Source organism: Protomyctophum bolini (assembly GCF_963924005.1).
Source record: "Protomyctophum bolini genome assembly, chromosome: 5".
Lineage (NCBI taxonomy): Eukaryota > Metazoa > Chordata > Actinopteri > Myctophiformes > Myctophidae > Protomyctophum > Protomyctophum bolini.
In genome coordinates this window covers 7,527,366-7,634,865 of record NC_137866.1, presented here as the reverse complement: position 1 = coordinate 7,634,865, position 107,500 = coordinate 7,527,366, and the positions used below count along the sequence as shown (strand labels likewise).

Sequence of the window (107,500 nt, the reverse complement as noted above, 5' to 3'; positions counted from 1 at the left end):
GCTGACCTGCGCCGTGCACAGAGGTTTCCGCACAACAAAGTCCAGTCACTCAGGGCACGGCAGTTCATTTGAGTGGCTCTGCTTACACTGCTTATACCAAAGTCAGAGTAGTTACTGAGGGGAGATGTTTGATGTGGAGGGGCTCTATGCACACAGAATGATTCTTCCTACTTCTGGGCCTCTTCCTATACTTCATTCACCTTAGGTGTTGCAGATGATACTAATACTACCAGTAAGACACGGGAAGCGAACGCAGCTCGTACATATTTGGGTTTTTTTAAGATTTATTTTTAAGTTATTTTTAGCCATAATTTTCTTAGCCATAACCATATAAGGAGTCCCCAAAGCAGCTATACGTCCAAATATGGAGTGTGTTGCATCAATCACAAACAAATCACTCAGCTCCATATATGGGCACACGGACACACACACACACAGACAGACAGACATGATCTGCTAGGTCTCATAGTAAGTGCTCACTGCGTTCGCAATCACTGCGTTCGCAATTATTATTATACCAGTAAGACACCCTGAGGGCGAGGTTGCGCTGAAACTACATTAAAATAAAAACGTTTTCGGACCGGGTAGGGCGAAAAATGTGTGCTAATTAGTAAGGCCAGGCGGGGCCTCGGGCGAGCCTAGTTAAGGCCCAAGCCTTAATTTTGCGGGCCTGTTGAGAACTGGCTGCTGGGCGTGGCTGCGCCAATAAGAGTTTGAATGGACAGGTACCAGTCAAAAGGGAGGCATCGAAGAGGAAGGACGGGTGGGGAACGATCAACATCTGCAATGTCGGAACAGGTCAGCTCCATATGGAGATCTAAGGGGGCACTCCTGCTCTCGGGGGAAGAGGTAGAGCATTAAGGCCATGCAGAACAAGCAGCATGTGGAACAGCTCCTTCTTTCTGAGTGCAGTTACAGAGTATAAAGTTATATATAATCTAGAAGGCGGACAAGGAACGACAGCCACGCCCCCGCTATTCATTTCAATGGAAGTCGCTCAGTGGCGTTTTGAAGCATCCCGGAAGACTGCCGGAAATACCATTATGACTCGGCGGTCTCAAATGTGAGGTCAAGGTTGAGGCACTTCACGGACACTTGAACCATCCCGGAATGCACAGCAGTTCCGTAGCGGGAGCTTCAACGTTGGCCAGCTGTTCTGGGGGCTTGAGTGACTACTGTAAATGAACTGCCACCCCCCCCCCCCCCCACACACACACACACACACACACACACACACACACACACACTTACTTACTTACTTATCCCCATTACGCCGGCTGGCGCATAGGGCAGCAACAAAGTTCCTCCACTTGTCTTGCATCTGTCTTTGGCCATCTTCTCTATGGTCCCCCAGCTCTGACTGTTGTAGCTGGAGCTCCTTCTCCATCGTCCTACGCCATGTTGTTTTGGGCCTGCCTTTCTTTCTCTTTCCTTCTGGGGAAACACACACACACACACACCTACAGTAAACTGATTGGACTGTACTTGTTGCAATTGCACTTGAAATGCACAACAGCACTTTATTTAACCTTGCTTAGTAACTTTTTAAAGAATCGCACTAATGGCACTGTACCTTATATGTGCTTTGCTGGTAACTTAGATGAATTGCACAGGCTATGTTCTTTTCTTTTTGTCTATGTTGTGTTTTAGTTTTGGTATTTTGATGATGATTTGATGTTTTATGTGGCACTGCAAGTGGTTGCGGGAACGGTAGCTATTCTTTATGTACGGTATGCACAAGTACAAAAATAAGTAAAGTGATTCTGAATTTCTGACCCATGAAAACGGGTCCAAAAACAGGCCCTAACATGGGTCCCGACTCTCCCACACACAGATTTATGCTTCGATGACAAAAGTGTTGTGTGGTGTCACTCAACGAAATAAAATTGTTTCCATTTGAAAAAAGTGCAGACGCATAGTGTCAATCTAAAAGCACTATATTTTCAACTGAAATATCAAGCTACTGCATTCCTCTCATACAAAGTGTGCAGCTACTGTATGCTGCTATGGTGTGTGTGTGTGTGTGTGTGTGTGTGTGTGTGTGTGTGTGTGTGTGTGTGTGTGTGTGTGTGTGTGTGTGTGTGTGTGTGTGTGTGTGTGTGTGTGTGTGCGTGCTGTGTGTGTGTGTGTGTGTGTGTGTTGTGAGATGTCATCAAGGTTTTGATGTATGGTTCTACACACACATGGCAGGGGAAGTGATCCATCGAGGGTGTGTGCGTGTACTAGGGAGAGAGAGGCAGAGAGAGGCAGTGAGAGAGAGAGAGGGCAAGAAGCTATGCCATCATATATCATTTCACCCAGTGAGCTAATCTGTTAACCCTGACAAAGAGCTAAGATTACTCTCTCCTTTGAGCTGCTTGCACTCTCCTCTCCTCTCTGTTTTCTTCAGCTTCTGTTTCCTGATTCCACTCACTTGTCCCTCAATTTCATAGTTCGTAAACACTACATACAGAATATAATGGTTTTCTTCTATGCGTCTCTGTTCCTGCTTTCTGTCTCTGTTCCCTGTCAAGTGACAATGACAAATCATCAACAATGTGAACTAAGGGAGTTGTCTTTGGTGCCATTCTCCGACAGTATAAACTGAAGGATACAGAAGTTGATATTATTGGAAGCATAATGTAGTGTTTATACTAATTACAGTTTGCTCCCTAAAATGATTTACTCTCAGACTTTGTGTGACTTTACGCCACTAATCTCACACATAATAGGTCAATCAGAGTTTTTCTGTAGGCTATACTATTTAAATAGTCATAATAAAAGAATGCTACTATTTGTTTAAAGCTTTATACCCTGTATAACATACAACATACTGTAGCTCTGTTTACAAAATGTTGTACACCCCTCCAACTGTATATACTTTCCCCATTTTCAACAGTTTTTATTATATTGCGACACTTGCTTTGGCAACGCACACGTACTGTATGTTTTCTCATGCCAAAAAAGCTCCTTGCTTGCTGGAAAATTGAATTGAATTAATAATCACAGAGCAATCGTTTCTCCATGGCTATTTGATATGTATCCCACGAAAACAAAAACTAGTCATCTTTCATCAGATGGCCAGGTCAGAGATGTAGCTACGCCTTCGCCTCTGGTCCAAGTCGAAGAGGCCGGCCTCCGAAGGTGGTCTGTATATAAGGGCCAAGTGATAATCATTATGCTCCGTCTGCTCAGACACCTCAGTCACACGCTGTGCTGTCTGCCCACTTCCTCATGGATGACTAGGACAAATAAAGAGGATGGTGCACAGAGGCGCGGCCTAGGCTCCTGCGGGAGGTTTGCACATGCTCAGTGTAAACAGGAACTGCGATGATGGAGTGTTCCAACAGAGGTGCGTGAGAGTTGCTGACGCTGAACTGAAATAATAAAAAGGATATCACAAAAACAGAATAGTACAAAGTTGATTTTGTTTTTATAGGTATATCAATTTCATAACTGTGGAAAAAGAATTGTGTATAACAGACTGAAAGATAAAGGACAAGTACATTCACTAAATGTTAATGTTTTTGTATATTTTCTTTTGTGGATTTTCCATGTGTCAAACTTTTATTTTTGTGAAATGATAAAGGAACATGGATACTGTTCATTCAAGTGCTGTGGATGATACAAAACATTTGAAAAGGGAAGGGTGGCTGCTGTTTAATTCTCAACTGTTCTGGATCTCATTATTTACATCACAAGTTATGAGCTTTCTATCTAGCACCTCTGCTGGAACACTCCATCATCACAGTTCCTGTTTACACTGAGCATCATGTGCAAACCTCCCGCAGGAGCCTAGGCCACGCCTCCGTGCATCATCCTCTTTATTTGTCCTTGATGGATGATTAGAAGCGGCCTATACATCCCAGGTATAAAGAGAGAGAGAGAGAGAGAGAGAGAGATCAACCAGGTGCTCATGGAGATACAAGTTGAGTTAAAAGATTAACTTGAAAAAGAAGAGTGATGCGAGCGCTCAAAAAGGTAATTCAGGAGGGGCGTAAAATGAAGGTACTTTAATCATGTTTACAATTTTGTAAACATGATTAAAGTACCTTGCTTTTACACCCTCTACTTCGTCATTTTTATTTTCTCAGAATTCCTCAAGTCATGAAAGTGTTGAAGGTGAATATATATAGTGCAGTAAAGGAAAAAATGGCATCTTAGTAAATTGCTTGACTAGGATTATTCTCATTCCATTCAGTTGTGTGTGGAAGCAGCAGCAGCAGGGTTTAAACTTTACTGCAAAGTAGGGTTAGGGTGTATGAAATGTGGCAGAGGAACTGAAGTGGAAGATGACGAAGCAGTCGGAAGAGCTGTGGGGTGCATATCGTCCATATGGTCCAACAGGCCAGACACGCAATAATCCGACACCCTACCTCAAACCCTAACCTAACCCTAACCTGCCACATGACGTATGTGGCTTAACCAGCAGCAACGCATGTCGGAGCCACGGTGAATCTTAACCGGCAACAGATGTCAGACTATTGGTATGTCGGAGTCGGACAAACATATGCCCCCCGGTAGAGCTGCAGTGGAAGGCTCTGGAGGTTCAGAAGGATGAGTTGGAGTGACTGCAGGCGGCGAGAGAGGTAAGAGCAGCAAAAGCCTAAAGGTCATTACACACTGGCGAATTGGCGACGCGATTTATTCGTGCGAATAATTCACTTTTTTTTTTAAACCAGTTGAAGTCAATGCAAGCTTCCACATCAGTGGCGAATGTGCGAATGTGCGAAAATGCGACAGTTTTCGCTCTTTATTTGTTCGCTCTGGTGTCGTATTTTGCAGAGATTCGCAGGCGAACTGAAACATGCAATATTTCGCATTTTCAGATCGCTTATTCGCATCGCGTCGCTAATTCGCCAGTGTGTAATGACCTTAAGTCTACAACTAGTCTACAACTAGTTGACCAAACAGGAATCTATCCAGGACGATACAATTAATCAAAACCACAAGGCATGAGAGAATGGGTCTCCATCAGCATTCCACCACTGTAATGTCACCTTCACACCCATGATGTATCTTCCCTCACTCAGGTCTTTCAAGACAGCATAGCTTTGAACAGACTCCCCATTCCATGAGCTATTTGTATTCAATAGAGATCCTATATCCAATTCATGGAATGTAATGCTTCTTTCACTTTTCAATCAAAGAGCCACCTCTTCCGCAGAAACCGCATTATTATACTGTATATCTGAAGAAATAATGTGCGTGGTCCACACGTAACATACGTGATGGCTTTTCTATAGGAGTGATAATGAAGCTTTTGGAGAGGATTGGAGCAGACTGAGTCAGTGTTACGGCAAGCCATTTGTCATTCAAAGGTCCTTTAGAGAAGGGCTTACAAGCTGGCCTAAAATTCAACCCAAAGATGCAGCAGGCTGCAGGGACTTGTTAAAGTCCCTGCTGTTAAAAAGCTTGTTAAAAAACTACCTAACTGGGCAGCTTCATGCTGGAACTGACAGGTACACAGGCCTCTGTATGAGAAGGAAAGTCTTCCCAGTGTCAAGGACTTTGCTACATTCATGGCAATCGAACCTGAGATCGTCTATAATCAGTGTTGCATGGAACTAACTTGGGTCAAAGTAATGCGTTACTATAACACCATTATTTTTGGCAGTTACTAGTACTCTATCTAACGTATTATTGTTTTAATTCAGTAACTCAGTTACTGTTACTACATGGTGCGTTACGCCATTAGTCCGTTATCTTTTCATGTAGTCTCAGCCTGAGACTGAGAAGAACTGAGTCTACATTTTTTATGCAGATTCATTGGCCAGTTGCCTGCAGTGTGGTGCGGAACAACATTCTGGGACGACGCTAAGTAGCCTATAACTAAGACTATAATCTGATACATTCTGTTGTGCCCGAGCGAGCCGCTGGGTGAGCAAATGCCCGCGCCGAGCAGCCGATGGCTTCGCACGTCATCCAAGTTGGTAAACAATGGTGGAAACTTGTTTATCACCTGAAGCAAAATGAGCTCTGTCCCCCTTGCCTCAGCTAATCACAGGCCAAGTCCCAGAAAACAATAAGGTGTGCGTGTCATCTGTTGGTGGGGCAGCAGGGGCTGCCTCAAACACGATGTAGAGCATGTCATTTACCCCTGCAGTTTCCTCATGTCCCGCAGCCTGAAATAACCTACAACTGACACAGCCCCGGGTATGCCAGCTGAAGTCAACGGTGGTGCCTTGCCGAGGACATGGGGAAGCAGCGCAGCAATCGCCACGGGCAACCGCCTGCGGCTATAGTCGACCCCACCAATGAGACACCATCGTGACTCACCAGCCGAGCCAACTCCCACACGGCCCAGTGCCACATCCACCAGCCAGGACCTCTGGCCTATGAGTGAGCGGTGGTGTGGCTAAATGGCAGACATACTCTGGGGATGTGTGCACTGTGCACTGGGACAATGGTGTTGCAGGGGGTTTTATTATTTCAGGTATGGCAACACTGTTGAAGGATCCGTTGTCTGTTATGTATGGTAACCCTGTGGGTGGTGTGGGGAGGACGATTGAGGATTCCGACAGGGATTCTCCCTGGCTTCAGTTTTGTGTCGGGTATACGTGCGGGTGACGGCTGATTTAAGCAGTCAGTCACACATGTGTGTTGTGAGGACGGTGTTCATAATATGAGTCATCTGTTCAGACTGTGAAAACTGCGCACGCTCACACACACACACACACACACACACACACACACACACACACACACACACACACACACACACACACACACACACACACACACACACACACACACACACACACACACACACACACACACACACACACACACACACACACACACACACACACACACACACACACACTCCTCGGTGCAGCATTGGCAGGCAGTAATACCAGCATTAGCATATGAAAAGAAGCAAGCTGGAAGGTGTAGCTGACACCGTTATTGTTGTTTTTGTTGTTGTGTTTTAGCAGCCTCTCTGTCTTTGCCATCCTTCTCTTCCGTGTCTCTCCCCTCCTCTGATAATCTTTCTCTATATTATACAACTTCGTATTGTGCTCCATACCACCCCCGTCGCCTCCCTCCGTTTGCATGACATCCTCCCTTTCTCTCCGGTGACAGTATGTCCCTCGGGGGAATGGAAGAGACAATGGGTTCCCCACATGTAATCTGTAGCTTTTCAAGTGGTGTGGGCTTTCCTCGTAGACATAGCATCTGCCATGTGCTGAATGGCATTCATCTTTTATTAGGCTGATGCTTCCTGTTTCTTTATTGCGTGTGCATTTTGGGGTTTTATTTTATGGAAATTAAGGTGTTCTATTTCCAAGTCTTCATTTGTAAATGAAATAGCTTGTAAAAGTTGTTTTATCCTTGGGATGTGCCCGACTGAAAACTCATTAAGTGATCTCAAGCCGACAGCGAAGCTGAAAGATAGGCCTATGTCAGCCCAAGGCAAAGAGACAGCTCTATCTAATGTCACACAGCAGGGTTCTTTAGGGCACTGTTTCACACAGTGGCTCGGGTCCCATTTGTGGGTCGTGGACACATATGTGTGAGTCACTTGATTTTTTGTTTCCTACATTTTGTTTTCAATTTATAGTTCCCCAAAAAAGCGGATTCGTTCATTATTTAAAAGAAAATACAATATTGTTTTTCTGTAACACCATGAATAATTAAAATTAAAAGAAAAGAAGAATAAATTAGAAAACAATTGTTTGTTCTACAAGCTCACAATGCATGGTGTGAGCTTTGGAAACCACTGCTTTAGGGCAACTCGACTTTCTAATCATGTCTTCCATTTTCTCTCTCTTTTACAGAAATAAAAATCAACAACTTTAAATAAAATCTAGCATACTACTACTAGTACTCACTATGAGCATAAAAGTCCAGTCCAGTGCCTCATTGCTAATTGATGGTCCACACACCAGCTTGAAAGCTAGACGGGCCTTGCCTTAGACTTCTCTCATTAGCGGTATAACCACGCGATGGTTAGCTCCATTAAAATTCCATTACCTCTCGTAGCTTCTGTTACTCTCCTTTCACTTCCTTTTAACTCTTTCTATTTAAGTGACAATTACAGTGCAGCCGAGTGAGCTAATCGCGGCAGACGCTTCACGTGCTTCCACTGGGTATGATATGCACTATACTGTAAGCCCAGGGGTGGGCAACCTTTTTGGGCAGAAGATCAAATAGCCGCTTCCCAAAGCTGGCAAGATCATCCAGTGCCAGACAGTGGAAACTGTTGTTTTACGTCTTGCCATAGGTTGCTAATTAATATAATACAAGCTAAACATAAGTCAATAATTTCATAATACAGTAAAGCCTAACAAACAATAAGTCAATGAATGAATGTGAATAATAAAGGGAAGATACATTCTGACTATATGGGGAGACATGTGTTATGAAAGGAGATAGGGGCTGCACACCGCTTTCAGGTAAAGGATTTACTATATTTAGCTTAGCGACAACGTTTTGATCTCAACGTAATCTAATATTATGTGGTCTCCCGTCTAAACAAACAAATACATAAATAGAATACATGCATGAGCTATCAAAATGTTTATTCGACAATATGACACCACCACAGCTGTGGTTGTAAAGTAGTAGTAGCTGAGTATACTAAACAGGCATCACACCTGGACCATAATATTGGTATGCTAGCCGGGTCAAATTTGCACTGTGCCACTCTGCTTGTTTGTAAGCACACACTGGCCTCTCTGGAACAGGCTAAGGGCTTGGAGAGATGGGTCCTCGTGTCCCCTATAGTGTATCTGACAACCAGATCTGTCTGGGGCCATATGAACACAGTCAGACAGACTGAAGACGGAGGGAAACAGGCCAACCAGCTTGGAGAGGAGACGGTTTAGCACCCTGAAATGGTCTGCTACATTGCCACAAGACATGGTTCTCCAGTACATAAAGTAAGTAAATTAAGAAAAGAATATATAAAGTTATGAGTGTGTGTGTGTGTGTGTGTGTGTGTGTGTGTGTGTGTGTGTGTGTGTGTGTGTGTGTGTGTGTGTGTGTGTGTGTGACAATAACTTTGAAATTAAAAGGATTAAAAATGTACACAAAGACATAAAACGAGGAAATGTTGGCCTGCGGTTGGCGCTAGAGAGAAGGCCATGATGTCACATGAATCAGTAGCTGCTCATTCAGCAATCTGCCTATATTCTATGATGGTTTACATTTTGGCCTCGGGTGGCACTAAAGGAAAGGTCACGGGGTCACTGAAATTGTAAGGGTTAAACCTCCAAGGAGAATGAAAGCACTCAGCAAGGTTTGTAGTAATCTGTCTGTGTAATTAAATTTGGACATATATTACGTGCAATTGTGCAGGATGAATTCTGCAAATGTCAGCGATTTTTACTTTTTCTCTAGTGCCACGTTAGGACAAAATGTCTACCCATGTTCTCTTTTAAATGCACTCTCTTAAGCATGGTGCTTTCATTTACTTCCCTGAAAATATAAAAAAAGACATCACCTCCTCCTTCCCATACAACACAAAATTGACTGCATTCCACACCAGCGCTGCCGTATGCTCAAAACAGGGCCCTTGTAATCATGTTATTTAGGTAGGCTCACACACCTGTGATAGGGTAGTACATCTTCTTCGTCTGTGTATCGTCAGCAGCTCAGCGTCGTGCAGTCACACCCTCGTCTCTGGTCCCACTTGGAAGAGGCCGGCCTCTGAAGGTGGTCTATCTATACAGGGCACAGGTGGAAATGATGTGGTCAGCATTCTGCTCAGATTCGCCGCACTTGCATGCTGGCTACGCTGTCTGTCCGCTGGCTCCACTTCTTCATGGAAGTGAGGCCTGGCAGTACATGGGAACAGCCTAATCAAAACATAGACAGCATCTTCATCTTAATAATTAAAAGTTAAGAAATTCTGCAATGTATGTGTCATTAATGAAAATAGCAGATATACAAGCCTGGCTGGACTGGCTATTAAAATATTATTATATAATTTTAAAATAGGCCATAAGTTGTTGGCATGAATCTATTAAAGTCACCTCTTACCCATGAATGTTACATTTAGGCATCAGTTAGGTTTTGTTATATAAACCCCATTTACTTTGTTGACCGGTGGGAGCATACCTTTGATTGGCTATTTTAGTTTGCCGGTTATGGCATGCATAGAGAGTAGAGACACACAGGGATTGCAAATCTCACGCCCCCAAATGAGACACTTCAGGTCCGTTAGAACGGTGTACTGCAGCTGTCAATGCAAGGCTATGAGACTGAGAGGCATCATAAAATACCCTAATTTCGCTGGTTCATTACTGAGGCTGAAGCGATTTGTTGTTCTAATAAAGTGTGCCATATGTTTGATTTGTCCTTTTCAATGTCACATACCTGCCATCTCAACATACAACCCACAATGTACTATAATATACTCCATCAATTTGTGAAAAGTGCTAGCATTTTAAATCTCAAGTCAAAGTGGTCGCACGGTATAAACGTCATGGTCGCATCCCTTGAGGTTTTCAATGCGTATATCTATTAACACCCAGATATATTTATTGTGTTTCGTTTTACATGCTATGTATTTGTTGAAAATTATCTAAACAGCATCATGCAAGACTAATTATTAATACTCATCTCAGTCATCTGGAGAATTCACTAGGTAGTTGTCAGGATATGTCATATGCCTCTCCAACCCTCTCTCTCTCTCTCTCTCTCTCTCTCTCTCTCTCTCTCCTTCAAAGCAGTTTTAGTTCTTATCAGCCAGACAACAACTCTTATCTGGAAGTCAAAGTTGTGTGTCATTATCTGTCATATAATGCTGCACTGACTACACTACAGCAAGAAATGATACAGTGAGGGACCCGGACAGTCTCACTCAAACAGATGCATGCTGTAGCTTAACATATTTTGGCAGCAGAGCTGCATATCTACTCCCAGTGAAAAGGAAAAGGGGATTAAACTTGTGCTATTTTCAAAACATTCTTTACATTCGCACAGCCTAACAGACTCATCCCTGTAAAGCCTTACAAGAGGGAAGCGACCGTCTTTCAAGTCTCCCTTGTGACCATCGTGACAGGGCAGAAAATCTGTCAGGGCTGAATTCACAATTTCTACAGGTTTAAATTGCCCCGATTGAAAACACAGCCCGGGCTCGGCTCATCTTGTCCATACAGATGCAATTCTACAGTCCATAGAGACATCACTGTGTGGAGCGCGGCCACTGAAAGAGATTCAGTCCCCTCAGCTACACCGCCAATGGGACTCACACTGCATCCATTCATCTGTGCCCTCCCTATTCCTTTCAAAGCGTTGCATCCCACCTGCTTCTCTCTGCTCCCTCCACTATCCTTCCCTCTCCAGCCTCCCACTCCCCACCTCCTCATTTTCCCCCTCCTGACGCCACCTGCACATGATTAATCATGATCACCGCTGACCACTATAGCTGCGATTAGGGAGCACTTCATATCGGTGGTAACGAGGAGGTCTGGGCTCACTGTTTCTCTGCTCCCAGCCGTGTCTTTTACTCAACCGACTCTTACTTTATTGGGGGGAAAGACCCTAGAGGGAGCTTTACATGAAAGACACTGTGGGGATTGGGGAGGATTAGATAACAGTGAGCCCACAAAGTAAAATCCTATGTTAATTTAACTGTATTGTAAAGTACAGTGTAAAACTTTGAGTTTAGTGTGCACATTCTCTGCTACTAACTACCACCGTCCACCACTATAGAGCGTCGCAGTCCCGCCCCCTACCAGGGCCCAGGAAATGATTCTCCGTTCATTTTCCTCATAGACATTTCAAAAAGTATTTATTTAAAGACGTTTACGCCGCGTACAAAGCCAACTCTTGTCGTGACAAATCATGACAACTAAATTTTTTGGGGCCGAACAAATAATTAGAAAGCGTATCCACACTGAATGAAAGCCTGTCCATTGAACAATGTGACAAGAGTTTCTCGGTTGTGTAATCTATGGAATCCATAGTGGAGAAAAACCATACCAATGTCAACAATGTGACAAACGTTTCACTGTATCAAGTGCCCTGAGGACACACTAGCGTATCCACACTGGAGAAAAACCATTCCATTGTAAACAATGTGAAAAGATTTTCTCTCAGGTGTGTAATCTGAGGAAACACCAGCGACTCCACACTGGAGAAATACCTTATTGCTGTAAACATTGTGACAAAAGTTTTCTTTGACATAGGTAGTTTACAGAAACACCTGTGTGTATCCACACTGGAGAAAGAACATACCACTGCAAACATTTTTGCAGTGGTATGTTTCAGTCAGTCAGGTACTCTGCAGGCACACCAGCGTCGTCTCCACACACAGGGGGGAAAAAACCTAACCACCATAAACTGTGTGATAACAATTTCTGTCCACAATACAAAGCCGTTCCATTGTAAACGATAATGCTGCATTCACGCTGGAAGATGCAAGAGACACAAAGATGCAAAACTACACGGCACATTTGTAGATTTTTATCTGAAATTTAAACCAGCACAGTTAAAACCACTTTCTCGTATCTGGAGGGCAGGTGCCATATTTAAGGAAAGCTCATAAGAGCAGCCGCACAGCAAGCAACTATAGTTAACTATAGTTCTCTGAATCTGTCGACATTTTTAAACGAAATCTTAAAACACACCTTTTTAGCATCGCTTTTACCTCCTAGATCATGTCCTTTTCCTGTGATTAGTCTCTCCTTTTTACTATTGTTTTTATTACTATATAGTTGATGCTTTCCTGCTTTGTTTTGCTCTTTGTGTGATATGTACATGTGTATATTTGTGTATGTGTATGTGTATTTATATATATACATGTATGTGTATGTATGTATATATATATATATTATTTTTATTATTATTACTTTTTTTGTTCTTACTGTAAAGCACTTTGAACTGCACTCGCTGCCTGAAAAATGTGCTATATAAATAAAGATTGATTGATTGATTGATTGATTGAGTTAGTTAAGTTGGAACTTGCCAAACTCCACACTCAGATTTATGAAATAAATCAGATTTTTCTTTGTCTATAGATAGCTGTGTTCTGACCTTATCAGCATGATGAGGTTGATGATATGGACAGAAGAATATTATTATCCATTTCAGTGATTGGATACAGAAATGTTTTAGATTAGATAAAAAAAATATTTTGTTTGAAAATATGCATTTTAGATATAACCAAGTATACTTAACACCATGTCTGGCATTTGTTACAAACTTAACTGCTTGAAAATCACTTGATAATTCATGGAGTTGTGATGATTGGTCTGGTTCACAAGACCCATGTACCTGTCTAAATACTTCCTTAATGTCAACGAAGTTCACACCCACAACACCAGAGGGAGTTCAACGAACCATGTGCAACCCAGATTCAACACAAACAAGGGACTAAATAAATTTCGCTCCTATGCCACCAAAATGTGGGACGCACTACCAACAGCCATTAAGACATGCAAATCCCTTGACTCCTTCAAATCCGCTCTCAAAGGGCACCCACGGACGTCTGCCGGCTGCAATTCGAAACTGGCCCCGTAAAATCTGAATCTTCCCCCACCTCCTTACTGTATGTTTCTTTTCCCTTTTTACCTCCTTACATGATTTCCTATTTTTTATATAGAAGTGTATATTTGTTCGTCTCTAAATGTTCTGAACTGAAAATGTGAACCCTGTTGTAAACAAGTTTAAGGCTTTATCAGTGTATCGTCCCCAGTAATAGTCTTTGTATTGAGTTGTGCTTTCATGTGAAATGTACCCATTCTGCAAACTGTTAATAAATACTTCAATCAATCAATCAGTGATTTTAATAGTGGACATTCATTGCGAACGCAGTGAGCACTTACTATGAGACCTAGCAGATCATGTCTGTCGGTCCGTGTGTCCGTGTGTCTGTCCCGCTATCCAAATATGGAGTGTGTTGCATCAGCAATCACTCAGCTCCATATATGGGCACAAAAGGGGCCAGGTCCACTCAGCTCCATATATGGGCACAAAAGGGGCCAGGTCCACTCAGCTCCATATATGGGCACAAAAGGGGCCAGGTCCACATATACAGTAACAGCGGGACAGATACACAGACAGACAGACAGACAGACAGACATGATCTGCAGGGTCTCAGCTGCGTTCGCTTCCCGCGTTTGCGCGTCTTACTGGTTATATACACCCAGACATATCTTATGATTCCATTCTGTCTGGAAAATTAGGGAAACTTTTACTTTTCATCATAAAAAACCTCAGTAGCCTATACAGTACACAAAATCAGTACAGTCATACAGCCAATCAAACTTCATGGTAAAAGACGTATAACGATTTTATGTAGATAACCAAATTCAAATACATATCATTTTGAGGGTACTTGACATGAAAAAGTCAGCTGTATGAGGCTGTGACCTTGCTTTTTAAAGGCCCAATTCATCAACACTGAAATGGGAGCCGATGGTAATTCCGACCGAGCGTTAAGTGTTATTCATAGTCTAATATTTTCGGTGGTGAGGTGACCGAACTACAACATGACGTCACTGAGCCACGGTGAAGAGCAAAGCACCGTTCTCCCCAGCCCTTCTCTCTGTTTTTACTCACCACTGCTCATCGAACCACAACATTGGCGACATCCAAACCACCGCTTCGGTGGTCACCTCACCACCGAAAATAGGCCTTTAAGGCTCATACATAGTCTGGATTTTCGGTGGTTAGGTGACCACCGAACTACAACATGACGTCACGACTCACGAGCCGCGGTGAAGAGCAAACCACCGCCACCTCTCTGTTTTTACTCACCACCGCTCAACGTTATTTCAGCTCCGGTGGTCACCTCACCACCGAAAAACCAGACTATGAATAGGCCTTTAGTCTGACATACTGGAACAACTGTCGGACTAGCACTCGTGCTCACGTGCGTGCGGTTATGGTTAGGTTATGGTTTGAGGTAGGTTGTCGGTCACTCTAATTGCGAATGCAGTGAGCACTTACTATGAGACCTAGCAGATCATGTCTGTGCGTGCGTGTGTCCCCCCTTTGTGCCCATATATGGAGCTACGTCCAAATATGGAGTGTGTTGCATCAACAAATCACTCAGCTCCATATATGGGCACAAAAGGGGCCAGGTCCACTCAGCTCCATATATGGGCACAAAAGGGGCCAGTGATTTGTTTGTTGTGGACCTGGCCCCTTTTGTCCCCATATATGGAGAATTCGTAATTTTTCTAATTGTTATTGCAATTTACGATCTGCGTTCGCTTCCCGCGTTCGCGCGTCTTACTCGTGACTAACGGACGAACAACATTGTCAGAACTAAAGCCTGTACCCACTGAAATAAATATTCAAGCTAATGATCACACAAGTTAATTTATTTTTAAAGATTCTTGTCCTTTTTATTTCACAATAACATTTACAGAAGAAATAATAACATTTACAGAATAGAACAACTGATACAGAGCAGAAAGACAAAACAAATGCATAATAAAATAATAATTAAAATAAAATAAAACAGAACCAAATGCTAACAGGAGAGACATGTTTCAAATTGTCCTGCATCACTGAAATGGGGTTCTCAACTGGAGCATTGAGAAACCATGGGGATCCATTGTCCATTGTGCATGAACCCCACATCTGCCCCCGTCGTATTGGTGGGGTAGAGCACCGTGTGTGGACTGTTGTACATCACAGTGGTGCCCGTTGGCACGTAAGAGAAGCCGGTGGGCGGGATGGTGATGGGGAACGATGACAGTCCACCGCTGCCCAAGTCCAACTGCATGGTGGTGGTGCTGGGCGCTACAGGCTCTGTGGTCTGGGGGGCACCACCGATGCAGGTGGTGTCCAGGAGACTGGCAGTGGCAGCCTCGGTGCTGCGCCCTCCCACGGGTCTCTTCGACGACACCTGGAAGTCTTGGTCCATATTCTCCTCGTAGCCCCTGGAGCTCATGCGCTCGTCTCTGGACGGGTCGTAGTGTGACGGGGGGTCCGGAGAGTTGAGGCACGTTCGGATCAGGGCTTTTCCGTCCTCCCCGGTGAGCATGGGCTGGAGCTTGCGGGTGGCGTTGGTGTACATGTGGCCCGTTTCGCTGACCACCACCAGGAGAACCTGGTTACCGGTCAGCATGGCAAGCTCGTGGGCCTTCTTCATTATCCCGTTTTTCCGCTTGCTGAAGGTTGCGTATCGCTTGGTCTTGTTTTTGACCAGTTCAATTTTAACCTTCACACGCCCCTTTCCCCCCTGTGGGGCCGCTGCCCCGCAACGATCCCTGGCCCAAAATCCAGCAGAGGGGCGGCGCTGGTCATCATCAGGGGTGGGGTGGTAATCAGGATCTGCCACGGATGAGTCATCTTCTGACTCGCTGCTGTATGAAGGCACATTCTCTCCATCCTCTCTATCCGTGTTGATCCTGCCTGCATGCATGGCAACATCTACTGGGTTTAACCTGGCCAGAACAGGACGCGTCTCGCGCTTGCCTGAAACTAACATGTCTCCTGGTTGTGCCAATTCAGACTGAGACTGCTGTGACTTCATTGCTGTGCTTCTCTCTCTTCAACCGTTCTGCTGCTCTCTGTAGCTTGTTGTAAAGTGATGGTGTTTGTTGATGCTGTCCGCGTTGCCTTTTAAATTGGACCAAATAGCTGACGTCACGCCACGTGTACGAGGACCAATAGCTGACGTCACCAGCATCGTAACCTAGCAACGCGCGTCAGGAGTCACGCAACAGCTGTTGAACGTAAACAAACCACCGCGGTTTCCGGGTCAACGAACGTGAACGTAAACAAACCGCAATGGCGGAACACTAGTATTCACGGTAACTTGAACTTGCTTTTTTTCAGCGGTTCAGAGTTAAGTTCAGTGAAGAAATTGACTTCTGTACAATGGTGTCAACCGTGTCATCTCACTCACACACACACACACACACACACACACACACGTTACGTTCCTTTTTTGGTCAGTAGGCCTACGTGGTGGATAAAAGCACTAGGCTACACACAAAACTAGTATTACAAACCTACTTTAAAATCCCAGGCAGTTACACAAAGTTGCACCAACAATACTTACAGTGAAACGAACCAACTGACTCCATGGTGAAAAGAAGTCTGCCTCTCTCTCTGTAATCAATGCAAAACATAAACTACTCTTGCTCTACCGTACTGCAAGTGAAACGACTTTATCTGCATGGGGTGACCCCATAGAGTATTAAAAGGATAGAGACTAAACTAGCGCGAAGCTCCGCCGGTGACCCCCTAGAATCACAGCTACGCCTCCCCTATTGTCAGTTTATGGTACGCTCCATCGCTAGTGCGCATGTGCACAACCCTGTGTATGTTCGTTCGCAGCTGATAGCCAGTTGTTGTTGCTAAAATCCACAGAACAATAGGAAGTTTATTAAAACAACGTGGCGTCAGACTTTTACATAGTAGACACTTTAACATACAAAGGAAACTGAAACGTGTCGTTTCAAAACAGGGTCGTCGTTAATCAGCAGGAGGACGTTTGTTAGCAGCTCAACCACTGAAACACGGCAGAACACGTAAAAGATTATTCTGTTGCTGTTGTCCAATGCATGTTGGGTTACATTTTGTCTTTTATATTGACTTTGATTGATTGATTGATTGAAATATGTATTAACAGTTTGTAGAAATACAGTACATTTCAAGCACAAACTCAATACAAACTGTGAGTGGACGACCCAATTAAGCATTACACTTGTTTACAACAGTTCAATTCATCAATCTTTTAAGATGGAACATAAATCATATTACTAGTTATATCTGTTTGTTTGTTATAAATGTGATGATAACCAGTAGTAGCAGCAGTAATTGCGAACGCAGTGAGCACTTACTATGAGACCTAGCAGATCATGTCTGTGCGTGTGTCCCCCCTTTGTGCCCATATATGGAGCTACGTCCAAATATGGAGTGTGTTGCATCAACAAATCACTCAGCTCCATATATGGGCACAAAGGGCACAGACACTTTGTGCCCATATATGGAGCTACGTCCAAATATGGAGTGTGTTGCATCAACAAATCACTCATCTCCATATATGGGCACAAAGGGCACAGACACTTTGTGCCCATATATGGAGCTACGTCCAAATATGGAGTGTGTTGCATCAACAAATCACTCAGCTCCATATATGGGCACAAAGGGCACAGACACTTTGTGCCCATATATGGAGCTACGTCCAAATATGGAGTGTGTTGCATGCGTTCGCGCGTCTTACTCGTAATAACATTGTTTGGTTTGGTTTGATTGATTGAAGTATTTATTAACAGTTTGGGAAATTACAGTACATTTCAAGCACAACTCAATAAAACACTGTTAACTGGACGACACCATAACACATTACACTTGCTTCTTGTTGATGCCACACTATTATTGCGAACGCAGTGAGCACTTACTATGAGACCTAGCAGCTCATGTCTGTGTGTCCGTCCGTGTGTCACGCTTTTGTGCCCATATATGGAGCTGCTTTGGGGACTCCTTATATGGTTATGGCTGAGTCATGGTGACATGAGTGTGATGGCGTGGTCCAACTTGTGCCCATATATGGAGCTGCTTTGGGGACTCCTTATATGGTTATGGCTAAGTTAAAAACTTAACTTAAAAATAACTTAACTTAAATATGTACGAGCTGCGTTCGCTTCCTGCGTTTGCGCGTCTTTACTGGTTCATGTAACCATAACGTTACATCAGTGTGTGTTGTAGTATTGCAGTGGCAGAGAAAGAGTGAGTGAGTGAGAATCCACCACCCACCATGTTCCCCCTCACTGTATAGGTTTCTTTCCCCTTTTACCTCCTATGATGATTTCCTGTTTTGACTATATAGTTGTGTATATGTGTGCGTCTCTATGTTTTGATGAATTGAAAATGGTGGGCCCTATTGTAAACAAGTGTAATGCTTTATGGCGTCGTCCACTCACAGTTAACAGTTTTTGTATTGAGTTACAGTATACTTGAAATGTACTGTAATTCTGAAAACTGTTAATACCGGTAAATCAATCAATCAGTGAGTGAGAGAGAGGTGCACACTGCACACACCATTGAAACACATTACATGGAATTGGTTTGTTGTCCTCACCTCTTTGAAACCAAAGTGTTTCCAAATAGATTGATAGGTTGTACTTTTCTTGTTGACCAAAGGCTCTCTAAAATGTGGAATGCCCTACCAACAGCCATTAAGACATGTGAAAAACAGGGTGTTTAACTGTTTATAACAAAATACAATACAAAACAAAGGGCATCATTGTGAAATGCTTAAAATAATACACTTAAAAATAGGCTATATGTTTAGCCTAGTAATTCATTGAGCAGCCCACTATATGGCTATGTGATCAAATATGATCAAATATGATCTCCCATCCCTACTTGTGAAGTGGTGTACACTCGCTGCTGCGGCAGAACATTACAAATCCCACCCGTGCAAAATCCCATAATCTCAAGATTCAAGATTCAAGAGTTGGGCTAACACCACTATAGGTCTCCAGTAGGACTCCCTGTTAATCTCAAAGCCGTAGAACCGATGGAAGCTTTGAGTTATCTGTACTTACCATTTTTATCCTGCCTCTCCCCTTCGCTCCCCTCTCACCCTCTGTCACCCCACATCTTTGTTTGTGTGTCTCTCTCTCTCTCTCTCTCTCTCTCTCTCTCTCTCAGGAGTGAGGTCCCAGTCTCGAAGAGACACCATATCCACACTGGAGAAAAACCTTTCCACTGTAAACATTGTGACAAGAGGTTCAGTGAGTCAGGTAACCCGAAGAGACACCAGCTTATCCACACTGGAGAAAAACCTTTCCACTGTAAACATTGTGACAAGAGGTTCAGTGAGTCAGGTAACCCGAAGAGACACCAGCTTATCCACACTGGAGAAAAACCTTTCCACTGTAAACATTGTGACAAGAGGTTCAGTGAGTCAGGTAACCCGAAGAGACACCAGCTTATCCACACTGGAGAAAAACCTTTCCACTGTAAACATTGTGATAAGAGGTTCACTCGATCAGCTGACCTGAAGAGACACCAGCTCATCCACACTGGAGAAAAACCTTTCCACTGTAAACATTGTGATAAGAGGTTCACTCGATCAGCTGACCTGAAGAGACACCAGCTCATCCACACTGGAGAAAAACCTTTCCAATGTAAACATTGTGACAAGAGTTTCAGTGTTTCAGGTGACCTGAAGAGACACCAGCTTATCCACACTGGAGAAAAACCTTTCCAATGTAAACATTGTGACAAGAGTTTCAGTGTTTCAGGTGACCTGAAGAGACACCAGCTTATCCACACTGGAGAAAAACATTTCCAATGATTGTGATAAGAGTTTCATTGTAGGCCTATCAAGTAATCTGAAGGAACACCTTCATGTCCACAAAACAAAAAGTGCACTGTAAACGGTGTGAACTCGGGTCACTTGCTAAGACACCATCGCATTCACACCATGGGGTAAAAAAAAAGTTTCCACTATAAATGAGCTCACTGGGAGGATCAAATTAAACAGCTGTATGTTCGTAGCGAGGTCGATAGACTAAAATAATGGATTATTATACTGCTGGCAATAGATGCCTGCAGCTCTTTTGTATTCTCATCAGAACCTCGTTCTGAGCTTTTGAAAACAACTCAGAAAAAAGAGAAGAAGTTTTCGGTCACATGTGTAACCACATATTCTCCTTATTCACATAGAATAAAAGCTATTTTTAAACAAAATTGGCACATTTTAACTTCTGACCCTGAATTGGCTACACTGTTCAAATACCCACCCCTATTCTCCTTTAAACGGGGTAAGAATCTAAAAGACCAGCTTGTACACTCTGACTTTCAATCTCCCCAGGTCTCACTCAGACAGACTCTGTTAAGTCCACTCCCACAAGGAAACTATCCATGTGGTCATTGTGCTCAGTGTGGTAATACACATAAGACCTTTTTTAACCATCCTCATACTGGCAAGAAGTTCAAGATCAATAACATTATAACTTGTGTGTCAACCCATGTGGTGTATATGATCAAATGTGCCTGTTGTTTAGCATACATAGGCAAAACTACTAGACAGTTAAAACAGAGAATGAGTGAACATAAGAGTTCGATCAGAAGAAACGACCGTGAATACCCTGTTGCAGTACATTTCAATGACCTTAAACATGACATCTCTACTTTCCGCTTTATTGGTATAGAACAAGTCAAACTTCCAAGAAGAGGTGGTAACCACGATGCCCTGTTAAAACAACGTGAGGCCTACTGGATCCACAGATTCCACACTCTACAAACCTTACACCCCAAAGGGCTTAATGATGAACTACTATTGAATGTTATGCTAAAGAAAATGTTGATCAGAACTTCTTGTCCAGCCGGTATAGGCACTTTAGGTGCAATGTTTTTATTATTTTTCTTATTATTTTTTTTCCCACTCTTTCGGACAGAGTAGGACTTATTTGACATTTATTTGCTTTTCTTACTGTATGTCTTCCTTGTATGTTGGCATGACATTTATGTATAATTCTTTTTTTCCCCTGTATTATTGTTAATTGTTATTTTCAATGATATATATTTATATGAGGAATGTTTACAGAAACACTGCACCTTCAAGTCAAGGTTTTTCACAGCTGTTATCTGTTTGGAGAAATGACATGCATTTTGATTGGTTGTTTATACTTCCTAAAATGTATTTAGGGACAATGTCAGCCCATTCTTGAATTAAGCCTGAGGAAGGTCGCAAGACCGAAACGTTGCTCAATAAAATGCTCTGAACCAGCAAGTGGCAGTGTGCGGATGTTCCTCCTTTCACATTGTACTCTCATCTTTAAAACGTATTAACAAACCATTTATGTTGACTTTATTATCACTTATTTTGCTAGAGAGGACACCATTACAGTCATAGATTGCTAATTATTCTGCTGTTTTTATAGAATTGTACTGTTTTGATGTTGTGATTTGAATGCAATCTGTTTTATTACACGCCACATGGGAAGCACTACCACAATTATTTTACTCATTAAATATAAAAATAATTATGCATGCATTTAATATTTCATGACATTCATTATCATAATATCATTGATTATTATTTTTTATTTTAGGTTTCATGACCTCAATGACACCCAAACAACCTGAACTTTGAACATTCAGTGGATCTTCTGTGGTAGTCTATGCCTGCCGTTTTCACCGTCTACATTGTTGTCCAAATCGGCGGACCTTTTGTAGCTAATTATCCAGAAAACCCCAGACCACAGAAAATCCACTGAATGTTCAAGTTCAGTATTATGGGGTGCAATTGAGGTCAGAAAACCTAAAAAGAAAAATCATCACCAGACCTTTAACCCTCTAGCACCCAGAGTTGCTTTTTAGCTACAATTTTATTTTAATTAATTACTAAATTATTATTATTTTTTTCTGTTCTTTTTTCACCTAAATGTCATCAGTGATGTTCATTGCAATGCCAATTCAATGCCATTAGTCATGATATTTGCATATAAATACCCCCCACAGAGGCTGAAATTCACACAAATAAAAAATGTTTGGACTCTGTGCAATTTTGAACATTTTTTAACCTAAAACTTTTGACCTTTACCCTAATAAAAGTAGGTAAAATAATTGTAATATATGTTTTTTTGTGATCATTAGAATGTCTAGAACATGTTTTATTCATTATTGTGAAAGATATCCCCCAAATGTAAATTATTAATTTATTATATTATTATATAATTATTATATAATTATTATACATTTTTCATCAAACTTTATTTTTTTATTGTCAGTGCTAGTAGTACAAAGTAGTAGTAAGGGTGAAATCTATTTTTTGCAAGTAGAAATTAATGCGGGTGTTAGAGGGTTAAGGAATTTATCATTTAAGAATAATTATCATGGCAAAGCTCTGGACTGGATTAATTTTATGTGTGACAATTTCATGAAGACAATTTTATTAAAACAAAAAAGTGTTTGGGAATTCTGATGTCATGAATTGCCACAATGTTCTCTATGATTTTGCACTTATGAATCTGGATAAGCGCCTCCACTAAATGCCTAAATTATAAGTAAGTGTTGAAGGTTCCCACACATTTTTACCAATGAATTTCCAAACCTTTTCCAGAATATTTAATCCCAGACTACATCTATCGATATCTATGAAATCACCCATCAGTTTAGTGGGGACTGTGATTGGCGTAGGAGCGTCAGATGAACAAGTACTTAAGTAAAAGTATCAATACTGCAATATGGAAATACTACAAGTAAAGTCCAGATTTCAAAATGTACTTTAGTACGAGCAAGACGCGCGAACGCGGGAAGCGAACGCAGATCGTAAATTGCAATAACAATTAGAATAAATTACGAATGAGTGAGAAAGGAGTCCCCACGCCATCACACTCATGTCACCATGACTCACAAATCACTCAGCTCCATATATGGGCACAAAAGGGGCCAGGTCCACACCAAACAAATCACTGGCCCTTTTGTGCCCATATATGGAGCTGAGTGGACCTGGCCCCTTTTGTGCCCATATATGGAGCTGAGTGATTGCTGATGCAACACACTCCATATTTGGATAGCGGGACAGACAGACAGACAGACAGACACACAGACATGATCTGCTAGGTCTCATAGTAAGTGCTCACTGCGTTCGCAACAAAAGTATTGTCATCAAAATGTACTCAATGTACAGTTACTACAGTAACATTTTCCAAATGTATAAAAATGGTGTGACCCATTGTGAGCTTGTAGATCAGCTATTTTCAAATGGCTGAAAATGTATGTATGGGAGAACTCAGATCTGAAAATTAAGTGGTGCATATAAAGTAAACGGAAATACACATGCACAGTTGCACACCTACACCCGAGTTAATCCATTAAAAACACCTGTATCACTTAAACCATTATTTTATATTTTGGCTATTAAACCTTTATTTTATAGTTTAGCAGTTATCATCAGATATCATAGCCAAATACATATAATTTTGGGGGTCCTTCCTTGACATGAAAAGGTTTGATCACCACAGTTAAAACCTGTCGGCTATATGCCTTTTAAAGGCCAAATTCATCAACACTGCAAACATATTCATAGCAAATGACACATGTTAATATATTTTTAAGCATTTTTATTTCCAAATCACGTTTACAGAATTATGAAAAATTGCACAACAATATACAACAACTGATACAGTATTACAGAGCAGAAAGACAAAATAAATATGAACCAAATGCATACGGGAGAGACATGTTTCACAGAGCATGTTTTGCGAACTGTTGGATTGTCCTGCATCACCGAAATGGGGTTCTCAACTGGAGCATTGAGAAACCATGGGGATCCATTGTCCATTGTGCATGCACCCCACATCTGCCCCCATCATATTGGAGGGGTAGAGCACCGTGTGTGGACTGTTGTACATCACAGGGGTGCCCGTTGGCACGTAAGAGAAGCCGCTGGGCGGGATGGTGATGGGGAATGATGACAGTCCACCGCTGCCCAAGTCCAACTGCATGGTGGTGGTGCTGGGCGCTACAAGCTCGGTGGTCTGGGAGGCACCACCGATGTGGGTGGGGGTGGTGTCCAGGAGACTGGCAGTGGCAGCCTCGGTGCGGCGCCCTTCTGCGGGTCTCTCCGACGACACCTGGAAGATTTTGTCTGCCTCCTCGTAGCCCCTGGAGCTCATGCGCTCGTCTCTGGACAGGTCATAGTGTGACGGGGGGTCCGGAGAGTTGAGGCACGTTCGGATCAGGGCTTTGCCGTCCTCCCCGGTGAGCATGGGCTGGAGCTTGCGGGTGGCGTTGGTGTACATGTGGCCCGTTTCGCTCACCACCACCAGGAGAACCTGGTTACCGGTCAGCATGGCGAGCTCGTGGGCCTTCTTCATTATGCCGTTTTTCCGCTTGCTGAAGGTTGCGTATCGCTTGGTCTTGTTTTTGACCAGTTCAATTTTAACCTTCACACGCCCCTTTCCCCCCTGTGGGGCCGCTGCCCCGCAACGATCCCTGGCCCAAACTCCAGCAGAGGGGCGGCGCTGTTCATCATCAGGGGTGGGGTGGTAATCAGGATCTGCCACGGATGAGTCATCTTCTGACTCGCTGCTGTGTGAAGGCACATTCTCTCCATCATCTCTATCCGTGTTGATCCTGCCTGCATGCATGGCAACATCTACTGGGTTTAACCTGGCCAGAACAGGACGCGTCTCGCGCTTGCCTGAAACTAACATGTCTCCTGGTTGTGCCAATTCAGACTGAGACTGCTGTGACTTCATTGCTGTGCTTCTCTCTCTTCAACCGTTCTGCTGCTCTCTGTAGCTTGTTGTAAAGTGATGGTGTTTGTTGATGCTGTCCGCGTTGCCTTTTAAATTGGACCAAATAGCTGACGTCACGCCACGTGTACGAGGACCAATAGCTGACGTCACCAGGAGTCACGCAACAGCTGTTGAACGTAAACAAACCACCGCGGTTTCCGGGTCAACGAACGTGAACGTAAACAAACCGCAATGGCGGATCTCCGCCGGGACCGGTGGGAACACTAGTATTCACGGTAACTTGAACTTGCTTTTTTTCAGCGGTTCAGAGTTAAGTTCAGTGAAGAAATTGACGGTGTCAACCGTGTCATCTCACACACACACACACACACACACACACACACACACACACACACGTTACGTTACGTTCCTTTTTTGGTCAGTAGGCCTACGTGGTGGATAAAAGCACTAGGCTACACACAAAACTAGTATTACAAACCTACTTTAAAATCCCAGGCAGTTACACAAAGTTGCACCAACAATACTTACAGTGAAACGAACCAACTGACTCCATGGTGAAAAGAAGTCTGCCTCTCTCTCTGTAATCAATGCAAAACATAAACTACTCTTTCTCTACCGCACTACAAGTGAAACGACTTTATCTGCGTGGTGACCCCCTAGAATCACAGCTACGCCTCCCCTATTGTCAGTTTATGGTACGCTCCATCGCTAGTGCGCATGTGCACAACCCTATGTATGTTCGTTCGCAGCTGATAGCCAGCTGTTGTTGCTAAAATCCACAGAACAATAGGAAGTTTATTAAAACAGCGTGGCGTCAGACTGTTACATAGTAGACACTTTAACATACAAAGAAAACTGAAACGTGTCGTTTCAAAACAGGGTCGTCGTTAATCAGCAGGAGGACGTTTGTTAGCAGCTCAACCACTGAAACACGGCAGAACACGTAAAAGATTATTCTGTTGCTGTTGTCCAATGCATGTTGTGTTTCATTTTGTCTTTTATATTGACTTTGATTGATTGATTGATTGAAATATTTATTAACAGTTTGTAGAAATACAGTACATTTCAAGCACAAACTCAATACAAACTGTGAGTGGACGACCCAATTAAGCATTACACTTGTTTACAACAGGGTCCACATTGTTCAATTCATCAATCTTTTAAGATGGAACATAAATCGTATTACTAGTTATATCTGTTTGTTTGTTATAAATGTGATGATAACCAGTAGTAGCAGCAGTAATAATAACATTGTTTGGTTTGATTGATTGAAGTATTTATTAACAGTTTGGGAAATTACAGTACATTTCAAGCACAACTCAATAAAACACTGTTAACTGGACGACACCATAACACATTACACTTGCTTCTTGTTGATGCCACACTATTATTGCAGTGAGCACTTACTACGAGTAAGACGCGCGAACGCACTCAGCTCCATATATGGGCACAAAAGGGGCCAGGTCCACAACAAACAAATCACTGGCCCCTTTTGTGCCCATATATGGAGCTGAGTGGACCTGGCCCCTTTTGTGCCCATATATGGAGCTGAGTGATTGCTGATGCAACACACTCCATATTTGGATAGCGGGACAGACACACGGACAGACAGACAGACACACAGACATGATCTGCTAGGTCTCATAGTAAGTGCTCACTGCGTTCGCAATGAGACCTAGCAGCTCATGTCTGTGTGTCCGTCCGTGTGTCACGCTTTTGTGCCCATATATGGAGCTGCTTTGGGGACTCCTTATATGGTTATGGCTGAGTCATGGTGACATGAGTGTGATGGCGTGGTCCAACTTGTGCCCATATATGGAGCTGCTTTGGGGACTCCTTATATGGTTATGGCTAAGTTAAAAACTTAACTTAAAAATAACTTAACTTAAATATGTACAAGCTGCGTTCGCTTCCTGCGTTTGCGCGTCTTACTGGTTCATGTAACCATAACGTTACATCAGTGTGTGTTGTAGTATTGCAGTGGCAGAGAAAGAGTGAGTGAGTGAGAATCCACCACCCACCATGTTCCCCCTCACTGTATAGGTTTCTTTCCCCTTTTACCTCCTATGATGATTTCCTGTTTTGACTATATAGTTGTGTATATTTGTGCGTCTCTATGTTTTGATGAATTGAACATGGTGGGCCCTATTGTAAACAAGTGTAATGCTTTATGGCGTCGTCCACTCACAGTTAACAGTTTTTGTATTGAGTTATACTTGAAATGTACTGTAATTCTGAAAACTGTTAATACCGGTAAATCAATCAATCAGTGAGTGAGAGAGAGAGAGGTGCACACTGCACACACCATTGAAACACATTACATGGAATTGGTTTGTTGTCCTCACCTCTTTGAAACCAAAGTGTTTCCAAATAGATTGATAGGTTGTACTTTTCTTGTTGACCAAAGGCTCTCTAAAATGCCATTAAGACATGTGAATCCCATGAATCCTTCAAAATCAGAAAAACAGGGTGTTTTAACTGTTTATAACAAAATACAAGACAAAACAAAGGGCATCATTGTGAAATGCTTAAAATAATACACTTAAAAATAGGCTATATGTTTTAAATAGCCTAGTAATTCATTGAGCAGCCCACTATGGCTATGTGATCAAATATGATCAAATATGATCTCCCATCCCTACTTGTGAAGTGGTGTACACTCGCTGCTGCTTGAACAACTGAGGCAGAACATTAGAAATCCCACCCGTGCAAAATCCCATAATCTCAAGATTCAAGATTCAAGAGTTGGGCTAACACCGCTAGGTCTCCAGTAGGACTCCCTGTTAATCTCAAAGCCGTAGAACCGATGGAAGCTTTGAGTTATCTGTACTCACCATTTTTATCCTGCCTCTCCCCTTCGCTCCCCTCTCACCCTCTGTCACCCCACATCTTTGTTTGTGTGTGTGTGTGTGTCTCTCTGTCTCTCTCTCTCTCTCTCTCAGGAGTGAGGTCCCAGTCTCGAAGAGACACCAGCTTATCCACACTGGAGAAAAACCTTTCCACTGTAAACATTGTGACAAGAGGTTCAGTGAGTCGGGTAACCCGAAGAGACACCAGCTTATCCACATTGGAGAAAAACCTTTCCAATGTAAACATTGTGACAAGAGGTTCAGTGTGTCAGATAAACTGAAGAGACACCAGCTTATCCACACTGGAGAAAAACCTTTCCACTGTAAACATTGTGATAAGAGGTTCACTCGATCAGCTGACCTGAAGAGACACCAGCTCATCCACACTGGAGAAAAACCTTTCCAATGTAAACATTGTGACAATTAAGAGTTTCAGTGTTTCAGGTGACCTGAAGAGACACCAGCTTATCCACACTGGAGAAAAACCTTTCCAATGTAAACATTGTGACAAGAGTTTCAGTGTTTCAGGTGACCTGAAGAGACACCAGCTTATCCACACTGGAGAAAAACATTTCCAATGATTGTGATAAGAGTTTCATTGTATCAAGTAATCTGAAAGCACACCTTCATGTCCACAAAACAAAAAGTGCACTGTAAACGGTGTGAACTCGGGTCACTTGCTAAGACACCATCGCATTCACACCATGGGGTAAAAAAAAAAGTTTCCACTATAAATGAGCTCACTGGGAGGATCAAATTAAACAGCTGTATGTTCGTAGCGAGGTCGATAGACAAGGAAAATAATGGATTATTATACTGCTGGCAATAGATGCCTGCAGCTCTTTTGTATTCTCATCAGAACCTCGTTCTGAGCTTTTGAAAACAACTCAGAAAAAAGAGAAGAAGTTTTCGGTCACATGTGTAACCACATATTCTCCTTATTCACATAGAATAAAAGCTATTTTTAAACAAAATTGGCACATTTTAACTTCTGACCCTGAATTGGCTACACTGTTCAAATACCCACCCCTATTCTCCTTTAAACGGGGTAAGAATCTAAAAGACCAGCTTGTACACTCTGACTTTCAATCTCCCCAGGTCTCACTCAGACAGACTCTGTTAAGTCCACTCCCACAAGGAAACTATCCATGTGGTCATTGTGCTCAGTGTGGTAATACACATAAGACCTTTTTTAACCATCCTCATACTGGCAAGAAGTTCAAGATCAATAACATTATAACTTGTGTGTCAACCCATGTGGTGTATATGATCAAATGTCCCTGTTGTTTAGCATACATAGGCAAAACTACTAGACAGTTAAAACAGAATGAGTGAACATAAGAGTTCGATCAGAAGAAACGACCGTGAATACCCTGTTGCAGTACATTTCAATGACCTTAAACATGACATCTCTACTTTCCGCTTTATTGGTATAGAACAAGTCAAACTTCCAAGAAGAGGTGGTAACCACGATGCCCTGTTAAAACAACGTGAGGCCTACTGGATCCACACTCTACAAACCTTACACCCCAAAGGGCTTAATGATGAACTACTATTGAATGTTATGCTATAGAAAATGTTGATCAGAACTTCTTGTCCAGCCGGTATAGGCACTTTAGGTGCAATGTTTTTATTATTTTTCTTATTATTATTTTTTCCACTCTTTCGGACAGAGTAGGACTTATTTGACATTTATTTGCTTTTCTTACTGTATGTCTTCCTTGTATGTTGGCATGACATTTATGTATAATTCTTTTTTTCCCCTGTATTATTGTTAATTGTTATTTTCAATGATATATATTTATATGAGGAATGTTTACAGAAACACTGCACCTTCAAGTCATGTGACAAGGTTTTTCACAGCTGTTATCTGTTTGGAGAAATTACATGCATTTTGATTGGTTGTTTATACTTCCTGAAATGTATTTAGGGACAATGTCAGCCCATTCTTGAATTAAGCCTGAGGAAGGTCGCAAGACCGAAACGTTGCTCAATAAAATGCTCTGAACCAGCAAGTGGCAGTGTGCGGATGTCCCTCCTTTCACATTGTATTCTCATCTTTAAAACGTATTAACAAACCATTTATGTTGACTTTATTATCACTTATTTTGCTAGAGGACACCATTACAGTCATAGATTGCTAATTATTCTGCTGTTTTTATAGAATTGTACTGTTTTGATGTTGTGATTTGAATGCAATCTGTTTTATTACACGCCACATGGGAAGCACTACCACAATTATTTATAATCATTAAATATAAAAAACGTATGCATGCATTTAATATGTCATGACATTCATTATCATAATATCATTGATTATTATTTTTTATTTTAGGTTTCATGACCTCAATGACACCCAAACAACCTGAACTTTGAACATTCAGTGGATCTTCTGTGGTAGTCTATGCCTGCCGTTTTCACCGTCTACATTGTTGTCCAAATCGGCGGACCTTTTGTAGCTAATTATCCAGAAAACCCCAGACCACAGAAAATCCACTGACTGTTCAAGTTCAGGATTATGGGGTGCAATTGAGGTCAGAAAACCTAAAAAGAAAAATCATCACCAGACCTTTAAGGAATTTATCATTTAAGAATAATTATCATGGCAAAGCTCTGGACTGGATTAATTTTATGTGTGACAATTTCATGAAGACAATTTTATTAAAACAAAAAAGTGTTTGGGAATTCTGATGTCATGAATTGCCACAATGTTCTCTATGATTTTGCACTTATGAATCTGGATAAGCGCCTCCACTAAATGCCTAAATTATAAGTAAGTGTTGAAGGTTCCCACACATTTTTACCAATGAATTTCCAAACCTTTTCCAGAATATTTAATCCCAGACTACATCTATCGATATCTATGAAATCACCCATCAGTTTAGTGGGGACTGTGATTGGCGTAGGAGCGTCAGATGAACAATTTGTACTTAAGTAAAAGTATCAATACTGCAATATGGAAATACTACAAGTAAAGTCCAGACTTCAAAATGTACTTTAGTACGAGTAAGACGCGCGAACGCGGGAAGCGAACGCAGATCGTAAATTGCAATAACAATTAGAATAAATTACGAATGAGTGAGAAAGGAGTCCCCACGCCATCACACTCATGTCACCATGACTCACAAATCACTCAGCTCCAATGGGCACAAAAGGGGCCAGGTCCACAACAAACAAATCACTGGCCCTTTTGTGCCCATATATGGAGCTGAGTGGACCTGGCCCCTTTTGTGCCCATATATGGAGCTGAGTGATTGCTGATGCAACACACTCCATATTTGGATAGCGGGACAGACAGACAGACACACAGACAGACACACAGACATGATCTGCTAGGTCTCATAGTAAGTGCTCACTGCGTTCGCAACAAAAGTATTGTCATCAAAATGTACTCAATGTACAGTTACTACAGTAACATTTTCCAAATGTATAAAAATGGTGTGACCCATTGTGAGCTTGTAGATCAGCTATTTTCAAATGGCTGAAAATGTATGTATGGGAGAACTCAGATCTGAAAATTAAGTGGTGCATATAAAGTAAACGGAAATACACATGCACAGTTGCACACCTACACCCGAGTTAATCCATTAAAAACACCTGTATCACTTAAACCATTATTTTATATTTTGGCTATTAAACCTTTATTTTATAGTTTAGCAGTTATCATCAGATATCATAGCCAAATACATATAATTTTGGGGGTCCTTCCTTGACATGAAAAGGTTTGATCACCACAGTTAAAACCTGTCGGCTATATGCCTTTTAAAGGCCAAATTCATCAACACTGCAAACATATTCATAGCAAATGACACATGTTAATATATTTTTAAGCATTTTTATTTCCAAATCACGTTTACAGAATTATGAAAAATTGCACAACAATACAACAACTGATACAGAGCAGAAAGACAAAATAATTATGAACCAAATGCATACGGGAGAGACATGTTTCACAGAGCATGTTTTGCGAACTGTTGGATTGTCCTGCATCACCGAAATGGGGTTCTCAACTAGAGCATTGAGAAACCATGGGGATCCATTGTCCATTGTGCATGCACCCCACATCTGCACCCATCACATTGGAGGGGTAGAGCACCGTGTGTGGACTGTTGTACATCACCGGCGCGGTGCCCGTTGGCACGTAAGAGAAGCCGCTGGGCGGGATGGTGATGGGGAATGATGACAGCCCACCGCTGCCCAAGTCCAACTGCATGGTGGTGGTGCTGGGCGCTACAAGCTCGGTGGTCTGGGGGGCACCACCGATGTGGGTGGGGGTGGCAGCCTCGGTGCGGCGCCCTTCTGCGGGTCTCTCCGACGACACCTGGAAGATTTTGTCTGCCTCCTCGTAGCCCCTGGAGCTCATGCGCTCGTCTCTGGACAGGTCGTAGTGTGACGGGGGGTCCGGAGAGTTGAGGCACGTTCGGATCAGGGCTTTTCCGTCCTCCCCGGTGAGCATGGGCTGGAGCTTGCGGGTGGCGTTGGTGTACATGTGGCCCGTTTCGCTCACCACCACCAGGAGAACCTGGTTACCGGTCAGCATGGCGAGCTCGTGGGCCTTCTTCATTATGCCGTTTTTCCGCTTGCTGAAGGTCTTGTATCGCTTGGTCTTGTTTTTGACCAGTTCAATTTTAACCTTCACGCGCCCCTTTCCCCCCTGTGGGGCCGCTGCCCCGCAAAGATCCCTGGCCCAAAGTCCAGCAGAGGGGCGGCGCTGGTCATCATCAGGGGTGGGGTGGTAATCAGGATCTGCCACGCATGAGTCATCTTCTGACTCGCTGCTGTATGAAGGCACATTCTCTCCATCATCTCTATCCGTGTTGATCCTGCCTGCATGCATGGCAACATCTACTGGGTTTAACCTGGCCAGAACAGGACGCATCTCGCGCTTTCCTAAAACTAACATGTCTCCTGGTTGTGCCAATTCAGACTGAGACTGCTGAGACATCATTCTAGTCTCTTCAAACGTTCTGCTGCTCTCTGTAGCTTGTTGCAAAATTATGGTGTGATGTTAATGCTGGCGCTCTGCCTTTTAAATCGAACCGTAGCTGACGTCACGCCACGTGTGTACAACAAAGACCACCATGACGTCACCATGTACACACGCGTAACCTAGCAACGCGGGTCCAGCGCGGAAGTCGCGCAACGCAACAGCTGTTTCCGGGTCAACGTGAACGTAAACAAACTACCGCGGTTTCCGTGTCAACGACACGTCAACGAACGCGAACACGTTTAAATACTTAATGTATTGTTTTAATGTGCAAATTAATAATTTTTGTTTACTTTTGCGGGTACTTTTATTTTGAAGAGCTCGGCATACAAACATACATACAAACTAACAACAACCTACTTTAAAATCCCAGGCAGTTACACAACTGCACCAACAACTTGTCTTGCAGTGAAACGAACTGACTCAAACGGTGAAAATAAGTGACCTAGCTTTAAAACAATGTGCTGGGAATTAATTCTACTGCAACTACTAACCAGGGACTAGCCACAGCCTGTGATATTACAGTATTTATTAATAAAGGTAGTATAGTAGTTCTCACCCAATTAATTAATTTATGGGATTTAAATTATGGGGTCAGCTTACTCAGCTAGCTATTGTCATCTTTAATATCTATTTGAAAGTGTGCCCAATAGTAACATGCATGTGCTGCTCACCTCACCACCAACATGAGTTTTCATTATGTTCAGCCTCATTATGTGAGTCAAGTGCAAAGCAGGAATACACTGAGCGCGTGTTGTTATCCAGGAGAGGGCAGCAGTGTTCTACAAGCTGGATTTGGGTGTAATAGATATAACAATATATATAGACTTATTGATCCCATGAGGGAAGTTCAGTTGTCATCATGGCTGTATCACAGTATGATACAGAGACAAGAGACAACAAAGAATACAAAAATATATAATGAGAGTAAACTAAACAAATAATAACATACAACGGAATGCAAATCAAATATTTTAGGGTCCTTTGCCTTATGAGTGTCACGCAAAAAAGTAGCAAGCAAATAGATCTACAAGCTTGTGAGCATGGCAGCTGAAATGTCTTTGTAGATTTAGATTATTACAAAACATACATCAACCATCGCTCCTATGCCACAACATTTTGAAACGCCCTATAGTAAGACATGTGAATCCCTCCTTCAAAACCGTTCTCAAAGAGCACCTATGGACGGCTGCAATTCAAAACTGGACCCTGTAAAAAAAAACCTGTAAAAAAAAGTCAAGAGTCCCCCACCCCACCCTTTCTTTTCTCACACTGTACTGTACATGTTTTTCCCTTTTTATATGATTTCCTGTTTTTTTCATAGAAGTGTGTATGTTATGTACCAGGCCTAGGGGGTGCCAAGATACACAACCAAAGAAATAGAATTGATTGATTAACCAAAAATAAGTAAGTATTCAGTGGTGTAGTGCGTGTATGCATGAGTGAAATGTATGTGTGTGCATGTTGTATTTATTAACAGAAATGGAGGGAGGGATGTTGAAAAGTGTGCATGGTGGCATGGTGGAAACGGTGTAGGAGGCAATTTGCCTCCTGCACCTTTTCCACCATGAACACTTTTCAACAGGCAAATGAAAAGAACAGGACTGGGGAAGCAGGCATTTATAGGGCGTCGACACCCGGGCCCAGGTGCGAGCTGATCATCATTAGAAGCTCTGCTCCCCAATCATATTGGACAGAGAACAGAAATGATTAGGGGCAAAGCAACTACACAACACACAACCTAACCACATAAATAAGTGAAGTAGTCCTACTAAGCAACTATCAGTGCACTTCAGCCCTAGATGGGCTACATTTTGGCCATTTGAAAATAGCCGATCTACAAGCTCACGATGGGGCACATAGATCTATTTTCAAAAGATTTTTTTTTTATATATAAATTTCTGCATGAGTACTTTTACTTTTGTATTTTAAGTACCGTATATGTTGATACCAATAAATACTCAAGTAAATTCTAGTAGTTTTACATTGCATTATTGATACTTTCACAAAGTAAAGAATGAGAGTACTTTTTCCCACCACCGTTGCAGTGGAGCAGATAATGAAAAGATATCCTGGGTATGTTGAACTTGCTTTGTTGTAGCACAGGGCTGACAGCGGCCTGCTGCTTGGACAGGCTATCTGGTGGTTGCATTATTATTATTGAGGTCAAGTGTGTCTATGGTCAGCCAGGACGACTGCATGCAGAAGAGTTAACTTGTGATTATTTTTATTGTTATTTTTTCTGTAGATGGATGAAGTGACTAAAGGCCTATTCATAGTCTGGATTTTAGGTGGTGAGGTGACCACCGCTCCGGTGGTGAGGTGACCACCGGAGCTGAAATAACGTCGAGCGGTGGTGAGTAAAAACAGAGAGAATTGCTGGAGCGGTGGCGGTGGTTTGCTCTTCACCGCGGCTCGTGATGTCATGTTGTAGTTCGGTGGTCACCCCACCACCGTAAATCCAGACTATGTATGAGCCTTTAGCCTGACACTTCACTTCATTATTCATTAGCGATTCAGGGCTGGAGCCAGGCTTGAAGGGACTGGTTCCTTGGGACTAAAAGTAAAATCATAATTGTGGATCATCGCTGTGGACTTTTTTTTCTTCCAAATTCCATTTTTGCCACGGACATACAAAATGAGTGGACAATAATATGACCTGAACACAAAGTCCTGAATGAACATAAAAGGTCTCTAACTCTTTGAGTGTACAAATGGAACCAAATGAACCTGCAAGGGTCCATTTGGTTCCATTTCTATATGCAAAATACGATAAGGGTATCGCAACAGGCCCACCTTTGCCATCTGTGGGCCAGTGGCCTCGCTCTCTCCGTCTCTCCTTCCCTCAAGAGTCAAGGGGATCCTTGCGAGAACCACTAGTACTAATTAGACTCCTAATATGCCATAGTTTCGTAGTAAATCAGTGTCATACATATTCTGAAGAAAACCTGGAGACTTGACATTCAGTAATTGCGTCTTGTGATTAAAATAATAACATTATAATGGTGTGCCAAAAAAGAAAATCTAAAATTTGCCAGAGAAAGACCAAGTGTTGACACGGACACATTTGTGTACAAAGGTGAGAATGTTGAAGAAATGTAGAAACTTCCTCCACTCATGTCCTCATTGTGAAATTCCATTCTGCTTTTCAAAACATATCATTTTAAGTCATTTAAATTTTCCATTATCTTTTGCCCTACTTTTAACATTATTTCAAACAGTAGGCTACAAAATAATGTTGTAAAAATGTGTGCTGAGCCTGGCCATAGTATCATGTATTGTACTGTATGCTAATGCTTTTGGCGTGCCCTTTTGTGGTTATCACCCGATAATCAAGAAAATGTTCGTAATCAGCACCTTAGAAATACATGATATGTTGAATGACACAGAAGTATGTGATAATCGACATACTGGTTAAATCCGGAAGAGAAACTATGGGAGGGAGCGTTTGCTTTTTGTGTCACTGATGTCAATGACGGAGGAATAGTTCACCTAACAATGGAAAGTATGTAATTATCTTCTCACTCTAATGACATTTGAAACAAAAGGTGGAAATGGCCCCATATCTATACAGCTCCTGCAGCATAAAGAATGTCTTCTGAAGCCAAATGATGACACTAGTAGTGGAAAATGACTATATTTAGACCTTTTTGTTTGTTTACTATAGACAGTTTTCTAAAAACACAAACAGCTATGCACTAAATAATGGTGTAAATGGGTGTTTTACTGTTTGTGTCCTCTCATGTTTGACTTCACCTACAGTACATGTGTGTTGCATGAGTTGTAGTCTGTGGAGTAATTTTATGGTCATCCTTTGCCCTTTTTTGGAACTCAATGACAAGCAATTGTTTTGGAGAAAGCTGCTACAAATATGTACTGACAATCTCCCTTTGTGTTATAAACTGCGAACAAAGACAAAGAGATTTGTTTCACGTCATTTTCACTTTTGGGTGAATTGTTTAATGACTTCACCATCACGAAAGGCTGTTTAATATGCCAGATAGGTTGGCTTTAACAAAACGTGTTCCCATTTATTGGTTAATAGTTATGCTTCCTTATACATGTAATGTTTGGAGACACTTAACAGCCATACTTTCTTTATTGTGTTTCTTACATGTCTTTCAGATATACATGACCATATGATACCACAAGATGTCACTGTGTCCACACTTACAGTAAATGAATTCAGGGGTGAGGCAAGAGGTGAACTAAGGACAGATATCCCACCCTTTTTGAAACTAGCTCCTTGCCACTCGCCCTACACACTTCCACTCGGTTTGAGCATAGATATATACATAATAGAGACGGCACCGGGATTCCCCTCCCATCCAGTGCTGTCTCTATGATTTATATATCTATGCTCCAACCAAGTGGAAGTGTGTAGGGCGAGTGGCAAGGAGCTAGTTTCAAAAAGGCGGCTTCTCTCATGAGTAAACATCCCCTTGGACATGTTTAAGCTCATCACGGCCTCCATCCTCCTGTTCGGACGTTTTGCAGTGATCACCGATACTGTAGGTAGGGGTGCAACAGTTAAACGAATACTTATAATGTAATTGATCATCAAAAATAAAATAATGTCCGGGTCCATATTTTGGGCATGTCATTATAGCAGAATTTAAACATTCAGTGGGGAACATGTATAGCATGTAGTGAGCTGAGGTATACATTGAACGGTCTGTCCCCGTCTGTCAAATAACGGATTCAAGAAAAGAGGGGTTTAATTACTTTAATACTTGGTATATCAATAAATGTGTGTATTGTGTTCATGTCAAGGTGCGGGTTTGTCCACACGTGTTCAAATACAATGTCCATGTATTTGAGAATGACCGTTTACCCATTTATATCCATCAGAATAAATGTTTTCCTTCACTATTCATGTTTCACACATTAATTTATTTTGGTAAATATCGCCATTAATGCGCCAATATCATCAACCATGTACCGTATCTCTGTTCAAATGTATCGTTACACACCCCTATCTTTTTTTATGTACCGGTATTACCTCGTTTTCCTTGCTTACTGTAAACCGCTCTGGATTAAGACTTGTCTGACAAATTGTAAATAAACAAGCAAAGACATGTTGAGGTTATGTAGCATTTCAAAAATATTTTATTAACATGTTTGTCTTACCCAGACATTAAACACCACACCCCTGTCCTGTTTGTAAAGAATCATCACAATCAGCTTTTTCTCCTGACTTGACTTTAAGGTCTTTAGCGTGTTCTAGGCCTGCATTACTGTTAAAAGGAGATGGGCTTATTGGCCAGTTATACTGCCCTCTGATCCCAGCTCTCAAGGCGTCTGATAGAACTGGACAAGTGTATGCAGGATTGCCATTCTTGGAGCTTAACATTGACACAGTCTACACACACTTACCCAGTGATCTGCCATGAGCTCTAGTGTAGAGTGTTAGTGAGGAGGATACTGAACAGGGTTGATGCTCTCTATCCCTTTCCATCAACCCTGATGTCAGGAAGTAGCCGTTAAGACTCACAGCTCATTAATCATCGCTTTTGCATTAGCAAACTGATTGTGAAACTCAAAGGGGCGCTTTAGAGTTGATAATGTGGGATCCATCTCAAACCTTTGAGGACTTCTCAATAAGAAAAAAAACTTGGTCTTGGTAGGAATTATATCACATGGTTATAATACAGCTGGTTGGCTGGTGTGTAAAATCAACATGGCAGTTGAAACAGCCAAGGTATCTACTGATCCATGGTTTAAGAGTTGGCACATTGATAGCGTGTGTGTGTTTGTCAATCAAGCTGCGCAGATCCTTGTACAGTATATATATATATATATATATATATATATATATACATACATACACACAGCTGGATAATGAGCCGCCTCAAAACGAACTGTCTGTCTGAGTGGCAATGTTGGCGAGCGCAGTGGGGATTAAGTCCAGCACACCACATGATATGCACTCCCCTTTCAATTAATGAAAAACAAAGTAACATCGCATAACTGCATAATGGGGTCTGAACGAGCCGTGCAGAATTCAGAGTGGGCACGTTATGGGAGGCACTGGTGTGGCCTGGTTCGTGTGTGTGTGTGTGTGTGTGTGTGTGTGTGTGTGTGTGTGTGTGACTGACTGAGAGTATTGTTTCCGACAATAGGCCACTGTGTGCGGTGCCAGCCTATCCTTTCGCCCATAGCAGAGACAGAGACAGAGCAAGGTGCATTCTGTAAACAGCCCTTACTGTCTGAGCTCATGTAGGTTTCAACGAATGAATATACATCCAATTTGAGTTTAACCTAAATGTACAGTCTTTGATGTTAGTGGAGAGAAGGAGGGGGGGGGGGGGGGGGAAGACGTGGGGAGCTCTGCCGATTCAGCATACTGGAAATCTCGGGGCGTAAAATGAAATGGGTGTGGTAAAATGACCGGAGCATGAAGACTGAAGATGATGTGTGGAGATACATGGACACAGGTGGGGGTTCCATATGAACATTTTACCTAGTCCCAACACAACGAGCCAAATCTAAAAAGAACACTTTGTGAGAAACGGTGTGCCTTTTGAGGTTGGCTATAGGCTGGGAGATACCGATTTAGAAGGCATTTAGTAGAATGGGCCTCGGGGTCTTTATGGGTTTAAGGGGTGCGTGTGCGGTGAGCTTCTTGGTCCTTCTCTGTAAACAATCATCACAGAGGCAGTGGCAGGATGACTGATATATATGTAAAGTATATATATATATATATGCACATATAAATACAAACATACATTCATACATACAGAAGGGGGGTGGGGGGACTGAGGGAGACAGGCTCCTCACACAAACACGCTGGTGAAGAAAGAAACAAACGAAAACCAGCAGTGAATGGAAGAACAAAGCATGAACAACGTGTGTGTGTGTGTGTGTGTGTGTGTGTGTGTGTGTGTGTGTGTGTGTGTGTGTGTGTGAGTAGTAGAAGAAAACAGAAAAGTACAAAAAAAAGGCTGATTTGTTTTGCTTTTAAACAGGTGTTGTCAGTCTTTCGCATTTGCCTGTGTGGCAGATCTGCGTTTGTGGTGTAAATATAGTCCAAGAAAGCCATTGGTTGGTTTTAAAGGTTTTTCTCCATGGATAAGGTTGTGCTGCGGGGAGGTCTTCCCTCAGTCGCTGATTGGTTGGTTTGGTTTGGCCCCGTTTTCCCTCTTCACAGCAGCAGGCAGACGCCCCTCTTCTTGCGCTTGCGCACCTGCAGCGCCGCCCTGGTGGCCATTTCGAATACCTCCCGGACGCCATCCTTCGTCTTGGCCGAGCACTCCAGGTAGCCGAAGGCCTGGATGCGGTTGGCCATGTCTCTGCCTTCCTCTGGCTTCACTGGCTCCTAAAACAACCAATGCACATCAGTGGTGTTGGAGCCAGTTTTATGTTTCCTTTATTTGTTGAGAATGTTATAATTTGGATCATTAGAAGCCTCCACCTCAAATTAGATTCCCTGGTATGTCATGTTAATTTAGTGAGCCCTTTTGCACTTCCTGTATAATTTCTCCCCTTCAAAGTAAAACCTCCCCTGCAGTGATTTGTAACTTTTATTTGTAACTTTTATTTTGAAAGGTTCACTGGGAGACAGGAAGGGCCGTAGCTTGTTAAAGGTCACTTTACATGCATTTAGAGACAATAGGAAATGTTTGGTGAGGCTGGGGAAGCATACCGTTTTTGACCGCACGCGCTTACTCACTTATTATTTAATGTTTTGTTTGGAAAGAATAAAGAGTCTTCAGTTAAACTACTACAAACCCTCTCTGCAACTTTTTTCTATTGAATGGAGTACGAGTCAAACACCCCAGGGCCCTCACCATGTGGAGGTAGAGGTTTGGAAGTCGAATGCCTCTACAAGTGGTTTAGAACAGTGGTTCTCAACCTGTGGGTCAGGAGGACCCCTAGTGTGTGTGTGTGTGTGTGTGTGTGTGTGTGTGTGTGTGTGTGCGTCCAAGTCAAAATTCTAAAGTTGTAACTGGTTACACAGGAGTAACATGTCTTACTGGGTGCTGCCGATAAGGTAATATCAAGATATACACACACCTGTTTCATCTTGGCCAGCTCTCTGCGTGTGTGTTCATCATTCCTCAGGTCCTTCTTATTCCCCACCAGGATGATGGGGACATTGGGACAGAAATGCTTCACTTCAGGCGTCCATTTCTCTGGAATGTTCTCTGTAAGAAACAGAAAGACACGTTGTTAGTGGTTCCATTGAAGTCCAATCCTGCTGCTGCTGTTGTTGTCCACTTCACACACACCACCATTTTTGCCCTACAAGGAGTATTGGGAGAGTCCTTCCCCTTGTCACAGTGTGGAGACATTTATAAACATCCGAGAGGCCATTGACCCCGGGGCTGATTCTGAGAGTCCAGCCCAGTGCTGGTGAAGACCAGTGTTCTTGTTTCCTCTGTAAGGAGATGCCATACAGTTTGGAATGTTAGCTGTGGTACAGCCGAATCAAAACAGTATGGGAGAGAGCCCCGTGGTGGTGGCTTTGTCAGAGGGGGCTCTATATACATCATGTCAGCCAACAGGGACAACTTATTTAAAGATTTGTAGGATACCGAGAGCCTAGCCAACAATACATGCAGATATGTGCCCGTTGGCTTACAGGAAATGTCAGAGCCTCTAGTTTGTAGCTGTAGAAATCTATTCTACGACATTGTCTGTGTCTTTATGCAGATTAAGCTACTGCATGAAAATAAATGGTGCCAATGCAGCAGTCAAACAATGTTGGCCGTTTAATGTAGAACACTAAACACCAAACATCAAAAATGCATGACATAAACAATGCATGACAAACAGCAAACTAATGAATCTACACAAGTTATGCAGTAATACAAAGTACCATGGCACGTACATATTCAATCACACTGTACTGTACTGTACTGTACTGTACACACACGTAAATGCTCATACATGTGTATTGAGCCATATATACAAGCCCACAGGCACAGTAGAATGCAAGGTCAGTTATACATTTATTTTATAACCCCATTTCTTATCTTTCGTTTATTTTGCTGTAGAGATAGGTGTCGCAGTCCTGTCCCCTCTTGCGGTATTCATTTCCCTGGGGATGCTCCAAGGATTACTTTGCACCAAACTATTCCTCTTACTCACCGATGTTGAAAATCTATGAAGCCGATATGTCATAAATCCTCACCTTACTTCTCCGTACTACCCTCTTCCATAAACTCCCTTTTTACAATGATTACAATGTTATGTAACCTGCCATTGTGTGAATGATAGCAGGCTACGGATTCATTTTGGATAGCTACAGCGAATCTGTTGCATTTTACCAGTGCAGTCTTGCCTACACTTCATGTTGTTTAAGCACTTTCAGCCCGGCGTCCCTATTTTGGGCAGGTCATTGTAGGCATTAAAAAAAAGTGAAAGTAAATTAACAAAAGAATGGAGAGAGAATATGGGAAAATAGGTGAGCTTGTAGATCAGCGCTATTTGAGCCATTCGTCATATGAGGAAGTATATAGGGCGTATATAAGCGGTTAATGCAGTGCTATGCAAGGCGTCTCATCTGTGGCTTCTTCCAGTACATTCCACTGACTTCCAGCACATGGTGGACGGACTCGGAGGAGCGCGGTCACCACGCGGTCACCACACCTTGTGCTTAACCCTTTTAGACCCCAGAACACGATTCTACTAAAGTCTTCTAAATCATGGCAGCTTTCCGATTAGATAGCTACATAAAGTGCTATGTAGATGGATAGCACTTTAAACAGACGTATAGCAGACAGCACTAGAATTGCATTTTATGTAGTCATAGTACTTTATAGTATATACTAGTATGTATAGTATAGTATGTTTAGTTTATTTATATAGATATTCCACGGTTAAGTTCTTAGCTTACGCATGTTTCATGATAACTACTTTTTATGTATGTGATGTATTGCCATGCTTTTTGTTCTTGCTTAATGTAAATCGCTCTGGATTAACCCCCATCTGAAAATATGTTGTCTCAGGCCTCCCCAGAAGTAAAGTTAAAAACATTCATATTCAAAGATTTGCTCCATAGTTTCACGATTTTTCAAAAATAGCAGATCTACAAGATCGAGCTTGTAGATCTGCTATTTTTTGCTAACAGCTGAAGTTTAAAATAATGGTTAAAAGCGTATACGGTGACACAACTGCGTTCCTGTCCTAAATGGGTGAACGCTGCCCTGGACAACTGTGGTTCGTCTAGGAAGCACAACATCCCGAATGTCCCGTCCCCGCCCCGTCCAAAGAATGGGTTCATGACTCTGTCCATGACTGGACAACACTATGCAGATAGGCCTGTCACAAGTAGATCAGCCATTTCCACTAGTATACTTTTTCTTTTACTTTGTCTTTTTTGTATAGTTTATAAGTTATAAATGTGTCAGTCGTTTCTTTGTATACTGTATGTAGCAACAGTATACAATACCCTGTGCAACTTCAAAACTAAACGGAAATGTCATTTTTATGTTCCAGTGTTCAATGACAAAACAATTAAATCGTTAATCGCAATAATTTGTGTGAAAATGTAAATGTCAGTAGCACAGTAGCCATGACAGTTTGGCATCTACATTTTACTACAGCATGTAGTACAGTGTTTGAAAAGAGTTGAAAAATATGCAGGTGAGCAAACTCTTCTCCAGTAAATGTTGCATGTACACACGACCTGAACAGGTCTCGACATGTACCTTTCTAGTCGAGCTGTGGAATGATCAACATTTCTTCTGGCTCTGGGACGGCCCTGTTAGACTTCTTGTAAAAGAGGTGACCAGGTCTCGGCTTTAAAAACAAAACACCTTGCCAAGAGGTGGTCAGGCTGGCCAAGTCAGAACTATTTTTAAAGCAAGAATGGACCTATGGCCCACATACTTAATCAGTACAGAGAATCTTTCTTGTGCTGCATTCACATGGGGATCAGGCAGACGGCGAACTGGAAGTCATTTTAGTGGACGAGAGAGCAGGACGGTAAATGGAACAGGACGGCCCGGGCAGCCAGAACCGGCGACGGCAACGGCAGACGGCCTCCCTCAATGTTAAAATATGTAATCTTTTTACCGTTCCGTGGTGTCCAGCAGGTTTTGCCGTTTGCCATCTACCGCTTGCCTGATTCCATATGAATGCAGCATTACACTGTACTTGCTTATCCTTTACTGGATACTGGACTATTCTGTCTGTTATAATCTTCTTGCAATAACTATTACTATAACCTTAAGTCTTATTTTATTCCACAATATAGTCATGTCTTGCACCTTCCTACCTACAGGAGTACCTGCCTAGATAGTAGATAATTATGTCCCAAACAGACCCCTCAGGTCCTCCTGCTCGATGTGCCTAAAAAAATGGCAACTTAAAAAATACGGTATAGTAGCTTTCCGTTTCTACGGACCGCCGGTGTGGAACAAACTCCCACTAAAGCTTCGACAGGCGGCCTCTGTAGACATTTTAAAGCACAGCTCAAGACCTACTTCTACTCTTGCTTTTAGTTGAGCCTTTAAAATCGTTGTTATTCATGTCCTCCCTGTATTGCCTTATTCACTGCTATTATTTTAATAGCTTTAATGCCTTTTCTTTTTTTTCTCTATTGCTTTGTAAAGCACTTTGAGCTGCATTTCATGTCATGAAAGGTGCTATACAAATAAAGTTGTATTATTAACATTGTTAGCAGCCAAGTATGTCGAGCCTTACCTAAACTATCAGGGCTGTCTATGGAGAAACACATGAGGATCACATCTGTGTCGGGATAGGAGAGAGGCCTCAGTCTGTCATAGTCCTCCTGGCCTGCAGTGTCCCAAAGTGCCAGCTCCACCTGAGAGGATCAAAATCACACTTGTGTAAGTGAGGTGCGCTCTTATCATACATCATCACATTCCATGGTACACACAGACACACAACGTTGGGAACAGGAGGCCCCTCAGAAAAGAACATCATATTTACTTAACATAAAACAGAGAAGAGAGGTTCACCTCATCAAACGATCGAGTCTTAGATGAGGGGATTGGGGATACAGCCAGGGTGTCTCGCTCATTTAGAATTAAAAAAGCTAGATAATATATTGGGGCAATTCATGCCTTGCTTGTTATTTAACCCATTAAGATTTTAGTGTTGGCTATTAACAAATAGCAGATATACAAGTTCACAGCACGTCACTTCATGCTGTGTTGCAAGCTTGTATGTAGATCTGCAAGTTTTATAGAATCATGAAAATTTGCCCAAATCTTTGACTATTATACATTTTTTACTCAAATCTTTACTTCTGGGGGTCCCTGGAACACAGAAATTGTTGAGGTGGGGAGTCAGTCACCAAATACCTTTTGAGGGGTCCTTGACATGAAAATGTTTGAGAATCACCGATATCGTAACACAAAACAGATTTAGAAGACATTTGTAGAATCGGTTTCAGGTCTTAATCGGTTAAGACAGAGATATAGCAGAAGGCGGAAGTGGGAGAAAGAAAAGGAATAAAGGGATTGAACATTATGGGTTCTGACAACCAGACCTGTAAAAACAAACTCCCCTGAGCAGGACATGGCTGTCTTCCTGGTTGTTATTAATCAAACCGCTCCTAAGAGGACTCTATCTGGGCTGATCTATAGATGGAACAGATAACTCTCCAAAACAAAACCGGTACTGCAAGAAAACGCAGCACGCATTCAGTCTGGGAATGTGCTTCGCAGGAATGTCTTATGTACAGTAGCCTAGATATGTCACTTTTCTCGTCATGTGGCCTGTAAGCTGCCGAGGCCGGTGGTATAAAAGTCTGCCAACTGAATGCAGTTGGCAGACTGCATTCACACAGTATGCATCTCAGTCGAGACAAATGGCAATAAGTTGAGTTTTGGCAGACTAGATCAGCTTTTATGCATTGCTGCCGCTGCTGAATGGGTGTGCAAAGACTTTAGTCAGGATATAATCCCCCAATGGTACATAAAACCAGATGCTGGTAGGTGGGGCTGGGTGGTGACTGGGGTTGAGTAAGTAAGTCATAGAAATGCTTGACATTTAGTGGCTGTGAATGATGTTTGGTCGGGCCTACTATAGTTGCTACATCTTCTATCCCAGTGGTTCCCAAACCTTTTCATGTCAAGGACCCCCATATTGACACTAATTAGCCGGCGGACCCCCATTTGAAAAGATATGCCAGGGAGGGACCCCCATAAGAGAAGATTTGTACGGCTCTAGCAGTGATTCTCAACCCGTTTAATTTCAAGAACTGAATTATACTACGGTTCCCTATTTGATGGCATTGGCAAATACTTATTTTCTATCAACTACACATCCCATCAAGCCTTGAATTCATGGACATTACTTTGTTTGTGTCACATTCCTGACTGAGCCAATAATTTGATGAAAAATTAAAAAAAAATATGGAAGACGCTTGTGGACATTTCGCTAGTTTGACAACTTGCACAAATGCTCCCAAAAATAGCCCATCTACAAGCTCTGCATTGAGAGCTTGCAGATGGGTTATTTTTGCCGTGCAACATACGTCCATAGAAGGCATTACATGCTGGCTTCTATGGAATCCATCCAACTGACCGAAATCAGTCGTGGCGACTCAGAAGAGAACTATAATCCATGCACTCTCCAACTCTGTCCTGGCATTCTGTCACCACTTGGGGTCTCCCAGGAGTCAGCAAATAACTCGGCCATAATTTAACTTTCATCACTGGCCTCATCAGTATAGACCCCTGGGGGTCTCCGGTCAACTAAAGGGTTTAAGTGGTTAAAGCAGTGCTAGAGCCAAGCACCATGTTGCACAAAATAAAACCCTCAGATTTCAGGAAGTGAGCTGATCCAAGGTTTCACAGCCCAGGAAATGGGGACAGGAAATGGGGCATTAGTCATAATGTATTGTACAAAGGTGGGTAGGGAGTGCCGGGGCTTGCGCAGGAAGGAAGTCTGTGACGTTCCATTTCCTGTTGTTGACTGCAAGGTCTGCACTTCCTTGCCAGCCTCGATAGAGACGAGGACTTCCTGTCTGCGCTGCCCACTCATCTCCCCCTCAACCACCATCCATTTCAACCTCTCTTCTATCATTGTTTGAACTAAAAAAGACTTCCCGTGCTCAGCTTTTTATTTATTTATATTATATTTTCTGCTTTTCTGCCTTTGATAGCATTAAGTAAAGATGGACAGGAAGAGAAGGAGGAGAGAGAAGGGAGAGACATGCAGCAACAGTCGTCATGAAAGGGACTCGAACATGTGACGCGCTGTCAGGCCAGAGCCTATATGTGGCATTTGCCTGGACCACTTGGCTTGTGAGGGGGATTCTAAAAATGTCTTCTAAATCCAGTTTTCTGAAAAACGTATGTTCGTTGCTATATCAGTGGTGCTCTAACTTTTTTAGGTCAAGGACCACCAAAATTATATGCATTTGCTCCAGGACCCTCATCTCAAAATATTTTGTTCCAAGGACACCCAGAAGCTAAGATGAGTTAAAAAAAAAAAACAGAACAAATCTGCAAGCTTAGCTGACACAAATGGAACAGATCTACAAGATTACAGCATGTGATTTTATTTTATAATTGCTGCCCATTTCATGTTTATCGTGCCCTTGGTATAAACTCATCAGGCTTCTGGTTCATTATATTTCGTATTTGTGAAAAAAGCTGAAAGTTTTACCGTAATTAAATGTGCAATACTGTGTAAAACTGAAAAAGCACAGCCCCCCCAAGCATTAGGACCATATCAGTCACCAGAAGCAGGGACATGTGTTGTCAATGAGTCCAACATGGTAAAGAATAAAGATTTGAACTTAAACAGGCTTCAAACTGAGGGGAGTGTATCCAATAACATGAAGGTGTCCACACAAATGCCAGAGTAAAGTGAAATAAATACCACTTTAAGCTCTGCACTAATACATGCACACAGCCACACTACAGTTATAGCCTGGTGTCTTTCACACTCCTCCTCGTGCCATGTTAAGCGTTTTGTTGATCATCATGAAGAGCAAGTTTATTCTTTTGGCTTTTATTTGTCCCTTCTGCTCTGTGTGGGTCGGGGACTGAGCCCCATCCTCTTGTGAACTAGAGAAGAGGAAGAAGAGGACGGAAAAACAAATGGAACCAAATGGACCCTAACGGGTTCCATTTGTATTTTGTACACTCTCAGAGTTAAATTAACATTGATTTTACAATATGAATTTGGTCCCAGAGATGAAAATCCCATAAAATGTAGGTCCGTCCATAGCCCAATGGATGTCAAACTCCTTGAAAGTCCTTGAAATGAAAATGGTTGAAAATCACTGCTAGAAACGTGAAAATCCTATGGGGGTCCTTGGCATCTCTTTTCAAATGGGGGGTCCACGGGCAAATAAGTGTTCATTTGGGGGTCCTTGATATAAAAAGATCTGAGGGATATTATAGCAGTATCATGTTACTGTAAGTTATTTTTATGGTATGCTACCTTTTTCCTACACCAAATCTCTTCGCCCCAGAATAAGGACGCTATGGTTCATGTGGTTAGATCCCACAAGTGCAGATCACATGTGTCGCTGTGTGTGTGCGCACTCGCGTGTGTGTGTCCTTCACGACATTACCTGCTTGCTGTCCACCTCAATGTCAGCGATGTAGTTCTCGAACACCGTGGGGACATAGACCTCAGGGAACTGGTCCTTACTGAACACGATGAGGAGGCAGGTCTTTCCGCAAGCGCCGTCACCCACGATTACTAACTTCTTCCTGATGGCTGCCATCTGCCAAAAAGAATGGAACACTTTTAACAACGAGGCGCCTTTAATATTTATTCAACGACATAAGAATAGAAATGGTGCCGTTACATCCTCCTCTTCACAAACAGTCGCAAACCGAAGGTGGAGGAAATCCAACTAGTGCTGCACAGTTAATAGAAAAAAGGTCGCGATCTAGATTCAGACACCTATGCAAGCTAATTTCTAAGTTTGAGCATTGGTTGGCTAGCCGCTGTCCAATTCATTTTAGTTACTCTTACGTGTTAAGTCAAAGACTTTGATGTTGTCCGTTCAAAGCCACAGTATTTGGCTCCAGGGCTGATGCCACATTTTGAATGTAGTAATGTTCAGCAACTACTGACTAAAGACAATAAATATTTTCATGAAAAAAAAAAAAGAATCGTGATCTTAATTTGTGGAGGAAAATAGAGATTCACATTTGAGCAAGAATCGTGAAGCACTAAATCCAACGTTATCATCTGCTGGACTCGGGAGCAGTCAGAGGCTCACTGTGTCTTACACGTTTCAAATATCTTTATTGTGAAGCACAGCTTCCCCGTTTTACCTTTTTTCCAAAAACAAACGAACCGGTACACACAAAATAAACAGGCACAATGAAATCAATACAATCTCAATGTCAGAATGGGGAGGTTCAACGTCTCACTCAAGGACATTTTGACATCAAGCCAAGAGGAGCTGGGGAACAAAGTGGGAACCTTCCATTTCTTCCTGAACCACGGGCCGCTAGTCACACATTCATACTTTATTTGATCCGCTCATGGTGGTGCACAGCAATTCATAATTACATGTCATGAATTCATGATCAAAACAACTCAATTGTTGGCCTCAATTAGTCTGTCTTATCTCTGACAAAGAGAATGCAGCATGGGCAAAATAGGAACAAACTCTCCCACACAAGCATTCGAGTCACGAGCCAATTCCTGGAAAAGCATGGTTGTAGCATGGCAATTCATGAAAGGGGGAGGGGAGGGGGCAATAAGTGGAGTGAGAGAGAAACCAGAGAGAGAGAGACTGAGGTACTGGTATTAAGAGGGGAGGAAGGGAAGGAGAGAAGAGGTGATTCCAAGTCTGTTGGGGGAGCCGCACCCTCTTCCCTTTCCTGGGCTGTGTCCTGTCCTATGTGGGCTAGGTGGAAAACAGAGCAAGGCAAGGCTGAGGGTTCGGTGTTGGCCTGGAAAAGAAGAAAGAAGGGGGGGGGGCAGCACACCAGAGTCCTGGGAACATTGCAACCCCACAAACACACAGGATGCAATGCTCTACATACTGTAGTGTACAGCTGCCTACGCATAGTCTCTCATACACCAGCAGCACCTCCTGGGAAAGAGAATGTGCTCCTGGCTGCTGCTGCTGCTACATCACCTTGGCCTAATAATTTATAGCACCGTCCTACAGGTTTGGTTGGTGACAGTCAGACAGTACTGCACAATTCTCTCTCCAATTCTGAGCTTGTTTTTTTTTCAGAGCGCAACACCCAAGTGTAACCAAACAGTTTTAGTCTAATCATAGCTTAGTCTCTATTTAGATTGTCAGTGAAAAAAAGGTTGTGAACAAACATTATTTGTCATAGTTGTAGTCGACGGAATGGAATTAACACTGCTCCACAGCCCGGCCTCAAAGAGACCAATTTCAACTTCAATACATTTTCAGCTCTCTGCCATTGTTGACAAAGTGCCCAAACCTGCCCTGATTACGAATGGATAAATAAAAGCAGTTGTTTCAGGACAGTGAGGACACACACACAGTACACACACAGTCACACACAAGTTTGTTTGCCTGTAAAGTGCTCTGAAATGGCACTGACTGAGGTCCTTGTCCACTGAAACTGAGACAAATTAATTAATCTACTGAAACAAATGTCTTAGTAGCAGGACAACACCTCCTGGAAGCAGGTCTTCATTTCCTAATGCAGTTAGTTGTGCCAAAACCACACCCTTTAGGCGTGATGTTTGAGGTCATGTTCTTTCGGTCCAAATGACAGCATGTAAAGTGCAAATTATTATCCTTCCTTAATGAAAACACAAAAACAGACTGATTGTGAATTTATCTATTATGAAGATGGTGCCGACTGGCATTTCACGTTTACTGTGTAGTAATTCTGCCCAAACCCGACCCAACGTTTTAGGACCGTGGACCGGCCTAAAATAAAAGCTATGCTAATTAGTCAGGCCTGATCAGTTAGGGCCGGGCCTTAGTTTTCACTTTTCAGGCCTGTTGAGAACTACAGAGTATTGAATTACTGCCAACTTTCAAACCGTTATCCTTCGACGATTAAACACTTTCTGGTCTAAATCTTGTTTTATGACTCTACAAAAATAAATCTCTTCACCGAATAGCCCATTTACAATTATACTTTTTCGTAGAATGTTATTTTCGCAATGCAACTTCACCATTGAACATTCAATCGTCTCTTAACATTGCAAAGCAGCCTGTGTTATGTAATAATTATGCAGGTAATTAATTATAGGTAGTAGACGTATAGCCTTTGTTAAGTATTCTGCCAGGCTTTTATAATAAATAAATACTTGACTGCATTTCTTGTCTTTTCCACTTCATATGAACACATGGAGACATTTTAACCGAGTAAAACGTTAAGAAATTAAATCGATTTCCGGCCGTCTGGAGGCTGGAGCAAAGGTCAATTACTTGCGGGCGTGGCGTTTGCATTATCCAGGGAAGAAAAATACACCTCCTGGAAGGGCTGGTACATTCTGCACAACACGTCTGGTTTCACTCTGCATGATAAGGAACACTGCCAGATACAACGGATGTACGTTTTGTATACGTCCCACTGTCCGTCCCACCGTCCCCCCTGTCCCCCCCACCACCACCACCATTCATTCACTGTATTATACTACACAATACAGCACATGCAGAAGGCCAGTATAGCACTGAGGCTTAACCAAGTGAATTATGTGCAAGAGCTAAATTAGCGTTTATATTGTTATCTTATCCTGTAGGCCAAGTCATGCTCACAGAGTCACAGCTTGTATTGGCCATCTAGGCATTTGCTTTGGTGCACTGTAATAACTAACTACCAACTGCGTTATTACTTATCCTCCACATATTTCTTTTAGTTGGCACACACACACACACACACACACACACACACACACGCTGGGTTGTCTCTGGAGAAAGCCACCTGTTCTCTGTGATAGCAGGCTGCTGCTTAACTCCATCCATACATCATACTGCCACTGCCTTAGGACAAACACACACACACACACACACACGTGACTTAGTAGCCACGGTACAAGCCTTTATATCCGCAGTAAGAGATAGCTTCACAAAATGGAGCTTGTGTTTTATTTCTCCCGACACGATACAGTAATGCTGCTCGTTCTGCTGATGGCTGGCTGGCTGGCTCAGAGTGCTGCCTAATAAAAAGTGCAGGAATAGATCTGTACTTTGTAGAGTGATGATGACGAGGGCCCCTTCTGGCCTGTGTGTTCCATTACATTACAGTGTGTTCCGTTACAGCAGTGGTTTTCAACCCTTTTCATATCAAGGCCCAATATCTATTCTGCATTTTAACCAAGGACCACCATTTGAGGACATTTAGACGCAAAACGAAAGAATATTTTGTTATCCTTGGATAGGATTTTGTCCACAGTTCCATGCTGTATTGATGTGGTGCCATAGCGATAACATAACAGGCAAACGGTCAAAATAACAGTCTCTAATTGTTTAGACTCAACTAAAAACAAGTAAAATAAGAATAAAAACCAATAATACAAATGAACCCTTACAGGTCCATTTGGTTAGAATAGAGATAAAGATCTATTTGGTTACCAACTCTCCATCATTTAGCTGGCGACCACCTGGAGCGCCCTCAAGGACCACTGGTGGTCCCCGGAGGACCACTGGTTAAAAACCACTGCGTTACAGGATAATAAAGTGCTATATTATGGGATTGTGAACCTTTCCACTTTTTAAATTTGACTTCTTCCTTTGGTTTGGTTTCTGGATGCACCGAAATTGAAATTCTTGGCCGAAACCGAATACCGAATATAGGAAACAGTTTGCCGAAAACCGAATACCGAATATCCGAATATGATTAATATTATACATCTTTTTTCCTACCATTGCTGTCATGGCCGTTCCTTAAAGCTACCTGATTTATGGCAAAATAAATGGTTATGGCAAAACTTAACTTAAATAATAATCATTATTATGGGTTCATAAAACATTTATTCAGCTCTTTTGAATGCATTAATTGCATACACTATTCGGTGATATATTTTCTGCCTATTTGGGCCGAAACCGAATAGGCCGAAAATGCATTTTTAGCCATTTTCTGCCGAATATTTTCTGCGGCCGAATATTCGGTGCATCACTAGTTTCTGCCCCTTGCAGTCAATTCAAACTTGACTGGCAAAAGGAGGAGTCCAATCCGACCAAACAAGACAGTTTTTTTTCCCGGTTCCTTTCCCATGTCCCTTTCCTGAAGTCAGTGTCTGACACTAAGATTTCACCTCCTCATTCCAACAAGTGTTTGCTAAAGGATAGGATAGTAACACTGGCCTGTGAGCGACGTTAATGTCGAGCAGAAACCTGCGCAACCGAAAGCACAACACTTGACGAAACCTCAAGGTCAGTCGGTGGTACCAACGATACAATGCCACGGATTGTGTTCAGGCTCAAGGTTTTTGCTCAAATGTTGCGCAAATTCATATGAAACATAAATATTACATTAATAAACCTCACCTCATTAAGAGATCAAATGAAAAGTTGAAACCCCCTGGCCTACACCACTCCCCAATGCAATTAACCCCATGGCCAGAAGCGTTTTAACATTGGCTTACTTTCAAATCAACTGTACAGTGTACTGTACACTAAACTTAGTGTCATTTTCAAGCAATAATTAATTATCCCTATGACTCGAGTTTCTTTTGCCATGGGGCTGCGTCGGCCGGAAAGAAAACTGAATGGTTGTATGCACTGCCAGTGCCACAAACATATCCAGTAATATACCATAGAGAACAGACAAAATGGATACGATGACGATTGCAAAGCAGCATGTGCTGGCTTGGTATGGAATTGCTCATATCTCTGACAATGCATGAGACCGTCAGAGACGCTGTAAACCAACCAGTTGAATGACAACTGAGCCGTGTCAAACCCAGGGTTACATGACTCACACATCACGTTCACAAAGCAATGGAGACTGCAGTGGGTGAGCCATCAGATTCTCTCTCTCACACACACACACACTCTCTGACCTTCCCATTCCCACGTGACTACACTAGAGAGAGTGTGTGTGTGTGTGTGTGTGTGTGTGTGTGTGTGTGTGTGTGTGTGTGTGTGTGTGTGTGTGTGTGTCTTGGGATACATTGGCCTGCCTTGCATAATGTTAGTCCCCAAGTGAGGTTGCAAAAAAGGGCAAAGTTCTCATTCCACTCTCAGCAACTAGTGCTGGTTTTCTCACAGGCAGGGTCTGGCGTCGGTCCCGTGCCAGAGTAGTAACACATTAGCCAGGGGCCATTCTTGTCCACTGGACAAGGGGGAGAGGTGGTTACTTACATTAACACACAAAAGCTTTATTGAGTTTCAGGAAGACTAGTAAAGAAAGAAGGAGCTCTACCCGTTCCTCAAAGTTTCAACCCACTTCCATTCACATGCATCTGTGACCACAAAGTATCCATGCAAATCATGTATTTGAGGACCCGTTTGATTATGCCAAGCACAGGATATTACGCCTTTTTATTGTACGAAAATAATTGTGTCAATTGGTATGGTATGGACAACTCTACTAATGTATGCTCAGTCATGGGGGCCCGAAAAAGCACCCATGCAAAAAACAAAAAGAAACTACAGAGAAATAAAAACTTGTTCTGGGCAGTATCATGTCAATGGCATTATTACTACTGTATGCTGAACAAAGTGCTGTAACATGCTGTACCTTGAGGTGGCTGTAGCTACACACCTGTGTCACATCTCACATGCAATGACATAATTTGCAATGAGTTAACTAATCTGTAACACTCCACTCTCTCTGTCTGAAATTATGCTGCTGTAAACTGCAGCAGTTTAATGATAAAAAAATAGATATACAACTAAAATATTTTGCCCATAAAGGAGGCGGGGGGGCCCGAAAACCAGCCTGACTAATTAGCATAGATTTCAGGCCTGACACCTGCCCTAAAACGTTGGGTCGGGTTTGTGCAGAATTTGAGAACTCTACACAGAGTGAAAAGTGAAACGCCAGTTAGCACCATCTTCACAATAGATAAATACACAAAAAGAACAGAACTATTTGAGAAACCCTGGTGGTGTAGCATGAGGTAAGAGCATGCCAATGTCAAACACCAGGAAGATTTAAACAACGTCAACACAGTGCTTACTCAGCTGACATGACATTAACCATATGAACCCTATACAGCCACCTCTACTCGTAGGTAACCTCCCCCCTCTTTTCCATTTACACCAAATATCTTCACGGGAAATAGCCTAAATCTAAAAGTTCAGTCACAATGAATGGTCCCGAGCTTTTATTTAGCTTTTATTTAGTTATTCTGTTAACCCCAGAATAAGGACACTAGCTAGATTAGTAGGGTTCAAGAGTTTTTTCAGCTGACCATTGACCAACCAACATATGAAGTTATGTTTATTTAATACCTCTCTCTCGCATTTTGGGGGCATGTCTGTTGGTAAATTAGCTAGCAGTAGGGATTACAGACAGTACAACATACAACACACTGTTGTGATTGTGTTGAGGAAAGAACCAATAATCTACTTAAACCCTCGCCCACGTCTCTCTGACAAACAGCAAATTCTTGGAAGAGGGAAAACGAATTTGCCATTATTAGTAACTCTGTTATCCTGTCGCATGTTGTACTGTACACTCGGTGAAAGTGAGGGCTGCACATATTGATTATTTTCTTAGCGAATCCATCTTTTACTTTTAAGAATCAATAGTTTTATTTGTCACTAAGTTTACAGGTAAACGCAATGAAAAGTTGATGTAAACAAAAAAAATCAATTCACTGAAAAATATTAAAGCATATTTTCTTGATATATATATAATTAATATTAGATATATATTATATCTGTGTGCAAATAATGTCTGACTTTTTATAATAGACTAAATGACAAGTCTGATAAACCACTTAAACCTGATGTTGTACTTCACCATATAATGGTGTCATGCTAAACAGAATAGCATTATGTGAGGTCAGTGTCTACTGGCATTGTGCTGCATGCAAAGTTTGACGCCCGATCGGTCGGACAAGCAGTGTAGGCACAGGGACACAACTTAAGCACACACGTACACACACACACAGATGGACAAACACACACACACACACACACACACACACACACACAGATAGACAAACAGACATAAGTATTCACCCTCTCATTGTCTGCCTCCTGGCCAAGACAATGACGACGATGACCAACAAAGGGTCACAGAAAGTTCACACGCAACATTAACTCTGTGTGTGTGGTGGATGAACCATGGAAGGACGTAAGCGCTGTGGAATGTCTCACCCACTTTAACACCCTTATCCCCTAAATACACAACACCCCTGGTCCCAATCAGCCTTTATCTCCACTTCTCTCTTCCCAGGTCCTCTTGCTTCCGTTCACTTTTTCCACTCACAGGCTTGTTGTTAACCACATGAACCCTACAGTTCCTATAGGCGATCGTCAAGCTCACAACACATCGCAAGTTAACGCGAAGATTCGTGATGCGAGCTTGTAGATGGGGAGATTAAAGGGGGCAGACGGGGGAGAAAAGCAGGTACCCACCCACCAGTCAACTAAGCATAGTAGTGTATTGTGGTGGTGAGATTATGCATGAAGGCATTAACCCATTAAGGCTTGAGGCTGATTCTCAAAAAAATCTAAATCCTTAATCCTAACAGTTTCTGAAAACCCTATGCTGCTACATTTAGTGGTGCCCAAACTTTATCATGTCAAGGACCCCCGAATAGCCAAAATATAAAATGATTAGCTCAAATCTAAAATGCCACAGATGGTTTCCCCTTTTTCTTTCTACAGCTTTCATAGAGGGACAGTAGACAAGAAGGCCAACAGGAAATGGGGGAGTGACACGCAGCAAAGGCCGTCGGGATCGGGAGTCGAACCCGCGGCACACCGCCAGACTGACCACCGGCCAAGGTGCCCGGACCGCTGAGCCACGGCCCAGGCCGATGCTTTTTCCCCGGTTTTAATGGGTTAAAATCTCCCACACACACCAAAACAATGTGTGTCCAAATGAGTGCTGTGTGGTATGTGCCTGTGGGTGAACACAACACAAGTTTAAAATAATGCTAGAGGGAGCTTGATTTCTCACCACACAGGGGTTTGTAATGTTTATATATCTCTCAACTCATTTGCATATTATACACACACCCTGCGGTGAGTGCTAAACTCTGGTCGACCTGACCCGATCATAGATACCACAGCAGTGCTGCAAACCGGCAAGCTCTAGTCTCTCCCATTTCTACCTTTTACTGTACTTCTACACTGCGAATGCATTGGGTTTTCATTTCCTGGGCCACTCGTTTTTCTGAAAGGGGGAGGGACTGCGGCGCTCTATAGAACCCTGACTTTTTAAACTAGAGCTTTCACCCAGGTCATTTTGGGGTCAAAAATACTGTTGAGAATGAGAAATATTGCTGCATATTTGGGCTCCCAAAACTATATATTTCAAACATGTTTTAAGTCTAGCTATATCAGATTGGGCTTAGACTTTCTGGCCTAAACCCTACAGTTAGCCTGGGGCTGGCTGGTAGTAGGATGCATGTAGTGAGGGAGATGAAATGGGTGCAGCAGGCTGAGCCACGGACCCAAGCAGACGTTTGAAATAGGACAGAGCCATCGAGACTCCCCCGGCCCAATTTATCACAGAGCTCAGCCTGGCTCAGAGTAGAGAGGAAAAAAAATATCAGAGATTTATCCATTCATCCACTCCTGAGCTTTCACCGCAGTTCAAACAGACAGAGATGGAGCGACGCAGGATGCAAGAGAGGAAGAGACGGAGGGACAGGAGTAGAAAAAGAGAAAGAATGGAAGACAGTTAGACAGAAGAGAGAGAGAATTGAAGCAGATGTGAAGGGGGAGATCAAGCACATTAGTGCTGCACGATTCTTGCTCAAATGTTTCTCCATTTTCCTCCACAAGAATTGAGATCACGATTTTCACACGATTCTCGTTTTTTCCCCCCCATAAAAATGTTTAATGTCTTTAGTCTGTAGTTGCTGAACATTATTACTCAAATGTGCCATGGAGCCAACTACTGTGGCTTTAAACAGACATCAAAGTGCTCGACTTAAACCTCTCTTTAAGTCTCTCTCTCGTTGCAAAAACATGAATTGGACAGCCAAGTAGTGCTGCACGATTCTTGCTCAAATAAAGAAATGAGATCGCATAGGTGTCACAATCTTTGTTTTCGGTTAATTGTGCAGCACTAAAGCACATCACTGAAAGTCTGATTAATATTCCACAGTGACGAAATAGGCCATAACAAGTGGATGAGAGGAACTTGCGGAGTTAGATAATCAGGATTTGCGGGGGGGGGAAATTATGACTGCATTTATTTATCTTCCCTGAGTCTTCTACAAAGACTGCTAAAACACGCAGATTCACTCCCACACCCTACTTGCTAATTCGCTGAAAAAGCTGACCCGATTGTACCCCCCCCCCCACCACCACCTCCACCATCATCCTTCTTCCTTCCTCTGTGTGTTCCTCTTTGTCACCCTCCCTCTCTCCTTCTGTTCTGCCTCCTCTCCTCCAGGCTAGTACTGTTCTAGGTCTGTCTCTGTCTAATCCCATACTCTCTCTCCCATTCTCTCTCTCTCTGTGTGTTGCAGTGTGATGTCACCATCAGGGAGGTAATGTTCTGTATCCTTAGGGTGCCACACTCCTCCTCAACCGCTGACAAGCACCAGCGCCAACAACAACTTCAAATATCTGAGCAATACACTATATATATATATATATTGATACCGTATCGAATCAATAGTGATATGAAGACTACCGTATATATATATATATTAGATATTGTCTGGAACTATGCCGATATGGCAGTAACTCCGACAGTGTGTAGCTTTTGCATACTGTGCCAGTGTGAACGCAGCATCAGTGTTGTCTTTTCCTGGTGCCCTATTTTATATTTTCTAACTTTTTTTTCAAATATTGTGACGTAAATGTTGAAACGTTTCTGCAAATTCTGCCAATAACATGCCAACTAGGGACCCACAGCAGGTGAAAGTGGTTAAATGCTGCCTGCATTACAGAACAGTGAAAATGTTCTGAACTTGCATGACTATTATCCTTTATCCACCTAGTTATGTAGACTTTACTCATTTATAAATAAATAAAGAATGAATACCTTTGTGAAAGTACCAATAATTATTATAATAATAATAATATCAATGGTGATTATATTATGGTCAAAATGTCGATAAGTGTACCGGTATATGCTGGAAAAAGGTTGATGTTGTCCATTATGGCCCAGGCCTAGCTTAAACACAGAGATAAAAAACAAACAGGCTAGGTGGATTAATACCAACATTGTCATTTGAGCAGTCCATCAGAAACAACGGATGTGTAGGAAGTTACTTCTAACAAATAGGAGCTTGGACAATAAGCTTTCTGAACGGTGCAGTGTCTTCGATTGAGTTTGACAGACGCTTGTGTTTAAAATGCCATCTTAAAAGCCACCATTGCATATTGCCTACAGTAAGTATGCATCTGCTACACTCCATTAGCAATACAATTTATGTCCGTCATGAAAAACAACACTAAGACAACAAGTGAGGCATTTCTCACAGCTTTGACTCATGAGATCTCTCAGTCTCTTTGCCATGTGATGTGACCATGACATTGATCACCTAGTAGACCACTGGTTCCCAAACAGTGGGTCGGGACCCATTTTTATGGGTCTCTTTATGTTTTGGTTTCCTACATTTTGTTGTTAATCATTTATTTCAAAAAATGTTCAACTGTGCATTGCTAGGTCAATTGGCCAAAGATACTAACTCGTGTATGGTAAAACGGAAAACAATTTCACTTTTTCTCCACCTTTCCTTTTGGTGCACTGTGTGGACTGTGTCGACTAGGGTTGGTCCGGACCGGTTCCTTAACAAATACCCCTTAACAGTCAGATTCCCTAGTAGTACTAGGCATTAACATGTACTAGGCTAGTACATGTTAATGGGCCCCAACAGGTCTGTAACTCCGAGATGAGATAAATGGATGGATGTGATTGCTTCGGTCCTGGTCCTGGATGATCCCAACCCTAATAGTGTCGACTGTGTTGTCATGCGAGATATAATTACCATGCCATTCTGTCTAAGACCACTACCTGTGTGAATTCTTGCTTGGTCAGCAGTTCTTCCACAATGACATCATACACGGTCCACAAACACACACATGCACGCGCGCACACAAACACAGGCGCGCACGCCAAGAGGATGTGGGAGAATCTTTGTGAGCAATGAGCATTCCTCCTCCTCCCAGTCTCAGTAGACAAGAAGAGAGGGAGGCAGGAGGCTGCTGCCATGTATTGTTGGAACACCCAGTGTATTACGACGTAGCAAATGAAATGGGGAGTAGCCCGCGATATTCCACACAAGTCGGAAGGTTTTTTCGCCAATTAGTTGGCGTTTATTTGCGCGAGAGCAGCAATGTGCCAAGGAAGGAGGAAGAAAATAGTTTATGGAACATGATGATCTTGTTGCTACAGCGGATCAAAAGGGTGTGGTGACTCCTCGGAGAAAGGAATGTCCTCAGGACAGAAAAAGAAAACGTTTAAGCAGCCGTTTAGCAACACAACAGGCAAGCAAAGAATGAAAGGTATTGTTTTACCCCCAAAAAAGGGTATTTTTTAAAAGGAAAGGTGTTGTATATCATCATCCCACTAAGTAGGCTATGCTATTGTTTTGCGATTCTTTCCTTCGCATTCCTAAAGTCTCCGGTTTCCCCCCGAAGAAATGTTTCGAATACCGATCGATTCTCGCTCTCACTGGCCAAACAGGTTCTCTCTCGCTCTCCGAGAATGACGAGAAACTTTTAACCACAACTAAAGGTAGGGCTGCCTGACTGTGACGTTGTCGTCACCGTTGGTGTTAAGATAAGCGAGTCCAAACACAAACAATGAAGCCAACCATAGAATCAAAGTTATTTTCTGTAAACCAACCGTTGAGTTTGTAGATTAGATGTGTGGGGGTGTGGAGCACTACAAATAAAAAACATGAACCGAAAAGATTTGTGCAACGGACGAACAAGCAGAGGTTGTTGGAGGAAGGAAACAGGTGTGTCCTCCTCCGATTTGACACAACAACGACGATCAAACCAGTCCAGAACACAATGTAATTCACTGTTAATTAATGAACATATTTTAGAGCAACACAAAGTAACAAGTCTCAACTCGCCGAGCTTGTTGATCATATAAATCCAGGGCTAACCGACATGCCTTCCTCCTTCAGAAAAGACTGACACCACCTACTTTTTCCTTCAACGCTCAAAACTCACTTCTGAAGTCGAAATATGCATTTAGATTTCAAATAACGGTTAAAAACAACTAACAGTGAACAGAACATGCGATTAATTGAGTTTCGTTCTCACCTCTCCCAGCCTGTGCTTTCAAAATCCAAAAGAACTCCCGTCTCGTCTTTTCTCGGATTCTCCAGTCCTGAGCCAGCCTAGTGTCGCCCTTCCCTTATTGCAGCGAGCTCTAATCAGGATGTATTGGCTTTGCTTTGGGGACTCTTGTCAGAGTTGCCAGGTTTTGTGTGAGAGAAAGAAACCCAGGTCTATGAATCTTTTAATAGGGGTTCCTGGCATAAAATAATTTCAGATGGATGTCCAACTGTCCATCCGCAGACAAAAAACACATTTTGGGGTCCTTGCCTTGAACCTGTTTGAGAACCACTGTCTTTCTATAAAAGAAAAATGTAATTCATATCATAATGTTTGTGTAACAATTTATAATCTGTTCTCAATAAAAAACCTATTTGACAAAAAGAAAAGGCCCTCGATCAGCTCTGAACTCGGTAGAATCTGCACCTGGCACCTGGATAGTTGATTAACTATCTTTACACCTGGGGAAAACTGAATCCATTCTCTTTGGATCAAATAGTAATCTCAGCAAGGCAGAAGGCTTCTTAGTTAGAGTGGGTGACAATATCACACAAACAAAGTCCACTCCCACAACACCAGAGGGAGTTCAACAAATGCATGTGCAACATTGCAACCTGCAGATTTGGATCAAACAAGGGACTGAATTAATTTAGCTCCTATGCCACCAAAATGGGGAACGCCCTACCAACAGCCATTAAGACATGTGAATCCCTTGACTCCTTCAAAAAGGCCCTTAAAGGGCACCTACGGACAGCTGCAATTTGAAACTGGCCCCCGTAAATAAAGTCTGAGTCCCCCCTTTTACCCTTTCTGTAGTGTAGGCCTATATTTTTTTCCCTTTTTACTTCCTTTATATGATGATTTCCTTTTTCTCGAAGTGCACGTCTCTAAATGTTCTGATGAATTGAAATGGTGGACCCTATTGTAAACACGTTTAATGTTTAATCATGGTGTCGTCCACAGTAGGCCTAACTTTTATTGTGCTTTTGTTTGAAATGTACCCATTCTGCATACTGTGAATACAAATTTGAATCAATCAATAATAATAATAAAAAAAAAAAAAACACACACACACACAACCCGCAACTACCAATATTTACAAGCAACTTTACAGAGAACAAGCCCAAAGTAGCTTATAATAAGCGTACATGGCAACCCTGAACAGAACGCCTCTGGCACACACACACACTATAGCAAAAAAGAACCTCCCACACAACGTCGATTTCACATCGGAGCGGCCGCACCCCCCCCCCCCCCCCCCCCGGACGCTATTGGCTGCGGGGACGTTTTTCAACCGTTACAAAGAACGGAGGTCCCTGCCCCTTTACGGTTAGAAAATAATGACATCATTATATAAGGAGGGGAGGGGGGCCTCCTGTGTGTGCGTGTGCGTGTGCGTGTGCGTGTGTGTGTGTGTGTGTGTGTGTGTGTGTGTGTGTGTGTGTGTGTGTGTGTGTGTGTGTGTGTGTGTGTGTGTGTGTGTGTGTGTGTCATGCAGGTATACTGGACATGAGAGTGCTACTAATAAATGCAGGACTGGACATAGTTATCCATCTCCTGCTTCACACACACACACACACACACACACACACACACACACACACACACAAACGCACGCACGCACGCACGCACACACACACACACACACTCACACACACACACACACACACACACACACACACACACACACACACACACACACACACACACACACACACACACACACACACACGTCACATCAATCATTATTTTAAGCAATCCCCAGATGAAAATCTTGTTGGAAAAGTCTTGACAGTGTATCAAACTAATCAAAGTCATGCTTCTCAGGGAAAAATGGTCTTTCACAACAAGTCTTAGCTTTATAAGTAGCCCATAACCACAGCGCTGCCTGCCACATCAAATTTGAATATGACTTTTTTGTGTACTGGCTCTTCGACAGAACTTTGGGCAGTTCTCTGCCGTTTCCATGGTAATACCCACATAGTTTCAGATAAAAGGAAGCAAAGACCCGTGGAGTACTGATGCTATTTCTGTATGCTAGGGAGAGATATGTGTTCTCAAGTACAGCAGTTCACAGAGAACTCCATCATATCTCATGGAGTTTTGCTGTTGACACTGTTGTTTCTCTGTTTCTGTAATCTGTATGTCTCTCTCTCTCACGCTATTTATATATTATGTGCTACTGTATTTACCATCTGGCATAGCTCACATACAGTACTCAGACATGGGGGTGCGTGTACCACACAAATCTGCCATTTAACACAGGATATCCACCCTGACCCTGCATGCATGCATGGGCCTTCCCTTAACACACAACATTGTGCACCGCAGTAGCGTCAACTCCGTGGGTGCTCAGGAGCAGAAGCACCCACAGCCAATAATAAGTTGCGGGGCGGGTGGGCACCTTAAATTGATTGATTGATTGATGAATTTATTAACAGATTGGAGAATTACAGTACATTTCAAGCACAACTCAAAACAAAACTGTTAATTGTGGACGACACCATAAAGCATTACACTTGTTTACAATAAGGCCCACCATGTTCAATTCATCATAACAATTAGAGACGTACAAATATACTCTATATAGAAAAAAAAATATCAGGAAATCATCATAGAGGAGGTAAAAAAGGAAAGAAACAAACGTACATACAGTGAGGGGAAAAAGGGGTGGGTGGGGGATTCAGGTTTTACGGGGGCCAGTTTTGAATTGCGGCCGTCCGTAGGTGCCCTTTGAGAGCGGTTTTGAAGGAGTCAAGGGACTTGCATGTCTTAATGACTGTTGGTAGGACGTTCCACATTTTGGTGGCATAGGAGCGAAAATAATTGATTGATTGTGCCGAAACTGGGTTGCACATGGTTAGTTGCGCTCCCTCTGGTGTTATGGGTGTGGACTTTGTTGACATTAAGGAAGTATTTAGACAGGTACATGGGTATCTTATGGGTGTGGCCTTCATTGACATTAAGGAAGTATTTAGACAGGTACATGGGTATCTTGGTGCTGTAGCGTCCGCCCAGCCCCCCAATCCTGATACCATCCCTTATGACTGACCGCCCTAAAGTCTTTGCATTGGTTCTGCAATGTTCTTTTTTTCCCCCTGTCCCTACATTTTATTAAATGTATGTAGATGTATGCTTTGTTTTTGCTTAAATGTAAGTCGCTCTGGATCAAGAGCGTCTGCTAAATGCCTAAATTGTAAATTGTAATGTCATCACGTATCAGATGGCGGCAATCTCTGATCGTCTGGCTACACAACACTATTTGGTATATGCCACATCGTACATTAATTTCAGTCAGACAACTCTTAGAGTGAATTTAGAATAGGCCTATATATTTATTGAGCAAAATTGAGCATAGATTGGCGTCAGGGCTCTGTCCCTATTTATTCCCTCCCTGTAACATTAACATTTTAGTTAGGTTATAAGCCAAATAGAATTACAGGGAATGAATAAGACCCCCATGCAGGGGGATCTAGAAACAGAGCCTACACAGGTGGATGCTGGGGAGGCGGTGGGGTTTGCTAAAACCTCATGAGCAGCAGGTTAGCATTAGCAACAAGGGAGACAGCAGCGGCGCATGTCCGCACAGCAGGAGAGAAGCCAGGAATAAGCTTTAATGTTTCTAGGGAATAAGCAGGTAGGCAGGTAGCCGCTCTGATCAGGTAAAGAGTGCATGAGACTAGTCACCTGATCAGGTAGGCTCGCTCACGAGTTGTCTGCCTGAACTAGCCAAGCAAGCTTTGCATCATTAGAACAACAACATGGTCATTGTAGAACATACATTCAATCTTCATATGACCACCGCGCTCTGACTATAGGTGCGCCACCCGTTCAAAACATTTCAAAATAAAGGGTAGTGGGTCGCACACACCAAGAGTGCAGTTCAAATATAGTTTATTTCATATTTGAAACAAATGGACAAATGTTTCAGCTATCCAGCCGAAACGTTTGTGGCCCCCGGGCCGCCAGTTGCCCATACATGATGTAGGATCATAGCTAAAGCAAGAACCTACTATCAGTCTAAAACAGTGTAATATAAAAAATAATCTGTACAATCTAAATGACATTTTAGCCTTTGCATAAGCCTGCAAGGGCTACCTTGGATCTACCGCACTAGTTAGAGTGAAAATGATCGCTTGTGTTGTGAGAATACACAGAAAATCAGAGGCCCAAAAAATGCTGTATCGTTTATTTAAATGCATTTTTTACTGTAGCCAGTTGACAATGCCTCATGCTCCCAGAGTTGCCCGTCATTACATTAGAGGAGCTGCCTGAACTGCACTGTGTTTTAACAAACCTATAAAAAGATGAGTGCAAAAGGCGTTTCCTGAGTGCGAGGACAGAAGCCTTCACTCATACGTACATAAAGCATACCGTACAATAGACAGGAAGAGAGCCTCACGGTTTCACACAACCTTATGACATACAGTACGTGAGCAATAACACTACATAGTACATACATGGTGGGATAAAAATAAAATCAAAAGGTCAAGCTCATTGTTCCATTTTCAACACCAAGTTAGTTGAGGACAGTTTCCATTATAAGCGCTATAGACAGAGATGGTCTTTGGTGTTGAAACATGCAGGAATGTTTAGCAAAAGTATTCCTATTCAAGGGGTATTCAGGGTCTTAGAGATGCCTTTAGTTGAGCGGTAGTGTGATTTCCAAGGCCTGTTATAATCGTTATGATTCGCCATGGGTGGAGGTCGGCCTCTCGCCTGAAGCACATATGATAAATTACATATTTAAATATAATATTTAGCGTTTAATAAATATGTTTAATTTCATCCTAGAATCTTTTTAATTAATTTAATAAGTTATGTTGCAATTTCAAAATCGATTAAGTCTACAAATATCTCTGCATTCAATGACATTCAATTAAATTCATTCAATGACATACATGATGTAATAAAAAACTATGCAATTGTCCTTAGATCTAAACAATTCCTTATAAAAATATCAGTTGTTTCATATTCATAAGAAAATACATACGCTTAGTTTATGCTTATAGGGAAAACATTTTTTACAAGTAGTCTTATTTAAACAAGACATGCATGGAAAATGTCTTGTTTCTAAATATGGATGAGTCCAGCCTAGCAACTCTGTAGAAGAGCAGGATAATATCTTTATATTGGAACAGGTCCTAAATGTAGTCTCTTTCAATGTTCATTCCTCCACTCTGAGGCCGGCTGCAGCTGAACAACACTCTCCTCCGTCGCCACTGGGGGGCGCCATTCACAACAAGAGAGGACAGGGGGAAGGAAGGAAGGAAGGCATTAACAATGGATCGAAAATAAACAGATACATGACTGCATAAGGAAAAGTGTGTGGTCCGTTTGTGAGACTATTCTTGGTTGGACTATGTTTCAGGTTCGCCCAGCTGATGGCTGCTCAGGTGGTCATACTGAGGGCTCGGGGTGGGGGCCGTTAAGTGGGGGTCGAGCTTAGGGAGACCTCCACATGTATACTGGGCAGACAGGGCGTGAACAGGTGGCCTTCTGATTACCAGCCTCTCTAACCACCTATGTGTCTGCCAAGGCGCTCGGTGGCAAAGGGATACATTACTTGTAGTAATAAGTGCCTGCTCCAAATTAATTAATAAAACTATGGTCTCTACAAAAGGTTAAGGAGGTACTTTTTAACGCTATAGATTATTATAGTTTAAGGATTCAGTTTGGGGTTAGGATTTATTTTTTCTTTGCTTTGTGTGACTTGTCTCTCACCTTTAGGCTGCATGTGGATGTAAAGGTCGGCCAATCTGCTCACCACCTCCTCCTCGTCCTCTGTGTGAGGGAAACCAGCATATCCTCCCTCATCACTGCAGTACTGAATAAACCTGCATGGAGCAGAGAAAAGAGTGTGAAAGAAGGAGAAAAAGAACCAAGAGAGAAAATAAACAGAATTGACTAACACTAGTTGTTGCGATCCTATACTCTGAGGGCGAACATTTGGTGAACTTGGTTTGGTTGTGAGCTTGCAGACCGGCTAGTTTTGGCAAAGGAAAAAGGTAAAAAAAAAGGTGAATTATAATGCCCTGGGTTGACTCTATGAACGCTCTACGAATTACACATATATAGGGTTTAGCGGTTAATTAAAACCTACATTTGTCAAATGACACAATAATTGTATACCGGTAGTTCGATTTAGAGGCAATACCCACCTGGCCCAGGTGGGATCCGTTTTAAGCACTCTGGGGTTTCCCACCACAATCAGAAGGGCTTTGGCTCGGGTCAGCGTCACGTTGAACCTCTGTCAAGTACAAGAAGACCACATGGATTGGCAGGGGCTCATTTACAGACTTTTGTAAACAAGGGTCAGGACCGCAAGTCATTTTATGATCCGCACCTTCACATTCTTCACAAAGCCCAAGCTGAACTGTTGATCGAGCTCAGCATATTTGGGGCTGCTGCGGACTGTGGACACCAGGATCACCTTTCTCTCCTGGCCTTGGAACTCCTCTACCGAACCAACCTGATACACACATACACACAAGTCAAAAAGGAGTCGTTTCTGAAACGTCATATTTAATATACAGCCGATGATACCTCCATACCTTCAGGTCCTTCATGTTCATTATTTTCAGGGAGTTTTCCACTGACTTGAGGGCCTTGCGAATTTTCTCCACCTTTATAAATATATAACATTGTGTTTAATTGCGTTGTGTCTTTCATTTACTAATAACTTCTCTACTGACAGTATTATGTAAATGGGTATAAATGGACCAATCTTTGGTGTTAAATACTCGGATATAGTGTGCGCAAACCTGTTTTCTGTAAGGGGAAACGATGCCAATGTCTTTTGGCTCAATCTTGGACAGGCCATTCTTGCCCTGCGTCTCAAGGATTTTCTTCAGGTAGTCCATCAACATCTGCACCTCTGCTACGTTGAAGAACGAGGGACTGTTAGCCTCACGCACGTCAATACCCGTCACTCCATGGAAGATCACGGGAAAGTCCTGAAACAAGAGGGCAGGAAGAAGAGATGCATTCAAGAAATATCTCATCAATCCCTGCATGCCCGTTTGTGTTTGTGTGCGCTCAGAGAGAAGGCAGGAAAGAAGTTACCATCTTGGGCAGGTGTTCCCATCTACAGTAGGAGTTGCGGGTAATCTCATTCGCAAAAACCTGGAGCTCTCCGTCATAGAAGAGTTCATTGGGAATGTTCAGAATGGCAGGGTGGGACCTGGAAAACAGTGTACATACAGAGACTGAAGACTATATACTAAAGACTGAATATACAGAGTAGGACAGAGACAAAACAAAGTGGGCCTACATGCCAAGACCAACAAGGGTAGATCAACTATACAAGGTTGAAAATCAGCCATGACCTGCAGGCATACCATGAGTTGGAAATGTCTTAGTAAGTAAATAGGGCTTTTTTTCCCCTTTCTTTTTTAACGGAGGTAAATGAACATGCCTGTAGTTTCTTAGCAGTTTGGTGACAAATGGTTTGGCGAACTCTCCTCTCTCGTTCTTGAGGTACAAATCCACATGCTTCATCAGACGTTCCAACAGGGACAGGGCTGCAAGGATACCATAAGTCAACATACAGTCTGTGCATCTTTGACCTGGTCCTACAAAATGGTCCCTAATAAATTGTCTACATCCACCTGTCCACTGAATGCATGCAAATCCAGTTTTTGAAACCAGTTTTTTCTACCCATAACTAGGGCTTTAAGCAACTATTCAACTTGTCGACAAGTAAATCCACTACTTGACATTGTTGGTATTAGTTGACTAGTTGATAAGAAAGAAAGGCCTCAAGATCAGATAGAATGCTAGATTATAGTCACCAATGTACACAGTTTTTAAATGTAAAAGGTTTCTGTAGACTCTTTTACATAATAGGTAGTTAACTACCTAGTTTATTTTAGTCGACTAGTCTGTTAACTACCTAGTTTACTAGTTGACTAGTCGGTTAACCGACTAGTCAGCTAGTAAACTACCAGTAAGACGCGCAAACGCGGGAAGCGAACGCAGCTCGTACATATTTGGGTTTTGGACGTATAGCTGCTTTGGGGACTCCTTATATGGTTATGGCTGAGTCATGGTGACGTATTGATGCAACACACTCCATATTTGGACGTAGCTCCATATATGGGCACAAAGGGAGGACACACACACAGACAGACAGACAGACACACAGACAGACATGATCTGCTAGGTCTCATAGTAAGTGCTCACTGCATTCGCAACTAGGCAACTAGTAAAAATCACTAGAAGTGAAAGCCCTACCCATAACTTGCATAATGCGTAGGCTATTGGTCGATATAGAGATACCAGTGTGTATTTAATATTTGTACAATCTCAGATATTGGTGTGTGTGTGTGTGTGTGTGTGTGTGTGTGTGTGTGTGTGTGTGTGTGTGTGTGTGTGTGTGTGTGTGTGTGTGTGTGTGTGTGTTATTTACTCATGCCATGCTTCATTGCCAGTGGAGATCGGACAATAGGCCCCAGCTGGTTTGGATCTCCAGCCAGTACCAACTGAGTAGACGTCGTCTGGAGCAGACCTAAACACATGGGGAAAAAAGAAAGAAAAAAAAACACTTCATCACTGCGAATACACCCGCTGCAACGCGTGCGTGCGTGCGTGCGTGCCCCGTAGGTCCAGAAACTGAGAAGAAAAGTGTTTGTCGGCTACCTCTTTTCACAAACAAAAACTAAATAAATCAATATAAACTAAGCTACAGTATGGTGACTAAAACTAAGAAAGACTAAAAATATTGAATATTTCGTTAATATAATACATAATAAAAAACTAGACAGAAATGTCAGGGAGGGCCTAGTGGAGAAGAGTTCCAGTAGACCTAAAAGACAAGTCGTTTTATGTTTGCTTGTGCGCCTGTGTTGTGCTCTGAAAATAGCAGATCTACAAGCTGCAATGAGCTGTGAGCTTGTAGATCGATAGATTATCAGCATGAAACCAAGTGTAAAATCAGCCATTACAACGCCATCAAGGCCCGCCAAAAAGCATCCGTCGACAAAATCAACTATCTTATGATATTTAAAAAGAACTAGACTAAACACTAAAGCATTTCAGATGACTAAAATATTACTAAAACTAAATGGAATTTTATTCAAAAGACTAAATTAAATCAAAATGTCCCGTCAAAATGTGTGTGTGGTGTGGTGTGTGTGTGTGTGTGTGTGTGTGTGTGTGTGTTCCTAACCTGCCAGAGGGAGGATGCACTCCGTCTCCATAGCTTGACCTGCCTCATCCACAAATATGTGAGTGAAATGTCCTGGGGGAACGCCTCCCGTCACCAGTCTAGAGACGCCATTGGCATTAAAGCAGGGTTTAATGATTAAAGGACAGTGCATATTACAGTTAGCAAATCAGAAACATGATTCTCTCTCGTTGTTGTAGTTTCACTGGCACAGAAATAGCTTCCGTAAACTGAATTTGGGGAGAGTGATGGTTCCGGTTTGTGCTGTAAATAGAATTTAGCATCGGTTTACCGTCCAGCAGTCAGCAACGTGGTCACCACAATCTTATACTGCATCAGAACGTCTGCACTGGGAAACACAAAGCTGTCCCCCTCTAGGTTACAGCATCCCTGTTCAAATGAAAAGGTGTTATACTGCATCTATTTACAGGCATTTAGCAGACGCTCTTGATCCAGAGAGACTTACATTAAGCAAATATATAGAAAGTAGTTATCATGAAACATGTAGGCTATAAACTAAGAACGTAACAGTGGAGTATCTATCTATGACTACATAAAATGCTATTCTAGTGCTGTCTATGTAACGAGCTATAAATCTGTCTAAAATACTATCCAAGTCTACATAAAGTGCTATCTAAGGGGCTAGGCTAGGGCAAGTGCTACGGGCCATGGTGGAGTCTGAAGAGGTGGGTTTTCAGACTACGGCGGAAGATTGGGAGTGAGGCTGCAGTTCTGACTGTGATGGGAAGTGCATTCCATAGTTTTAGTGCATTCCATTCCATCAGAGCGTCTGTACTGGGAAACACAAAAGCTGTCAGCTTCCCTGATGTGTGATTAAGCACTTAATCCCTATACACTTCACTGAAGTGTATAGGCTACTGCTTGTTGTAGACTACTGTATTGTCAAATGTCAAGAACAGGGACAGTCACACACTATGTTTGCAGTTCCTGTGTGGAGTGACATTGCCCTCTACTGGCAACACTAATTCTGCAACCAATGACCAAGTTTTAGAAATAATATAACTACAGTTAAATCTTATATACCTGCATGGAAGATGTAACAATATTACAATATCATCTGCTAGTTTTGCAAGATGTTAACGAATTTTGAAAACGTTTGAACAACTTGTGAAATGGCACATTCTGCAGAACATGAGTTATTTTACTTTTGGTGCTTTTACGTATATTTTGATGCCAATAGTTTAGTACTTTCACTCAAGTAAAATAAATACAGGACTTTACTCTGTAACAACAGTGTCACAATATTGCTAGTTTTACTTGTACAGTACAATAACCTTGACAAGTTGTACTGACCAGCAGTTGTGGTTTTTAACAGTATAGGTACTGACCAGGAGTTGTATAGGGACGTCTCTAGGGTCCCGGCTGCTGGCATACATGCGGAAGACCTTGTGCTTGTCCACATGCTCCACGATCTTCTTACAGAGGAGGTCAGTGGCACTGTTGGACGGAGCACAGGCCAGGATGTGGCAGGAACCCTGGGTCTTCTCGATCTGCTTGATGGACTCAACCACAGTCACCGTTTTGCCTGACAAACACAAATTCTGTAATTTCATGCACAGATCATAACTTGACATCTTATTATGTCATCATACCTTTTGTCAGCTCATAATATCACAACAACCCCTCTCTTTTAATTTATTTACTTTTTTTCTACCCCTTCCTCCAGTATTGTCTGCATTGGGGAAGAGTGGGTGGGCATAGTGGGTGGACGGGAGGGAAATGAGGGGTGCCTATTCCTATGTAGCCTATTAACAAATGTATGTTGACAAGGATTTTTTTTTTAAAAACCCAATAAAAATATTTAAATAAATAATATCACAACAACAAAGACAAAATGAAGCTAGAACTAAACTAATTATTAAGTTTGTTAAAACTAAAATCAAATTGAAATCTAAATAAAAATGTACTCATAATCTTGATCCCTAAAAGTTGGTTCGGAAATGGAACCGAAAAATACTTTATTCTGGCCCTGAAGTGGGAGCCAAAGTGGGCATGTCACTATATTGACTTTAAAAGACGCACATGTGATATAAAGTTATTTTGGTGGAGAAGTACCTGTACCAGGTGGTCCAAACACCAGATAGGGAGCCGGTTTAGAAGACTGTGCCACAATGTGTTGTACGGCTGCATACTGCTCTGGGTTGCCTTCCAGCTGTCTGTCAAATAGACTAACGGAGGCAACGGGAAGTTAATTCCTTTCAACCAGAACGACACAATTAAATTTGCGTTTTATCCTTTTGACTGTGGTGGGGAAACACGTTTCTTTTCATACATATCGGTAAAGAAAGAACATCTCAAATCAAAATGCAGCAGACCTGAGCGTGGGCAGTTGTAGTTGCTGGTCTGAGGGTGTGTGCGCCGTGGGAAACAGCACCTCCAACAGGCTGTGTTGAGACACCAGGTCTATGGCTCTGTGCTGGAGACGCATGGTCATACGGTTGATCGTGAACTCCACACTGAACCTCATGCCGTCCACCAGGGTGGCTAGCAGCCTGGAGGGAAAAGACAAGCCAGACATGCATGGAAATTAGAGTCGCAACTACCCTTTATTTATTTACTTAATTTATTTTTTATCCCACTATTTTGCAACCCCTTTTTTCACCCAGTGATTATCTAATGTAATCCTGGGCACTACACTTCCTCTGCCAACCAGGGGGGCAGCGAACTGACCTCATGCTTCTATCTACAGTATGCATGAGGAGTCCAAGCTGCTTCTTTTCACCTGACGGGGGAGAGTTTCACCAGCCGGATGTAGCGAGCGGAAGAACACGTTATTCCGACCAGTTCCTTTCCCCTCCATCATGCGCTCCGGCTGGCCAGGGGGAGGTAGTTTAGAGACCAGGATTGCTGCACGTTTTTTGTGAGGGTACCTACTACCTACGCTAGGGGACACGGGGAGAACATGCAAACTCCACACAGAAAGGCCCTTTCGCCAACCCTGCCTCGGGTATGGGCACTGATGGCGCGGAGGAGAGAACACGCCCCCCTGCGCTCACAGCATCCCCAGCGTGAATCGAACCCAGGACCTTCTAGCTGTGAGGCGACAGCACTACCGACTGTGCCACCGTGCCCCCGCAACTACCCATTATTGAACGGACATCAAAACGTTCCCGAGTTCCTCTTGGTTCTTACTTGGCGCTGAAGCCCAGTTTCACCTGTTCCTGCTCCACACGGTGGATGTAGCCCCGGTACTTTAACACTTCCCCCCCAGCACATCCTGCCTCGCCAGAAGGCCTCACCAGCAGCTGGTCCCCACGCAGCAGGGAGGGCCGGTTCTCAGACACCCCTGGAACCTGAAGGGACAGACGGGTACAGTATGTACACAGTGGTGTAAAGCAGGTGGTTCTCAGACACCCCTGGAACCTGAAGGGACAGACAGGTATGTATGTACACAGTGGCGTAAACGTAAAGCAGGTGGTTCTCAGACACCCCTGGAACCTGAAGGGACAGACAGGTATGTATGTACACAGTGGCGTAAACGTAAAGCAGGTGGTTCTCAGACACCCCTGGAACCTGAAGGGACAGACAGGTATGTATGTACACAGTGGTGTAAAGCAGGTGGTTCTCAAACCTTTTGCAAGTCAAGGACCACCAAATTGGTAACACTTAAGATTTTTTTTTTTTTAATACTCAAAAATAGCAGATGTACTCCTCTAGGGTAATTTGACAGCTTTAGTCACTAATAATTACTTTGCAGATTTTGATTATGAATAGTCAATAAAAATAAATAAGCTTGCAGAAAAATAAAATTCCAAATTCTTAGTACTACCACCTGACCACCAGATAAATTGGTTTAAAAAAACAATTGGACTCCCCTACATTATGAGATTACAGATTATGTCTCGTTTATTATTAATTGAATACACAGAACCACAATGTAACCAAGCCTCTATAGTCTAGGCCTATAGGGCCTTTTGTTTTATCTGTTTAACAATCATTATATTCTTTAATCCATGTTTTGATCCGAAATGTTAGTCAGTCAAAGTGGGACAGTGGCCGCGGCCATTTTGAAGATGCGCGCGCACCCACTTGCACTCTATGTGCTGCTTTCAATAGCCTGTATCTCCAAATCGGCGCGAATGAATGTCGTTTCTGGTGAAAACAAGGTTTATGGCCGGGTTTTTTCACCACCGACCGAGAGAACAACAACCGGTCAAGACACCACACACAGCATTGTAACATATTTGGCTCTTCGAAATAAGGGCCGATTCATACTCATATTTTACCGCTGTTTCGGCGCTGTAGTGCCGAAATGATTTCGGCCCGTCAGAAATTTTCAGTAGCACCGAAGAGCCGACTTTAGGACGGTACCCGCCCCCCCCCCCGAACCTCAAATGACGTCACATTGTAGACTCTACAGCGCCGAACCGACTAACCGCCGAACTAAAATAGGAGTATGAATCGGCCCTAAGGGTTGCGCACGATAAAACCGCGAGAGATTACTTGATCCTGGCGGTCAAACGGTGTTAATAAATAAATCAATCAGCATGAATACTCACAGCAAGAGCGATGAGTTTCTGGTCGTGCTGGTCTCTGATCAAGGGAGTTTCCGCCATGTTGAATTTCTTCATGTCCACAGACATTTGAAGCTCTTCCAGGTATAGAAGCATCTGGAACCTCTCGGTGTAGTTCTGTCTGCTCAGGGGACTCTCCAGCATGGCCCTAAGTAACGAGGGATCAAAGGATTTCCAGACTTTGTGTTTTAAGCATTATGTTATAGGCTACTTTAGCTATTGAAAAATAGCAGATCTACAAGCTCATAACGCGGCACCGAGTGCAGCGCTACGAGCTTGTAGGTCTGCTATTTGTTATCGTGAAAATGTGGCGTAAATCTTTGAATATATATTCTTTCACCGCGAACGTTTTTAACTCAAATCTTTGCTTCTGGAGGGTCCCTGGAACAACATATTTTCAGATGGCCAATTACAGTTTTGGAGTCCTTGACATTAACATGGAATAGTTTGAGCACCACTGACATAGAAACATATGGTTTTTCAGAAAGACATGCCTAAATGGGTTAACAAGCACAGTGGCATTGCATTCCATCAGGGGTCCAGCCCAAAGCATTATTGAATTGAATGAATGAGATGCATGCTTTAATAAATAGTACACAGAACTTTGTGACAAAGACATGCACTCCACGCAGTATACTTTTTCTCCTTTGGGGCGATACAGATGGAGTTGTTTTAGGCATGGTTTAATATCCGACTGGATGGGGGAAGGTGCAGTGATGCGGCAATCGTTTCAATAAGAAAACGTCAATCCCCATACAAGCAACAACAAATTGCCCAGAAATGTGTGTTGTATCCTCGGTGTGATCAAAACTAAACAGCTTTAATTAAATAGAATACTTTTTCGTCCGGATAGGTTTATACAACTGGGAAATAATGTCATAAAAAGATACTGTTTCTGTTTAACGTATACTGAATACTGTGATGACTTAAATACTATATTGACCCTAAAAGAAATTCCAGGTGCATTAGACATTGACAAAGCTGAGTGCTAAGGTCCAATGTACCCTGAGTCTCAGGTACACATTCCTCACCTGCATAGTATGATGACAACATTATGGTAGTGTCACTACTTAAATATCGAGTGTTATTGAAATGACCAGTGTACTACTACCGTCTGAATAACAAAAGTATTGATACATAACAAAAGTATCTATAGCACCTTGTGACATACTTTAAATATTTATAGTTACCACATTTATTAATATTGTTCTATTGTCGGTATTAACATACTTTCAGCTAGACCTGCGCCGCCCATTCCACAGTGGCACTTGCCATCTTGACTCTCACATGAGAGAGAGTTGTAATTAAGTAACTCTATGCAGGTGAGAGAGAGAGCGAGGGTCACATGTGTGGGAGGATATGCTGTGGCGATGCATGGCATGGGTGCAAAAACAACATGTTAATTATGTCTTCTTGAAGTGTGCTGTAAACACTGTAACCATTTGATTTATTTATGATAGTCTGAGTGAGGGCTAGGGCAACTTATCACATTGTCAAGTCCATATCAATTATGAAATGGACTTGACAACTTGTGCAAGCCCAAATAAGAAACTACATTTTACAAACAAGCCCAAAAACCTGCCATTTAGAAGCAACTTTACAGAAGAATAAGCCAAAGGTCACTTATAATAAGCAAACCTGGCCGCAGCACTTTCCCCGTTTTGTTCAGTAAAGCCACTCTCAGAAAATAAGTCGTTTTCCGATTCTGGCTCTAAACTTACCGAGCATCCAGAACTTCTTTCCTGTGAGAGGTGAGGCTGGGGTGTTTGTCCATGAGTGTCAGATCTCTCACATATTGTGGTATCCTGTAGTTGGTCAGAGCGACCACGTGTTCAAGGTTCCCTGAAGGACTGGGCGAAACGGAAGGAAAAGAGAACAGTGAGAAACAAGAAAACATTTTATTTTAGGAGTAAAAGGCAGGTTCTGTCCAATCATCACGCTTATAGGTGACATAGGTATCGGCAATTGTTGTGCAGCTGATGTGTCCTGATTTTTTAATCACTTTCAATTTGGCATAACTAATTTGGGCATGTTAGTATAGGCCTTACTAGTTACTGCATCTACAAGCTCACAACACATTGTGCTGTGAGCCTGTAGATCTGCTTATTTTGAACATTTTTATAGGGCCAGTGGTTACATTTCAGTTTATTATGTTTATGTCTTTCCAAATTATTATAATTTTTAATTTCACATTTTCTCAAAAGCTGAGTTCATTTTATTTTATTATTTGAACATTTTGCACACAAAATATTGATCAAAACATTGGCTAGGATTCTCCAAACATCGGGATCCGACCAAACGATCGGGCAATCAGTTCAACATTACAGAAGTCTCCTACCATTCAGGACGCTGGCCATCCTCGATGGGACACCGAGGCTCTGCGGTCAGGCCAGCACTGGAGCGTGGCTTGTAGGGGGCTGTTGGAGCCAGCTCTCTGGCTAGAGAGGTCGAGTGTTGGGCCTCTATGAAGCGCACGATGTGGAAGGACCTGGAGGAGGGCAGCAGGTCCGCTTTGAACTCAAAGGCCAGGGTGGCTGGATAGAAGCCCACCTGGCTGGCGTGAAACAGGACCTGGATCTCATAGCTAGCACCTGAGGGCAACACGGAAGAGGAGGACACGTGGATTGTGAGCCAATGATAATAAACAAAGTCATCTCAAATATAATAGCCAATGCAGTTATGCAAGTCAAAATAAAACCCATTCTGGACTTTATACCTCCAATTTGGTAATATGTATTTCCGGGAGGTAAATCTGAAAGCATCCCACAGACACAGAACGCTCTCAAACTCGCCATATGAGTCTTATCAAAGATAATTAATTTAGGAAGATGGCAAAACATTGCCACTATAGAGGCAAATGGTACACAAATGGTCTCCTAATTTGCTTGCTGGGACAGAGAACTGAAAATGTCCATTGTAGAATCAGAATGTTGGGAATATTGTGTAGCCAACGGCCAAGCTATACACCAGGCAATTTGTTTTCAGTGAACATTGTGTGTGTGTGCGTGCGTGCGTGCGTGCGTGCGTGCGCCCCTTGCCTGATCCAAGCTGAAGCGGATTGCTTCGGGATACATTCTGTTCATCTCTGAGGCTAAAGTAGCTGCTGATGCAATGCAGTGCAGAATAGTAGGTGAAGTACACTGGGCTGGAGCCAGAGTTCTCGATGTAGAGTCGGGCCACGTACTGTTAAGAGATGTATAGCAAAGTCAATTTCATTGTTAATCAACTTTTAAGTGTAGTTCAAATGAGTCACTTCAAGGTCTTAGCAGTAGCACACACATACTGTTCTTTTTGTACTTTTGCCAGACTTTACCTCATGCTCGCCCTCGACATGGAAGCGCAGTGTGCCATCCTTCAGCTCGTGATCTGATGTGATGGTGATGCCGCCACGATCAGAGATGAACTGAGCCCTGCACGGTTGAGAGATCAGAGACATAGGCAGGGCTGAGCAATATATCAATATTATATATACCAGTAGATATCTGGGATTTTGGACATGACGATATTGTCATATGGTTCCACTTACTTGTAGGGGTCCATTTTGAACCCCCTCAAGTAACCCAGAGGACCCCTGGACCTCACTTTGAGAACCACTGCCATAAATGCAACACTGTGTATGATTGAATTTGTGTTGATCAAAAATTATAATGAAGGCCAAAATGATATAGATTTATCAAAATATAGGAATCCTTAAAAGGAACCATAAAGGAACTGCCTAAAGGATCCCAACCCTATTCACACTGTGCAGTAGGCTACATGTGCCTATACCCTATTCACACTGTGCAGTAGGCTACATGTGCCTATACCCTATTCACACTGTGCAGTAGGCTACATGTGCCTATAATGGTCTTATACTTGTCAGCGGCGAGTCTGTCCATGAGGAGCCGGGCCAGCTTCCTGCGGGCTAGAACACCCGTCTCTGCATCACCACCAGGGCTGGCTGAGGTTCCCAGCGGCTCAGCAGAGGACATCTGGGCAGGGCTGCAGTCCACTGGTCTTGCTGGACTCAGGGTGGACACCTGGGCAGTGGACACCTGGCCAGTGGACACCTGGGCAGTGGACACCTGGCCAGTGGACACCTGGGCACTGGACACCTGGGCACTGGACACCTGAGCACTGGACACGTGGGCACTGGACACCTGAGCAGCAGGGCTGCAGTCCACTGGTCTTGCTGGACTCAGGGTGGACACCTGGGCAGTGGACACCTGGGCAGTGGACACCTGGGCAGTGGACACCTGGGCACTGGACACCTGAGCAGCAGGGCTGCAGTCCACTGGTCTTGCTGGACTCAGGGTGAACACCTGTGCACTGGACACCTGTGCACTGGACACCTGTGCACTGGACACCTGAGCACTGGACACCTGTGCACTGGACACCTGTGCACTGGACACCTGAGCACTGGACACCTGTGCACTGGACACCTGAGCAGCAGGGCTGCAGTTCATTGGTCCTGGACTGAGGGTGGACACCTGGGCAGGAATGCAGTTCACTGGTCTGGGACTCATTGTGGACATGGCCATGCGTGTTAATCCCGGCAGGTGCCATTGATCCTGATGTAACATTCTCTCCTGAAGCAAAAAACAAATAAATGTATTAGTATTATTACTACAAGTCCTTACCCTCTGAATATATGAACAGCAAATGATGTTCAGTGTGGGTAATGATCTTGGGAAGTTGGTGAAGATTTCCATATACCACATTGGGTTGGGCACAAAAGTATGCTAATAGAGATGGATGGATGGATGGATGTATGGATGGACGGACGGATGGATAGATAGATAGATAGATAATGTTTCTGGGTGTCCAACCGATAACCCTAACGGCTGAACCGATCAAATAAAAACAAAAGCCTATGGGGCACCCGCACTCTTCTAACTTCTTCCCTGTTATTAGCCTACACTCCTGACTGTAGGCCATAGGAATTCCGAGAGAAAAGTACCTGCAATGGAGTTGTAGATTTTCCTATTCAAAGTCAAATTTCTTTCACAAATAAATGCTGTAATACAATCATAAGTACACCATTCATGTGTGGTGTAAATTTGGTGGTAATATTCTGCATATAAATGAAGTTATTGAATATTTTCACTTTCGGTGTTGCACTTTGTAGACTGTCCCTAACCTCTCAGCTAACCGTCTGCTGCCCATAGAGATGCATATAATCTATTAAACTCGGAGGTTGGCTTTGGTGTTTGTAATTAAAGCAGGGCACATTTAGACTGGAGGACAGGGTGTGGCGCTAGGTTCGGTGAGGTTGTCCGTGCGCCGTGGCGTTATGAGAAGGCGTCCTAAGCGAGCAGCAGTCTTGCTCTGTGCTAAGGAAGTGACAGCGTTCGGTCAATTTAGTGTAGATTATTATTTTTATCATCAATATAGTCAAGCATGATGCTTGCTTGAAGCATATAATGGGGTACAGCATATAATGGCAAAAGTCCACCATAGACATGTTATTATGAGCTACTTTCTGTCAATACATTCTGTGCAGGTGATCATTTTCAAAGTGTTGGAGTTGGGTAGCGCTCGTTGGAAATCACTCAACAGTTCCTCGTACCACCCGGTTTGAAGTTGCACATAATGCAGGAGGCAGCAGGAGGTTGCATTGTTGAAAACGAGCGCTTCCAAAAACACTTCATTTACAAAAATAATCACCTGCAAAGTAGCTCATAAGTTAACATGTCTATCTATGGTGGATGGAACTGAGATTTCCTGTACTTGCAGGGAGCTGTCAGTGGGATGTATAAGCAGCTCTGTTTGAAGAGGCCTTATAGTTTAAAAGAGAATTCCATGCTAGAAGGCTTTCTAACCTTTATTTGTAGTTGTTACGTCCCCAACAAATTAGGTCCAGGTGTTATTTTGTGCAAAAGCGCATTATTGGCCATTTCCCCTACCATAAGCCCTCAATGAATTTAATGGGGTGTTGTGCTAATTTGCTTATTTCCATCGCTCAAAAATTTGAGCGATTGTATATATCCTCTCTTCATAATGTAAATAGTATCCCAAGTGGCACACTTTACTACTTATTTTGATGGAAATAAGCAAATTGGCACAAAATCCCAACCCCCATTGAGGGCTTATATTAGGGGAAATAGCCAATAATGCACTTTTTCACAAAATAACACCTGGACCTCTTCGGTGGGGACAGAACTACAAATAAAAGGTAAGAAAGCATGGAATTCTCCTTTAAAGGATCTATATCTTGCCTTAGGTGCTAGGGGGAGGGAGTTGTGAACTAGTCAGTAGCTCGAGCCCAGTGTTTAGCTATAGCAGCCTACCTCCTTCTTATATAGACTCCAAATCCACAATAAAAATGACAATGATTGTTTGACTTCCTCATTTACACAAATACTCTTGACAAAGTGATATATGTCCCTTATTTGATCAACAAATTCCAATGCTAAGGTGGAACTGCAGAGCAGCTGTCAAATGATTCATCTGGTGTTGGGCCTAACAATAGCCTTGGCAAAAAGGGTTCCTACAAATTAACATCAATCAACTGAATTGAAAGCCATGAAAGACTGAAACTGCTAGTATGTGCCATGACTGCTTTGTACTAAAAATTAAAATATTGTCAACAAATGCATTAAAGATCAAGAAGAGACAGCCGCTCACCCAGCTTAAAGATTCTAGTAAGCTGCTGGACTGTAAATCTTTTAACAGAAGGAGAGGATATCCACACACTTGGGCCCAGTGTATATGCCCTCACTTTATTTTCTGTCCTTCACCTGAGCCCTCAAAATAGATGGGTAGGAGAAATAAACTTCACATCCCCTTCCCTTCATCAGCTGTATGCGGCACACCTGTGTGTGTGCACACCCTACGTGGAGCACTTCCTCCTGGGAATTGTAGTTTTACAATGAGTCAGAGATGGTGTTATGAGAAAGGAATCAGGATTCAGGAAGAAGAATAGTTTTTTATCCAGTGTCCTATTACGCCACGTAACGTGTGTGTTTGTTTGTGTGTGTGTGTGTGTGTGTGTGTGTGTACCTTGGGATTGAATATTACATTGGGTCCACATATCAAGGCTTTCTTGGACTTGGACCTTGATAGACTAAAGATGATACTGCCAAGGCGAGGGTCCTTGGCCCCACAGTCCCTTCAAGGAGAGAGAGAGAGACATAGCAAACTGATATCCCAATCCTATAGTCCTTTTTTAAACCAGAGTTGAACCAAAGTTCAGTAGAAAATAGAATAAGACACTAAGAAAACTAAATTAAAAAACACAAGAAAAATACTTTATATAAAAGAAAGACACCAATTGATAATGCACCATAATAACAATTGTATATCCCAGTCGTCATATCAAAAATATATACTATGTACCATTATATGAATGTATACTATGTACCATTATATGAATTTATACTATGTACCATTATATTGGCCTATAGTGTAGGTTAATTTACCTGCTTCTAAATTCGTTGTTGTAGATCTCTGTCAGCTGCTTTCTGTCAGCAATGTGTCCACGTCCAGTTTCCTCCAGGTGCTCAATGAAGTCCTGGCCAACATTCTGCTTCTGTTTCATTGACATTTTTCTCGCCATCGTTTTGATGAGAATAAATAAATAAAACAAAATAAAGGATAAATATCGAATAGAGAAGCCCTCTGGCATCAACCTTTACGTTGAACTAGTCTTGGACTAATGAGGGGCAAAGCTGTCTTTTATCTCCAGTAAACTGGCTGTGAGCCAGGTGACGCCTACACAGTACTGTGTGTGTGTCTAGATTTGATATAGTGAATGACATTCTTCCTGTAGGTTGTATAATTGTCTGGAAAATGAAACTGACAAGACCAGAGAATTCCACTTACCAGGGCAGTGTCTTGGGTGTACAGGGTTTGATGGGTTATGGCCATATATGGAGCGTGTCTTGAGAGTATACAGGGTTTGATGAGGTCAGATCAACATTCACCTCTATTATGGAGATATAAGGGTGGCAGCGGGGGCAGTGTCTTGAGTGTACAGGGTTTGATGAGGGCCCAGGTAGGGCCGGGCCTTAATTTCCGGGCCTGATGAGAATTTTTGTTTTCGCCGCACTAATAACTTTGGGCCCCGTCTACAGCTTGATGGACAGGTATCAGTCAAAAGGGAGACATCGAAGAGGAAGGACGGCTGGGGAAGGATCAACATATGCCACGTCAGGTCAGCTCCATATATGGAGGATCTAAGGGTTTGAGGTCAGATGTAGAGTTGCTGGCCGGCTACATTGATACTGTATATGCAGATCTAGGTGATAATCCAGTCTTCTCCATGTATAGCTATCCAGGGTATGATGAGGTCAGTTTCGTGATCTCCATATATGGAGACGGGCATACAGTATATGTGTCACGAGACGTGACCCTATATGGAGGCGTGATGAACAAACGGGAGATGCAGGTTTTCATAGTAAACTTTGCACTCATCGTAAGTCACTGAACGGACCTGCGTATCACCCGTTTAGAAATTGCACATAATGCAGGAGGCATTAACAAAAATGAGTGCTTCCAAACTGCAACACTTAGAAAAATAATCACCTGCACATAATTTCTTGACAGAAAGTAGCTCATAACATGTCTACGGTGGATTTTTATGAAACAAAAGCCCGGCAGATTGAAAGAGGATAATTCAAGCTTGGCCTAGAGCTGCAATGATGGTGAGTTTAACGTAATTTAATACAAGCAGATCGCAAACGCAAATTGGATGAGTAGGGAGTCAATGGAGGGTTGACTCCAGATTCATCCTATTATAAAAAAAATCTAGAGTTGCAAATTGCGGCTACTCAGAATGTACAGTTGTAAGAACATGGTACCTGTAGGATATTCTCTCATCAATACTAAGGTTCTTCTTGCCTCCCCCTGGCCAGCCGGGGCGCCTGATGGAGGGGAAAGGAACTGGTTGGAATAACGTGTTCCTTCCACGCGCTACGTCATAGTACATATGTGTAGCATAGTAGTATAGATGTATAGCTTATATGTATAGTTTCATTATAGATATTCCACTGTTACTTTCTTAGCTACGCATGTTTCATGATAAATGTCTTTATGTGATGTATTCCCATGCTTTTGTTCTTGCTTAATGTAAGTCGCTCTGGATTAAGAGCGTCTGCTAAATGCCTAAAATGTAAAATGTAAAATGTACGTCCAACCAGGGAAACTCCCCCATGTAAGGTGTAAAGGAGCAACTTGGACACTCAGGCATGAAGGAAGCATGAGTTCAAGTCCGTTGCTCTCCCCTTGTCTCCCATATATGGGGACTAGGTTGGCGGACGGTGTGTAGAGCCCATGAACACATTAGACGATTGACACAGGGGTGAAAAATGGGTTACAAAATCGTGGGATAAAAAATATATAAAAGAAAATAAAAAATACTAAAGTTCTTGGCGGGATAATTTAACTTAAGGAAACTTTCATTCCTACTTTTCAATTCAATTCAATTCAATTTTATTATAGTGTCAAATCACAACAAGTTGTCTCAAGACACTTTACAACCAACAAAGATCCACCCAGAGCAAGCAATATTGCGACAATGGTAACGAAAAACTCCCCTTTAGGAAGAAACGTCAGGCAGAACCCGACTCTAGGGTGGGCGGCCGCGGCCATCTGCCTCGACCGTGTCGGGGGGGTAGAGGGAGAGATAGACAGAGAGAGAAAAAGACAGAGAAATAGGCAGGTGGGCTCCGTGGAGGGGTCTGGTCCACATCTGGTCCAGGTCGAGCTCTGTGAGGCCGGGTCAGGTCACACTTCTGGTGGGCTCCATGAAGGGGCCTGATCCACGGTCACACTCGGCCGTCAGTTGGGGTTTAATATTAGAGGTCCACAGAACTGCGACGGGGAGGACGAAAAGAGACTCCGGGGAGAGATTCCCCGGATGTTGGATTAGTGGCAGGCCTTACTGGAGCCTATATAGTGTATATTACAAGTACTGCTGGGAGACAAACCCACACAACAATGTATGACTATGGTATCCAGCTAGACCCGGAGGCAAGTCTAGCTATAGGCTTTGTCGTAGAGAAAGGTTTTCAACCTAGTCTTGAATGTGCAGAGCGTGTCAGCCCCACGGACCGAAGCCGGGAGAAGGTTCCACAGCTGAGGTGCCTGGGACCTAAACGCCCTGCCTCCTATAATTTGTAACTTTTGATATTTTTGGGACAGTAAGCATTTTTGCATACTGTAAACGCACTGGTGTTCTATTTGGTTTGTAGGGGTCAATGAGATCCTTTGATGGGTTACATAATCTACTACATTGCTTGTGTCCAGTGTCCACACATCTGACGTGGTGCCAGATCGAGAGACGCTTACTTTCGTTTCTGGTGTGACTGCCATAACCTGTTGGACTGGTGACCTACTGTAATAAATACCATTGACTTCCTATGTGATGACACACTGTAATAAATCAGGATGACTTGGGAAAACAAAGTCAACAACTGAATTCATTGGAAACTCAACTTCCATTTATTCATATAAATCAGAGAACCACCGAACTCCAGAAAGGCAGTGTGGATACAATAAATCTTACTCTTACTCAATTACAATTATTAATTGTAAACTTGTCATTTAATGCAAACATCTTATTGGGTCAGCTGTCGCATCCATTCCATTAAACAGGACAGAACTGAACAACCCCTAGCCTCTCTCCATCCATCAGGCTCACAGAGGCTAAATAAGATCACCATTTGGTGATAAATCACATATGAGCAGCAAAGACATTAAGAAAAGAAAGAAACAAAAACATTTGGAAAACAAATATAAAGGTATTCTCCACCAAAACGTCAACAATCAGGGTAATAAAATTATTTTCATTTAACTTTTGGGTTCATTTTCATCTACTCAGACTTTTGTGTGCAGCAATATTTTAAAATTGATACTGATTTGATGAGACATGGACATGCCAACCTCCTTTAGTATAATAAGCCCATTCAACATTAATTTGAATTTGCATATAATGTTCCACTATGGTTCAATGTCTTTGGTTCTGCTGAAAATGTTCAAATATGTCTATTTAGACATAAATAGAGTTAGACATAGTTGTTTTTAATCACCAGGTACAAGCAGTCCCCCATGACCTCAACGAGGACTTGAAAACGATTTCAAAGAACCTGAAGGACGATCTTTCCCCCCCCCACTCACGTAAGTGAGTGTCTGACCCCATTTAGACCTGGAAAGCCTACGGAAGTATATATATATATATATTTGGCCATGGAGGACCACCATCTCACAATGTTTTGTTCCATGCAGGGACCCCCAGAAGAGAAGATTTATAACAAACAAATTAATTAAAATAAAATAATAATAATAAAAAAAGTATAACTTATTGAAAATGTTCCAAACGTTGGAGATTTTTCCAAATTTCAGACTCAACTCTAAGTGAAGCAACCAAATGGAATTGAGAATCAGCCTCTCCAGTCTCTGCCAGCTCACAGGTCATCCACTAGGAGGCAACAACAGAAGGGAAGGGAGGGGAAGATTACATTACCATTATTAAAAAGAAATACCAATACATTGATTCACAAGAAGATTGTCGTGTGTGTGTGTGTGTGTGTGTGTGTGTGTGTGTGTGTGTGTGTGTGTGTGTGTGTGTGTGTGTCTCACCTGTAACTTCCAACTGGGCGAAGAGTTGGACCAATCTAGTCTCTACCTGCTCGATGTCCTCTGTGTCAGAGACACCAGTGTAGCCTCCTTCATCCCTACAGTACTGGATAAACCTGAGGTGTGTGTGTGTATCAGGGAAGAGAGGGGGGGGGGGGGGTTGGGGAAGACAATGTGGTTAGTTAGTAGTAAATTAACATTAATAGAACATTGCAAGTTCTACATAGACAGTTTAGTATGACATTTATACATTATATGTATTTTGGGTACATTAATTTGAGGGTCGATATCATTAAGACCACTGCTTTATGGAACTGGTGACATTGTGTACACTAGTGGTACCCACCTCTCCCACGTAGGGTCTGACCTCAGCACTATGGGGTTCCCCACCACTATCAGCAGGGCCTTGGCTCGAGTTAACGCCACATTGAACCTCTGACAAAGGAAGAGAAAACGTGTATCAAGATACTACTTTACCAGTCTGCGTGCACGGCACACGTGCACCTGTGTTTGATACATAACTCATACCTTCTCATTCTTCACAAAGCCCAGGGAGAACTTTTGATCAAACTCCGCGTATTTGCGGCTGCTACGAACTGCAGACACCAGAATCACCCTTCTCTCCTGGCCTTGGAATTCCTCCACTGAACCAACCTGACACGCGCGCACACGCACACACACACACACACACACACACACACGCGCGCACACGCACAGAGTAATTTATGGAATATCACATCGCTGATACTGTTTATTTCTCATTAGCTGTGAATAGTGAACAAGCTGTGCGTACCTTTAGGTGTTGCATGTTCTTCACTTTAAGGTCCTTTTCCACCTTCTGAAGGGCCTTTCGGATTTTCTGCACCTACAGTACAAAAAAAACAATAAATCACCTCATTTCATTCCAGATTTGAATACATTTCCATCATTTCCACCCATACAGTATAATGAATTGTGGTATATTTCTGCCTGTGCTGCGCATAAAATACAGTGCTCGCAGCTGCATGGCAATGGAAGTGTATTGTATTCCCACCTGTTTCCTGTAGGGAGCAATGATACCTATCTCGTGGGGTGAGATGGTAGCAAGGCCCTTCTTGCCCTGTGTCTCAAGGAGTTTCTTCAGGTAGTAGATCAGCACCTCCACCTCTGCTACGTTGAAGAATGAAGGACTGCTCTTCTCGCGCTCATCAATGCCCGTCACCCCGTGGAAGATCACCGGGAAGTTCTGAGAGACAGTGAAGCTGACTTTATAGATTGTTTTAGGACTGCGTCACTCACTGACGCATTTCGTTCGTCACTTGAAAATGAATTCCTTTCTGCAAGTGACAGAAACAGAAGTGACACTTCTGGTGGGGGGTTGCTATACTTCTTCTGACAGGTGTATTGCGGTTGCTAGAGACACTGTATGGACTTGACAGGAGGTTCACAGACATTGTGACCTGATTAGAACAGGGCAAATGTTGGGGGCATTTGAACCTGTGCAATGAAATTACTTCATTAATATACTAAGTTAGACATTTCTGAATGAATGAGGGATCGTTGTGAAATTTCTTCTCTCTGTTGCCTATGGCTACACTAAATTACACTACCATACAAAATATGTGGGATGGATGAATGGATGGATGGACACAAAAATATATTTGCTGAAAAAAGCCAATCGCAGAATAGGGATGTTAGGGTTTTCCTGGGACTCGCTTCTCTATCTCTCTCCTTACAGTAAAGGAGCTTCTCTATCTCTCTCCTTACAGTAAAGGAGCTTCTCTATCTCTCTCCTTACAGTAAAGGAGCTTCTCTATCTCTCTCCTTACTGTAAAGGAGCTTCTCTATCTCTCTCCTTACTGTAAAGGAGCTTCTCTATCTCTCTCCTTACAGTAAAGGAGCTTCTCTATCTCTCTCCTTACAGTAAAGGAGCTTCTCTATCTCTCTCCTTACTGTAAAGGAGCTTCTCTATCTCTCTCCTTACTGTAAAGGAGCTTCTCTATCTCTCTCCTTACTGTAAAGGAGCTTCTCTATCTCTCTCCTTACTGTAAAGGAGCTTCTCTATCTCTCTCCTTACTGTAACGGAGCTTCTCTAAAGGGGTGTCTCTATCTCTCTCCTTACTGTAAAGGAGGGTAACATTTTTACACCGTGGCCCTACAGGAGGCTAGCCTTCTATCAGGTATGTTTGACTCTCCAGAGCCAGTGTTGATTTCGTCGACTAAAACTAAGACAAAAAAAGTGTTCGTCGACTACCTTTTCCCACTGAGGAAAAATACATGGAAACTAAAGACAAACGAAGTTATGACTAAAACTAAGTATACAGTGAATATACTGACAATTTCGTCAACAAATAAAAACTTGACTAAAATGTTAGGAAGGGACTAGTGGACAAGAAATCCAGTATAAGTCATTTCAGCCATTACGACGGTATCAAGGCCCGCCAAAATACATTTTAGTCGACTAAAATCGACTGTAGATTTAGTCGACTAAAATCTTATGATATTTAGTCGACTAAAACTAGACTAACACTCCAGGTGACTAAAACTAAATACGTTTTATTCCAAAGACTATGACTAAACTAAAATAGAAATTTCCTGCCAAAAACAACACTGCTGTCTGGAGCTAATCTCACAAACCGCCGGACTGATCAGTGCTACATTTCTTGTGCTCACTGCCAGTATGTGTATGAATTACCTTTTTGGGCAGGTATTCCCACCCGCAGTAGGAGTTGCGTAGCATCTCATCAGCACATGCTTGGAGCTCTCCGTCGTAGAACATCTCATTGGGAATCTTCAGGATGGCAGGATGGGACCTGACACAGCAAAACATCAATAAAACACATCGCTGCTGTCGGGTGGAAACCTCATACCTCATGTCCAAAACTGTTACTTTTCAGGCTTCAAATTGCAAAATAGTACAAATAGCATCCGCTGTTACTGCTACTTTTGTCATTCAACAAAAGAAATACATAAAATATAGACATGAGCGGTTTCTGCCCCATAGCAACGATATGACAAGCTTAGAGGAAGTCTAAAATAAACACACATACTTTCAGTCACGATTGTGTCAAAATGACCCAGTAAACACTACGTTACCTGTAGTTCTTCAGCAGTTTGGTGACAAAGCGATTGTTGAACTTCTCTTGCTCCTTCTGGTACAGAGGGAAATCCCTCATCAGACGCTCCAACAAGGAGACATCTGCAAATAGTGGCAAAAAATAAAACTTCTGGGAACTCCACAGGGCAAACATCAGCAATTTCAGCTACACACACACACACACACACACACACACACACACACGCACGTGTGTGTGTGAGAGAGAGAGAGAGAGAGAGAGAGAGAGAGAGAGAGAGAAGGGGCAGCACGTACCCATGCCATATTTGATTGCCAGTGGAGATCTGAGGATGGGTCCAAGTTGCTTGTGGTCTCCCGCCAGCACTACCTGACCAGACTCAGCATGGAGTAGCCCTGAATGTGTTCCATGGATCATAAATGAGTGGATACAGCATAAACACAACTTAAACACATGATAATTGTATTTATCTTTTACCTGCCAGTGGGATTAAGCATTCCGTCTCCACAGCGTGTCCAGCCTCATCCACAAACACGTGTGTGTAGTGGCCTGGGGGGATCCCTCCAGTAACCAGCCTGTACACATGAGAGAGAGAGAGAGAGAGAGAGACCACAGAATGTCATACAAATACATTAGAAAGTAATGTACCTGCTTAATGATGCAGGTGTCCACTGCAGAGTGTCAACCCTGAGATTGGGAGGTCAGGGTTCAATTCCCCAGCCGGGTCATACCAAAGACTATAAAAATGGGACCCAATGCCTCCCTACTTGGCACTTGTGGGTACAGCCCACCAGCGCCATGTGGGCTGTACTTAAGTTATGCATCATGGCTGGGAGATGAGATCAAACCACTTCACGGTACAGAAACAGGAGATAGGATATGTCGGCACTTTGGATAATATAACATATAATGTAGATATTGAAATGTCTTGGTATTTGGTGCATGTATAACAATTTGTGTGAGGAAGTAAGCACTGTAGTGTCATTGACATTACGGCTGCTGAAGGTGGTAGTCAATTGTACATGACACTGAAAAAGTAATGGCATGTATTGTAGAATGAGAGCTACACAGCTGTATCTGAACAAGGACATCAGGGCATGAATCCCTCCTATGCCTTCTACTGATCACACATTTCTAGTTAGCTTTTAGCATTGTGGTGGTTAATACAGTATGTGGGGTTAAGGATGAGAACAGGGTGTCAATAGCAGTAAATAGAGGTTTGCTACCTTCTTAACCGTCTCCAGGGAAGGGGAAAGCCATTACTAGGGACAACACACACCCGTTACACAGCCAATACCATCTTTTACCATCAGGGCGACGGTATATGGTACCTTCCCTGCAGGCTAGGGCCTCAAGATCGTTTGTTCCCATAAGTATAGGACTTATGAACAAGCAGGCCCCGTCTCAGTTCCGTGCATATAGTGTGATGTGATGCCTCTTGGAACTATGACTGGTGGCCTTCTGTTGGCACTGTTTCTTTATTGTCTATGTACTGTGTGATCTGTTTGTTTGCATGTTTTATGTATATCCTGATGACTGCTGTGCACAAAACAAATTTCCGAAAGGACAAATAAAGTATCTATCTATCCAGGTGAAATACACCGTAAACGTTAGCATCTATCATTAGCTACCTTCCAGCAGTGATCAGAGTGGTGACTATGATCTTGTACTTCATCAGCTCCTCTTTCGCGGGATACACATATGTATCTCCTTCCAGGTTGCAGCAATCCTATGAAAAGACATATAGCATGCACACATAATACAAGCGTGAGGAATGGCTCATGAGGTTACAAATGTGACGTGGTTTAGTGCTTCACTGAACAAAAAGAGAGAATGAAATTAAACTAAGAAGAAAACAGGTGTAAAGAAATCAGAAACACGCCTCAGTCTGCAAGGACGTTCAATGTTAAGTACTGACCCGTAGTTCTACGGGAACAAGTCCAGGGTTCCGGCTGCTGGCGTACATGCGGAACACCGTGTGTGGGTCTACATGCTCCACGATCTTCTTACAGAGGAGGTCGGTGGCACTGTTGGACGGAGCACAGGCCAGGATGTGGCAGGAACCCTGGGTCTTCTGGATCTGCTTGATGGCCTCGACCACGGTCACCGTTTTGCCTGACAAACAAACAGCAGCAGGAAGGAGATTTGATGGGGGAAGACAATTACTCAAATGCACCCCCCATTATTAACCTGCCAACGCCTTCTCCATCCCCGTAGCAGAGAGAACACTGGTGGATTTAAGTGGTAAACCATTTAGACCTGAGGCAGATTCCAAAACACCTTCTAATTTTTACATATACGTGTGTCAACAATTATGTATTTGGGCGCCGACCTAGCCTGGAAACCAGACAAATCTTCCCCAGGAAAAGAACATCCCTGGGGAGATTGGTCTGGCACTCTTCCGTTTGAATTACATTTCACCCTAGAGTTGTGGGTGACCAATCAGAGCCCACTATTCAAAGTGAGACCTTTTGGCTGTGACGTTTGAATCTGTTTGTAACCACCCTGTGATATTAGTCTGGCCATGCCAGGTTGCCACTGACCCCCATCTCAATATATTTTGTTTCCAGGGACACAGGGGATAGGGAAGCAAAGATTTCAGTTGAAAATGTTCGCTTAAAAATATAATATATTCACAATTTTTCATGACTTTACCTACAAGCTCATATAGTGTGGCACGATATGAGCCAAAGTATAAAATAATGGTTAAAGTGGTTCAAATCTAAAATGGCACACCGGTTTTAATAATCAGAATAAATCAAATATACCTGTGCCAGGTGGTCCAAACAGCAGATAAGGGGCAGGTTTCGAAGACCCTGCTACTATGTGTTGCACGGCTGCGTACTGCTCAGGATTCTTCTCCAGATTTCTGTCAAAAAGCCTACAGAGAGAAAGGCAGAACCATCAGTTTATCTGGTATGGCTTCAGCACTAGTGGTCACAATACGTACAAATGATCAATGATCAATCTGCATTGTGAACTGGTGCTTTTTTCGCCAAATGTTTGAACCAGAATAGAAACAATAGGGTTCATAATATGATTAGCAATCTTGGAAACCATCTGGAAAAAGAAATGCCCCCTTGTTTAGAAACAACACTTCCTCCCAGGTACTTCCGTGTAGGGTACTTTGCTAGTAGTAATAATCCTACTAGCAACAACACTACATGTTTAGGGCAGTGGTGATGACGGGATCATGTGGTTGATGATGGATATATGCCTGGATGACTAACCTCAGTGTGGGTAGCTGTAGTTGTTGCTGGTCTATGGAGATGGCCGTGTTGGGAAACAGCACCTTTCCCAGCCTGTGTTTAGCCACGAACTCCAGTGCTCTGTGCTGGACGCGCATCATCAGACGGTTGACTGTGAACTCCACACTGAACTTCATGTCATCTATGAAGCGAGCCAGCAGCCTGCAGTCCAATTCACAACAAACTGCATGAGCTGCTGAATGTATTTATTTGTGTGAATGTGGGGGAAATCAGTTGTCCTGCCATTACAGCAGATATGAAACACAGGACCGACAAGTGACGCTAGCTTCTGGGGGCTGCTGGGTAATCGGGTCTCCAATGGAATGCTATGGACAATGGTGGCAGTGGCAATGGCTGTGTGTGTTTTTCTTCCTTGTTGTCACTGATGATTGTGGAATATTTTCCGACGTTAGGACATTCGATCGCACTATTTTAAGGCACACGTTTGTGCAATGGAGCTACGTTCACGATCGGGTGATCCTTCAAAGGTTAGTGAAAATCACTGGCAGTGAAGTGGGCCTTTTTAAAGCCACAATCAATTAATTGTTAATTAATTAATCTGGCAATAAATGTGTTAAAGTAAACTTAACAGGAGTAATGTCGTCGTGCAGACTTTTATTCTTTTGAACTATTAGGAAAAGAGGAACGACGTACACTGATGCTAATGGAGTATAAAATATATCACATAGTACTCTGTATTGTTATTCTATTGCTATTTGCTACGCCGTCTTGGGCTTACTCTTTGCTGAAGCCCAGCTTGACTTGGTCCAGCTCCACACTGTGGACATAGCCTCTGTATTTCACTCCTTCTTCCCCTCTTGGTTTGACAAGCAGCTGGTCCCCACGAAGCACAGATGGACGGTTCTCAGACACACCTTCAACCTAACAGGAGAGGATGAATGAGTGTGTGTGTGTGTGTGTGTGTGTGTGTGTGTGTGTGTGTGTGCGTGTAGTGTTGGAAAAAGTACTACATTATATATATAAGTATCTATACTGCGATGTAGAAATACTCTATAAGTATATTTGCCTCTGGGATGAAAGTACCAAAAATCAAAAATACTCCAGTAAAGTCAATAAAATACCTCAAAATTGTACAGTAAATGTGCTTAGTGACTTTACACCACTGCGTGTGTGATTCAAACTAACCTCCAAAACGAGAAGTCTCTTGTCTCGGACCATGGAGGCGTGTCCTCTGTCAGCATTGGGGATGTTGTATCTCCTGATGTCCAGTGTCATCTGAATATCCTCCAGAAACAGCATCAACTGGAACTTCTTACAGTAGTTCTCCTCGCTCAATGGACTCTCAAGCAAGGACTTTCTACAAGAATGCGCAGTGTATGTTAATATGTAATCCAGAATACAAGCCATGTTGTTTCATATTCAGAGACAGTTCACCCACACTTCTGGCAAATAGTGTCTTGCACATATTCACACCTGGGATTACATATATACAGTACAGCACTCAATACATAAACATTACAGATAAGCCGGCCTGGGCCGTGGCTCAGCAGTCCAGGCACCTTGGCCGGTAGCCCGAGTCTGGCAGTGTGCCGCGGGTTCGACGGCCCTTACTGCATGTCACTCCCCCATTTCCTGTCAGCCTAGTGTCTGTCCCCAAAACAGTACAGATAAGCCAAGCCTGTCACAAAAACGTTAGATTCTCTACATAACATATGAAAGGGTATCAAGTGAAATCACATTTCTTTAGTGTCAAGTACAGTGTATCTAATATTGCACATTTCCAATAGAGAGGATGAGATAGGGAATGTTGGTTAACACTGTAGTGGACAGATCGCTGGACTATAACCAGCATTTAAAAATGACCATAGATTACTATGTATATTTAGACTAGAGGCTGTGTATATAGAAAGCATTTTTTTTAACTGCCTAGCGGCTAGAGTTTTTGGTTGTGTGCTCTGGGCATCTTGAGTAGAAAGTAGTTTAACATTTGCAGGAGCGACACTCACCAATGTCACTTTGTTTTAACAACCAATCACAATCAAGGAAGAGGCGGATGAGATTAACAAACATGGCAGAAGAGAAGCAGATGCAACTACAGTATGCACTCACACACACTCCTACCCTTTCTCTTGACGGAGTTATTTGTCTGTAAGCTATTTTGGTTAAGCTATTTGTATTAAGATAATGCAAATGACATGATGACAGTAAACAAAATGCTTTCTATGAACACAGCACTTCATACAGTAGATCCTCTGAATACCCTTACACAGCACTTGAGAGTGTGAGAATGAGAATGTATGGCACGTGTTACTGGCCAATGATTTACTTACTACCAAGATGTAGCAGGGTAAAAAGAAAACTTCAGCACTGGGGTAGGGCTGTCTATGGTCAATAAAGACAATCATGAGACGCATAAGGTGTTGATGTTGCAATTAGGGAAAGATGGATAATATGCAACCTTGCATTTACCTTGCATCACGGACAGAATGTGGGTTCTTCAGTGACATCACCAGCTGTGTCATGTATGCTGGAACCGCATACTGTTTCAGACGAACTTCCATATTGAGGCGTGACACTGTCAAACTGAGTACAGGAGACAATTAAAAAGAAAAGGATGAATGACTGTGTAGAAATTAAGATTTACATTCCACTTCTAGTCATCAACATAAGGAGTGTTTGGCGTACCTCTCAGGTGGAATGCCATCCACAATAATGCTTGTCAGATCTTCAGTTGTCAAAGGAGCAATGATGCGAGGTCTGTAAGGGGCTTCGGGGCCCAGCTCCTTTGCAAAAGATGTAACACATTTGGCTTCAATACTGCGCAAAATGTGGAAGGCAGTGGAGGATGGCAGGTCTGCTTTGAACTCAAAGGCCAACGTGGCCGGATAGTAACCTACTAAACTGGTACGGAAGAGCACTTTGATTTCATAGCTATCGCCTAGACAAAAATACATAAAACATAACAAAATTATTAATGTGATGCATTCATATCAAAGTGTTAGTAGAGCTATGAATAGTTGTGTAAATTTACCTGGTTTCAGTTTCAGTGGGTTGGCACGGGTCACTCTATGTTCATCCTCCAGAAAGAAATACTTTAGCCAATGTAGAGGACTGTAGTAGGTGAAACAGACTGGTTCTGTCCCTGTGTTCTCCACATACAGATGGACCACATGCTGTTACAGCGAGAAGAACAAAAGTCACTCAACAATGGAACTCTATATACTGTATATCACAATCTTGCCGATTTTAATTAAATAATACAGTAATCGAGTAGCATAAATGGACTGTGTCAAGTACAACACGGCTGCAGTTAACGGCATAATTATTTTGGTCCTGCCATCATAAGTGAAAATGTTCAAAACTTTTTCAAAAACTATTATAAAAAATAACCAATGCACTCTGTTAGTGTTTAATCCTTCTACCAGAATCAGGAACGATGCTCATGAACTTCAAGTCAGCGTTGGCCAGGTCTCACAGCACACCCATGCTCGAAATAATTGCACATATTCCTCAATATTATGGCTATGCTTTCTGCACCGTTAATGTACTTTCAGTGTACAGTATGCATGAAACTCCCTTATTGCCTCACACTGTAACAATAATGCTCTATAATGCTCTGACTATTGCCTCAGACTACTGTACTACTGAGCCCCCCCCCCCCCCCCCAACTAATCGATGTAGTGTAGTCCAACTAATCGATAGTACCGTAGTCCATTCAACAATATCCACAAGAATATTTAGTTTCAACCGTACTAATTTCGACACGCACCTCATACACGCCTCCAACACCTACTTCACCTTCAACACCTACCACCTTGCCATTCTCAAAATCATGGTCTGAGGTGATGCAGATACCATGTTTGTCCGAGATGAACTCAGCCCTAGTGTGTGGATACAACATCACAACATTATTGTACTGGCATGTCACTAAAGCCAAGCAATAGCAGATTAGTGTGCATAATACATTCATGATTATATGTAACAGACAGTTACAAAGTAGTCAGGCAGTGTGCTTGTGTGTGCTTGTGATTGCATGAATAGCAGAACTCTGAATTTTACTTTGAAACATGGTTGACATGAAAGAGATTTAAAATAACTAAAAGTCACATGAGCAAAAATTTGTTATACAAGATTTCCATAAAAAAGAGTCACACACTAATTTCAGCAACCTGTAGTCACAAAATGAAGCAAAACCATACATAGCCTAATCATAGAGCAAGAGCAGCTTACTGCATATATGACTATTGTATAAGCAATTCTCTGTCCTCTTACATGTTTAGATTGAGTTTGTCCATAAGATCTCTGGCAAATTTCCTTCGGGCTAGAACCCCAGTCTGCTGTTCAACGATGTTCCAACCCCTTGGAAACCATATGGATGCTCCATTCTGGGCAGCCAAATTCTGGGCAGCCAAATTCTGCTGACTCCTGTGTGAATGCCACTGGTCCTCATATATGGCTTTCACCTAGGAGGAGAAGGATCAATTAATAGTGTTGAATCTCACTACAAATTCCATAAACAATTCCATGTCCAGCTGCTCCCCCAGGAGTCCTTGAGAGAGTTCCAGGGAGTCCCCAGCTAAATTATAGTTTGTAACCAAATGGACTCTCAGAGTTAATTAACATTGATTTTACAATATAAATTGGGGGTCCCAGAGACAGAAATGCCATCAAATGGGGGTCCATGGACTAATGCATGTCACACTGGCGGTCCGTGACACTGCTAGATTCGTAAAAATATATGCGGTCCCTGGCATAATTATCTCTTCAAATGGGGGTCTGTGGGCTAATTAGTGTCAATTTGGGGGTCCTTGACATGAAAAAGTTTGGGGACGACTGGCCTGTAGTGAGCTTGCAGATCAGCTATTTTCTGAGAACAGGTTGTATCAATATCTACGACGTTCAATATTTAGGGACATTCCAATTCCTAGGGGGATGATTTATCCCCCTACCCCTTGACACTCATTATGTAGGGACAAGGGGTAGGGGGATGATTTATCCCCTTGACACTCATTATGTAGGGCCAAGGGGAAGGGCTGAGGGGTAGGGTTAAAAAAGGAATTGGGAAAGGGCCTTAGATTTGACCCAAAAGAAATGGCAAAAGTAATCGTTCAAGGTTTTTTATGATCCTTAGGTTCATCCAAATAACATTATTTTAGAGTATTATATCAATTGTGGATCATGGTAAATTCAGGGGTAGAATCATAGAAGCATTAGAGCTATGGACCAGACAAAGTCCACACCCACAACACCAGAGGGAGTGCAACAAACAATGTACAACCCAGATTCGGCACTAACAAGGGACTAAATTATTTTCGCTCCTATGCCACCAAAATGTGGAATGCCCTACCAACATGTCATTAAGACATGTGAATCCCTTGACTCCTTCAAAACCGCTCTCAAAGGGCACCTACGGATGGCTGCAATTCGAAACTGGCCCCCGTAAAATCTGAATCCCCCCCCCCCCCCCCCCTTTTTTTCCCCTCACTGTATGTTTCTTTTCCCTTTTTGCTTCCTTTATGATGAATTCCTATTCTGTTCTTTAACTATATAGAAGTGTCTATTTGTACGTCTCTAAATGTTTTGATGAATTGAACATGGTGGACCCTGTTGTAAACAAGTGTAATGCTTAATTGGGTCGTCCACTCACAGTTAACAGTCTTTGTATTGAGTTTGTGCTTGAAATGTACTGTAATTCTGCAAACTGTTAATAAATATTTCAATCAATCAGCTAGGGGTTTTACATGATTCTGAATCCATTCCAAGCATTAGTTTTGCGGGCTAAAAACGGCCGTAGCCTCTTCTCTTGCCCAATGTGATGAGGTCAGCACATTTGGGCAAGTTGCTATTTCCTAAACCAGAAACCTAACCTCACAGAATAACCTAAAAAACACGCCTACATAGGCGAAAGCTCTGCGAAAAACGCAGTCCCGTTGGAAGTTCCCTGGCTCATTGAGCGGTAGTGAGGGCGGGGGCGCATCCCCCGCCCTCAGTGTAATATTACACTTATTACAATTCAATTCAATTCAATGCAATATTACACTCAATGTAAACAGGAAGTATAGATGGGGAAAACGGCGTTCAGCCACAGACGGGATTAAAACACATATCTATTCAAATATATGGACTAATACATTGCACAGAGACTGCGCTGCGCTGGTTAACATTTGGGGCAACTGGGCAAGCGTCTAATTTGTTTCATTTTGTACATGTTCGGAGAACTGCGGGCTTTACTGATGAACGTGCAGGGACCACAAGGGGTCGTAAGACTCGTAGATATAAATTATGTAAACATCGATAAAATACACAACATAGGCTATTTTGAGCCAAGGGGAGGCTCTAAAACAAATAACACTTAGTGTTTTTTTTTTTAAATGAGAAGTTGCGAACTTGCGATGATAAAAGAAGGCATGCTCACCTCGGAGGTGAAACGAACTTTCATCGGTTTCCTTGAGATCTTGACTTTGTAGTACATTTTCAGAGCATGAAGAACAGTACCAAAGCCTGGATCTTTGCGTCCTTTCTTGCCAATTCTGAAATATAACAGTGATTAGGTTAACAGCGACTGTTGACAGCTGTTTAACTGCTTTAATATCTGAAACCAAAACTCACCTGTTCCTGAACTCAAGATTATAGATGTCTTTTAGTTGACTCTTGTCTTGTATTTCTGCTCGATCAGTCTCTTTCAAAAACTCAAAGAAATCTAAGCCAATTCTGCAGATCTCGGATAATTTAATTTTCATCTTGGATTGTACATTTGTTTGAGCCATGGCCATGCTTCAGGAAACTATACTCTGCTCGATCGTCAAGTTGCACTTGTCTTGTTGTCAGTTGTCACTGAATGAATGCGTTCTGAATCCTTGGGTAATGTGTATTCCAGTTGGGCGGTTAGAAACGTCTCCGACCGAGGATAGACTGACATGTATGGACGGCACGGGATCATGGGACAGTCATGGTTTCAACACTGTTGTCTGAGTGAGTGTTTGTGTGCCGCCCACACACACTGTTTTCCTCCGAGGTGGAACCCGTGGAAAGCCTGGTGACGCGAGGTTACACACAGTCACACTAGTCTGTGCGCCACGTACCGGTGTTCAGAGGAAACGAAACCAAAAATCGCATTTTCTTTAATAACCTAATAATAACCTAGGCAGCAGGCTTTAATGAGCTGGCCACCCATGGGCGGTGGGGTGGAGAAGGGGATATATATATATATATATATATAATTATTTAAATAAATAGTTTCATGTCATGTATTATGTTTTTATGATTGATTAAATTAACTGTTACCCCAAGTATAGCCCATACTTAATTGTCTAAGCGGCAGGCAGCCCCTACCTAGATCAGTGTGATTCTCAAAGTGGGGTCAGGGACCCCCAGGGGTCATGTATGAGACAATGTATGATGTATGAGCCAGGGTGATTGGCCTTTGGATTTCTTCTACACACCTGTTACTTTAGTTTGTAGGTGTGCAAAAAGTCTTGATTTTATAGCCATTTATTGTACCCATGTAGAGCTACTTAGTAGCCTAATGTGCCTAGACCACGAAGGGCAGACAATACAACATAATACAGACAACACAATATAGGCCTTGCTCTTTCTGCTTCAAGGCCATCCTGAAGTCATGAGTCATGAGTCACATATTCGGTTTATTTGGTGAAGATTATGAAAATAGATTGTGGCCAACTGCTTGTATGGTTCACTGCTGTGCACATGCAGACTTAGGTCAGGAGGACTAACCCCAATATAAATAAAGCAGCAAGATTGTCATGGAAACATAGATGATCTACATGTAACTAGGTCATTAGGTAGGGTGTGTAAATAAAAATCACACCTGTGTGAAGTGAGGGGCGCCAATATATTAAAGTCTAACTCATGTTGCTATGATTAGCTGATGTAATGGTGATGTATAACAAACAGTGACAAAACAAACATTACATTCTCTTTATTGTCAATGGTGTTTTTAAAACAAACATTGAACTAAAAACAAACATACATTTTCCTTTCATTGTCAATGGCATTATTAAAACAAACATTGAACAAAAAACAAACATTAAACCTGTATATAGGAGGGGCTAGCGCCCCTCAAAAACAGGAAAATGGTCTATGTTTAAGTAGCTACCATTTACTGTATCATGGCCGAACCTGTGAATAGACAGAACTGTTGAGTAAGAAAATCACACTTTAAACAAACATCAAACGTTAAAAGTTCATAGACATGGCTGCCACATGCCATCACGTTTAGTACTCTAAACAAACATTAGAAAGTCCATAGACTTGGCAGCACTTTGTTTGTTTAAAGTGCTCTAAACAAACATTTAAAGTGCTCCAAACAAACATTTAAAAGTCCATAGACATGGCTGCCATATGGCGTAATTTAACAGTCTGACAGGCATTAGTCCGACACCCTACCCAAAACCCTAAACCTAACCTCACAGGAAGCCACGGGTTAGTTTTAATCTGCCACAGGTTAGTTTTAACCCATTGAGACCTGGAACGCATCTGTGTCACCTTTATAGCTCTTAACCACTTCAACCAATTATTTTAAACTTTAGCTATTTTTGTGAATATATGTGCCGCAAATCTTTTAATTTTATATTCTTTCACAGCGAACGTTTTTAACTCAAATCTTTGCTTCTGGGGTGAAGAGGGTCCCTGCAGGTCAGGAACAACATATTTTGAGATGGGGGTCGGCGGATCATTTTTACATTATAATTTTTTGGGGGTCCTTGACACCGGCAGCCTCAGTCCTAAATGTCTTAACCCATTTAGACGTGAGAACGATTCTACAAAATGTCTTCTAAATCATGACAGTTTTCTGAAAAACCCTATGTTTCTATGTCAGTGGTTCTCAAACATTTTCATGTCAAGGAACCCCAAAAATTATATGTAATTGGCCACCGACCCCCATCCCATCTGAAAATATGTTGTTCCAGCCGGACCCCCGGCCCAGAAGCATAGATTTGAGTTAAAAACGTAATAAGGCAGACGCTCACTCTATTCTGTGATGCAAGTTATTGGCAGACACTCCCTAAGCAGGCTTCACGCGGGCTCTTTAAAGGGCTTTGGTTTTCCCGTCCCCTCCCCCTACCCCCCCCCCCCACACACACCACCCACACACACGAGTGTTTATCTGACGCAAACTCCTTCGTGTTTGTTTTAAAACAGTGAAATAAACAAAAGTTAAAACGTACCAACTTCCACCTAATGGAAGACGAGGAGAGTTGTCAGTGTTGTCAGGGAGTGGAAACTGCCCAGAGACATGACGGTCCATGAGTCCATATTCCCCAAGAGACCAGGTGCGTTAGCTTACCTAGCTACTACTACCTACAGACTAGTTAATTAGCTGCTTTAGCATTCATGGTTAATAGAGGTGAATTGTTTGTTTGTGTGTAATGTCATGTCACTAATTATATTTACAAAAAGTAAAATGAAAGAACTAGTCAGGTCAGGATATAAAGCATTGTTTGTGTGCTGTGCCTGTGAAGTGAATAATATTGTATTTGTTTGCTGTTAGGCAGAAATATCATATTTGATATGATTTAGGCCTGAAATTTAAAAAAAAAGATTTTTTCTGAAAAACCTCATGTTTCTATATCAGTGGTTCTCAATATTTCATGTCAAGGACCCCAAAAATGATATGTAATATGCCACCGACCCCCATTGAAAATATGTTGTTCCAGGGACCCCCCAGAAGCAAAGATTTGAACTGAAACTCTGAAAGAATATATATTCAAAGATTTGAGGCAAATTTTCACTATTTTTTCAAAAATAGCAGACCTACAAGTTCATAGTGCGCTATGAGCTTGTAGATCTGCTATTTTTCAATAGCTAAAGTATAGCATAATGTTTAAAACACCAAAAGGGGTCCGCCCCAAAATGGCTTAATGCCCTATACTTCTTCATACAAGACTGTCACACTAAAGTATGAGAATATGCATTTCTACAAGCTATGTGCAAATGTTTTTTTTAAATACTAAAATAACAATAACTGAACAAGTATTCCAACTATAATTATTATTATAAGTCAATGTCAAACAATTTACAGTAATAAAACCATACAATAAAAAAAAATTACTCTACTATATTCATAGTATATTCATGTAAAGTGTCCTTGTTTTTTTAAGGTGCTATATAAATTCAAGTTATTATTATTTATGATTTATGAACCCCTAATGGCTCCTGATGTGCAGGTTGGTGCCTTGCATGGTTTCCGCCGCCATCTGTGTATGAATGTATGTGTGAATGGGTGAATGTAATGCACAATCTATGTAAGGCGCCTTGGATAAAGGCGCTATATAAATGCACCATTTACCATTCATGATGTCCGCTCTCCTATATAGCTGTGAATGCTGGACCCTGAAGCCTGCTCTACCGTCCCTGGCCCCACTGTGCTACACCAGAATGCTACGTGCAGTGCTAAACATCAACCAGGATGAACACGTTACCAACATGCATCTGTATGGAGTTATACCGAGGGTGGGTGAGAGAAGATGGCCTCCAGGAGGAGGAGAATGAGGCTGGTCGGTGCCATTGACACTGGGATTAAATGGTGCCATTTATATAGCGCCTTTATCCAAGGCGCTTTACATATGCATTACATTCACACACACACACACACACACACACACACACACACACACACACATTCATTCACTGATTGCGGAGGAAGCCATGCAAGGTACCAACCTGCACATCGGGAGCAATTTTGCCCAAGGACGTGCTCTACCTCCTGAGCCACAGTCGCCACAGTCGTGATGTATGGAGGATGGAGAGGACTGGAGACCCCGCTGGAGGGCTCATCTGAGGACCAACTAAAAGAGGACTTCTCTATCTCTGTCTATCCATTGGTGGGTTCCAAACTTTGACCCTGCTGGCCGCCATCCCTTCTTCTACAACCGAAGTTTGTAGAACAGCTCAAGGTACGAACCCTTTTCCCCATCTTTGCTGCTGCTGCTTGTGTTGTAAGCAAATTAAGCTGTGTGTACACTGCAAGCTGTTGCTGTCATTTTAGGAGGCAATTAATTAGTGGCAATTAATGAAACATGTTCAGTCAGTGACTGTTTGTGTCTCTGGGATTGGATGCTGCAGTCTGTGTTGTGTTGTGTTTCTGATCTGGGATTGGACGCTGCAGTCTGTGTTGTGTTGTGTTTGCCACTGAACAAACTGAGTTGTTGTAACAGAGAATAGTATTATCATGTGGATCTTGGCCACTTCAATTAGCCTTTTAAGTTCAAGCTAGAGGTTTTGGGCTTTCACATGATGACAGCCATCATTTAAAAATGAAGACTGATGTTCATCTACACTACAGTTAGTAGATAGTTAGCTATTTAGTTAGGCTGCTGTGTTGTGGGTGTGTTGAAGATTGTGTGTTGTGACGGCTATTGTTTAATGACTGGCTTGACGGCAAAACTTATCTCTATGTACTGGTCAATTCCTCATGGCCCGCCGTGGCCATAATTATTTCTTTCTTTCTTTTCTTGCTCTCGCTCTCTCTCTGGTTGGTTCATATGACGCTGGCTTGTGTCAACACCTCTGTCAATGTAGGCCTTTTCTTAAGTCCTGCCAAGCATGTAGCCTCATCCTTCTCTCTCTCTCTCTGCATGTAGCCTCATCCTTCTCTCTCTCTCTCTCTCTCTCTGCATGTAGACTCATCCTTCTGTGTCTGTCTGTCTGTCTGTGACCCGACCCCTGGTATACTGTAGGTCCCTGTAGAGTAGACAGAGGTTCACATTTCTGGTGTGGTCCGTCCATGTGACACCTAGTTAGTACATTGTTGTGCAGACTGACTCCATCCAGGGCCCTTGTCCTGTGTGTCCATGTCTCGGCCCCATACAGAAGGCACCGTACAGCAGCACTGATGACTGCTGTGTGAGAGAGGGACACTTCCTTTGTCTTGTATGTGTAGGACATGTTAGTGATGCGTGACGCGTGGGTGCATACATGTCCATATGCTTTATTTAAAATTATTCATGGTACCTACATTGAGTTTGGCAGTACAGTAGTAAGGAATTGCAATACACACACACAGAGTGTTGGTATCAGTTTTTCTGTCTTGAGTCCAGGGTTCTCTGTCTTTTCAGTTCAGTTACTATTTGTATGAAGACCACCTCTCCAGAGATGGCCCTCCTGATCACTCCTGGTGTTCCAGATCTTATTGACCACAGTGCAAACCACAGCCCAATAGAAGTCTTGTTCCATAGCAGACATGTTTTTCATCAAAGACTCCATACAATACTGCATTATAAGTATAACGTTAATGTTAAAAACCGATCTGTGGCATTTTCCCCCATACATCTCTAGACCTCTGACAGTCCACTAGCAGATTCTCTATGGTTTCATCTGGGTTACAGTTTGCATCCGGGCATTTAACAGTTTTTACAGTTTTTACAAAACAACTCCATTTGACCACCTCCCTTAATCCCTTAATGACATCCCTCTTTTTTATGGATATACTTTTACTACCAATGTTCTTTAAACATACCTGTTTTTGTTTTTCATCAAGATTTCTTTTTTTTCTAACTTGTGTATATATATATATTGCCATTATAAGCTCATTTACAGGCAATTTGTTTAATTTTATAAGACCTGTTCAATTTTCTCTCAGTTCATCAGTGTGAAAGCAAAATAAGTGACATTACACTTTAACCCATTTTGTTATACGTTAGCTATTGAAAAATAGCAGATCTACAAGCTCATAGCTTGTAGAACTTATAGGTCTGCTATTTTTGAAAATCGTAAAAATGCGGCACAAATCTTTGAATAGGTATATCTTTCAGAACGTTTTTTTTATTTCGACGTCAGGCCTGAATGGGTTAACCTGCCACGCATGGCTAGAACTGGCCCTGGGACAGTGAGGAGGAATCAAGTGGCATGACGACGACTAAATTGGGGAGAAAAAGGTTATAAAAGGGTTTTCATCATATCTTATGTATTGCAAATGAATTCGCAATACATCATTCAATTTGTAGTTTGAACAACGAGTGAAAATACATAGATGATGGTAATCACGCCTTAGGACTTTCACTGTGCCTCTTGAAATATTGGAAGGAACTCACATTGTTGCAATGTCATTGCATTTTGTCATCGATAAACCTTATCTTTAGGAACACATGTCACTCTCTTCTGTCAATGTCTAGGCTAGTGGTTCCCAAAGTAGGGTACTGGGGACCCTCTGGAACACCCTCAAGGACCCCTAGGGGTCCTTGAGGGTGTTCCAGAGGGTCCCCAGCTAAATGATAGTTTGGCACCAAATGGACCCTTATGGGTCTATAACTCTGAGTTAATTTAAGTCTCAGAGTAAAACAGTGATTTTACAAAATAAATTGGGGGTCCCAGAAATGCAGGTCAAACCTGGGGGCCCTTGAAATGAAAATGGTTGAGAATCCCTAGATCCGTAAAAATCATGTCAATTTGGGGGTCCCTGACATGAAAAAGCATGGGAACCACTGGACTAGCTAGCTACCAAGAGGTTAATTCAGGGCAGGTTACGCCTGAGCAGTGATGTGTACTAGTACTAGTACTGGAAAGTCTGGCGTGGCATTGTGAAATCCATTATCTCGACCGCGGTCGAAAAATGATGATGGTTTGGGGTAAGTCCCTGTGACATACAGTACTAGCATGTAGTAGTGTCCTGTCACTAAGTGTCCCAGCCAGGGGAGACATCATGTTTCTCTTTTGGGCCTTTGAGATGAAAGGTTTGGGAACCACTGGCCTACAGAGATATGGGCTATATCCCTAAACTAATTTGCCATTTTTACTATTTAAAAAAACCCTTTAATAGTTCAAATAGCCGATCTACAAGCTCACAATGTTTCGATGTAAATCGGCTAGTTGAACTATTTTAAAATGGGTTTTTTTAAATAGTAAAAAATGGCAAATTAGTTTAGGGATAAGGGTGGCACAAGATGGAGCTAGTATACACAAGAAGCAAGTATACAGTTGTATAAGAACATGGTACCTGTAGGATATTCTCTCATCAATACTAAAGTTCTTGGTGGGATAATTTAGTTCCTGCTTTGATGGGTTACATAATCTACTACATTGCCTGTGTCCAGTGTCCACACATCTGACGTGGTGCCAGAGTGACGTTTACTTTCGTTTCTGCCATAACCTGTTGGACTGGTGAGTCACCAGTCCATGGTGACCTACTTTATTAAATACCATTGACCCCTCCAGTAAGGGCGATTTGCCCCAGACTGCCTGGTCGCCCTCCCTCTGACTTCCTATGTGATGACACACACTGTAATAAGTCAGGATGAATTGGGAAAACAAAGCCAACAACTGAATTAATTGGAAACTCAACTTCCATTTATTCATATAACCACCTTCAGAGAACCACCAAACTCCAGAAAGTGGATACAATAAATCAATTCACAAACTACATGTCATTTCAAATGTATAAAGAGTTTCCTAGGGATAGCCTGCACTACTGTATATGACACCCCTAGGTGTTTCTGGCTGATGGCAATTTGAATTAATTACTTTATTAAAGTTGATGCTCCAATTTGATAGCAGTGGCAGTAAATCTGTTCACATTAAGTCTGTGTTAGTTTTGTTTTACTATTATGTAATTGTAGGAAAAGACTGGAATCCTGCACACAGACTTTTATTTCATCAGGCACTTATTACTTACGTAATTGAAAACTTGTCATTTAATGCAAGCACCTTATTGGGTCAGCTGTGGCGTCCATTCCATTAAACAGGACAGAACTGAACAACCCCTAGCCTCTCCCCATCCATCAGGCTCACAGAGGCTAAATAAGATCA

The 107,500-nt window shown here is 42.5% G+C and overlaps 3 protein-coding genes across 4 annotated transcripts; all 3 read right to left on the bottom strand.

Moving 5' to 3' along the window:
- Positions 1-38,037: 38,037 nt before the first annotated feature.
- On the bottom strand, positions 38,038-61,343 carry LOC308315642 (rho-related GTP-binding protein RhoA-D). The gene is made up of 5 exons (XM_080763726.1): positions 61,204-61,343; positions 48,457-48,612; positions 44,604-44,724; positions 40,968-41,098; positions 38,038-40,269 (listed from the first exon to the last, which is right to left on the bottom strand). The coding sequence occupies exons 2-5, from the start codon at positions 48,610-48,612 to the stop codon at positions 40,096-40,098; spliced, it is 582 nt and encodes a 193-aa protein (XP_080619852.1). The 5' UTR covers positions 61,204-61,343; the 3' UTR covers positions 38,038-40,095.
- A 4,066-nt stretch (positions 61,344-65,409) lies between these two features.
- On the bottom strand, positions 65,410-82,524 carry LOC308315715 (putative helicase mov-10-B.1). Of its 2 annotated transcripts, none has more exons than XM_080763832.1 (25): positions 82,320-82,524; positions 81,901-82,009; positions 79,221-79,487; positions 78,999-79,058; positions 78,775-78,968; positions 78,233-78,329; positions 77,958-78,102; positions 77,258-77,510; positions 76,641-76,769; positions 74,905-75,067; positions 73,538-73,698; positions 72,721-72,897; positions 72,461-72,573; positions 71,734-71,930; positions 70,677-70,774; positions 70,388-70,485; positions 69,629-69,727; positions 68,636-68,741; positions 68,284-68,401; positions 67,983-68,174; positions 67,773-67,844; positions 67,565-67,690; positions 67,380-67,468; positions 66,943-67,055; positions 65,410-66,440 (listed from the first exon to the last, which is right to left on the bottom strand). In XM_080763832.1, exons 1-25 carry the CDS (start codon positions 82,454-82,456, stop codon positions 66,379-66,381), a joined length of 3,375 nt encoding a protein of 1,124 aa, XP_080619958.1. In that variant the 5' UTR covers positions 82,457-82,524; the 3' UTR covers positions 65,410-66,378. The 2 variants fall into 2 exon arrangements, with proteins under 2 accessions (XP_080619958.1, XP_080619959.1); XM_080763833.1 differs by having other exon boundaries at positions 79,236-79,487.
- Positions 82,525-86,260: 3,736 nt separating this feature from the next.
- LOC308315756 (putative helicase mov-10-B.1) lies at positions 86,261-99,721 on the bottom strand. Its single transcript, XM_080763886.1, has 23 exons — positions 99,347-99,721; positions 99,153-99,267; positions 97,010-97,200; positions 96,507-96,618; positions 95,769-95,910; positions 95,423-95,675; positions 95,207-95,320; positions 93,923-94,094; positions 93,516-93,658; positions 92,759-92,938; positions 92,297-92,409; positions 91,447-91,643; positions 91,160-91,257; positions 90,006-90,103; positions 89,825-89,923; positions 89,551-89,653; positions 89,150-89,267; positions 87,509-87,700; positions 87,269-87,340; positions 87,004-87,129; positions 86,822-86,910; positions 86,479-86,591; positions 86,261-86,317 (listed from the first exon to the last, which is right to left on the bottom strand). Exons 1-23 carry the CDS (start codon positions 99,508-99,510, stop codon positions 86,304-86,306), a joined length of 3,018 nt encoding a protein of 1,005 aa, XP_080620012.1. The 5' UTR covers positions 99,511-99,721; the 3' UTR covers positions 86,261-86,303.
- Between the last annotated feature and the right edge of the window lie 7,779 nt (positions 99,722-107,500).

Excerpts from the sequence above, each read along its gene's own strand:
- LOC308315642 (XM_080763726.1), bottom strand. The coding sequence starts at position 48,612 with ATGGCAGCCATCAGGAAGAAGTTAGTAATCGTGGGTGACGGCGCTTGC. Across the intron at positions 41,099-44,603 it reads AGACAGCCCTGATAGTTTAG|AGAACATTCCAGAGAAATGG; the intron begins GTAAGGCTCGAC and ends TGTTTCTTACAG. Across the intron at positions 40,270-40,967 it reads AGCTGGCCAAGATGAAACAG|GAGCCAGTGAAGCCAGAGGA; the intron begins GTGTGTGTATAT and ends TGGTTGTTTTAG.
- LOC308315715 (XM_080763832.1), bottom strand. The coding sequence starts at position 82,456 with ATGGCGAGAAAAATGTCAATGAAACAGAAGCAGAATGTTGGCCAGGAC. Across the intron at positions 69,728-70,387 it reads GTGCATCCTCCCTCTGGCAG|GTCTGCTCCAGACGACGTCT; the intron begins GTTAGGAACACA and ends CCATGTGTTTAG. Across the intron at positions 66,441-66,942 it reads CATCCACATGCAGCCTAAAG|TGGCGACGGAGGAGAGTGTT; the intron begins GTGAGAGACAAG and ends GGCGCCCCCCAG.
- LOC308315756 (XM_080763886.1), bottom strand. The coding sequence starts at position 99,510 with ATGGCCATGGCTCAAACAAATGTACAATCCAAGATGAAAATTAAATTA. Across the intron at positions 95,911-96,506 it reads GTGTTGGAGGCGTGTATGAG|CATGTGGTCCATCTGTATGT; the intron begins GTGCGTGTCGAA and ends TCGCTGTAACAG. Across the intron at positions 89,268-89,550 it reads AAACTGCTGAAGAACTACAG|GTCCCATCCTGCCATCCTGA; the intron begins GTAACGTAGTGT and ends TTGCTGTGTCAG.